The sequence below is a fragment of the Stylophora pistillata genome, chromosome 3, assembly GCF_964205215.1.
Source record: "Stylophora pistillata chromosome 3, jaStyPist1.2, whole genome shotgun sequence".
Taxonomy (NCBI): domain Eukaryota; kingdom Metazoa; phylum Cnidaria; class Anthozoa; order Scleractinia; family Pocilloporidae; genus Stylophora; species Stylophora pistillata.
Genome location: NC_142521.1, coordinates 31689840 through 31797631, shown reverse-complemented (window position 1 = coordinate 31797631; position 107792 = coordinate 31689840). Strand labels below are relative to the sequence as shown.

At 39.2% G+C, this 107792-nt stretch overlaps 10 protein-coding genes and 1 pseudogene across 12 annotated transcripts; 7 read left to right on the top strand and 4 right to left on the bottom strand.

Moving 5' to 3' along the window:
* The first annotated feature begins 916 nt into the window (after window positions 1–916).
* On the top strand, window positions 917–19238 carry LOC111329613 (cleavage and polyadenylation specificity factor subunit 3). Its single transcript, XM_088754278.1, has 27 exons — window positions 917–1023; window positions 1415–1478; window positions 2640–2737; window positions 3735–3780; window positions 4401–4453; window positions 5099–5128; window positions 6114–6198; window positions 6557–6649; window positions 7172–7261; window positions 8032–8092; window positions 8578–8667; window positions 9738–9818; window positions 10996–11042; window positions 11248–11295; window positions 11455–11517; window positions 11898–11993; window positions 12521–12590; window positions 13256–13332; window positions 13651–13725; window positions 13816–13893; window positions 14793–14901; window positions 15694–15728; window positions 16008–16169; window positions 16364–16451; window positions 17285–17327; window positions 18147–18264; window positions 18395–19238. Exons 1-27 carry the CDS (start codon window positions 947–949, stop codon window positions 18482–18484), a joined length of 2067 nt encoding a protein of 688 aa, XP_088610404.1. The 5' UTR covers window positions 917–946; the 3' UTR covers window positions 18485–19238.
* An 8940-nt stretch (window positions 19239–28178) lies between these two features.
* Window positions 28179–54546, bottom strand: LOC148735646 (pyruvate dehydrogenase phosphatase regulatory subunit, mitochondrial-like). 2 transcript variants are annotated; one of them, XM_088755670.1, is made up of 19 exons: window positions 54390–54546; window positions 54002–54166; window positions 52912–53045; window positions 52253–52334; window positions 51513–51597; window positions 51152–51233; window positions 50245–50366; window positions 49730–49750; window positions 47432–47678; window positions 43950–44074; window positions 34545–34893; window positions 33806–33930; window positions 33379–33530; window positions 32537–32747; window positions 32145–32240; window positions 31644–31826; window positions 30238–30630; window positions 28763–28883; window positions 28179–28283 (listed from the first exon to the last, which is right to left on the bottom strand). In XM_088755670.1, the coding sequence occupies exons 1-17, from the start codon at window positions 54479–54481 to the stop codon at window positions 30304–30306; spliced, it is 2598 nt and encodes an 865-aa protein (XP_088611796.1). In that variant the 5' UTR covers window positions 54482–54546; the 3' UTR covers window positions 28179–28283; window positions 28763–28883; window positions 30238–30303. The 2 variants fall into 2 exon arrangements, with proteins under 2 accessions (XP_088611796.1, XP_088611795.1); XM_088755669.1 differs by having other exon boundaries at window positions 28179–28883.
* LOC148735649 (uncharacterized) lies at window positions 35557–39778 on the top strand. Its single transcript, XM_088755668.1, has 2 exons — window positions 35557–37573; window positions 38111–39778. The coding sequence occupies exons 1-2, from the start codon at window positions 35688–35690 to the stop codon at window positions 38928–38930; spliced, it is 2706 nt and encodes a 901-aa protein (XP_088611794.1). The 5' UTR covers window positions 35557–35687; the 3' UTR covers window positions 38931–39778.
* On the bottom strand, window positions 39406–41060 carry LOC148735648 (uncharacterized). Its single transcript, XM_088755675.1, has 3 exons — window positions 40897–41060; window positions 40501–40599; window positions 39406–39988 (listed from the first exon to the last, which is right to left on the bottom strand). The coding sequence occupies exons 1-3, from the start codon at window positions 41026–41028 to the stop codon at window positions 39698–39700; spliced, it is 522 nt and encodes a 173-aa protein (XP_088611801.1). The 5' UTR covers window positions 41029–41060; the 3' UTR covers window positions 39406–39697.
* On the top strand, window positions 41123–42975 carry LOC148735647 (uncharacterized; annotated as a pseudogene).
* A 1288-nt stretch (window positions 54547–55834) lies between the features above and the next one.
* LOC148735645 (uncharacterized) lies at window positions 55835–58171 on the top strand. Its single transcript, XM_088755671.1, has one exon. It carries the CDS (start codon window positions 55850–55852, stop codon window positions 57683–57685), a length of 1836 nt encoding a protein of 611 aa, XP_088611797.1. The 5' UTR covers window positions 55835–55849; the 3' UTR covers window positions 57686–58171.
* Window positions 58172–62965: 4794 nt separating this feature from the next.
* LOC148735644 (uncharacterized) lies at window positions 62966–68424 on the top strand. 2 transcript variants are annotated; one of them, XM_088755674.1, is made up of 2 exons: window positions 62966–63869; window positions 67008–68424. In XM_088755674.1, exon 2 carries the CDS (start codon window positions 67012–67014, stop codon window positions 67588–67590), a length of 579 nt encoding a protein of 192 aa, XP_088611800.1. In that variant the 5' UTR covers window positions 62966–63869; window positions 67008–67011; the 3' UTR covers window positions 67591–68424. The 2 variants fall into 2 exon arrangements, with proteins under 2 accessions (XP_088611800.1, XP_088611799.1); XM_088755673.1 differs by having other exon boundaries at window positions 63786–63869; window positions 67048–68424.
* Window positions 68425–71343: 2919 nt separating this feature from the next.
* Window positions 71344–79147, bottom strand: LOC111329621 (ras-related protein Rab-20). Its single transcript, XM_088755672.1, has 5 exons — window positions 78935–79147; window positions 76727–76805; window positions 74600–74696; window positions 73983–74039; window positions 71344–72909 (listed from the first exon to the last, which is right to left on the bottom strand). The coding sequence occupies exons 2-5, from the start codon at window positions 76753–76755 to the stop codon at window positions 72436–72438; spliced, it is 657 nt and encodes a 218-aa protein (XP_088611798.1). The 5' UTR covers window positions 76756–76805; window positions 78935–79147; the 3' UTR covers window positions 71344–72435.
* A 1653-nt stretch (window positions 79148–80800) lies between these two features.
* Window positions 80801–85803, top strand: LOC111329593 (uncharacterized). The gene has a single exon (XM_088754850.1). It carries the CDS (start codon window positions 81093–81095, stop codon window positions 83946–83948), a length of 2856 nt encoding a protein of 951 aa, XP_088610976.1. The 5' UTR covers window positions 80801–81092; the 3' UTR covers window positions 83949–85803.
* A 680-nt stretch (window positions 85804–86483) lies between these two features.
* On the bottom strand, window positions 86484–90189 carry LOC111329609 (E3 ubiquitin-protein ligase SIAH1A-like). Its single transcript, XM_022934344.2, has one exon. It carries the CDS (start codon window positions 89892–89894, stop codon window positions 89061–89063), a length of 834 nt encoding a protein of 277 aa, XP_022790079.1. The 5' UTR covers window positions 89895–90189; the 3' UTR covers window positions 86484–89060.
* A 224-nt stretch (window positions 90190–90413) lies between these two features.
* Window positions 90414–92270, top strand: LOC111329610 (uncharacterized). The gene has a single exon (XM_022934345.2). It carries the CDS (start codon window positions 90759–90761, stop codon window positions 91356–91358), a length of 600 nt encoding a protein of 199 aa, XP_022790080.2. The 5' UTR covers window positions 90414–90758; the 3' UTR covers window positions 91359–92270.
* The last annotated feature ends 15522 nt before the right edge of the window (window positions 92271–107792 follow it).

The window sequence follows — 107792 nt, the reverse complement described above, 5'->3', positions numbered from 1 at the left end:
CCTTATTAAATCCTTATGTATTTATTTATACACGTGACACCTAGGAGTACAGAAGTTCTCGTTAAAACTCGTACGTGTATGTACAATTAGAGAGAAAACATAATTTCTGTAAGAATACAAATAATAAGTAGAACTATTAATAACTAAAAACAGGATCGAAGATCGTAGACAAGAGCTATCATCAAAAATTTACAATATCAACAATATTAACAATAACAATATTTACAATCACTACCGCTAAGCCATGTGGGCTTTTAAGTGAACGCTTGAATGAAACATACAGAAATGCTTGAATACAGAAAACATACAGAAATCAGTGTCACCTTCATGCTGCAACGCACAAGTTCGCGATTGACTCAGCGAAATGACCTGCCGGATTTTAATCATCAATATTCAAGCTACGTTTTTTTTTACAAGTTGAAGTCGATCTTCGGAAAAGCTAACTTGGTTAAAGCTAAACTCAAACAAAAAATATTTTCACTATGTAGATTCAACCAACCGCTGGATCTGCATTAGTAACAACCACATATCGGTCTGAAGTTTAAGTCTTACAACAAACGTTTCTCAAAATAAAAAGTTGAGATTTGTTTTTCATTGTATTTACAATTTTGCCACTTGTTTGTTCATCAAACTCGTACTTTTTTTGATGAGTTCCCCATTGAGTCATCAGTAAACGCGCTATGCGTGCCTATCATGTCTAACTGTCGGAAGGAATAAGGGGGTATTAATTGTGGTGCTGCGTCAGGTGGGAAGGGGAGGGGTTACAAGGTAATCTAGTTTTATCGACTGAGTTGGAAGTATAAATTACCCTCTTTTCGAGTATCAAGAAGGACTACCGCTCGAAACGTCAGCATCAAAAACTCTCAGTTAATCTTCTGATACATTACGTGTGTTTTACACCACCTTATCTTTGCACTGTTCGCGGACGCAAGTTGTCAGTTTTAAAATGGCGGCGACAGTGAAGAGAAAACCGGAATCGATTGTGCCGCCAGAAGAAAGTGATTTGCTCAGAATAACTCCACTGTAAGTTGCTCGTTACCATACATCTCAAGGTAGCCGTGTAAAGAAGTCCATAGTCTAGTGTTTGATTGGTTCCGATCTGTTGTTGGTTGTTGTTGAAGCCTGCATAAGAGCATGCGGATGCACGTGTGCTAACCACCACAACTATTTAGTAACCCATCGCGATCGATTTCAGGCGTCCTTCCCCTTATTTAACTTAGAAACTTCTTTTTAACCGATGCTGTCAGATATGCTAGCGGACCTGCCGCTGCAAATGAACAGTCGATTAACGCCGCAAAATATAATTTTTACACTCATCATCATTGTTATGATTTTCTGGGAAGCATCTGGCTACTTTCTCAAATTGTTTGGGAATGGATCTGACATTAAACTCTTTACCGGTATGTTTGCTTAGGGGAGCTGGACAAGAAGTAGGTCGGTCATGTCACATCCTGGAATTCAAAGGAAAGAAAGTGATGGTAAGTAATTACAACGTACTCAACCCTTTCACCAGGAGGATTTAAAGGCTACATGTAATTCTTCTGACTGTTTTGCGTTCATTTCTGTCTTGACTGTTTGAGACCCAGTAGCCTTATGAGTGAGCACTGGACTCCAGGTCAAGAAGTCTCGGTTGGAGACCTGGTCTGGTCATTGCATTGTGTTCTTGGGAAAAAACACTTTACTCTCCCAGTGCTTGTTTCTATCCCAAGCCCAGTCATTCGAAGGCCGATAAGCACAAACTCAGGGTTAAATTTGAATCCATATTTCTTTATTTCTCTATTCAAGAGTCTTCTTGTGATAATTTTCCCTATTCTTTTTAAAACATCCAATCATCAAATTGTAAACAAAAAGAATAAAACGTACTGAATTTTTTTTAAAGGTCTCAGATCTGAAATAAAATATCCCACTAACCCTGGGTTATCTCAACCAAGCTTTGAGCAATCTAGCCTAGGAATTTGACTGGGTAGCAGCAAATCGTCAGGGAACCCTAATAAAATGCAAGGAAGGGGGGGGCTAATGTTTCAAAGGACTAGTATCCCATCTGTGGGGAAGGGGGAAATATGCTCCAGCTAAATGGGCTGTTTGGCTTAAATTTTTCTGTCTCAACTGGTCCTGACAAGGTGTCATTGCATTAGTAAGTATTGCTTTGTTGAGAATTTTCCCACTCCTTGTTTCCTTTAGCTATGTAATAGCTCCTATTTCTGGTGTATGACAGTCTGTAATTTGAAATCATTCTGAGTCCTCAAGGTTATTGATCAATACTTTCTCTTGTGAACATTGAGGGTCATGCAGGCACAAATAGAACCAAATTTCAAAGAGAGGAATCCTTTGAAAACAATGCTTTCAATAAGATTTGAAATAGGTGGTTACCTCGGTACAACACCCGCCGGAGAGCGACTTGATTGCGACTTAGCGTGGCGACTGCGACTTGAGCGCGGTGAAATATACCCGGCGACTCGCAACAGAATAGCCGCCGGAGCTCCGGCGGGTGCCAGGTCTTATTGAAAGCACTGTGAAAAGATGAACAAATAATGTTCACTGAGACATGTATTTCTGCATAAGGAATACAATAACAGATTACACACAGCTGTACTAATCACTCCCTCTTTTAACTCTTTTTAACATTTCCCACTTTTTAGCTGGACTGTGGAATTCATCCCGGAATGTCAGGAATGGAGTCTCTACCTTTTCTTGACGAAATTGATACAGCAGAAATTGATCTTCTCCTTGTCAGTCAGTGAGTGGTGTATTGAAATAATATTATTTGTCTTAACGGAAGTCTACTCATCTTTATCAAATCACAGTTAACCACCAACAAACCATTGCACAGTCTAATGGTCACCTGACCTAAGGATCAAAGAGTACTTGAAACCCTTAAACAATTGATTGAACAGAACAGGGCCAAGTTCTACAAAGGGGGGATACATGTTATGCTATCCAACAGATAAAATGCTATCCAGTGGTGAAAAGTACTAGGCTATCAAATGGAAAGAGATTTATCTAGTGGATGGTGTTATCCAACCTTAGATCAAGATGAGGCCAGGGTCTGGAAAGGTTTTTTCCTCTGTTAGATGGGTGTGGGGAACTACATGTACACATGTACATTGCATATATAGAGATGTCTGTAAATAATTCAATACAAGCTGTTAATAGAGCCTACAAGCACATGATGAAGAAATAATTTGTATGTACTTTACAAGGTTATACCACTCCCTATCAATGGTATTTAATGGGACAGTCGCTCTAAACATCATTCTTTTATTCCTTTTTTGAGCAAATGAGAAGGGGTGTGAGCTTAAAGGAGGGGCTAGGAAGAGGAGAACTTGATGAGACAGTTAAACATCAATCAGGGCTGTGATTTAGCAGCATCCATTGGCCCATGGCACCTTACTTTTGCTCTTGGGCGACTCAGAAGTCTTAGTTTTTTTGTTTTTTTTTTAATAAAAAGCATATGCTGGGCATCCTGGATTTCAGAGTTTCAGGGCACTGGGCTCCCTTCAATTTTTCTTAGAGCACAGTCTTGTCAATCTTTTATTCTTTAATTGAGCAATAAGGGAGGGGCAGGGAGTAGAACTTGAAAGCCAGAAAAAAACTTATGGTTTAAAATAACATGAGTTGTACAAGTGTATGTATCAAGGGGTATGGGTTATGTGTAATTTAAATTATCTACTTAAAGTATTAAAATCACTTTCAAACCTATGTGCAAAAGAAATTTTTTTGATGTCTATTTGCAGCTTTCATCTAGATCATTGTGGATCACTACCATGGTTTTTGGAAAAGGTAAAAATAGCCACCATAATGTTCTGATACATGTACATTGAGATGGAATCTGCTGTTCATTTAATTGTATATTTAAAATTTACAATATCAATATCTGGAAAAAACCTATTCATGTTCATCAAGGCGGATAGTTTCGAAAGAAACTGTTTGGGGCTGCGTCGGTTGGAGTAATGAAATAATTTGGATATATCAACAAAGTTGAAATGGTAAGTTGACCACCGTAACGACTACAAAAGCTGACGTTTTGAGCGTTAGCCCTTCGTCGGAGTGAAGAGTTCAGTAGAGTTAGTTTAATTCTCTGTCTTGTTTCACCTCCACGGCAATGTTCAGTGCTCTTTTAGGAAATCGGTTTCCCCTTCATACCCTGATATCAGTATGCATATTCTCCATACTCTTCTCTATACATTTCTCATGGTGCCAACAAGAAGAATTTGTTTAACAGTCACGACTGTTTTTAGATGGTGATCATTTCGAATCTTATGACCCTGGTGTGTAATTCATGTCTAATGCGGTAAGGAGAAATTAGATGGTAGCTACTGTCAGAGATTGTTGGGTTAGGTCTTAAGATTAAATTCCATTTTATTTTTTCACTCAAGGATTTTTTCGTTATTTTTTTTTAGACAACATTCAAAGGAAGAGTCTTCATGACACATGCAACCAAAGCAATATACAGGTAAAATGCATTATTTAGATTATACAGATGAAGATTACTTATTAGGATATATCACACAGGTGGCTGGTGTGGAAGTGATGAGTATTTTGCACCTCTGTGCAGCCTAAGAGACAAATTCATACCTTAAGAGTTTAATTTCAGACCATTTTTCAGTATATTGACAGAAATAAAGCTTGAAAGCTTGAAACTAAAACGTTTTGGTATGTGTGGTTTATTACCAAGCCACTTCATGGCTCTGTAAATATCCACCACTACTCACCTCCATTTCAGTGAATAAGTGTTGAATATACATACATATAAAGCATGCAGAGCCCTGCCTTCAAACAGAGTAGGCACCAGTCCATCTCAGAATTCTTTATTTATAATTATAATTATGATTGTATTCCATTTGATGTCATAATTTATTTGTTTATTTTTATCACTTTATCATTTATTTAGTTTTATTTATTTAATTTTTCATTTATTTATTTCCTTGCAATAGTAACTTTATTTACAATGCAACATTACTTACAATACTAAAATACTTTCTCAGAGTTTGTTTTTTTTAGCAATTTCTTTCAGTTTCTTTCAAAACTTAAAATCAAAATCTTTCCAATTTTTTTCCCAGTAAGCAGTCTGAGTTGTTCTCTGTCCTTCCTTGTTTAGGTGGCTTCTTTCAGATTATGTCAAGGTGAGGTAAGTATAATTCTCCATTTCAAGCAAAGGAGGCCCTTTGGGGCTTGTTTACATAAAGGATCCATGACTTTGTCAATTGCTTCTCCCTGTGTTGGCGCAAAAACACATCACTAAAATGACACCAAAGCAGAGGTGGATCTTGGGGAGTGGTGCAAGGGGTGAGCACCCCCCCCCCCCAAGATGACCTGCAGCTTTAAGATTTAGCTTCAATTATAGCAAATCTGCTTTACTGTTTCCTTTGTATTCTCAGCAGTTCACACTCTCTTATTGCCCACTCATAAGCTTTCTTTGTTGTTTGGTGTAAAAATATGTTTGCGTCGCCTATCATTTGCATCATTCCTTAGTGGTGCACCCCCCCCCCTACTTTGAAAAATCCTGGATCTGCCCCTGGAAAGTGAGCAGCTATCATTTGAAGACAGCATTATGAATGCATCATCCTCAAGATGAGTCCCAGTTCAGGAAAATCTTCACAAATATCTTGGACTTTCATTTCAGCCAAATGAAATAGCAGAGCTATTTTTTTAGCTGTATTTGTAACTCGCTTCCCATGAATGTAATGCACCCAACATTCTGCAACCTCATCATCAATTTAATATAGAGTCATTAGCCACAAAGGCATGCGGCAAAAGCTTAAAAACAAAGCTTTAATGCAAACACACAAATTACAGTCTGACTCACCTTCTCACTCGCTTGCTCGCTCACCCTTCTCAAAGCTCCTAGATACACATATCCTTAAGGTGATACCACTGGCCTAATATAATACAACCTGTCCTTTAAGTATAACAACAGTTATTTGCTGGCATCCAACTAATGACTTCATAACGTACAGTCAAGAGTAGTGCCTATCTACTGTCTGAGTGAAGTGGTTCAAACCATGTTGAAGCCGAAAGATCTTCAGACTCTTTGCAGTGCAATGACTGTAATTGCAGTGAAACTGAGAAGATCAATTTGTCACTTGTTACTTTCATTACTGTTCATTTTTCAGTAACATTGCAACAGAAGACATGCTGTACACGGAGTCAGATCTGGAAAAGAGCATGGACAAAATTGAAACGATTCATTTTCATCAGGTTAGTTATACAAATTTATGAAATACAACAATGACAGGGTGGCAAGACACACTATTAACAGCAGACCAAGGCCCTTTAAATAGTGACACATACTTTCAACCTGACTGCCTGACAAAGACTAGCAGTATAGTAGTGGAAACATTGCAATTAATACAATTCAGGAATTGATTAGCCTGACCCTGCATGTGATAATCTTTAATGCTTTTGTCCAAACTACTTTTATTGAAGTTTTTCCATCATCTTTTAGAGAATTCAGTTTTCTCAACATGTCTGATTTTTAGCGTATCATATTCCAAGTGGTATTCATTAATTCTTTTTTTTTTTTTTTTTTTTTTTTTTTTCATTTCTCTTCTATTAGGAGAAAGAAGTAAATGGGATTAAGTTTTGGTGTTACCATGCCGGTCATGTTCTAGGGGCAGCCATGTTCATGATAGAAATTGCTGGTGTAAAGGTTTGGAAATTCTTTAAAAAGTTTATTGTCCTCAAAGCACCAGTCTTTATGTTTATGCATATCTACAATTTTATTGAGTTCCTAGGTAAATTTTAAGGTATGTAGATTGAAACAAAATAAAACAGAAACAAAAAAACAGTATTATAACAAACAGTATAAATCAATGTCTGTCAAGAGAAACATTTCTTTGTGTGCTCAAGCCTAATCTTCACAGTGTCTAAAATTCAAGTTGGAAACATGTGTTCATGATTGTAACTGTTGCCGCAAGGTGGCTTTCCTTTGTGTATTCCAAAAAATGCAAAAAATGTGTCTGTGGGTAGCTGGCCTTTGTGTAAGGGTGCCCGTTCACAAAGGCTCAAATACACTGTCATCAGTAACCTGTACTGAAATTTCCAGAATGAGCAATTTCAGTGCTTTATTTTATACAGTGTAGTTGAGAGTGTACGACTGTATACCCCATATCCAATGTACTGTGTGTATCGTTTCGTATGTTTTGATCATGTCTTTGTTGTTGTTTTCCAGATTCTTTATACAGGAGATTTTTCTCGACAAGAAGATCGTCATCTCATGGCAGCCGAGATCCCCAGCATTTCTCCTGACGTCCTCATAATTGTGAGTTACCAAGGCAACCATTTAAACGTATCAGTCACTGAATTTGCTCTCCCCAGGTCCCACTGCGCTTAGGAGAGTACAAATATCACGCCGTTTTGTACAGTTGGTTATCTCATAATTAAAGAATAAACTGTTTAACCTGTTGTGTGCTACGCTTCCCTATCTGCTTCGCTTTCCCGCTTTATAAGAAATGCATGTTAGATAAAGCCAGCAGTTTGATGATAAATAACTTATTAAACGTTTTGGTATGTAGTATTGCTGAGTGTTCTCACTCGTTGTTTATGTTTTGACTAGCCCTAGGAGCTTGTCAAAATACAGCATGTCTATGGGAAATTTTACAAATTATTTGTAAAATTTCCCATAGACATTACGCACCGAAACGTCTAATAAGATAACTGTATTTTGAAATGCTGCCTACTTGGTACTTTGACCCTTTTATAGGCATCTAACTTCTCCAAACAGTATAATCCCTGAAACAAACATTAAGGTCACGACAATGAAGAAAATTATCGTGAACTCAAGACGCTCTTGACTGTTAAAAAATTATCCGTGTGAGTTCTAGGGAAAATGTTTAGAGAACTGTACGGAGAACTTGCCCACTGATGTTGGTTTGTAAACGTTAAATCACAAGGTTTCTTTGATTAAATTGTGCAAAAATTCATACTCTTTGTATTACAGCTATGGATTAAAGTATTTTTTGAAACGTTAGGTCAATTGTATTTAAATGTTTACCTTGTTGACGAATTATTGTTTTGTAATATCAACTGTAGGAATCTACTTATGGTACTCACATTCATGAGAAGCGAGAAGACAGGGAGAACAGATTTACAAGTATGTTCTTAAAATTGAGACGAATAACAAATATACCTTAATACACTGTTATCCATTTTATTTACCCAAATTGTAGAAGAAGTTTCCCTCAAAGAGAGCACAGGGACTCTCAGAAAAGCGAAGACAAGGTGTTCTTGTAATTAATTTATTCCTCTGTATACTGAGATCTACGCAGACATGTATTTCCTACTGCACTTCTCACCCAGTTGGTAGTCTGTTTAAGGCTTATCATTAGTTGAGAGATAATCCAACGAGTTCTGCTTACATTAGTGCCTTAACATTCTTCATTATTACACTGTGCATGACTTTTCATCTCTAAAACATTCCTAGCCGAGATACTACAGACATGAAAGCAGTGGCAATGCACTTTCACGAACATTCTGAAATCGCATTCCAAAACACAAGTACTGTATTTAACTATTCATTTATGCCTATGTAATCTGCAGCGAGGAGGTACTGATTCCAATCATTTTGAATCTATTCAGGTACTGTCCATGATATCGTTAATCGCGGAGGAAGATGCTTGATTCCTGTGTTTGCTTTGGGACGAGCTCAAGAGTTGCTTCTGATTCTTGGTATGTTAGTTTCGGTTTTTCTTTCTTGAAGGGAGGGTCGGGAGAGATTTTGTGTGGATCTGCCTTTATTTCTTTTGTCTGATAGCTTCACTGTCTTTTGATAGGCGAATAAAACTTAGAAAGAGATGAGGAGCCTCCCGGTTAGCTCAATTGGTTAGAGCGCCGGATTGTGTTGTGCGGGAGGTCGAGGGTTCGAGCCCCGGCCGGACCGATACTCATGGTCTTAAAATAAGTGAGGAGAATTTGCTACCTTTCTATAATCAAGAAATGGATAGATATTCTAGTCTTCTCGGATAAGGACGAATAAACCGTAGGCCCGTCTCCTGCAGGGTTAGGGGTAGGAGACGTTAATTTCCCACGCACGAGAATACTGTGTTGTGGATGTCCTCCCTTGGGGTGGGATGGGTGGGAATTGGCCCTGAAAAGCCCCCATGGGGAGTGGTCAACCAACGTATGTACGTATGTATGTATGTAGGATCGTTTTTCAATGTTTTAAATCCGTTAGCTTTTTCTTTCTTGTGGCGTTCACGGTTTTTGTGCTTGGCGGATGAACTTTGGCATTGCAAAGCAGAGGCAAGCTGACCTTAACTGAAATTCTCTATTATTTTGAGTCATTAAAGCTTGTTAAGTTTTTCCGCATGACTGATATTATGAACTGAGTAAGGGGGGGTAAGTTTCTAAAGAAACTGCTGTGTTGCATTGGTTGGGGTATAACAAGATAATTAAGTGTTTCAAAATAGTTGATAACGTAAGGTGGCCACCATAGAGAGTGTTCAATACTGACGTTTCGAGTGTTAGCCCTTTGTTATTCGCTCTGACGATGGGCTAACGCTCGAAGCGTCTGCCATAGGAGCTCTTTACGGTGTCCAATTTACATTGTCATCTCTGTTGATGCACTAAATTGTCTCTTGAACTGAATCGTCTTGCAATCAGGGAATTTACACTCGTGCTTCCTAATCAGATGTCAACACCCCCGACCATGTCATTTCTAACGCCACTCGAACTGCACTGATTGTTTTTTATTTAGTAATAACTGGATAAATGTATTTTTTTTAATGATTTTTTTCTAGATGAGTATTGGCAGAATCATCCTGAACTTCACGATGTTCCAATCTACTATGCTTCACAACTGGCCAAGAAATGCATGTCAGGTGAGAGTACACTGTCAAGTTTGTAATTGTTTCTGTTGTATCAACACTATTTTTTAACGTAGAATGACAAGGAGAATCTGTTTGATAATTCCGGGACTTCTTAAATTAGTGATCATTTCCTTTCTTCTCGTGACCTTTACATTTGATCAAAGGCAGATACCGTAAGGAGAAATTAAAAGCAGTGACTCTCAGGGGTTAGTGAAATTAGGGTTGTTAGAAGAAGTTAGGAAGTATTAGATATGACACTTCTTTTCGAAGGGGAGAATTTAGGTACATGGAATAGGCGGATTCATGCTGACGTCATTGTTTACATTTTTGCTCATTTGCATACGGCTTTGCGTAAAGAAGGAAGCATGTTAGATACAAATTGACTTCAGGCAGCTAAAGAGCTAGAAAACCTTAGTACATGGTGAAAGTTTTAGCTCCTTGGGTGTAATATTCAAGGAGAAATAGTCCATCAAAAACTGCAAAATTTCTGGGTGGCAAAAGCGCAAATGAGCTCATACATTCTATGTAAAATTTTGAGTTTTTAAACCCGTGTTGCACAAAAAGTATTCAATGCATCAGGCTCGTATTCATTGGCCGAGTTAATCGAACTTTGACCTTTCGATATTCAGAACTGATTTATTTTTAGCTCCATCAGAAACTGAATTGCTTATGCTAATGAGGCAAATATTGTAAACAAGGATTCCCCTATACTTACAGTGATTTAGAAAATATACCGCTGCATAAGAAACCAAGGTGGCCCATCTTCAAATGATCAGTTTACAGCGAGTCTTTTATGTTGTTGTAGAGTGCTTACTTTTAATTTTTCAAACTTTTTATATCCTCTTTATGCGACGAGAGAAAGTTGTCAAAGATTGCCTGTCCGACCGAGTTATCGGGTATTGTGCGACACTGTTCAAAAGAGGTTAAAAGTGATAGTAAAAAAAAAGGAATTTCTGCTAGGGAAAGAAAAATTACCGTTGCGAGGAAGTGATCGTTGAAGAGAGGGGGCTAGGCAATCTTCATAAAAGATAAAAGCAAACCATATTGCCATTTTGATAGGGAAGTGTCTTTCGACACTTGCATAGTGATAGTGACCAAGACTAGTACCTCTCAAGCCAGAATCGAACAGGTTATACATTGGCTATTAAGGCTTACACACTTATGTAGCGTTATTTGTTTTTATTTTCAGTGTTCCAGACCTATGTCAATGCAATGAACGAGAAAATCAAGAAACAGGTACGATAATTGTTGCAGCTTCGCCTCAAGGCATTTGTTTTGGAAAGAGTGACTAAAAATGCAATTATGTACTCAGCACATTTTACAGTCCCATTGTACAATTAAAAAGTAGTAAATTTCTCTTCATTTTTTGCCTGCTGTTGCTCTTTTGATGTTACTTTTTTCGTAAGATAACTAAAAAAAAAATTATTTTTTGTCTTTTTAGATCGCCATTTCAAATCCATTTGTATTCAAACATATATCAAACCTCAAGGTGAGTTTGTAGCTGGCACTGAGGCACGTGTGCGTGTTAGTACAATGTATTTACAGCGGAACGATATAAAACTCAACGCCTAGTTTCATCATTCCTTTTTTGTTTGTTTGTTTGTTTATTTCTGGTTTTGTTTGTCAATGTTTTTGTTTTTTTTTTTAGGGTATCGATCAGTTTGATGATATTGGTCCTTCGGTTGTGATGGCAAGCCCAGGAATGATGCAGGTTCGTGTTTGTGAAGATTACAAACATCTAGATTTCAGAAATGTGTGACTGTTTTTACCGGTAAAAAATCTGCAAACTTTGTTTCATATATTTACTTTTTTATGGTTGTCGCTGATTTCTTTCCTTTTAGCTGTACACTGTATAACTTGAGCTGTACATTTTATAAATTGAGCTGTATTTTGCATAAATTGAGCTGTACATTGTATAAATTGAGCTGTATATGGTATAAATGGAGCTGTACAATTTATAAAGTACTAGAATATTATCCAGGAGTACTCATCTACAGTGCAAAACAATGGGCGACATGTCCTTAAAATAAAAACTTAAACCGATAAGTAACTTGATGATCTTGGTTCTAAACTGATTTTCTTTACACACAGAGCGGCTTGTCACGTGAACTCTTTGAGCAGTGGTGTACCGATCGTCGAAATGGTGTGATCATAGCTGGCTACTGTGTGGAGGGGACATTAGCGAAGGTATGGAGGAGAAAAGAAATGCAACGTACAGTACAGAAGCTGCCCTTTTGGTGTTCCTTACAACTGTAGCCAATTATCTAACACTCGATTATGGCAGGGGCACTAACTTTCAAAATGGTTACTTCGGTTTTTGTCAATGCTACGTAGGAAGTGATAAACGCGATAGAAGAACAAACAATTCTGGAGAGCGCAAAAGATGCTATTAAGTTTTGCGAAACACTTTTCAAAATAAAAAATGAAGCTTTTACTGATTGAATTGATATGAAAACTTGTTAACTTCTAGTGGAAACTGGCTGCTTATCTCGATACGAGCAATTGTAACAGAATGGTTTGAACAACAAAACGAATTTGCAAAAATATTCGGAAGCACCTGAGCAATTATACTTCGTCTTGGGGATTATTCAACAATATTCCCTTCTTCTTCGGCGAATGATTGTTAGATACACTCATAAAACTCATTAGGTCTTTACCGTCTTTTGAGAGCTCTCTCATTAGTTTGTTCCTAATGTATTTGTAACTTGTTACAGACTTTGATGTCAGAACCTGAAGAAATAGCAACCATGACGGGACAGAAGATTCCACGCAAATGTTCTGTTGGTGAGCGCTGTTTTTCCTAATTCTCAGATTGTTTTTAATGTGGAACATGTTTGCATGAAGCTATATATTTAAAGAAAAGTTCGAGTTGAAGGAGCCTTGAGTATCAGACTGTTTTTCAATGGATACGAAACTTTTTTCGATTTTTTCCATGATATTCTGGCTACCCTCCGTCGTGAGTAAAGGGAATCGTGATGATAAAGAAACTTTCAGTAGCTTTTCGAAAGAAATCCGAGATGTACATATAATTGGCGGTGCTCAGCGCGATCAACCAATCATATCTAAGACTTGCGTTTAGTGCTATGCATCAGCTTTAAAGTTCCGATTGGCACCTTGTGATGTGAACACTTGAATTAATTGTTTGCCTTTATTTCTATGAGATTGGCGCCACATCACTCAATTATAAGCGCTCTCAAGAACTGGTTTATGTTTAGCGTGCGTATCGAGTAATGGATGAAGCATAATAGGAGTTGTTTGAGGCGCGATATAGTTGCTCGAGATATTTGCTCTTATTGATTTAAAATTGTTTTCAAGGTACTTTCAGTATACTCCATTTTCAAAAATGTTTTATTATAAAGAATACAATCCCTTTGAGTGAGTTCTACATTATGACTGAATGTAAGAATAATAATAAAAAAAGTCGTTCTGTCATTTGTTTCTGTTTGCAGACTACATTTCATTCTCCGCTCACACGGATTTTGAGCAGACAAGTGAATTCATTCGAATCCTAAAGCCTCCTCACATAGTAAGTGAAATTTAGAGAGTCCCACGGAATTTAAACAGGTTGTAATACCTCAACCTCAGTTTTTAGTAGATCCTCTGCTATTTTAGTAAAGGTCCTTCTCGAATGTTAAAAGCTAAGAAACAACGCCCTCAAGGGATGGGCACCGAAGGTATTTAAGTGGTCCGGAAAGCACGTGCTTAAAATTTTAATTTTTAACGAATATTTTGACTCAGTTCCTGACGGGAAAAAAAATTTTAAAGGGAATTATTTTTCTCTAAATCTAGACCAGCGAAAAAGTCCTTGTTTTTTTCAAAAACGTTTATCTTTTTTTTTCCTCAGGTGCTGGTTCACGGTGAACAGAACGAAATGGGTCGACTAAAAGCTGCTTTGATTCGAGAATATGAGGATAATCCAGTAAGTTAAACACTGGCGACGTTTTTTAAGTACTGTCTTGATTTATTATTAAAGTGCTCAGACCATTCATGATTGTTATATCTTCTACAGGATGCTAGTGTGGTGGTTCACAACCCCCCTAACACTCAAAGTGTAGAGCTCTATTTCCGGGGGGAGAAAATGGCCAAGGTAAGCATGAATTATTATATCGTGTTAATGTATGAATAAGCCAACGTGAATATCTCCTAGGAATGCGACTGAGTGGTGGAAATTACAGAGATGCTCGTTAGAAAGTTTGGTTTAAGCTTCTTTCAGTACCAATTTTCTTCCTAGGCTATCAGATCAGTAGAACTACTTCATTGTTTTTGTGCAGCTTGTAAACTATCGAGAGAGCTGCAACATCAAGGTATCCAGACGAAACTTGTTGAGACATGTGATAGCTTTACTTCCCAAAAATAAACACTCCTCTTTCTCACCCTTTTCGATGTTGTCGAATCTTTTTTAGCCAAGTTTACCAACATGCATGATGAAATCTGAGGAGATATAATTCGTTAAACAACATTGAAAGAGGCAAATGGGACCCGAAAAATAGGATAAATAAGCCAGGGTTGAAAACAAGGTTTTATAAAGCTAAGTTTTCTCTATAGTTTTGTCTGCCATTGAAGTGGTCCTATTAATATGTCCGATGCATGATTAAACCTCTCGCTCGACATGTGGCTTTCCATCCACCTCTGAGGTGCGGCGTTTGATTTACTCGCTATGTCCCTTATTTCATGCGAGTTCAAAAGATGGATAAGAAAAGCAAGGTAATTCCCAGCCCACCGACTTCTTAGTGAGAATCGTAATTCCCCATCAGCAAAAGCCCACTTTCAATATATTAAAATTCCAAGGCGGCCCCGAGGCGTGGGGGAATGAAAAACAAAAGAAACTAGGTATCCATCCCTCAACCTCGATGTGATTTATTTTGTTTTATTCCCCCAAGCCTCAGAGCCAAGTTTGAATTTTGATGTATCAAAGATGGCGTATTATCCTGTGTCTTGATTGTACATATTGTTGATTACCTAGTAAGTTGCATGCGGTTTTTTCAGGTGATGGGAAGTCTGGCCGCCGAAAAGCCCGAACATGGAAAACCATTGTCGGGAATCCTTATCAAGCGAGGGTTTAATTATCACTTGATTGCACCAGATGATCTCCAAAGTAAGATCAGTATGATACTGTGTCCAATTATATCATTATGTACTCAACTAAAGACCTCTATCCAACTTCATGAAGACGAATGCATAAACGGGTTATGGAGTGCAAAATGGTTTTTTCATGTCGCACTCCATTAGCACCTAACTTTTTAATGGATAAAATTAAACAAAAAAGCATGATTTCTAAATATTTCATGGAACATTAAGCTTGCTTGGTGTGTCTGTCGCAGTTATTTTGTGAAAGGATCAATTCAAAGAAAACACGAGAATTTCCTAAACGTTTGAAACATTTTTCGAATGATGAGCACTTTGAACGAATTGAGATGAATCGCTTTGCTTTGCATTGCATTGTAAGTAATTTCTATCCGTTAAGTTCAGAAGAGCTGATCTACTGTCATCATGATGACTGCTTCTACAATGACGTAACCCTACAAGCTGTGTCAAGGACCTTCAAGCGCAAATTTGAGTGAAACGTAAACTGAAAAGAGCTACATACATTGTAGGAAAATGTTTGCACTCGTTTTTAGTCCCTAAGAACTTAAGCAGAATTTCATTAACATTAAAACTGTACCTGTATTGTTATCCTCTTACATGTGGCTACCCAATCCAGAAAAAAAAACTAACTTTTCCGTAGCATTTTACCCATAATGCACGCCTTGGACGACCAGATGAGGTTTTTTTTTTCGAGCCTTGATTAATCTAAGAGAACAGTATTAAATTTGATAATATTGGTTACTATGCACGTAACATGTCTCCCTTTGCTAATTATTGATTTCAATTGTACAATTTTCCACAGATTACACAGAGCTCTCAACGAGCGTTCTGACTCAGGTATGAAACTTATCATCACCCAGCATTGTCCTTACAGAACTGGATCATCGAAATATCAAAACAGTACTTCTTAATTTCCGAAAGAATTGTGCTTAGAATATTACTGACTGCTTATGAAAAACGACGAAATAGTTGGGTAGAAGAGCACTGCAATGGTAGAAATGATCCATTTGCGAAGCCAAGTGGACTTGTAAGACGCTGCGTACGTTCTTTTCAAAGAGATTTTAAGTTTGTCTCTTTTGCCCTGACCTTTTTTTTGTATTTTCTTTTCTTCTCCAGAAACAAACTGTCGCATTCCACGGTGCCTTTTCTCTGCTTCTGCAGTGCATGGAGAACTTGGCTGGTGAGGTGGAACAACTCACATTACAGGGAGGCAAACTCGCGCTCAAAGTGTTTAAAACTGTCACAGTCGTTCAGGAGAAACGAAGTGTTGTTGTAGAGGTACAGATTAGTTCTTTGCGACCCTTTGCGTTCACTTGAGCGGGAGTCCTTGTTTTTGTTTCTCGTGTTCCTTCAAGCGAAAGTTGAGCAACATTTTTCTTTGCAAAGCTCTCCGACATATTGTTTTCGTTTTCCTTGTGGTTACCATAGATGTAACAGGTTAGTTGATTCATGACAATCTTGTTTCATTTTAGTGGATGGCAAACCCTGTGAACGACATGTACGCCGATGCTGTCCTGGCTGTAATTTTACAGGTTGAGTCTAATCCCACAGCTTTTCAAGGTGACTGATTTGATTTCTAATGGTAAAAGGACCGAGTGCAGTCCAATTCGGTCCGTAATCATACGGGTCCGTAATCATACGGGTCCGTAATCATACGGGTCCGTAATCATACGGGTCCGTAATCATACGGGTCCGTAATCATACGGGTCCGTAATCATACGGGTCCGTAATCATACGGGTACGTAATCATACGGGTCCGTAATCATACGGGTCCGTAATCATACGGGTACGTAATCATACGGGTCCGTAATCATACGGGTACGTAATCATACGGGTCCGTAATCATACGGGTACGTAATCATACGGGTCCGTAATCATACGGGTCCGTAATCATACGGGTGATCAACAAAATCGGACGACCGCGAAGCGGGAGTCCAATTTGTTAATCACTTTGTGAGAAGTGCTTACTTTGACCTCTGTTGCTGAGGCCCTCTTTCATATTAGACAATTTGGTTTTGAACTCGGGATTTCACGTGATAATTGATGAGAGTGAAGCCTGGATCATCTATTTCGCCTCGAAATCGAGCGTGTAAAATCTAATTGTTTTGGTGTAAATCTACTTTTCGTTTGAAAACTTAACAACAGGTAGAAGCTCTTTTTTTTATTTCAATTTGTTTAAAAACACACAATGTTGGGGCTACATGTATTCACCTTACACATTATCTATCGCAATGGTGGTAGTGAGTAGCGTAACCAATGCGATAGCACCATTTGTATTAGAGCGCTAGTTTATTTATACTGATTTTATGTGGTTAACGTCATTAGCTGTGAATTGTGTAACGAATTTCCCATTGACCATCAACTAACTTCCCTTTTACTTTTTGTTTCGATAGCTGCTCGTGCTAAGAAGCCAGACATAAGCCAGTTTCCAGAAAGGTATACTGTATTTGTTTTTGTTTCTCTCTCGGTCCTATATTTTGAATGATACACCCGTATTCAGGGGACACCTCCATCCACGAGGCGATTTTTTCTTACTACTGAAAAAGAGCTCATTTAATCTCTGTCAAGGAATGGTGTATTTATTCTTAATATTGTCCCCTGAATGGAGGTTCTAGTGAATAACATTTGTTGACTGAAACGACTCTGTGTCAATTGCAAAAAGTGAGGATACCTGAACGTCGCTATGTCAGTGATTGAGTCACGGTTGATTTCCCCATCCCTTCAGCCTCTAGAAGTATTGCTTTCCTCGCCCTGACCACTACCGATAACAACTGTAACATAAGTTGGTAGGGCTGAGTCTCTTGCATAATCCACACAAAGGGACAACAAGACCTTGAAGTGACCTGTCGCTTTTGGTGACCTTACGTCATTGAACTTATCGTAAGAACGTTTCCCTCCGCCGAGCCAATTTTAAAGAGAGTTGGGCCCCAATGAGGACTCGAACCGAGGATCCTCAGTTTACTGTTCATTTCGTGGCTTGGTGGGCCGTACACTCAGTCCATGTGTGAGACGAACAAACAAGGAAGAAGAGAGAGCGAGAAGGGGGTGGGGTTCCTGGTCGAGACGTGAGAACCTGGGAAAGAGGTCTCAACTTACGTTTTGATGTCAAAGTTAATTCGTCGGAATCGATAAGTCACCCAAACGCCTTAATTTTCTCTCTTTGCTAACAAGCACCATACATACTGTTCAGATCACAGAGTGATCAAAGCAATTTTTTTTTAATTACTCGCCACCGGCTTTCCTTTCATCTGACAGACTGATGAAGCTTTTAAACGGCACTTACGGCGAAGATGCTGTGACAAGAACCACAAAAGGAGATCAAATCTCCGTCAAGCTGGACGGACAGACAGCTGTCATCGATCTCGAAACACTGGTGAGATGTCATTCGTCTGATGTCATGTTGCTGTGTATACTTTGAACTGTATTACAAAGTTTAACGAAGTCACACCAGCGACCGATCGAGTTAGTGACTGATTGCTATTATCTTATTTTCTCTTTCAAAGGAAGTGGAATGCCCGGATGAAAGTCTACAGAGTCACGTGGCCTGTGCGGTGAAACGACTTCACAATACCATGGTACCTTGCCATTCCTGAGATGAATGGAGATGCAAGACACCCTCAGGATGGAAAAAAAAGTTGTAAAATCAAGCTAAATAACGCATGCGTTTGCCTGTAACACTAAATCCCCTTTAGAAACTTTTGCCTGCAGTATCGCCTATAAAAGTAGACAGAACTGCCTATTGTATCTTACTCTATCACTTAACCTTATGTTATACAAGGAACAAGGGGCATGGACATCACGCTGTGTTTGTCTCATTCCCTCTCTATGAATATACCAGTTTATATCAAACCCTTGAGGAACATTTGACTTGAGAACGCAAGAAGACTCTTATTAAAACATTTCTTATAAAAAAAAAAAAAAGACAAAACGCGTCCATTTTCGTCTTTATTATTGCGGATACAGTGGCAACACATGTTATTGTAAACCTAAATGCACGAGAAACAACTTATTTCCCTGGTAAGGTATGAACTCGGATTTTTTTCGTTTTGCAATTGAAATCGAGGGAGTTTCGCTAGGTCCTCAGATTCAGGAGGCAAAAAAAAATAACTGGACCAATTACTAGGCAATTCAACTGCATTTTTATTTAATCCGCAAAGTATTGCTATGCTAGTCTTTCTCAAAAAAAATCTACAACTTCCTTAGAACTCACTGGAACAATAACATCCAATTCTATCTATTCCTGAAAAATCTCGGATGCATCGCTGAGCCTGCCGAGTATTCGTACGCTGTTTTACTCTTTAAAACTAAGGAAATAAACACAAGAATTTAAGGAAATAAACACAAGAATTTATTTTCTGGAACAATTACATGCACTTGTGTATTGACAAGGAATCTTCATCGCTGAGCCCAACAACAACTTTAGTATTTGCGCAAAATACATGTAATATATGATAAAATGCGAGATCTTCGGGTCCACGAGGTCTTCGGACAACTAATGTGCACCTCAAAGGCACCAGCTGGTCAACAGATACTTTTTCTTGGTTGAGTGTAGCGTGTGTCACAGACCACATATTTGATCGATTGTTTAATCTCAAATTGAATTTGACTGATGCTATTTTCTCAATGAAATGTATGAAACTTAGGTAGGTAAGAATGGTAACTTTCTTACAGCGAACGAGACCAGCATTTTGGAGAAAAAAGAACTGAAACTGGAGGCCAAAACTTCCTGGTCCAGACAGATTCCGGTGCCATCGCTAGCGACTGAAATCATGAGTGGACAGAACTTCTATTACTTCGTAAAAGAAGAAACAAAAACACAAACAAATGACATTAAATCAAGAAATTAAGGAGCTTAGTTGTTGTTTCTCAAAACTGTAGAGAACCCTGTAACTAAACGAGTGAAACTAAGTGTCATTACAAAGAACATTGAAAATATGCATATGACAATTGGTCGCCAACCTTATGTCAAATAGACTATAAATCAAAATGTTCGATTCTCGTCATATCCCTCGAATCTCCTTGATAAAATATTAAATGCAGAAATAGAAAAGAATCGCCATGTGAAGCGTTATCTAACCAAGGCCTGATTTGGAGTTGCTTTAAAATTTAAAATAGTAGCGTTATATCAACTTAGTTTCTAATACCGCTCTTCAGGTTTTGCGTTCACATCATAACAAAAGGGCTAGAACACCACTCACAGAAAGCCATTTGCGTTTGTGTTTGCTTGCTGTCCTTGTACTCTTCATCAGCTGAAGGTGATGGTTCTGAAGAATTAGTTCCCACAGCTGATCGCTTACGTAAGAAGTCGTCACTCAAGGTCCACAAGCTTTTGTGAGAGACAGTAACGGCAACGCCAAGGAAGACTTCGATTAAAAAATGTATTTCTACCCTTAGTTAGAATTTCAAAAATAGCTGCATGAGCTACCGGGAATGAGGAATGAGGAAGGAGAATGAGGGAATGAGGGAATGAGGGAATGAGGGAGTGAGGGAATGAGGGAATGAGGGAATGAGGGAGTGAGGGAATGAGGGAATGAGGGAATGAGGGAATGAGGGAATGAGGGAATGAGGGAATGAGGGAATGAGGGAATGAGGGAATGAGGGAATGGGGAATGGGGAATGAGGCATGGGGAATGGGGAATGGGGCATGGGGAATGGGGCATGGGGCATGGGGAATGGGGAATGAGGCATGGGGAATGTGGGATGTGGAATGTGGAATGTGGAATGTGGAATGTGGAATGTGAAATGGCGAATGTGGAATAGGAAATGGAGAATGGGGAATGGGGAATGGGGAATGGGGAATGGGGCATAAAGAATGGGGAATGGGGCATGGGGCATGGGGCATGGGGAATGGGGAATGGGGAATGGGGAATGGGGAATGGGGAATGAGGAATGGGGAATGGGGCATGGGGCATGGGGAATGGCGAATGGCGAATGGGGAATGAGGAATGGGGAATGGGGAATGATGAATGGGTAATGAGGAATGAGGAACGAGGAATGGGGAACGAGGAATGGGGAATGAGGAATGGGGAATGGGGAATGATGAATGGGGAATGAGCAATGGGCAATGGGCAATGGGCAATGGGAATGGGGAATGGGGAATGGGGAATGGAAAATGAGGAATGGGGATTGGGGAATGGGGAATTAGGAATGGGGAATGGACAATGGGCAATGGGCAATGGGCAACGGGCAATGGGCATTGGGCCCTGGGCCATGGGCATTGGGCATTGGGCAATGGACAATGGGCAATGGGCAATCTTTAAAATGGTTAATCTTTAAAAAGGGGAATCTTTAAAATGGGGAACCTTTGAAATGGGGAATCTTTAAAATGGGGAATCTTTAAAATGGGGAATCTTTAAAATGGGGAATCTTTAAAATGGAGAATCTTTAAAATGGGGAATTTTTAAAGGCGGGAATCTTTAAAAGCGAGAATATTTAAAATAAGGAATCTTTACAAGCGTGAAATGAAATCGACTAAATGAAGGAGTGGTCTGTGGAGAAGTTGCAGTCTTTTTTTTAATTTTAGGCCAGTGAAGCCATCAAAATTGTTGACTGTTGACACGGGTAAAACTACGCTATCATGAAAGGGCATTCAGCACATGTTTTAAATGTGCTGAGTGCTCAGTAAGCCGCACTCGCTTCAAGAGGCGTTAGATTACGCTAGAGCACAGGAATTGTCGGATAAACAAGCGAAGAGAATCGAAATGGAGCAACAAAGTCGAAGGAACAATACCGAGGAAGAATTGAAGAGAGTCTTTTTAGGAAGGCAAAAGAGCCCGACTGGTATCAACAAAGAGTGTTACTTTTGTGGAGGCGCATTTCCACACGCGGGAGCATTTCCACAACGTTATCACGCATGTGATAATTCCTTTAAACTGTGCAACTCCGTTAATGTTTTTAAAAAACGTTTAAGGACCAAATTACTCAAAGAGTTGTAATTTTACATATATATTTGTATACTTTTATTTTTCTTTTAGAACATTCAGATTTTAAAACATTTTTAATTGTAAATAGGATTTTTTAATTGTAATAGGAATATTTTTATAACATTGTCTTTGAAAAGCCTCCTTGGGGAAAGTCAATAAAGTATGTATGTATGTATGTATGTATGTATGTATGTATGTTTTCCTCACTTAACATGAGCACGAAAACTATTCATAGTTTCCTGCTCTAATCAAAACATTTTCATTGATCCACAGTTGTTCGTTCCCCGTTCCCCGTTTCTCGTTTTCCGTTTCCCGTTTCCCCGCGTTCCCCGTTCCCCGTTCCCCGTTCCCCATTCCCCGTTCCTTATTCTTCGTTCTCCGTTCTCCGTTCTCCGTTCTCCGTTCTCCGTTCTCCGTTCTCCGTTCTCCGTTCTCCGTTCTCCGTTCTCCGTTCTCCGTTCTCCGTTCTCCGTTCTCCGTTCTCCGTTCTCCGTTCTCCGTTCTCCGTTCTCCGTTCTCCGTTTACCTTTTCCCGTTCCCCGTTCACCGTTCCCCGTTCCTCGTTCACCGTTCGCCGTTCATCATTCTCCACTCCCTCATTCCCCCTTCCCTCTTTTAAAGATAGCCGTTGAGTTCCAAATGGAAATTAAAATGTTTGCCGTCCCGGTTTGGCTATCTTTATAACAAGGAATGGGGAATGAGAGAATGAGGAATGGGGAATGAGGAATGAGGAATGAGGGAATGGGGAATGGGGAATGGGAAATCTTTAAAATGAGGAATCTTTAAAAGCGGGAATCTTTAAAATGATTCATCTTTGAAGCGGGAATCTTTAAAACGTGGAATCTCTTAAAAGCGGGAATCTTTAAAATGGTTCATCTTTGAAGCGGGAATCTTTAAAACGGGAATCTCTTAAAAGCGGGAATCTTTAAAACGGGGAATCTTTAAAAGCGGGAATCTTTAAAACGAGGAATCTTTAAAACGGGGAATCTTTAAAAGCGGGAATCTTTAAAAGCGGGAATCTTTAAAAGCGGGAATCTTTAAAAGCGAGAATCTTTAAAATGAGGAATCTTTACAAGCGTGAAATGAAATGGACCAAATGAATGAGTGGTGTGTGGAAACACTGCTCTCTCAGAATAAGTTTGCTTTTGAGAAACATTAAACTTTGAATACGAGAAACTAGTTCTCTTAATGAATATATGTTGGCTTGTAAGAGAGTGGACCAACAAAACCAAAAATCAGCCCCCGGGCACTTAAAGCTGTAGATCATGGAATAATTCGCAATAACTCCTTAAATTCTTGTACATCTCCTTACAGCCATGAGTAACATAAACCAGTCAACCATTATTACAGTTATAGTGTGATTAACACGGAAATCAGGTAATTAAATGCCTTCTTGATACAACGGAATAAAGACTAAATGAATTCGGAAAGATCAAAGAGTCTCTCGACGCAAAGGCAAGTCAGGAAAAAAAAATGCAAATGAGTTTGTCTTGGAGTTAAAAGTTTTTAGGGAAATGAAAATCTACGTAGTTAGTTTAATAACGCAGTTAGCTTGAATAGCATGGCGAAGCTTCTTGCAATCCAAACCACTTTCGTGATTTTCATGAATGTACATGCGATATGGAAAAGGCATGAAAAATGGAGAATACCCATCATTAAGTTGTAACCGCAGGAAAATGGCTAACTTGATTTCTCATTTATTGACGAAATCGTTAAATGATCACTTAGACAAAATAATTTCACCAGGAAGTTTTGTCAGTTTTATTGGGTAAAGTATTTTATTAAATAAACACCAATGCAATACCAGGGGGTTAGGGTTAGGGGTTAGGGTTAGGGTTAGGGTTGGGGTTAGGGTTAGGGGGTTAGGGTTGGGGTTAGATTAGGTTTAGGGTTGGGGTTAGTGCTAGATTAGGGTTGTGGTGGGGAAAGGTTAGTCATAGGTAAGGGTTTGCTTAGGGTTTGTGGAATGGGGTGTCTGTTTTTGACTGTAGTAAGGGAAAGTGATTTATAGTATAGGATAGGAAGAAAAAAATAAAAAAAAAAAACATTATTGATAAAAAATAAAGTATTTTCCTTTTACAATTATTTTTATGGACAGGAGACTTTAGGAATTGGAAGGATATAGATAGAAGAAGAGCAGTGTTGATCGAGGAGTGGTGAAAGAAGATGTGAAGTGTCTATAAAAGTTTTTCAAAGATGGAGAGAAATGGAAATCAAACCGGTTGGGTGAGGAGAGAAGGATGCATCGGCACCAAGGCTCCTTATGGTTGTGAGTCGTCAGGGGGAAAGCACAACCGAGCGAGGATGTTTCTAACCTGGTACCAGGTCAATGCCCGACATCCTCGTGCCGAGTCCTTGTTGAAGAAAGCAAGAAAAACTACATAAATATAGTGAGAAATTAGAAAGTGATTGGAACCTACTCCAAAGGAAAAAATATATTTATATATATAGTTTTGATAATATAGAGGGAGGTAAATACGTATACTAAATAAAGAAAAATTTCAGATATGATAGAAGAGAAAACTTATGTAAACAAATTAAAAAAAAAAAAATTTCGAGATATTACGGAGGAGAATGCAATGCTCATGTAGGGAAACAAAGAATGCGGTGCTAATACAGAAGAGAATACCTATGTATATTAAAAGGAAAATAATTAAATGAATAAAAGCAAAAAACAAAAATAATAATTTCAAGTGTGTGTACACTGAACGGAAGTGTCACGAAACGGGAATTAGAATTAAGAGGGGAGGTGTGTTATTATTATTTATATGAAGAAAATAAAGATAGATACCTTGAGAAATATGAGAGGGAGCTGCCTTATCCTTAATATCCAAAGGAAAAAATATATCTATAACGAAAAAAGATTTTCGCTACTGGCTCCGTGTCGCGAAATAGCGGAGTTGAAAGATCTTAATCTAGGACGGTCACGTCAGAATTGCGTGATCGTATTGCGTGAGTCTTATGACGTACGGGTAACGCGCGATTGCTCTTGGGAAATTGATGAAGAGTGTTCAATCGATCTTCGTCGTAAAAGGGATTTTGATCCTCGAGATGTCTAGAAAACGAATTATTTCTAGAGATAAAGGAGATAATTGCGTGCGTTAGCAGAAGGAATTGAATGGAGACGTCGATGTAAGGTTATCGGACGTTGTTGGAAGAGGGCGAGGACCTATTGTTGAGATCGTTCGTTCTAATCTGGCTGTGGAAAGTGATTAACTGTTGGGATGCATCGATCCATCTTTGCTGTGAATGGTTCGCCGAAAAGTATGGTGTCGAACAGTGAGTTAAATAAATTAAAGATCGGAAAGAGAACAATTATTGTATTGATTTATTTAAGTAGAGAACAGCCAGAGCAGATGCATCCAATCTATTAATGTAGACAATAGCTAAAGTAGATGTGACACAATAAATAAAGCATAGAGCACACTAAGAGCTAAGTGGATCAAATTGTTCTGCACACCCTTAGAATAAAAAATAGATGCCAGTAACAAATAGACAGTCTCCGACGGAGACAGCGCGGAGAAAGCCCCGCAAAAGAGGAAAGGCTATAAGTACAGAAACACAGCACGACTACAACAAACTCGAGTCCTGACAAGAATTATGTATAAAAATAAGTGTAATGAGCAAGGTTAAAATACAACCATGAGTTAAAACGCAACAATGAGCCAAGATAGATCACAAAATTCTTTGAGATTATCAACGAAAAATGTCGAAAGATTAAAACGAGGGAAGAATAAGGTAGATTCTTTAATAAACTACCTAAGAATTACACACACGGTGGCCCCAATGGTCAACCACAGTCTCGAAATGGAATTAAAGCGCCAAGAAAAGAACACCAGTGATGTCTCCTCCATATTTATGAGAATTATTGCGATTTAGTTTAAAAATAGCTCAAGGCACACAAATGTATAAGACTGTAATGATCATGTTGGAATCCATAAACTGTAAAAATTGAAATACAGAAAAAACACACATATATATATCTTATTAACCAAGCGCGAGAGCCGTACTGGGAGAATATCGGCCCGAGGTCTTGACAGTACGGACCTCGCTGCGCTCGGTCCGTACAATAAAGACCGAGGGCCGATATTCTTCCAGTACGGTCCCGAGCAAGCTTGGTTAATAAGAGATTTATTATACGACTGAAGTTCAAAGGGACACAAGTGTGGTATCATTCGGGACCTTTCGGGACAGTGCCCAGTCCAATACTTAGAGAATATTGGACCGGCAATAGAGCATTTTGATTGGTTGATTTTAGTTATTGGCCCTCTGACTGCCCGAGTCGTGTAATAAATATACATACACATGTACACTTTCAATGGCATTAAAATTTCCCACTATTTGGTAATTTTGGAGTGTAATAGCTTACTGGTGAGCAACATGGTGTGCAGTTTGGTGGCGTCGCTGCACGCAATTAAATAATAATTCAACAATTGTAAAATGAGGAAAATTTGAAATTCTGCCTAGGATTACCATTGAATTGTACGATACGAAATGCTACCATTAATGATGAAAATAGACTACGATTGCAAAATACATTAGCGCGTGCAGTGCGGTGCAGTACGGACGTGTCCTCACAAGCTCTGGTGTTATCTACTTTTTTATGCGCTTAAAGATGGCCATTCGTTTTCTAAATTGGTCCTTGTGGTTGATAATCCTACTGAGATGTGTTGGCGGGGATTTTCAAGTCACCTCTGAGTTTGACAGCTTCGAAAACCAGTTCCAAAGAGTTGTTGAACCAACTTCACCGGGAATATGTTACGCTTGGATTACTTGTTGGCAGAGAAGCTCATTTGCATTTTCCTCCCATGGGATGGTTTTCTTTATGAGTCATGCTCGGATTACTCGCTGGCAGAGAAGCTTATTTGCATTCTCCTCCCATGGGATGTTTTTCTTTATGAGTCCGAACAAAGGTTTGTTATTAAGGACTCGGAAGAGAAAATGGTTTAAAAGCAGAATATCTTATTGCAGTAATACTACGGCCTCTTTTAACTCCATGGTAATATCTCTATTGGTTAGTGGTGACGTACATCCGCATCGTGGGCCTGAAGTCTCTTCACAAAATTCTGCGCAAATTCCATACAGTGAAAATGGTTTATCGCATTGTTTAAATTTTTCTCTACTGAACACACGCTCCGTGCGTAATAAGACAATGGAGGTTAAAGATTTTGTGGTGGATTTTGATGTAGATATACTAGCTTTTACTGAGACCTGGCTGAGACCACACAATATGAATGATGTTGAGATTGGAACACTGTGTCCAACAGGTTATAGATTCCTACATGTTTCCAGGAAACAAGGAAGAGGAGGCGGTGTTGGTATCTTATTTAAGGATGTGCTGAACATCAACACTTCATTAACAGTTGATTATGATACATTTGAAATCATGAATGTTCGTCTTCGGAGCCTATATAGTGTCAGGATCTTAGTCATCTATCGTCCACCTGATAATTCCTCTTTCAATCGATTTTTTGAGGAATTTTCACATCTACTTGAATCTGTAACTGTGGAGTCTTCTGATCGAGTCCTAATTACTGGTGACTTTAACTTTCATATGGATTGTCAAGATGATGTAAATGCCAAACGTTTTACTGACATCTTGGAATCTTTTGACCTTAAACAACGTGTCTGTGCTGGGACTCATCGCAATGGCCATACTCTTGACTTACTTATAAATAAGTCTGATGATAACATGCTCAATAATATCAAAGTCTATGATCCTAACATCTCTGATCATTTGGCGGTGATGTGTGATGTCTCCATAAGAAAGCCCCAGTTTAGGAAGGAAGTTATCTTCTATCGGAAGCTTCGGTCTCTTGACATGGAGTCGTTTCTTAGTGATGTTGCTGACTGCCCTCTCGTCATCGACCCATCCAGCGATCTCGATCATCTAGTTCAACAGTATGACACCTTATTAAGATCAATAATGGACAAGCATGCTCCTGTCAAGCGCCGAGTTGTTACTATTAGGCCTGCTGCTCCGTGGTACACTAATGAGGTATCTGTAGAGAAGCGTAAGCGACGACGCCTTGAAAGAAAATGGCGAAAAACCAGGCTGCAGGCTGATCGACAAGAATATAATCGTCAGTGCTGCGTTGTGAATAATTTGATCAAGTCGTTGAATCCTCTTACTACACTACCATCATTACTGAAAACTCAAGTGATCAACGGGTTTTGTTTAATACAGTATCAAAACTACTACTAAAGCAATCAACTGCACGGTATCCATCATCTTGTAGCGATGCACTAGCTAATTCTTTCGCTGATTATTTCATTGACAAGATTGATCGTATCCATGCCACACTACTAGAGAAGAATTCTGCGCAAGGTAATGATGCTAATGAAGTGACTCTTGGTAACTACGTGGAATGTAACTCTGTGTTTTCAGACTTTATTAATGTCAGTTACGAAGACATCAAGGGACTTGCATTGAGATCTATTAATAAATCCTGTGTACTTGATCCTCTGCCTGCAGTGGTAATGAAGGAATGTTTCAATTTACTAACTCCTGTGTTGACTAACATAGTGAATACATCTTTATCTACTGGAGTTATGCCTGATGTCTTGAAGATTGCAGCTATGACACCGACTTTAAAGAAACATAATGCTGATTTCACTAAATATGAAAGTTTTCGACCTATTTCTAATTTGAAGTTTGTGTCTAAGCTTGTGGAAAAAGCGGTATGTGTCCAGCTTACAGACTATATTACATCTAATGGTCTTTCGGAAACGTTTCAATCCGCATACAAGTCATTTCACTCCACTGAAACGGCTCTACTGAGGGTTCAAAATGACATTCTTTGTGCTTTAGATCGTAATGAGTCGGTCATACTGGTACTTTTGGATCTGTCGGCGGCGTTTGATTCGGTGGACCATACTCTTCTAGTGACAAGGCTGTCTACTTGTTTTGGTTTTCAAGGAACTGTGCTTAAGTGGCTGAAATCATACCTGTCTTCACGTAAGCTGTTTGTTAAAGTTGGGAATAGTCATTCTTCACAACGTGCATTGAAGTGTGGTGTCCCTCAGGGATCAGTTCTGGGCCCTTTGTTGTATTTGTTATACACATCACCTATTGCGGACATAATAAATGATCATGGACTATCATACCATCTATATGCTGACGACACCCAATTATATATTACCTTTAAATCTACCAGCTTGAATGACATCCAACAAGTGAAGTTGAGAGTGGAATGCTGTGTGAGGGACATTGATGAATGGATGATAAGAAACTATCTTAAACTAAACCAGGACAAAACGGACCTTGTAGTCATCAGTTCCAGATACCATCCCATGCCTGACATCGGTCACATTACTGTTGGTTCTGAGTGCATTGCACCTCGTGACTCTGTTCGTAATTTAGGGGTTCAGTTTGATAGCATATTTAGTTTTGAGGAGCACATTAAGAACATTTGTAAATCATCATTCTATCATTTGAGAAATATTGCTAAAATCCGCAAGTACTTAAGCCAAGATACATGTAAAATCTTAGTCCATGCATTTATTAGTTCGAAAATTGATCACTGTAATTCCTTATTACATGGCCTTCCTAAGTATCTGTTAGCTAGACTACAGGCAGTTCAGAATGCTGCAGCTCGTGTTGTCACATTGACACCGAGGCATGTTCATATATCTCCTATTTTAATTAATCTTCATTGGTTACCAGTTGAGTTTAGAATAACTTTTAAAGTCCTTTTATTGGTATACAAGGCCCTTCATGGCCTTGCACCTTCCTATATTTCTGACCTTTTGAATTTTAAAACATACTCTAGGTCATTGCGTTCTTCATGTAAAGAATATTTAGTGGTTCCAAGAAGTAGATTGAAAACATATGGAGACAGAGCTTTCTCTATTGCAGGACCTAAATTGTGGAACGATTTACCTCTAGAGATTAGGAAATGTGCTTCAGTGGCAACTTTTAAGCAATCCCTTAAAACTTTTTTATTTAAGTTAGCATATAGGTTATGAGATTCGTTTTGTTTTGAGATGTTTTTGATTTATATAGTAGATAACTTAGGCTATATTTGAATTATATTGTATATTGTAGATATTTTATATTATATATTTTTATATTTTATATTGTAATTAGGTAGCGCTTTGGACAATTAGTGGATTTTAGCGCTATATAAATAAAATTACTATTATTATTATTATTATTACATATCTTCATCATACGAAAATCGTGCTATTTCTAAATTACACTACGCGATCATGACAAAATTACTTGAATTATGTTAGTCATTTCTATATGTTGAATCCTAGTCCCTTAGAATGTTAATCATCTTTCGGATTAATGTTAGTATCAAAGCAACCACGCATCCACCCCTCCCCTGACCCAACAACAGCAGTTAAATGATAACAAGTTAGAGTTAATGCTGGGTCAGGGGGCAGGGGGTTAGGTGCACATTTGCCCAGATACTCACATGGATCTTATCTTTCCATTTAGACTTTTGTCTGGTGCAAATTGATCAACGAGAACCAGGAGGTCTCTACAAATCGTCTTCCAAATCTTTGTTGATATTGTGCACAGAAACAGGATATGAACTACCGGCGACGTCAATCTCAAAGCGTCCGTCGTCTACTGTAGCATCCAGTTCCTCTCCTTCTAGGTATCCTAAACACACTGGACGATCCAGTTTAAAGCTGTGACAGGTACTTGTCGTGGACCCGATCGTGGAGCCATTTCTAAGAATCGGCTCCCCTCCCCACGGGTAGTTGTCGTCGTCGTGTTCTTGAAGAGCAATTTGCACAAGATGCTTCTTTGCAGGTTGTTGATCATCAGCTAAAAGGGCTTGTTTTCCAAGGAAATTGCATTTCTAGGATAGATATATTGGGAAATACAAACGGTTGGCTTAGCCGAAAAGCACAGAAAAATTAATCAAACGCCAAGAACGTTCGTGGATGGTCTCAATGGAGTTAACCGTCAACAGTCAACCAAATGGCCGAAATATTAATTGCCAACCGTCAAATGGCCAAAACATTAACCACCAACCGTCAAAGACACAATATTTTTACCGTCAACCGTCAAATAAGCAAGCCAATGTTAGTCGTCAAATTTCTCAGGTATCTTTAATTAAGAACTAAACGATTGCCTTTATTGGGGTCGATTTCTGTTGTTTATGAATAAAAGTTTTGATATATAACAAAAATACATTAATGTAAGTACTTTAACTTTAGTCGCGAGTAAATTTTGTTAACGGCAGAACTGACCTCCGGTGTGGAAATACTTCCGGTGTCGTAAAACGTTACTCATTTATCGATAAAAGGTGTTATTAATTAACAGTTCTTTACAAACGCGTCATTATGAATAATTACAGCCAAATTAGCGCGTTAAGTTCGTTTTATAAACGACACTCCTAATACTTAACAGTCAACCGTCAAATGACCTAAATTTAAACGTCGACCGTCAAAAGACCTCATTTTTAACCGTCAATCGTCAACGTAAACCCCCCCCCCCCCAATTGAGACCCTTTTTAAAAGATGTTTGAGTTTAAAGGGATAACCATATTCTCCTCCGTTGACTTTCTCTCTTCATCATGCAGTGGAGCGTTCGCAGTGTTTTCGCACACCGACTCACGTTTCGATTGAAAAAGAATAAGACTCTCTCTAACCAATACTACCAGGGAATTTAAGGAGATGGCTTCTGAGCTAAGATTACAGTGGAACAAAGAGAACGAAGAGACAAAATACAGGAACAGAAATTTTCCAAGCAACTAATACACATTGCACAAACAGGAACTTCAATATTTCTTGGAAGAAGATAGTCTAAAAGTAGCTGGATCGGTTCGCTCGTGGAGAGGAGTTTGTAGGTTACGGTTTCCATGGTTACCTTATTCAGTTGCACTCTGTCCATCACCCCAGCCTCCCTTGGAGTTACGAATGACGTCATCTCTTTTCCCATCTGAGGAATCAATCTTTCAATTCGTAAGCCATCAAGGACTGACTGACCCGCGTTCCTTACACCCAGATCTCTTCCGGCTTCCATCATTTCACGGTACAAAGAAACAGCAAACTGCAGTATAGAAAGACGTAAAAAAACAATTTTCACAGTTTTTATTATAGTCACTAAAAAACAGATTTCTTATATATCTTCCTAGAACTTTAAAGTTAGTTCAATAAAATCCAAACTTTTTAAAGAATTCAATACCTTTTCGAAACCAGTAAATAGCGTGGGAAATTAAATATGAGTGCAACATGCCCCAGAAACCAAGGAGAGACGCAAAGTTCATAAAGTGAACTGTTAATCGCACTGTTGCAAATTCTTGAGAACCCTATACCAAAAATAGAGTTGCCTGTAACACAGGTGCCCGTAATAAGAGAACACACCCACCTCAACAGGAACCAACAGCTTCCAGTCGTTTTTCTGATCGCCAAAGTAGTTGGTTCTAAACGTCTTAACACCCGGGGCGAAACCTAGGCCAATTTCCTGCAAGAAAAGAATCACAAATTAAATATAATGCGGAAGTCGGGCACAAAAATACTTCCAGTTTTTTTTTTGTTTTGATCTTTCTTGTTTTTACAGACTTCGTGTTTTGTGATAAAGGCGCTCTAAGGAACACACTAAAACTTTTCTATTTCCCATCTCGTGGCTTTGTAGTTCAGTCGATAGATCTACCCAGCCAAAGTCTGGTAAGTATCTTTTTAAGGTGTACTATTTGTGTACTTCTTGCCTATGGATTATACCTTCATATGGGATTCTCCAATTTAAGTACATTCATTTACCTTTGCAAGATTTGCCGGGAATAGATTCTCCTTTAAGGGAGTCTGGGTCAGAGTTTGAAGCAGTTGGGTCGAGTTTGGGCCCAGTACTCCCAAAATAGCATACTGTGACTGAATGTCACGCAACCTGATCGCAGAGTTGGAGGGGATATTGCGTGAAATCATAGACTGAGCAACAGTTACTCGCTCTGCATCGTCCAGCATAATTATAAACCTGTCGAGTTAAATGGATAAAGAGTGAAAATTACGGCTGAAACACACAATACTTGAAGGGTAATGAGAAAAAAAAAAAAAAAACCTAGGCATACGAAGCTAAGGGGCGAGCGGAGATCTAATCAGGGTGGTGTCATTAGTTTCCCATTTTGAAGAGGTGTCGCTCCAAAATAATTAAGGCAGTACGTTTCCAAAAGAAACTGTAGTGCTGCGTCGATGGGGGTTATTACAAGATACTTTGGTTTTATCAGTTGCGTTCATAATATAAATTGGCGATCGTAGAGAGGTTTTGGAAACTTTCGTTTTGAGCGTTAGCCCTTCGTCAGAGTGAATAGAGTAATTGTGGGCTGTATGTGGTTTATACACAGAAACGCGAAAAGCAAGAACAAATAAGTTGAAAGAAAAGTCGAGTTTGTTGATATCGTGGGGATTAACAGTGCCGATTTGAAATTTAGTTTTCGTTGTACAGTTTGGCGGCTTTCCAAACTGCCTAGATGCAAGGAAGGGCTGCAGACTGCCATATGCTGCTTAGAAAGATTTGGGAGATTCCAAAGTAACCCGTATAAATTACTATTTGATCTCAGATTTGAGTCGAACCTTCAAAAATAATAGTTGGAAATAAAGAGGCCTACCTATTTTGCGCTTCTCGTATTACAGTGCAGTTCAGTTCTATTCCCCCACGTTTGTTCAGGATCAGAGTGCGTGCAGAGCAACCAACTGGTATGGCCACATCATTAGCACACAAATATTGAAGGAAATGCTCCACCTCGCCATCTGTGCTGGACTAAAGACACTATACATATAAGTGAGTGCTATAACATCAGTGGCGGATCCAGGACTTGAACTAGGGGGGAGGGGGGCGGAACCCCCGTGCTCCTCCCCTAGGATCTGCCACTGCACTTACCCTTTTACACCCTAACATAAATATTCATATTATCCACACGGTAGATTTCAGTAACAAACACAGCTTTCAATCATTACGGACCTTGCAGTTAAGTGCGACTCACTAACCGACCAACCACAGCGCGCTTTATAACTGAAGGTAAGTTGTAGAATTACCTCGATTTCAAACAGACCAAAAGCGGTCAGGTCCACCACTGCTACGCCATCAGTACAAGATTTGTACTCTACTTCTGTACAGCCGAGCCAGCCGGGTTTGCCAAACCCATTCTCAATGGGGTGGTCTAGGTGTGAATAAGCATAACTCAGCGATATGCATGCAAACTTTGATAACAACATTTCAAAAAGTGGGTCGGTTGTTCAAGGAAGCGTTCGAAAGCACATCCAAAGAATGACGTCTACTCACAACTAATGAACGCTTGCACTTCGCACTTTTGTGAAGCGTTAAGCGGCGAAGCAGCGAGAGATTGTTTTCCTCCCAATTTTTTTGGTCCCAAGCCTCTCGTAGCTTTGTGGCTGAGTTTCGCGGTTCGACCAATCAACGCTTCAAAGTGCTCACAAAACCACCAGCTACACAAGCTACTCGCCATCGATCGCTCACGGCATACTAGACTAAACCCTTATTTTACTTTGTTTTTTAGCTTGTTTGTTTGTTTTTTTTTTTATCTCAAGTCAATCGGGAAAACTCTAAAGGTACTAGAAGTACTATTGAAGTACTTTTTGAAGTTAATTTCAAAACAAATGCTATAGAAGAACACTCAACCCAAAGTAACTTCCAACCGGTTTTGTGGGCGCTTAGAGACGTCGAACTGCGAAGCTGCGTGAGGATTGGGGCTGTAATCGCTTCAAAGCGAACACAAAAGAACCACTTGCGCAGGCTAACTCTGAACTATACTACCTTCACCCGGAAGTGCAAACCACTTGGGAACCTCCCAACCCATCTTCTCGCTCCACGCTGCACCAGCGGCATTTAGTTCTGGGAACAACGGCGAACATCTGAGCCCGCGCGCAGCCTTTCTCTCTGAATACGGGTACCGTAGCAAGTAGTGCCAACTGAGGGTCTCTTTCACGCACTCTCTTAAGAAGCGCTTGTTATTGTGGTGAGGTGCAAAACGACGTATGTCTACACCTGAAAGATCCATCATAGGTTCTCCTTCTGTGATCCAGCCGGCCAAGGCCATCCCAGCTCCTCCCGCGCCAGCGATACCACTAGAATTAAAGCCAGCAGCCACATAGAAATTGGTTACCTTAAAAAAAAAAAAAAAAGTATTCTCAACAGACAGCAATTGAACCTATCACTTCCAGAAGTGACCAAAGGGGAAATTTTCCTCTTCAAATCGATATAGGTGCAAATGGAAGGAGACGAGAAGACCAGATATGTCAATGGGGGGGTGAGGGGAGGGGAGGGGATGATGCTTGATTTAAAATTAAATCCTATAGGGGAAACCTTGTTTACAATATTTGCCTCATTAGCATAAGCAATTCAGTTTCTGATGGAGCCAAAAATAAATCAGTTCTGAATATCGAAAGGTCAAAGTACGATTAACTCGGCCAATGAATACGAGCCTGATGCATTGAATACTTTTTGTGCAACACGGGTTTAAAAACTCAATATTTTACATAGAATGTATGAGCTCATTAGCGCTTTTGCCACCCAGAAATTTTGCAGTTTTTGATGGACTATTTCTCCTTGAATATTACACCCAAAGAGCTAAAACTTTCACCATGTACTGAGGTTTTCTAGCTCTTTAGCTGCCTGAAGTCAATTTGTATCTAACATGCTTCCTTCTTTACCCAAAGCCGTATGCAAATGAGCAAAAATGTAAACAATGACGTCAGCATGAATCCGCCGTCACCGCACTGAGGGCTCACGTGAGATAGCCTTGCGCCTGCGCGAACTCAGTGTGTCGTCGCCGCAAATTTCCCTTTCGTAAACGGTCGTTGCCATTTGAAACGGTCGATGCCATTTCTCGGAACGGTCGTTGCCATTGAAAACGGTCGATGCCATTTCTCATGACGGTCGATGCCATCGTAAAGGTCGATGCCAAGAAGGAACCGATATTTCCGACTCTCTCCGACGACATGCGTGACAATTAGAGCAATGCAGACTAGCTTTCCCACAAACCATCGCGATTTTTATCAAATCAAAATGGCGGACAAACCCGACAATTTTCTCAAAGATCTAATATCTTCAGCTATAAAAGAAGTCGAATCGAAAAGAAAATCTTTTGAATCGACCCAAATTACAAAGGAGAGTTTTCTGGCTTCGCTTCCAGATGATTCATTTTACTACCTGAAGGCAATTTCAGGAAATGGAGAAAAGTTCAAAGTGCACTTTTTGACCGAAGATATAACGAAAGAAAACCTGGAGCAATGGATATCCGAATATGAAGTGATAAACAGCATCTCAGAGAAGTTAAAGACAAAGAAGGCACCAACAAGCGGCTATGTGTTGCAAAACTACTATAGATGCCAACACAACACTCGCAACTGGAGTCCAAGTAAAGATCCACAGCAGAAATTGTACTTGAATCCATCTGCCAGAGTAAAGAACACCAATTGCCCCTTTCAGATGATAGTCAAAATAGACAGCGAGGGATGTTGTTCTGTGGACATAGAGTGGGACCACAACCATTCACTTGAAACTCTGGAGACCTCTAATTTCCGTGACCTTTCTCCTGAGTGCACAGAAAGGGTTTTGAAGCTGTTTGAAAGTGGGCATACACCAGCAACCGCAAGGCAACAGTACTTGAAAGAACTCAAAGAATCATGTCAGGATGAATTGGAATTTCACAGGAAAAAGGCCAATCGGGCAGTTATGCCAAGAAAAAGGGACTTTAGTTACCTCTACACGCAATTTGGTAAGGATAGGTATGGTGGACAGGGCGTTATGATGTTTGAAAGACTTGCCGAAAGGCTTGAACAATACAAGAAAGACAACCCTGAAGCTACTACTTGTTACCAGATATATGAAGGTGATAATACGCCTCTTATAATTGCTATTGTAACACCTCTCATGAACCGTGTACACAAGGAAGTGCAGCAGTCTGGTGAGATGGTTTTTGTTGATGCTACTTCTAATACAGAAGAGCACAATCTTAAAGTGTTTTTAATGTGCACAAACAATGTGTCTGGAGCACTTCCACTTGGCATCTTGATCACCAGTGATGAGCAGGAGCGTACACTTAAACAGGGCTTTGAAATGTTTCGGTCCTGTTTACCAGAGTATGCATTCAATGATCGTGGTCGGGAACAAGGCTTCCAAGCCATCCTTACAGACAACTGTAAAGAGGAAAGAAATGCTCTGAAGTCTGTTTGGCCAACATCTGTTTTACTTCTTTGCATCTTCCACATGCTCCAACAACTTTGGAGATGGCTTCACGAGAGCAAGAACAGTATCAGCCAAGCAGATAGACCCTATTTTCTCACCCTTTTCAAGAGGTCCTTGTATGCCGAGACAAAACAAGATTTTGAGAACTGCTTCAGTGAACTTTTGAATGATGGCCGTTGCAAGAAATACCCAGATCTAGTCAGCTATTTGCTAAATCTATACAATGACAAAGAATCTTTTGCTCTATGCTTTAGAACTGAACTGCTTGTTAGAGGTAACCACACCAACAATTTTGCTGAGGCTCAGTTTTTGGTTCTTAAGGATGTAATTCTGCAGCGCACTAAAGAGTACAATGTTGTTGGGCTTCTAGACAAGCTGACTATTGATTTAGAAGATCACTACAAGAATAAGCTCCTTAGTATTGCTGATGAGAGTTTTGATGGCGTGTACAGACATCGTTTCTTTGGCAAAGGGAAAAACGGAAGCACAGGGTTTAAAGTCCCCGATAAAAAAGATCTTGATGCCTACCTCTCAACTGTGGAGAACTTTGGCAATAATGTATTCAAAGTTGGAAGCTCTTCAGATAGCAGTCACAGGTCAGTAGTGTTTTTTCTTAGCCGTCACAATAGCATAATGCTCTGATGGTACAAGAGGGCATGTGTGGGTGGGCATTATTTTCCTATCTTTCCCCCACTGTCTGATTCAAATTATCTTGATAGGGGAAGCAGTGCAGGGGGGGGGAGGGGGCAGTGTTTCTAGGCTCCTCCCCTTTGGAGCAAAAATACATAAAACATAGGGACATAACATGCATAACATATGAGATACATGTAATTCCTGCAGTTCATCCATATGCTGCATTCCAAGGATGTTGATTTAGCATAAGGAAGACCAAAACATGAGTAATATATTGTCCAGGGGGTGGGGTACCTTTAGTAATTTCCCTTCTTGGCAGGGTGTTGAGTTTTTTATAGCAGAGTAAGAGCAAGTCCTTACTCTGCTGTTAGGAATATTTCTATTAATATCTTAGTGGATCAACCAGTTGAAGGTCTAGAATGTATCTATTACAGATTGAAAAAACAAAAATTCCAGTTGTATTGAGATATTTATGAATTGTCTCATTGGTTCTTTGTCAGTTATACAGTGGACATGACTCTTGGGATATGTACCTGCACGGTTGGTAAAAACGGGAGCCCATGCAAACACCAGTATGTCCTGTGGGTGGCAAATCTAGCAGACTGCATAAACTTTATTCCAGTCAGTAACCCACATGAGAGGCAGAAATTGGCCTGGCTAGCAATAGGAAAGACACTTCCTGTTGCTTGCTATAAGCCATTACGCTCTAGTGATGCTGGACAAACATCACAAACTGATGGTTCTAATGGTTTTGTAACAGAGGCATCCACTAGTATGGAAACAGCACAACAAGGGCCAAACTGCTCAACTGCTGAACTAATTCAGAGCAATGATGATGAGGATGAACATTCCACTGAACCAACTCAGAGCAATGATGATGATGAGGATGATTCCATTGCAAATGCTGAACAATTGTTGAGAAACTCTTGTGAAAAAATAATTCAAAAGCTCCAAAGCTCAAGAGACCTTAATTTGGCTAAAGGTGTAATCAGGTTTGCAAAAAGGGTAACATCCTTAACCGCTGCTAGATCTATGCATTCTAATTTGGCAAGCGCTCTTTTTTCTTTCGGGTCCAGTGAGGTGAAAAAAACCGGAAATGGAAAAAAGATCCGAGTCCAGCCCAACAGAAAACGAAAGTGTGGTAGTGGAAGCCATCAGGTTGTATCAAAAGGGCGACCAGTACAACTACAAGAACCAACCTCCAAGAGGAAGCGCACCCATGACTTGGCTAAAGCAGTACAAACAAACACTAAAAGTAGTAAGAAGTCTGGGTCCCATACTATGAAATCCAAGACAAAGCACATGCAAAGGAAAAAATAGGAAAACAGAGAAATCTTAGTGAATAAACAATGGAATGTTTGCATAATGTTTAACATAGAGGGAAATTCACTTAAGGCAAATTGCCTAGATTAAAAACCTCTCTCCTTGGATCTGCCCCTGAACAACAAGGTTATTAAAAAGATTGAGGTTTTGACATTGTAAATAAGTTTTAATTCATTCTTTCCTGTTAAAGTCTAACACAACATTTGTAATGATTTAAAATTTGGTTTGAACAGTAACATGATGTACATGTGCCAGAACTTATGGATTCTTCCATGGGTTCAGATAATTGGTACAATGCCATACAACCGTATAGTACCTTGTGGGTATGAAGGTTTGTTTGCTGATATCCTGATTGAGGAAAATTATAAGCAAAATTCAGCCATTGATTCACATGGGGCGCTAACTAATACTCAGGTAAATTAAGGCCTGGGCCTCCAGTTATTTCACCCAAAAAGTGGGGGGGGGGGGGGGGGTGGTCTATCTGAAGATTAAGCTGTACAAACGTAAAACTTTGAAAAGATTGAAGGTTTGAAATTGTAAATAAGTTTTCATTCATTCTTTCTTGTTAAAGTCTAACACAACATTGTAATGATTTAAAATTTGGTTTGAACAGTAACATGATGTACATGTGCTGCAATGACCACAATTAATTTCAAAAATCGATAATAATAATTTAAAAACAAAAACAATTATGTATTATAGATTGATCCAATATTCCTTTCAAATCATCTCCAGTTAAAATCACTAAATGCAGGATAGGTTAATTAAGCATGTGACTTTTGGTGTCTTATAAGATTTCGTTTCTCTGCAAAAGTCTTTTGACAATGATCACACTTGTTGCTGTCTTTATGTTTCTTGTCTTTATGCCTCTTTAGCTTTTGCTCATGGTCAAACGATTCATTGCATTCCTCGCAAATGCACTCATGACAACCTTTCTGGTGGTATTTGAAGTCCTTCTCCCTTGTGAACTGGGTGCTGCAGGTTGGACATTTTTTTATCTCTGCTATTCCCATATCAAGGTCTTCCCTCAAGCTCTGTGCTTTATCTTTCCAGTCCTATGAAGATCATAGCATGATATTTTAAAAGGGGGGAAATATATTAGGGAACAATCGTGTATTTTTGATCCCCCCTATTTTTTATATAAACTAGATTGCAAAGACAGTTTTGTTCACCCTCTATCATAATTTTTTGAGGATAATACCCCCTTGCCTCCCCCCCTTTCCTCAAAACCTGGATCCGCCACATGTAGGTTATTTCTAATTAAAATTTAGGTTAAATTAATTGGTACATTATAATGGGCCTTGCTATCCCCAAGGTATATTTAAGAGTTCTGTCTGGAAAAATAACAAGTCTGAACATTATATTACAAAATTGACATTGAGCTTGAGGTCCCAGCTTGATTCAAGATCAACATTCATAACCTAAAATACTTTTAATTGGAAAGTTTGACGAGAACATTTACACTCTCGGTCCTTACAAAGTTAGCCACGTAAACCACACAGCAGTCCACTGAAATGGGGCAGGGTTAATACACAAACATTCACAATGTTAGAAGTTTATAACTAACCTTTCGTCTGTCTGTCGGCGATTTCTTCCACATATTGCCAACCACTTTGGAAACCTGCCCGATTCCCGCCCCCTTTCCAAGTTGTTCCTTGACATCTGGCTGTGGAATGATACAAAGTACGAGGAAACTATATCAGCTTATATCGAATGTAATTTCAAGGCCTACAAGAATAATGAATACAAGTGCAACACTTACAGATAAGATATTTGTTAATGACATAAACGAAAATTTTAGATGCGATTTATTTTTCACTGATATTTCTGATCACTTAATCTTAATCACTTGTAATCGGATGTAAAGGATGTAAGGGAAACAACATGTTTTAGACTATTTGAACAAGCACTTTATCCAGGCTGAAAATGATTGAATATTTCGGGAAATACAAAACAAACTCACCGCAACTGACTGCATAAAAGAGTTCCACCCCGTTGGCTTCTTAACTGATTTTTTTTTTGTTTCTGCACAAGAAGAATGGGTTCGTTCTGTTTCAGCTGGCTCAACTCTCGCGCACGTGGATTGCTCCGCCATCTTATAAGCAACACTGCCCGGAAGTGACGTCCGAGCGTGCCAATAGCGTACGAGCTATTCACGAGGGCTGTCGTCTGCTCGGCTAGTTTGAGAAATGGCATCGACCGTTTTCAATGGCAACGACCGTTCCGAGAAATGGCATCGACCGTTTCAAATGGCAACGACCGTTTACGAAAGGGAAATTTGCGTCGCCGCCTTCGAAAGCGATCTGAAGTCAGCACAAGATTCGATTTTAGAGATTGTTGCTGTTGTCTGTAGAGCGATAATTTGCACATAATGCCTGAAAGCAACTAATGTTGAGCAAGAAAGACAACTTAAAAAGGAGAAATAGTGCTTCTCACAACGAGCATATCGAAGCGAATGTCGAAACTGTTGATGGCGCCAAAATTGAACTACAAGAGTCGACCGCTTCGTTGAAACAGGGATTTGCCCAGATGTCTCAGGATTTATCTAAGACTATTGCAGAGTCTTTCAAACTACTTCAGTCAGAATTTGAGTACGAAGGCATGGACGGCGTAGAACAGTAGGAAACTCCTGAGACTGAGAATAATCACGAGGTCAACGGGGAGCCCGCTGCGAAGAAGAAAGATACCAAAACTATAGGCTTCGAGGAAGCTGTGACAAAGCTGACTGATTCAGCTGGGGCTCAGCAAACGCCTTCTAACGAAGGAAAATATGAAGTGCTTAATAGCTTAAAACGAGAGCTAAAGAAAGAGGTAACGGGTCCAAGCATTGATGTAGAGCTGGCCAATGTGGTTAATGCCATGGTCAAAGAGGGCTTGCCTGAAGAGAAACTTCAGGAAAAATTGAATAAGTATCACAGACCAGAAAACTGTGAATCACTGACTTAAGTCCGAGTAAATCAATCAATATGGGATCATATAACTCCAGCAGTTCGATCCCAAGATGTTAGACTACAAAAGGTGCAGAGATCGCTCTTCAAAGGAATGTGTCCGTTGACTATTCTGATCAACACTCTGCTAGATCATATATCATTGCTTCCAAAGGGAAACGACCGTTTACAACAGTCAGCAGATGCGCTAGCCTTGTTTGCTAATGCAAATAGTCAACTAAACCAAAGACGAAGAGAACTGATTAAACCTGATCTACATGGTGTCATCAAAAACAGGTTGATCCAGTTTCTGCCACTGTTCCCCCGGCACTAGATTTTTTAGTGGAGCTATTTGAGATGGGAGTTGGTTACAGTGGCATTTACTCTGCGAGGTCCGCTCTATCCAGTGTCTTAAAACCTGTCCATGGGATAACATTTGGAGCACAAGAGTGCAACAAAGGTTCTTAAAAGGAGTTTATGAAGCACGACCCTCAAACCCAAGATATACTTTGACATGGGATGTGAACAAGGTCATGAACTATCTTAAGTCAATCTCTACTACAGAGTGCTCTCTTAAAGATCTGACATTAAAACTGGTCACCTTAATCTCACTGGTGTCAGCTCAACGGGGGCAAACAATTCACTACTTGTCTCTGGAGAACATGGTTTCTGAAACTTCTGTGACTTTTATCATTTCTAGACCTTCAAAGTAGTCTAAGCCAGGGTCTAAACCCATTGTTGTTGAGTTTGTAGTGTACATGGGTAACCCCAACATTTGTTACTACTTTGAAGGCTTATCTTGACCGCACCTCTGCCTTACGTGGAGGTGCACACCAATTGTTTATAAGTTATTCCAAGCCATTTAAACCTGTTTCTTGGGACGCCATCAGTACATGGGTCAAACAGTTCTGGAAAAATCTGGGATTAATGTAAACCTTTTTAAGGCACACAGCACTAGGGCTGCTGCAACCTGTAATGCATTTTTTAAATCTGTCCCATTAGAGCGTATCCTATCAGTTGCAGGCTGGAGCTCATCTGACACATTTGCCAAGTTTTATAAGAAGCCTGTTATCAACACAGATGGTTTTTCTACCGTTTTATTACAAGATTAAAGGTACCAAACTGCTTTGGCTAATATGAATCATGTTTTTTGGTGTTCATTATTTTATTCATGTGTGCAGTGTGCTTTGAAGTCTCACGTGAGCCCTCAGTGCGGTGATGGAATAGAATTTAAAAATGAAACGAGACTTGATTGTAATTCTATCCATCACCAAGCACTGAGGGATTACGTGCCCTCCCATATTAGGCCCTCCCACTTTTTTGACGGATGTTCTTCAGTGCACACATGGTAAGTGCTTTAAAAACTGAGTTCACGCAGGCGCAATGCTATCTCGCGTAATCCCTCAGTGCTTGGTGACAGATAGAATTACAATCAAACTTCAACTCACAGGTAAGTCTTGTTCAATTTTTAAATTCTCCGGGCTAAAATTATAGGAGACTTAGATCTTGGGAGTGAGGAGGGGTACTCTAGGCAAGGCAGGGTTAAGTTTGATCACTCTAAGCTTATCATAACCTCTTATTCACGCGAAACCTACAGAATAGGGATAAACCAGGGCCTCAAACATCAAAGAAATTTATGAAAATAACCCCATCGATCAGACTCAAACTCTAAAAGCCCTCCCAAAGCAAATCTTCCACGGAAGATCGAATTGAAATTATCTGACTGCTTGTTGGAGGAATGTAACAGAGACCAGATCTTTCCATGAGAGGCGATTTAATTCTAATTGAAAGCAGACTTCGCTCTTCAAAGACATGAACAAATTTGTTAAAGGGACAAGAAATGGGGTTAATTCAGCACTGCTGTAATTAAGAATACTTAAATCGGGGTCCCATTAGCGTTCGTGAGGCGAACACGAGTGGTGGAAACGACTGCTGCTCTTAGAATTCCTGTATAAATGCTGTTTTTTTTTTTTTTTTTATCCGATCACAGCAGCGTTTATCTTACTCTGGTCCTAAAAACCTTTAAGTTAAATAAACGATCACGCGCTCCAACTAAACATAATCGGCGATCATTTTATTCCAAACTCACCTCAGGTACCTCCCCCAACAAATATCGTCCATCCGGAGTAAAGCTCTCGGGACCATTGATCATTTGACGAATCTCGGCCTTCTCCATGAACGGGAAACGGTGAAGCATGTTACCCAGTAACTCGCCTGTAACAAGCACAGTAGCGTAAGAAATATAGTTGAGTCTTTTGCATGACCCCAAACAGTCCGAACTGACAAACTGTACATCCAGGTTTCTAGGGAGAGAAGCGTTGAGGAGTCGCATGTAAAGTGTTGCCTCCCCACCCGAGATGGGATGTTATTCATCGCAGTTATTCCCTGCATTACCCCCCCTCTCTGTCAGCCCCATTTGACAGACTTGCCTGATAATTTACCGGTATCCGACATAATTTGACGCTACCCTGGTTTACTCAGTTACATTCATTAAATCTTTAAACCAGCGTAGCACCTACAACGATTTTCAGTTGTTCGAGGCGCAACGGAAGTTTGGTTATTACTTTGTCACGTAACATTTGTGTTCGGGGAATTGACTCCGTTTCCGGTGGCCACGTTTGTTTTGACCTCTTTTGGCAGGCTTTTATGATTGACGGTTGGTGACGGGAGGGCTCTTGATGTTTGGTTACCATTAGAAACGTGAAAGGTTGCACAAGACAAGACCGGATTTTTTTGGTCAAAAGTCCGTGACCAAACATTTCCCACACCTCCCTCTACTGAGCAGAGAGGCATTTGGCTGCGCATGCGCGAGCGGAATTGGTTTGTCACGTTCGGCGCCATTTGTAGAGTTTTCGACGCGTTTCTGCGAGGTTTCACTGGACGATCGACGCCTTTTTGTAATATTTTGTGAATATGGATGAAGGTGTATGACAAGTTCGCCAACATTTCTAACTCTGTGGATACTCATGGTGTTTGCTGGCTCTTCGGTTGAGGATAGTTTAATGATCAAAGTGCGAACAAAACGCGAAAAAAGCCCGAAAACTTGAAGTTTGAGATTTGATTTACTGAAGATCAATATGTACACATGAGACAACAAACCTTGAAGGTTAGTCTTAAGATGTTGATGTTTTATTTTTGAGAATCACAAAGTCGTCTGTGGAGACGATCGTGAGATATTTGATCCGAGGAAAGATAGAAATTTAGAGTTTGATCTTATTTTACTTCAACTTCGAAGTAAAATTGCGTCAAGTTTGAGGTGGCCCCCAAGCATCAAATCACTTTAAATAACATCGTCATTTCCTTCTCTTTACAGTCATATAGGACACAAGGCTTTAAAAAATGTTCCAGGTTCAGGATTAAGTTGCTCTAACTACAACCCTCGGCGAATTATTTTTCGGGAGGTTTTGGTGGATTTTCCAAGTCATGACCAAAAACCGTCTTTGGCCTTTTTGCTCTCCAAGTCTGTTGAATATGGTGGGTAGGCATGTGTCTTAACAACGGTTATGGTCTAACCTCAATCAACTACGGTTTTGGCTTATTTTTTCACTGTGTTTTGGAGGTAATTTTTATTATTGCCTTTTCGAGCTTCATGTGCTAAGTAGAGGAAAAACTTCGGTAAAACTTATTTATCAATTGGCCCCCAGATCCCTTTCTATTGTCAGTTCATTGTTTATTTAATCAGCTTTCGGTCTGACTAGTCCATTTACATCAAAAAAATGCGTGGGCTTTGTCACATGAGTTCAAACTGGCACCGTTTTCTTCATGTTCATGTGTCATTCGAAACGAATGGCGTCAGCTTTTTCTTTCTTGTTTATTTCCGTAGAATGCTTCTGCATTGCGTAATTAGTTTTAAGTCAAACTTTTTAGACGAAACTTGCACAATAATTTAATCAAACTTGCTCTGATTCGCCAAATATGATACAGCAAATGGACAAGTACTTAATTATCATAATCCTGCTCTTTCTGCTCTTATTGTCTAATTAAACGTTTACAACATTTACTTTAGCCTTAAAATTGCCAAGTTCGAACCATGTAAACCATTCTTCCAGTCTCGCATAGCCATCCTTTCTAGATATTTCACAAAATTGCTGACATGCTCAGATGAACTGGTTGCAATTATGCCACCCTGGAGACCATGTGTATGGCTTTCAAAAAGACAAATACTTGTTTGATTAAAACATAGTACCATTGACTTGTCTGGTGGCACAATCAATACTGCTACAAATGATGGATGCACGTGATGGTGTTGTGTAAGGTGGTCTTCAAGGTCTCTGACAGTAGAGAAACCTAGGTCTGAAACAATTTCAAGTTTCTTCACATTTTTATCATTTTGTCCATGCTGAAGGACTTCTCTACTTCCAAATTTGGTTGTTGAACTGGTAGAGTGAAAGAGTCATATAACTGATTCCCTTTTATCATGAGATTAGTATACATAGGTATTGTGATACTGAGGTCTTGTAACTGCTTGGGAATTTGAAGGGTTCCTTCCAGAAAATGAAGAGCAGCAAGCACTGAAATAACGGTGCAGGCATTACTGCCACTAGGTCTTCCACCTATGGAAGACTGGCAAATGTACGAGGGCAGAAGCCACTCAGTAACATCAAGATGTTTTGCAACAGTGACATTTATGCAAAGAGTAGTCTGAGAATCTGGTCTTGGTAATGGAGCTGATTGGTTGTCGCAAGTACTCTGAATGCTCTCGTTCAGGTTTGCTGTGTGCCATGAACAAGGACAATTTGAGCAGCTGACATTATCACTGACTGTACATATACCATTTTCACAGAAATGACATTTAACCTGTTCATTGTTCTTCCTCTTGTGTCCACGAACGGGACGGTGACATCATCTACAGTAAGGAGGTGCCTTGTTGGGTGAAGGTGTGGGTTGGTGATAATTTATCGAAGCCTCGCAAAGTTGTCGAATACATAGACCATAAAATAAGCTTTGTCACATGCATGAATATGAAGTTGAAATTTTTAAATACGAGTCAATTATTTTAGTGGTAAGAGCATCAGTTGTGCTTGTCACCGGAGATCTGATAATAAAAGCCCTTGTAAACTTTGTGACAATTCTGTAACTAGGTAACAGCGCTAAAGTAACAATTAATAATGTGGGAATTTGAACGAATTCCGACTAAACCAAAAGGTAAACAACCTAGTTAAGTGCACGAGTTTGAGTTTTTTTTTGTTTGTTTGTTTTTTCCCCGATGGCTACAATAATAGGGTATTTTCTATCAATATCATTTTACAAAAACGAAATAGAATTGAGTTGACTTGAACCTGACCCGTGACTCGATCTGAGCTTGACTTAGGACGGACTTGACTTGTGATACGGTTCAAGTACTGATAAATGTTCATAAAACGTATAGCACTATGATCACTATCAGCTGGATAAACACTTATAAACTGGATTGCGTTATCCATCCTTGGGGTCTTGGTTCATATCATCTGACTGTCAAATCCATTCTCTCATTTCTTATCTTACTATCTAGGCTCATCAAAAAATGAACAGCTCCTAAGAGGTTTCATTTTCAAAATTTTGATCCCTTTGTCTCCACCCTGTCATACTCACTGAAATGATCCCAGTCCTCTGGGAGTAGCTGATATTCAAATCCTTTTGGGATTCCTTCATGGAAGACGGGATTAGCATTCAATTCAAAGCCTCCAGCCATTAGCCCTCCACTCCATTCACGAATATAAATCAGGCCATCGTGATCTCGAACCACTGGCAACATAGAGGGCACACCCTCTATAGGTTTTGTCACGATGTAATAATGTTCCGTAGAATGAAGAGGAAAATTCACCTTAGGTGCACATTTCTAATGATTGAGAGAGAAATGTTTGAGTTTTCAACCATATTTACATAATTTTATATCAAAAAATCTAAGAATCTGAGAAGAACCAATGAGAACCTAAAATAGCTTTGAGAGACACATAGCTTTGGGGAAACTCCTTTGCACAAATTCTTAACCTACCATGTGCTTGTCAATAGTAACACCCAGGCATATGGAACTTTTTTCTGCTCACATTTCAAGATATCTTAACTAGTAACAGACAAAAAGGTTTGTATGATGCACGATCCTCGCAGTAGATAGCGCTATTTAAGCAATAGCGAAAATCAGACCTGAAAAAAATCAGGCCTGTATGGGATTCAAACCACTGACCTCTGCGATACTAGTGCAGCACTCTACCAATTGAGCTAACAAGCCAACTGGGAGCGGGCCGTTAAGTTGATTCGTAATAAACCCGTGAAAGTGATAAATTAGATACAAGTGTACAATAAAATGATCTGAACTTGTCCCGAGTTCAGATCATTTTATTGTACAATGAAGCTTTATTGGTGCATTCAGCTTTGTTCAAGGAATTGGTTCTGATGTTTATCACGATTGCATTTGTTTAACCCTTTTCACCCTAACATCAGTATGCGTATTCTCCATACTGTTCTCTATACATTTCCTGAGGTGCTGACAAGTGTGGTTTTCCGCTGGCTGAGGGATGAAAGAAGCGGAAAATGTTTTTCTCACACGCAGCTGGGAGAATGGGTTTGAGTGTGTGGGGGGTCTCCAGGTCACATGGTGTTTCAAGGTTCAGTTGTTTTGTTGCCTTCTGCCATTGCCTGACCTTCCCCACCCACCCACCCTCCACATGTTTTTAAGGATATAGGATTTCAAGTAGGGCCTCGGTTCCAGTTATTTGTGCAAGTCAATCTTCTGTATCTAGGCTCAGTTTCGGCTGTTTTGTTAGTGTTGTAACCCTAAGGGTTCATCGTGTTGATATAATAAAGGTCGGGCTGCATGGTCGGCTTGGCATGGCTCCCAGTTGTGTGTGAGAAGGAGAGTTTGTTTAACAATCAAGAGCTTCTTTAATTGGTGATCATTTACTTTACTCTTGTGACCTTAATGTGTGATACAGGTGTGATGTTGTAAGGAGAAATTAGGTGCTGGTCACCAGGGACTAATTGGTTAACCCATTAATGGCCGCAGCTTTTGTGGAAAACTGTGTTTTGAAGCTAGTCCAGCAGATTTCGGGTCACTGTTGGGGTTTTAAAAGCTCGAACTTACCAAAAACCACTTGACAGCTCGTGCACTCGACGGCCTTTCGATCCAAATGCAAAATGGCGGCCTGAAAATCTCGGGCACGCGCAGAGAGCAAAATTTCGACATAGTTTTTGGGTTGAAAAGTCACGCCCCACTTACGACTTCTACTTTTCTCTCTTTCTCCTGCCCTTTTTTTCCCCTCTCCTTGCCTAAAGTTTCTCCTCACTTGCTGGAAACTGAGTAGGCTTCATTTTGGTGTAGAGATTTTTCAGAAACTACTCATTATTTTCAAAGCACATGCTCGGAAAGGTAGGTGGGTAGTGAAAGACGATCTTCGTGCAGATTTTCCAGTCAAAGTGACACTGTTTTTTGGCTATTTCTCCAATCTCCTCCACTCAATTGCGCTCATTCTGGTATCGTCTGCAAGATATTTTCAACCCCTTCAAGTACATGCTCGAATTCGTGCTCCAGAGTTAAAATTGATGACGTCACAAGGCGTAGAAAGGGTGTGGGTCCCCATGGGCGCATACGGGCGCACTGGACGTTAATGGGTTAATACTTAAAAAAAGAAGAAAAACAAATTACAGCTAGAGCTTGAAAAGGTGACCTATTAACCATTTTATATCTAGGGGAGACCACAAAGGAGTTTTCCTCACTTAGTTGACCAATTTTTAAGGAGATAGATAATGAAGTGGAAGAGAAATATCAGCACCAAATTCTCTGAGCTGTTAATTAAAGAGATGTAAGCCAGAAAATGTAGAGAATTGATATGTAGATCTTGACAGAGATAGGCCAAGGTAATATCCTGATTCAGAAATCTTGGGGTCTCTTACCTGTCCTAACTCCCATGCCCACTGAATTCCACATAGAGAGAAAAAGAAAACATTTGGCACATTAATTCAGACTGTACTGCACACTTGAAATACTTTTACAATACTTACAGCCATATGACCAATCATACCTGAAGCAAAAAGGCATCCTGAGAAAACCAGAAAATCCATTATTTATTTATTTCTAATTGGGTTATTCGTCTTGAAAGAATGACATTCCAGAAATATTCTTGGTGTTCACAATTCTCAGAGTTTGATGTTAGATTAATCTTCAGAGAGCAAGGTGCCAGCCTATATTACTGAAAATTTATTCAATTACCTTTCCATTAAATTGGAAAACTATAAATAAATTATGAGAAAAAACAAACTCTAGAACCAAAGCAAATGTTCTAAGTGATAACCTCACCATACTTCTGCAAACCAAACAGTCAACTTTCTATTGTGCAGAATTGTAGTAAAACATACAAATATGTTTGTCCTGGAAGGCTATTTGAACAATTACTACCCAATTGCTTTACCTGACCAGCACAGTTGACCAGTATCTCGCACTTAACAGTTCCATTACTTGTTTTCACACCAGTGATAGATTTCCCATCTGTAATAATGGACTCTATCGCAACTTTTTCAAAAATTTTGACCCCTGATGAAAAAAATACATTTCTGTACCACTGTGTTGGATACATGGTGGGCCTAACAGTGTGTACCTAGTAGCCAAGGTCAAGAGGTCTCGATTTGTGCCATGACAGGGTCATTTTGTTGTAATTTTTGACCAGATACTCGGCACTCACAGTGCCTTGCTCCCCTTACAAGTATTTTCAAATTCTTCTACACATCACAACTGGGCAAACTAGTCAATATTGGAATGAACTCTTAACTGTCATTCCCATAAGTGACCTTAAAATTGATAGCATCAGTCTCCTTTTAACCCTTTCACTGCCAAGATCTCATTAGTAATTCTCCTTACTGTCTGCCATACAATTTTTATCATGTAAGTTTGGAGAATTTGGTATTGGATCAACTAAAATCCCCTTAGTGATATTTTTCTGTATTCTCATCACTTGTTTGCTTAATTGATATTGTATTGATATTTTAAGGACATATTCTGTCTTGGTCACTTGTGGCAGTGAAAGGGTTAACGCTTAACACATTAACCTCAGCATACATATTCTCTGACAGTACTTCCAAGGATAATTTGTCTAACAATCAAGAACTTTTGATCATTTCCTTACTCTCATCAACTTAATTTTTAATCCAGAGTGATACTTTTGGGAGAATTTAGACTCTTATCATTCTTAGCGTGTAAAGGGTTAAAATCCTCCCGACAAAATTCACAAACTTGTATCTTAAAATTGTAGAATCTAGGAGTGTTTCATTTATTTCTTGGTGTAAGTTTCCATCATTAATGACTCTAACATGTTTCTGTACCTTTTAAGGTTGCTCCTTTAGCCAATGACTGACAAACATTACTGGAAGTTGCTACACCTTCACCAGGAATCCAAAGGCCTCCCTGAAAAGGAAGTAAGCACCATTGATTTTATTCAACAAAACTCTAAACTCCACCACCAAATCACAATTACCAATCATTATATTAATAGCAGGTTTGAGTGTATGTAAGAGTAACAATAGCTTGTGGTCTATTTTATTTTAGATCCAAGGTTTGTGTTTTTCAAATACACATTTCCAGACATTTACAAGTCAATCTGTGACAAATTGTCAACAGATGCAAATTTTTTTCAGCATGAAGGTTGTTAAACTGCAATAGTTAAATGTCTTAATTATAACTCACCAGCACGTCATCCAACTTCATTTCCAGAGGGAATAGGTTCTGTATTTCTTTTGTTGACAACATTTCACAGTCAACATTCAAAGTTCTTAAATAAAAAAGATGATAAGTCAAGATGGGCACTATCTGATACTTCTGGTTAAGTTAACTTTCTGCTGAATTTTTTGTTTGTTTTTTAATATGAAAGGCCAAAGTCAAAGGATATCTCTTCAGTAGCTGGTTTGCTTGTTGTTGTGTTAAAGTTAACTTTGCTGAACTTTTTCCTTATTTTTGAATGTGAAAGGCCAAGGTCAATCTCTTCATTGGCTGGTTCACTTGTTGATATGTTAAAGTTAACTTTGCTGAACTTTTTCTTTATTTTTTAATGTGAAAGGTCAAAGTCATTCTCTTCATTGGCTGGTTCAACTTTCTGTCAGTGGCACTTTTTCCTCATTTTTGAATGTGAAAGGCTGCAGTCAATCTCGCCAAAAGCATGTTCAACAACTAGTTAAAGTAAACTTTAGGTGAATATTTACTTCTTTTGAATATGAAAAACTGAAGTCAAACACAGTGAAAATTTTTCCTGAAGGTAATTGTTTGCCAATGTCTTAAGGGTGAACAATGTGAATATGAAGCATACGCTAATATATGAAACCTACATCCAACTAAATCATGTGTGCAGATCTTGAATAACAGCTACTGAATTTAATTAGACAAATTTACTACATGGCTATGTGTTTAAAACATCGAGAAGACAAGAGTACCTTGCAATGGATTCCCTCCTTTTTAAAAGAGTCAAGCGCTCTTTTGTTTGTGCCAAGGCCAACCCACCACATTGTTTAAAACCTGATACATTTTAAAAAAAGATACAGTAACATGTCTCTCATGGCTTCAATCTAAGGGAGGACCAATCAGAATCCAGTTACTCAAGACTCAGTAGTAAATGTTTTCATGGTTTAATTGATGCCCAGCAGAAATAAAAAGGAAACTGCACTGCATAAGCTGAATTTATACTTTACAGACTGCAAACTACCTATTTCTTATTGACTTTGAATGTCTACAAGATAATCTGGATCCAAGTCTTTACTGAAATTGAAAAAAACCATTCAAACTTGTGACACTAATGAGCCAAAAGAATGCTTGTTGTAAAAATGTATGTGTATCATTCCACAAAAATAATTAAGGAAGCTAAGAACTAATGATAAAAATGTCCATCTGTACTATTGGCTACAACAATTTGAAAGGTAGACTAAGAAGTACAAGAACATCTGTCATGGCCCAGGTCAAGTTTCTTTAGCTTAGCAATTAAATTCTTGGGATTGGGGGTACTCCCTAACATGCCAGGGAAGATTGTTCCAGAGTCTTTCACAAGAACAAGGATGGCAAAGCAATAAATTATCAGACAGGTATATCTCTATCTTACCCGTGCTCAGACCAGTCTCCTCTTCCAGGTTATTGTAGAGTTCAACTGAGTAACTGGAGAGTTTACTTTCAGTTGATGTAGAGCGAATTTGTCCCACTAAACCGGCAGCATGCCAAGTGGTTCCACAATTCAGTCTGGTGAAGAAAGTTTTTAGTTTAGTTTATTCAGCTTCGCCAACCGGCAGGGACACCGCAACAGCTTGCACCAATTACTGTGGGTCCAGTAAACCCACCCATCCCACCCCAGGGGAGGACATCCATCACACAGTAATCTCGTGCGTGGGAAATTAACGTCTCCTACCCCCAACCCTGCAGGAGACGGGACCTCCATTTATTCGTCCCTATCCAAGAAGACTAGAATATCTAACCATTTCTTGATGTTATAGAAAGGTAGTAAATTGTTTTCAATTATTTTAAGACCTTGAGTGTTGGTCCGGCCGGGGCTCGAACCCTTGACCTTCCGCACAACAGTCCATTGCACTATCCATCGGGCTAACTGGGCAGTGGTCAAGATAAAGATAATTCAGTTTGACAGATCACAACCTTTAGAAATCTCTATTCTTAAGATGTTCGATTTTGGATTACATCCCTCTAAGTTGTTTTTAATAATAAAAGTGCTTCATTCAACCTCCTCCCAAAATTGAAAGTTGAATTTCTGGATGATGCAGGGGAATCAATAGAAGCCTGTTACCAGCAATCTACCACTACATTTAAAACCTCTTACTGCTGGCTATTTAGCCTGTGAGAAGGCACTTGGATTTGGGTTTTGCCTCACAGTCATATTTCTGTGTACAGCAGCATCGGCAAGTGCATAAGGAAAAAGTTATTGAGACTCCTGCCTGTGCACATAATCCAAAATCAAAAACCAAAAATTGTACAAAAATACAACCATTGTTCAAACGATGACTTCAATTATTTTCCCACTCTGCACTCAAGCCAGGGGGCCCATCCAGCCAGAGTTTTTCCTTATTTCTGTGTCAAAAGGCAACTTGACGAATTGCTATTTCCCATCGTTGGAATGCCAGACCATCACAGGGTTACTCCCATAAAAAGGTCAAACTTCTTTACTCTCACCATGTAGTGCTACTTACGTTCCTTGCTCCAAAAGTAGGACATCTTTCCATCCCAGTTTGGCCAGGTGGTAGGCAACGGAACAACCAATCACCCCCCCTCCACAAATAACCACTTGAGCTTCTTTAGGAAATGTGGAGTCAGATGCTAGGTGTCTAACGCTTGGGTGGGTGTTAGAGTTATAACTGGAAGGATTAAATAATATCATGACCTCATAAATTGCACACCATGAAATAGTCAACTAAGCTATCTAACAAAATTTTCCACGCTGATAATCATCAAGATATGTAAATTCCTAACTAGCACACTAAGCACTAAGTTAATCCATGTTACACTCACTTTAATCTCAGATAAAGAAATACCCTGGTATATAGTAGTTTGTCTTTCAAATTATCTTATGTTTCTCACCATGTGTAGAGGAACGGTTTGGGTAGAACCTCCTTTGTCTTGGATGGTAAAAAAGGATGGCTGCATGACCTAAGCACTGCAAATCGCCACATTATGTTTCTGATTCTTATTTTTCAATGAATTTTTGTCTTCCAAGCTGTTTTTCTATAGTTCATTTCTAAATAAGAAAAAAAAAATTAAGAATAATCCACATAAGTCAATCAGCCTCTTAGAAATTAGCGGGGCCTTGTAATCACTAGCTTAGATTTTCAGGTGTCTGAACTTGAATTGGGCAGAAAACAGCAGTTACAAACACTTAATTAAATGCTACCCCTGAATAGCTGCTACATCTTAGAATATAGCACTTTTCAAATTGCTCTATACAAGAAAGTACCTTATGTACCCCCTTCTCCCCTCATCTCTAATCTTCCAATATTTACTGCTGTACTGTATTTGAAGCAACGTCAGTAAGTAAGGTAACATTATCAGTAGCATTGCTGCAAGTATTTTATTAGTATTGGAAAGGAAAATTTCGACAAAAGTTTATCTAATTTATGTTAGAACATAGCTAGCAGAGTCGCGCAATCAAATTCATTATACGTAAGCGTGCTCAAAATCCCGATAGTGCACGCTGATAGCGTCAGCAAATCCGTCTTCGCCGAATTTTTTTTTTCGCGCGAGCGACCATTGCTAGTGCGGGGAAAAATAATACATTTCGCGACAATAATGGATACAAACAGAAACTCGGCCTGCTAGTCCGAAAACGAAGACAATGTTTCGACCTTTTCCCATGGGCTAGAGTTCTTAAGGTGGTACGATACAAAAAAAAATGCAATTTTTGTTGAAAATGAGTCTATTTTTTTTCCATTCGATTTCACTTCTAAAGGCTTTTGTTTAACAGCCCCAAATGTCTTTTTGTGAATAATTTGTCAGGAAATAGTAATAAAATGCAATTTCTAAGGCACTGTTGTTCCGTTGCCATGGAAACACATTTTTTAAATGCGTCCTTTTAGGGCCTAAAAGTGCGATTTCCTCCCAGATCAAAGCAAGCTGATTGCGCCTTGAGTAAGCTATTGGGAGACTGGGGCCCAACAATGACTTTCAGCCTCGTTTTGATATATTTCGGTGAACAGCCGTTATTATCAATCATTCAGTTGTGAATTTTCGCAAGTGAGAGAGCTTCAGTAAGTAAGTAAGTAAGTAACTTTATTTAGCCACATATCGCATATGAGCGAATAGCTCGTTTAAATGCAAATGTGCCATAAAAATTTGACATAATTTACATATATAAGTAATAAGTAATAGGTAAGAAATAAAAATTAATTATCTAGAATGAATAATTGCTATTTGTGACTAGACTATTTGTTTACAAAACAAACAGCTGCAGTCATACGATGAGGACAACTGTATGTCTTGCAAATTTTTCCTAAATATAGAAAGGGATTCCGACATCCTTATTTTGTCTGTCAGATTGTTTCAAAATGCCGAAATTTTCGTCTCAGAGACGCAAGAAGCGCAAATTTTATGGAAATCGCTTTTCAAATAGTCCAAGAATTAACGAAGAAGAGTCGATTGTTGTCGAAAGCGCTTCGAGTGGGATACTTGAATCCACAGACGGCATTTCACATGATCAGAGCGAAGCGAAGGAATCTTCGGCTTCGTATCGAAAGCTTCAATCAACTTCCCAAGAAGACAAACCCAAGCCTAAGCTGATCAAGGTAGATAAAGAGGAAACCAGTCCATCCATTACAGGGTTCAGGTTCTGTGATATGGAGGTGCTATCGTCCGTTTTTTCTTTGCTACGTTGTGGCGAATGCGGCGATTTCAGTCTTTTGTTTATGGAAGATAATTTGAAACGGAAGGGATGTGCGTCAACTTTGCGTTTGCTGTGCGAGCAGTGTGGATGGAAACATTCATTTTGCACATCAAAAAAGCAAGGAAAGAGTTTTGAAGTAAATCGGCGAATCCTTTATGGTATGAGAACTCTTGGAAAGGGTTATGCTGGTGCAAGGAAATTCTGCACAATTATGAACATGCCTCCACCTCCAAATGAGAAAGCTTTCCTCAGCAACTCGCGCGTAATCGGCCGTCACATGAAAGCGATTGCAAAGGAAACAATGAAAAAGGCAGGAGAAGAAGTTTTATCTCTCAAGAAGGATGTAAATTCTTCTGAAGGTCTACCTGTGAACTGTGGTGTTTCTTGTGACGGAACATGGCAAAAGAGAGGCTACTCGTCACGCAATGGTTGTGTGACTGTCATATCTATGGACACAGGAAAGGTTCTTGATGTGGAGGCCCTAAGCCAAGGATGCAAACAGTGTGAGCGGCATGAACAAATGGACAAGAATTCTCTCGAATATCAGATGTGGAGAGCTGATCACACCACTTGCAAGTCAAATTTCCAGGGATCAGCACCTGCTATGGAACCAGAGGGTGCAGAGCGCATATTTCAAAGGTCTGTTGAGCTGCACAATCTCAGGTACACTGAATTTTATGGGGATGGGGACAGCAAGAGTTTTTCCAGGATAAAGAATATTTATCAAGATGCTGGAATTTTAGTGGAAAAGAAAGAATGCATTGGTCATGTGCAGAAGAGGGTTGGAACTGCACTTCGCAAATTAAAACGTGACAATCCAGGCCTTGGAGGCAGAGGGAAACTCACAGATAGTCTAATTGATAAACTGCAGAACTATTATGGCATTGCCATAAGGTGCAATGTTGGAAATTTGGCTGGAATGAAGAAAGCTATCCATGCTAGCCTCATGCATTGTGCCTCAAGTGAGGCACGCCCACTTCATGACCACTGCCCAACAGGTAGTGCAAGTTGGTGCAAGTATCAAAAGGACAAAGCCAACCATACGAATCTCTTTAAGCATGGACCTGGCCTTCCTTTACCTGTTATTGCCAAGCTAAAGCCTGAATATATTCGACTTAGTGAGAACAACTTATTGCAGAAGTGCTTACATGGCAAGACACAAAATCAAAATGAGTCTTTGAATGGCATGGTATGGCAAAGGATTCCAAAAGAAATTTATGTTGGAAGGGAGACATTAGAATTAGGACTTTATGATGCTGTTTCTTATTTTAATATTGGTTCAATGAGTATTATTAAGCTTTTCCAAGCCCTTGGTATTCCTTCTGGCAAATATACCGAGGAGGGTTGCAGACTCCAAGACCAGCTTAGAGTTAATATTGCGCAACATAAAAGCAAAGCTACTACCAAGAAGCGACGCAAAGTGATTAGGGGCCTTAAAAAACGAAAAGATGACCATAATAAGCAAACTGAAGGAGTCAGCTATGGCCCTGGTCAGTTTTGAACAATTCAATTCATGGAAACTGTGTTCAAGTCTTGAAAAAATCAGTTTAAAAACTTTAAACCAGTTTTCTCTCAATTTCGAATTTTATGAAACTACCGACACGCTAGCAAAGATAACTTTCCAGCGTTTTATTCAATTCTTCTCATTTTTGGAGTGAGAGATCTCAGTATATTTTTGCATGCAATGAACTAGAAACATACACTTAGGTGCATCTTTTGTTGTTAAATGACCAAAATGAGATTGCTCATCTTATCAATTCCTGAAAGTTGTTGTGTTTTCTTTAATATTTTCCATTCTATATGACTGAGAGGTGTTTCTGTAGTTCATTGCATGCAGGTGCATGTAAAGATCATTGTCTAAAAATTTTGTGAATTTTTAATCTAATGTTAAAGAGTTATGACTGTTCTTGTTTGGTTGCCCACCGGGGGGCATCATTTGCTAATTCTCAGCAGCAATAATAAAATATCAAGTCAAAAACTGCAAAAATACAGTTGTCTCCATGTGTCAATTTAGGTGATATAGATAACTTTTTGTAAAAAAACATGAAAAAATGTTGATTTTTTGAGGGTTGTACCACCTTAAATGAGGCAGAAAAAGAGAAAAACAAAGGAAAAGGAGACTCGGCATCAGCGCCGTCACGATTCGCTTCAACTGATATTGTTGTCTGTTTTTCGCGTCGCATTTGATGCACAATTCCACCGGCTATGTTCTAAAACAATTGGTTCATGCTTGCAGCTGTGCACTATCGAGTTATGGAGCACGTGGGAAGTTTGGAGAACACTCAAGAAGCTAGAGTTGCCCTCGGCTATCGCCTCGGAAACCCTTACGCTTCTTTCGTGCTCTCGAAACTTCCCGCGTGCTCCATAACTCGATAGTGCACGCTAAAGCATGAACCAATTGTTAATTAATGAAGGTAGACACTAAAAAAAAAAATTTTTAAGAGCCAATTTCAAGCCAAGCACGTCTAAATATGCAAAGTAATAATGTACTGGGAAAACAGGAAAAAAATGAATTTGCCAAGTTTTATCACTGACTTTAGTCGTGTTTTATCAGCCACCATCGATTTTAGATGAGTTTCAAAGAATATTTTTTAGAACAAAGCCTCTTATAAGCAATTTAGTCTATCCACCATTTTCTTTCAACAAAGAACTCAACAGGGTCTGTCTGTGCATAACGACGCACGGGTTTCTGTGAAACTTTTGCTACTTCAAAACTTATGCTTCAACTTTTCAGTTTCTTCAAGTCTTCGGACCTTTAGATACAATGAAAGAGAGAAGAGCTCATGATTGTCGGGTCAAAGCTCGTGAAATTAGGGAAAACATTTCACGCAGTTTCACGCGTCATTGACACACACTTCTGCCTGAAAATTGCCTCATACGTACACCCACCATCAATTTTTACCGAGTATCTTCTTAAACCAACTCATCTAGTATCCACTCGCTATTCGCTAAGAAGTGAGAAATTTACTAGAAGGGTATTTTGTTTCACGATTAGTCCAACGGGATGAAAAGTGCCGAAGGTCGTTATTTCAGACAAATCATTCGTGCCTGAAAGACCCTTATTTATATTTATATTCCGATCATCTTGAAAATGGTAAAACAAGGGCAATTGGAGAGATCATTAGTTTTCATCATTTTCCCGTTAATTTGAGGTCAATGAACTTCTCGAGTAAACCCCAAGTTTGGAATGCCCTCTACCTGTCAATCTTAAATGAATATTGGCTCGATCTTAAAGAAATATTAGCTCACATTATCTCCAACGAAAGCCGAGTCAAGTAAATGTCCCTTTTAGTCCGGGAGCTAATCGTTTTAAAATTATAGACCTGATAAAACATTAACCACGCGTTTTCAACCTTAAGATCAGTCGTAGAAAAATTAGACTTAAAGATAAAACAGGAAATCAAACTTACGTAAGGCTGTCGTAATATTAGAACAGTCTAGACCACGACCAAACCGCAAGCAATGAACTTTTTTGTGCCAGATCAAAACATAGCGAGGATATCAAGGCATTGTGGGATAGCCTTCCATGCTACGGTAATCTCCATGTATCTTTCAAATTCATAAGCACCTCAAAAAAGTATGGAACACAGTGTGTGGAGAACATGAATACAGTAGTAATGTTAAGGTGGGAACTTAATAATTAGAGTGCTTGAGGTTTAGGGGTGCTAAATACAAGGGGTGCTAAAAACTGAAACTATTGGGTGTTACCTTTGAGCAAGTGCCAGTTAATTGGGACACTCATATTGATTACCTACTTAGTAAGGCTAGCAGTAGGTTGTATATTTTGAGAATATGTAAATATTATGGCTACCCTATTGAGAATTTGGACTTACTTTTTCAAAGTTTGATTCTTTCAGTTTTTACATATGCTATTGAGGTCTGGGGGTGTGCTTTTTATAGTAAATATTTAAGTAGAATTGATAAGCTCTTTGCCAGGTGTTATAAGCTGGGTTACTGCTTAAAGCAACACAGTATCTTGGATATCCGTTGTAATAGAGATAAGAAATTATGGCAAAGGATCTCTTCCACCAACACTGCGTTGAGCGATCTCTTACCTCCCCAGAGAACACGGCAGTTGAGAACTAGGTCGCATAATTATATTCTGCCTAAGGTCCAGACAAGCCGTTTTAAATCAGTTTTTATTAATAGATGTCTTTTCAATAGTAATTAATACCTTTTCTTTTTCCTTATTCATGTTATTCATGTTAATTGTAGCACGTCTGTTTGCACAATAATTCTTAATAAAGACCTTTATTAATACAGTTGCCGCTTCTAAACCCTTGGCTTAGGGACGCGTCGCAGTAGTGCTATCAAAAGATACAAATCTGTTAAAAATGTTCTAGGGGGTCGCACTAATTTTATATGCCATCTGTAAACTTTTGCCTTAGAATTTCGTAATGAAGTCAAAAGTTTGAGAGGTTTATTGGTGCGAAACTTTACTATTCATTGTCTGTGTTAAAATTAGAAAATGTTAGAATATTTAACAATTATTCCACGAGCGCGCGTTGGATATGAGATGATAGATAGCCAACGAGGCGCGTAGCGCCGAGTTGGCTATAATCATCTCATATCCAACAAGCGCGAGTGGAATAATCGTTTTATTAAAAACGCCCTCAAGAAATTATTATTTTGTAAGAATAAACTGGATTTTTTAGCTCCCTTTTGATTTTAAGCTGACGCGTACGCTTACCATATTTGTAGATTATGGTATATTGGCTGATATACCATAATGGCTAAGCCAATAAAAAGTCTTGAATTGCATTATCCAATGATCCAGTTTTTAATAATACACAATTAGACAATGGAATGGGTTCCACAACAAAGGGTGCAATTTTGTTCTTCAATTAATCAAAAGTGGGAACTTGAGTGTATTATCGCCGAAATTTCGCCAATCTTTAAAGAAGCCGAAGTCCTACCTCGGAAGCTCACGGAATTTGGCAATTCGAGCATATTTTAAACCATTCGAGATTGAATGACAGCGGAAACTGATTACCTCCTTTGAAGTGAAGCTTACGTCGTCTACAAGCAGATGCTACCCGTAGAAAAGCCTGCTGCTGGTGCTGAAAAGCAGATAAAATTCTTCAAACACCCGAAAGCGGCGAAAATATGATTCATTCTTGTTTAACAGTTGACAGTTAATCGCGCGAGTTGTTTTGACAAATAGATTGTTTTGACGTATCTACCCATCTGTAACGTTTTTGTTAAAACATATTAGTTTGGTGGACAGTATGGTGTGACCACCAGCAAAATTTGGAAATTGTGGGACTATTTTAAAATCTTTCCTTGTGAAGAATTGGAAAATACTTGAATTCGTTGTAGTGCGACCCGGCCTTTACAGATCTTTTCGTGAGGTTAAGAAGTCTGGATATTGGCCAGGGTCTTTTGTTGCTGCTTGGTCAATAAAAGATTGATTATATAGCAAAAATATTTCGCGTTAATAAAAATCAAGAATGACTTGTTTATTTCGAGAGCCGGAAAAGAAAAAGGCGGACTGTTTGTAGCACAGTGTACCAAAGAGGCTCGTTTAATTTTGTTTTCTTTGTTTAGACTGTCTTCTGCCGTTTTTTGTGACTTCGACTTCGAACGAACTTTAGAATTGCCAATCAAAAGAGGTTTTGCATTTACTAGTTAACACGAAAAGCCAGATGGGGGCTTATAATGGGATTTTTTTTTGGTCACCGGTAGAATGGCTTATGACCGGGTGGGGGTCATTAGCCGTAGTACACAACCAACGTAGCGTAGGTACATCCATATTACCACAGGCGGCCCAAGCTCTCTTTGAGAACCACACAAGAAACACAATTGGCATATCGATTTATAAGGATTTGTATGGGATTTTCTACAAGGTAGCCATAGAGATAGTTAAAAGTGAAAATATTAAATAAAAATGGCTTACCTTATTCCATACGTGTGTTGCTTACTCCTAGTGTCGTTATTTTACCGATTTCACTTGATTTAAGCGGTTTTTTTAATCCTGGTTTTCTCTTCTTAAAAAGAAGACTCTTGTGTTCCTTGTGTGGTTCTCAAAGAGAGCTTGGGCTGCCTGTGATATTACGCGGAACTCGAATATTGAGGCGCACGAAAAGTACTCCCAAGTTCCGCGCGACGCGTGGACATCGTTTTTTTTTTTTTTTTAACAATGATTTTTTCTCTTCATTCGCGTAACGGAAAGGCCTGTCCAACATCGAGAAATTTTTGTTTACCGTATTTCCTTGAATAAACGCTCGGACGCTAATTTAAAATTTCGGTTGAAACGTTGTATCCCTTAAAATTTGAGGAAATGACCGGGTGGGGTGGGGGTGCTTATTTGACATTTTGGACTGAAAGGTGGGTGTTGATTCGGGGGAGGGCGTTTATTAGTGGGTGGGGCTTAATCGAGGACCTGACTTTTTTTTGCGCAAAATAGAGGGTAAGAGAACATATCAAGTTCGAAAAACTCAACAATTTCATAGCAAGCTTCAATCGATGCAAATTTCTTGAAATTTTATCAACCTTTTGAACACATATCCGTACATAACCTGTCACTTGACAACGTTTTGTTCGGTAAGACGCCAAATGAAGCATGTTTTGTTCTGTTAGGTTCATGAATATCGAAAAGTTCGCCATATTTACGAGGAACTCTTAGCTAAGTCTCCCTGCTATTTTTCTTGACTGATGTTAATCGATGTTAGTAATTATTGTGAAGAACGAAAAACAAAACTTTTAATGAACGCTTATCTAAAATTATGACAAGACTTTAATAAGTATCGTTTTGGATTTTGGCATTTTTAGCAACTTTTTGGCTATCCAGTGAGCAACTTTCTAGCATTTTACGAACACAATCGGGAAAGGCCTATCGACAGACTTCGCCAAAACGCAGGGACTGCTCGAAATCTACAGTTATACCACGGTATAGGTCATGTGCTGGACAAAAACGATTCTCTCCTATCATTGTGTCGTCGCGCACAGCGTAATTCGAAAACGAGTTTGGTCAACCATCACTAAAATAACTGAGGTTTGATAAGGAAATAGCCGGTCGTTCCCTCCCTTCCGTTTCTCATTGGGGGGTACGCCTACATGTTGGCTACAGCGAAGACAGAATGCACATACAAGAAAAGCGTCTTGAAAGTGCTCCAGTTTTAACTGAAATTTTGCAGCTTTAAGTCAGGTATCGTATCCCAAGCCTCTTGATATTTGAACGGGAATTGATTTTTCAAAAGTCAGTGAGGCCTCCCTCTATAAGATCTCCCATTCGTCACCCTTTGCTTTGGAAACACGAAGTGAGTAGATGAAATTGAAAATATATCACTTTTAACTGCTTACCTTTTTGTTAAAAAACGATTCTTGGTATATAAGATCAGCTCTTTGTTTCGTCCCAAGTTAAACCTGAACAGGAAATGTCAACAGTGTAGAACGCAAATATTACTTACTGAATCTGTCGCTCTTGATTAAGATATTCTGTAGAAATTTTTTCTCTTGTCTCCTCCCCTCACTTAACAGATCCTACAAACTGGGAAAAAAAAGTGTAACCACCGGCTAGCATTTGACAGTGCGATCAGTTCTAGGGATTCGGCGAGTTAGCGCTATGTTGGTGTTCAACTGACTTTTTTTAGCAGTTGAACACCAACATAGCGCTAACTCGCCGAAAACGCTTCAAAATGGCCAGAGACGCTCGGAATCAACAAAGAAAACAACAAAGCAATAAGGTAAGCCCATTTTATTTCAAAACAAGACATTTTTTTCTCTCTTTTAAGGCAAACCGATGACATCCCATACAAACCTTTATAAATATAAAACGTTGCGCAACACGGTAAGAGTCTCGTCCGCTTTTCTAGTAGTGAGCTTGCGCTGCCTGTGTTTCACTCATCTTTTCTAAACTTGAAACAACCTCGTTCCCAGGGTCTCTCATCTGCCCGCCTTATGTGGCGCCCGAGGCCCATGTAGCGAGCGAGGAGAGACGGCTTCTCTCAGTTTGATAAGAAATAGCACACAAACTGCAGTTACAAACATGACAGTAAAACGCATGTTGGAAAATAAGATTAGTAAACTGTACTTGACGTTTCGTATGTTTCGACATACATCTTCAGAAGTGGCAGTTAATAATACACGTGGCGACTAAGTTTAAGTTTAAGAGAAGTAACTAATTAACATAGCAATGAAGAAAAGAAAAAAATTTGCATTTTTAAAGATGCAAACTAATACAGGTAAAGCTTACCACGTGTATTATTAACTGTCACATAAATTATCAATTTTACAAAACCAATGCAATCCAGGCCCAAACGTTAACAAAAGTCTCCCTGCGTTATAAGAATTTCACTAAACTCAGTGAAAAGCATATGCTGATGATAAGCTGAGTGGGGCGGACGGGTTGACTTGACGTGAGCCGGTCTGAAAAGCCGTTTGGTCTTAAACTCGTACGTCGACTTAAGGCTTTGTCGCAGAAAAGCAAACTTTTATCAATCGCTCTATTTTTGATGGTTTTGACATTTTTTCGACAGCTTAAAGACAACTTTCTGTTAGATTTTTAGACCGGTTGTCCAATCAGATTCAGTCATGATGTGATATGAAGTATTTAGTTTAGTATGATTTTAGTCATTTAGATTTAGCGTGTAGCTGCTACTGACATTAATTCGAAGTTATTTAGGGTTAATGAAGTTGTCGCTATGAGTTTCCAGAATATGACAGTCTTGGAGTGGACGTGCTTAGTTTGTCTACTGACCTTGCTTTGAACCCAAACGAAAGTTCTTGTTTAGCGATAAAAATCAGAAGTCTTTGAGAAGTATTCAGGGACAAGTATTCAGCGAGAAGTATTCAATAAGAATACGAGAATGTAACCTGAGAGTATAAACAATAATCTCTTAGCGATAAGTCTTCAGTGAGAATCAAAGTGTGAGAGTCTCAGACATTAACCAGAGTTACTGAGAGAAAAAAATTGATGTAAGAAGAGAGAACCGAGATATTAAAGAGAAATAGTAACAGACAGTTCTAGAGTCCTTGGTGCCTTTCGCTGAGCGTGGGGGTGCTTCACAGTGGGTTTCCCCCGTTCATTACGACACAACACGGCGCGGGAGTTTTTAACAAACACCTTCCTCTAATGCCAAAATAAACGCCGTCAGTTTCAATGCCATTGGTCGAAAAAGAAAACGTTTCTCTTCCTTTACATTTCTAGTTAAGGAAGAAAAAGGATTTTGAGTTTTATTTCCATTTCGACGACTGTTGCTTCCTAAACAGAACAAAAAAGATGTACCATTTACCATAAATATGTGTTATCGACCAATATGCGTCATTGACCAAACTTGATGGGTCAAGATGGCTGGATATTGGCCAAGGTTTTTTGGGGTTTTTATGGACCGAGACGAAGCTGAGGTCTATAAAAACACAAAAGAGAGCTACTGTATTGCACAATAAACCCAAGAGAATCGTTAAATTTCTTTGTTTTTGACCATCTTCTAACGCTTTTTGCGACTCTATCGATGACAATGTCCAAAAGTTACGAACTTTGTTAGTCCGCTCCACGTACCTTTTATTCTTGCGCCGGATCAAAGAGTGCAGTCCCAAGCGGGCATGATGCCGGGGCCAATCTTAGGCCCGGTTTGAACGTCGAATTTCACATGTGCCGAACTTAATGCGAGAGTTGAATGCATGCAAAGTGCGACGTTTGAATCAATTAAATTCGACTGTTCTAACTGTTCCCATCTTGGAACAGATAATATCCACGGACAAATATCCATGCCTATTTTCGCGCCAAATACAAGCTATTGTTTGTATATCATATAAAGGCTGATTGCTTGAATGAGTCATTAGTTTTTCATTCATTTGCTATGCAGTATGAATTAATGAAAATATTGTTCTACAACCATCAAGATTTTACTCATTTCGGAGTGTGAACAAACGAGAACAAGCATGGCAGTCACCACTCATTACTTTTTGAGGTGATAGAGCTTGAAATTCAGTAGTTCTAGGCATACCATGTCGGCACGCTTGCAGCCTCAGGAAGATGTGAGTGGACTCCCCGCACGTCTCATTAGGGGGTTTAGGAACCTTAAGCTACCACGACGGCAACGTCAATGAGGACTTGGAAAAACAAGAGGTCTAATTGGCAGAACAATAGCTCAACACGTGCGTTTTGAAACTTTTTACATTTCTTAGCCGTCCTATGCAAAACAACAACGTGAAATCGCCAAAATTTGCGTCGCCTGCGAGCCTAAACCGTGACGGCAAATTAATGTAATTTCCATTTGGAACTCAACGCTACTTCTATAAGTCATGCTGAAGTTGAGCTGTGGCGCCGTATGAGACAATAAGCTGATGCAGCCATTTTTGAAATTCTGACTAAGAGTAGAAATTAATTTTTCTTAATCGAAGTCTTCCTTGGCGTTGCCGTCCTGACTCAGTGCTTAAGGTCCCTTTTAGGAAAGGACGACGGCGACGCCGTGGACAACGTCGCTTAAAAAATAAACTTACATTTTACCTACGAGTCCAGCGATACTCTAAAGTCATTTAGTTTGTTTCTCACGGTCAAAACTATCTCGAAACTGAAATTGGAACACAGCCTTAAATAAGAAAAAGAAATTTAAAAATCAGCTGTTGCCGTTCACGTTCTCCAGACAACGCAACGTTTGGTAATTTCATACTGCTGTTTTGTAGAGAGCGCAAACTGAAGAAAACTACAGATTTATAGCGCACGTGCACAGCCATTGTTCTGCTGATTTAACCCTCTTGTTTGGTGACGTTCCCGTTGCCGTCGTAGTTATCTTAAACTCCCTATTATATTCAGCCGGGTTTGAAAGTGAAAGGCCCCACGGCTTTTGCTGAGTTTTTTACATTTTGTATTTGAATTCCAGAAAAATGAGCAAGGAAATGCAAGACTTTTTATATTCACAGTACGACCGTGAAAGCAAACCTTGGAACGTATGGAAGACAGTCCGGAAAAGCCAGTTAGACCAGTTTGACGTGTCCGACGATGATTCGTCTTCCGAAGAGGAAAACGAGAAGCTCGCGAAGTTTCTAAAAAACTCGAAGTCGGATCGTCGGAAAACATTCGAGATGTGGTTAACCGATAAAGAGGCACAGCAGATTAGAAGACAGACAGCATTGGCCGGAATGGCAAAACAAGAGGCCATTAGGAAAAGGAAAGAAGTCCACTGGCGCCAGATAAATGGCAAAACACATCAGGAGTGGCTCGAAGAGTTGAGAAGTGACAACATGAAAAGCCGAGAACCAACCGAGGGCGAACAAAGCGATGAACGAAAGGTCGAAGCGATACGAAAATATCAGGAATGGTTACGAGCCAAGGATGAAGAGGCCTTAAAACGCGAGGATCAATTAAGGAAAGAGGCAGCTGCTAAGTTTACAGAATCACAACAGAAACGAGACGAAAAATTGCAACGCGCGTGGTTTAAGAAAAAACTGTTTAGTACATCCTGAGCATTTCACTCCAATGAGGATGTTTAGCTGTAGGCGTGGGGTCATTGTGCGATACCGTAGTCGTTATGTTAGTAATGAGCTGTAATATTAGATATTAGGCGATTAAGTTAAACTAACAGTTCATCGTTGGAACAAGAAAGCAGTCTTGAGGATTTCAAAATGACCCCTATAAGCAAATTGAGATCATCTAGAGAAAGGTCGGGCCAATGATTTCAAGTTTTACTTTTTGATAATCACCCTAATCTTCTCAACTTTACGAACCTAGAACCCAAAACTTTTAGATCCTCTGTACTTTCAAAATTGACATCGTATCGTCAACTGTAAAAAAAAAAAAAAAAACATTTAGAGCCAATTTCAAACCATTTTGCCATAAGACAATACAAATTGTTTGTCTTAAAAAATTTGCAGAAGCATGTTCAACGTGCACAAGTATATATTAAAACAGTGGATAACATTGATAACGCGCTCTGATTGGTTACTCAAACTCCGTATAACCTTTGTTCTTCACCTTCAAGCAAAGCACGCGGAATTTACACCCGAAAATATGGTAATCGTTGCAAGAATAAATGAGCCAAAATCACCTCAGTGGATTGTGCAAGCAGTGGATATTTACATCGCCATTTTGGTGTCTTCGTAAAATTCACCATTAGCCACCTCCACCGAAGTGGATAGTTCTTCAGATATACTTCGCAAGAAAAGAAACATTTACGCAAATAACAAGAAACATTTCATTAAAAATCCTTTTATTACCAATTTATTAGACCTTCAAATATGCAAATATAAATTAAATATGCTCTTTTGAATGAATTACCTATATCATATTTTTTCCTGTCACCTTCTTCTAAATGAATTTTTTTTCATGCAGTTTTTTTTTTTCCATTTCCATCAATTTCAATTTCATTCAGGTCAGTGGTTTGTATAGTATTAAATATATTAACCAGTAGTTTCACTAGTAACCTTTTTGGCTTCCCTTGGTGTTGATGTATGGAATCCCGTGAAAATGGGTTCCCACTCCACTGATGAGCAAACTCGTGATCAGTGGGTAAAAAAAAGGAACAAAGCGTATGCAAGGGTGGGAATGAGTGTGTAAAATGAACATAAAAGTTAGGTAATAAAATTGAGGGAGCGACCTCTGTAACAACAGCACGCTCCTAAACTCAATTTAAAATTGTAAAAAATATATGTTATATATTATTAAAATAAAATAAATAAGTAAATAAAATCAAAATAAAATAAAATAGAATGAAGTTAAAATATTATATGAGTAACTATCAGAAAGAGGAGGCGAAGCATTTAGGGTTTAGGGTTAAATTGCTAATTTTATATTAGAGTTTTGACTATAGTTAGGGTTAGAGTTTTATTAGGGTTAGGGTTAGGGTTTTAGGGTTAGATTAGGGTTGGGTTAGGGTTGGGGTTAGGGGTGAGCTTCCGCGCGAAAATGTGATATCTTCTCGCGTGAAAAATAACATGTTACTTTCACACGTGAAAATAAAACCGTTACAATGGTTACATAATAAAATACACCTTTCGCAGCAAAAGTGACACAGTTTTTTTTTTTCATTGGTGTTCATATCGCTTCGCTCACTCGTGAAATATTTTTTTCAACATTGTAAGAGAAATTTCGTATTCCCGCGCGGTCATACGATATCCTCTGTATCCGTATTTCAGTATCATGACAGGAAGAAAATTATTTTTTGAACATTGCAGAGTTGTTGACTCAGTGCGTGAGAAATGCATCGTACTTTAATCTCGTCTAGCCACTGCAGTCCTTCCTTTTCGTTTTTCACTTCACGTTTAAGACTGATAGCCGGCCTTTTTTCATTTTCTCCTTCGCTTGATGTCTCACTGGTCTCACTGGTCTCACTTTCCTCTGCAAAATGTACAACATTATGCAAATGAAATTTTGAAAAAGAAAAATCACAAAAACAGTTGTTTTTTTTTAACAGCGAATAGAAAATTCTTGATCTTTCGTGGTTTTAGATGAATTCTGAAATATTCTATCTGGCAAATACAGCTTTTTTTTTTCTACGAGGGTAGAAGAAACTGAAAAAGTTTTTCCTATCCGTTTCTAAGATTCAAAATTCTCTTGGTAAATTTTCAACAATTTTAGCTCCGTGGTACAGACAAAGGCAGTAAGTTTCGGTATTGGGCAGTAATTGTATCTTATTAAACGTTTTGTTGTGCAGTATCGCTGAGAATGTTTGCGAGTTGTGCCGTATTTTGACGAGCTTGTAAGGCGAGTCAAAATTCAGCCGACATTCATCAGCCCTGAGAATACGTTGCTCCTAATATGAGTAAAAAATAATTGCGTTTATTGATGAGTTACTTTCTACTATCAAAAGAAACGTCCATTATGGAAAAAGTTCTGCATTTATATCAGTCAAGATTGTAAATTTGAACTTTTCGCAGTAGTGAAAATGTCCCTGATCTCTTAATCATATGCATAACCGCCATTTCGGTGTCCCACCTTCGCTTTGAGGTTCCTCTTCATCTTTTAATTCCCGTTTCAGCCGCTAATCGTTGGTCAGCAACTTGTTCGTGTTTTCCACGCTCGCTGTGTTACTTTTGCCACTCCGTTTGCTTCCTGTTTTTAAATCACAGATATCGTAATAAGTGAATTAGACATTCATTTCGGACGGAAATTCAGTGTGGCGTTCAAAAGTAAAAGAAACCGCTGCAAACGGTGTAACATACCATCAAAAAAAAGTTAACTGCTTACCCTGGCAAAAAAAGTGCCTTGCTCAGTGACTCAAGAAATTTCGCTTCACCTTCAGCGTTGGTTTCGAGGTTGTCAGGTAATCGAGGAGGCTTGCAAATTACAACTGTTTCGCAAGTAGTTAGATAATAGTAATGGAGATCGTTGTTGTTTTTCTGTTAAACAGGTTTATCAAGATTGGTATCAACCGAAGTAACAAACAACATTTCAGGCCTCAAATCGAGGTAATCTGACGTTGATACAAACAAGTTTTGTCGACTGTTGGTTTTGGTTAGGTAACATCTTGTTCTGTAATTTTCTAAAGCAATTACCGAGTCGATTTTCTACTTTTCTAGTTTGTGGAATATCATCCCACCACAAAATGTGCAGCAATTACTCAAACTCCACACTCGACATTCAATACCCAAATGAATAGGAAACTTCCTTTTTCATAACCCTGTTTTGTTAAAAAAAAAAAAAGATTCAGCAAGTTTTAACTTCCCAAAATAAAACCCAGTCTACGTAATGACTGCATCCTAAATACGCGTACAAGCACGTCCGAGTAAGCTTTTTCCCGTGCTGCAATGGTGAGTGACGGACCCAATTGGTTCGCTTTTCTGCTTCCTCGCATGCCCTTGTTCCATTGCTTGTATCTTTTTCGTCATTATTGGAACTGATATAGCATAGTAAATAAACATTCTAGTTACTTAGGGCTCATGTTTTTTCCTTTCTTTTTTTTTCTTTAAGCATACAGGTGTGCTGAGTACAATTCTATGCTTTATTGATAAAAACAATGAGCATTCATGGCAGCAATAATAATAATGATAATGATAACAATATCATCATCATAAAATAATAGCTACTTTGCCTGTTGGTAATTTGATATATTTTCGTCGGTCGACTTGAGCGTCGCTTCCCAAGTTGCTTTAGGGAAAATGCGAGTGTCTATATAAACATTGATAAACTAAACATTTTTCGTCATTGTGAAGAGGGGGGGAGGCAGAGGTTACAAAGCAAGAGCTCTAAATTAAGCAAAGCAAAATTAAACAAGCATAACAAAAGAGGGAAAATTCTTTATTACCAAGGATGCTCTATCTTTCAGCGTGGATAATCATGAACTTCAAGTTGAGAGATGTAGAGATAATTTCATACCGAGCGTTGAGAAGTGACGATTCGAACGATAGCTCTTGTCAGAACGAAGGCTTTAACAACCACAGGGCCGTGGGAGTAGAGGGCAGGGGGTCTGTGCCCCCTCACTTTCTTGGAAAAAAAGAAACTTAACCAAGGCAAGCCTTACCAGTAAGGAATTATGAAGGACAATTTTTCAAATTTGCCAGGGGAGGATACCCCCCTGGACCTCCTACTGGGATTAGCCTTTTGGTCCATCGTCAAACACCCACAGCTGTGCAAAATTCGTTCGTATAGTCTTGTACCAAGAGCTAACTCTCGATACGCCAGCTTATAAAAATTGTGACACCGGTTCACCTATCTTTATCGACTTCTAGATGATAGTCTTACCACACCACCGGAACTGCTGATTCCCTACACATTTGATTCAGACGCCACTAGTGGTACCATCAATTTAGCTCTGCTACTACAAAGACAATGTGATAGGTACGGCCTTTGAAACTGGCCTTTGTGACTGTTAAGGTGAGAAATTCGTTTACGGGGATTCGACTGTAAAAGTATTTAACTGTTCGTGCTCCCTTGCAAGTTCCTCTAGCTAACGTCACGATCAACTACCTCTCCCCTCCTCCATTAAAAAGAAAGCAATATGGCGTACACCCTGAAGAGCCGTCGATTTAAGACACGAAACACAGGCCTCTTTTTATCATATTTCCAGCAAGGGCTCACGTCAACTACCATCTTAAACTACGCTGAACTGGTCTCTAACTAAAATTCGGTGTAAAGGGGGATCATGATTTTGTAGATCTTGTCTGCGACAACCGATGGCCCAGTGAACATGGACTCTTTCCAATCAAACAACAAGAAAAGAAAAATTGTCAATCCAAAAATTGCCATCCAAAAGTTACCAGTCGGTTGATGGTGGCATTATTAGCATACTTCATGGCGATAATTATTTTAGACTCCTCTGAATAAAATTTCCATATCATTCGAAACCATAGATGGGATTTTGGCTGCAGATATTCTCAGCAACATTTTTTTGCGCTTTCGTTTTGCGTCTGTGATTCATTTTCAAGATCGATGCCTGTCGTTTGTCGCAATGACCTCTTTGCAGTGTCTTCATTGTCCAAAGGTAAGCACGTGTTCAATATAAAATCAAAAACTTTCTGAACGTTTTCGCCAGATTTTGCACTCGTTTCAAAGAATGGTTTCTCGTTGAAGCTACCGCTGGCCCTTCCTTTCTTTTCATTTTGTTCCAAGGCTAATGACTCGCCAGCAGAGGATGCAATTTCCCGAGAACTGCCCGTTACAAGATCTTTTTTGGTGCCTACTACCACCACAAGACAGTTTGGTTCGGATGCGTCAAGCAATTGTATATAGCGCTCTCTTAGCGCGCGAAGAGATTTGCCTTGGGAGATGTCATAAGCCAGAATAGCTGCTGAAGCGCCCCGACAGTAAAATGAGGAAAGGCCTGAGTATCTCTCTTCACCTGCAGTGTCCTAAAACGAAAAGAAAAGACTTAAAGGCGGCTGACAACACCTTCGATAAAATATCTTTCCTCTGGCACCTTTTCCTCTTCATTATCTTCAGTGTTAAGCATTTGCTCTCCCCACCCCTCCCCCCTTGTACCATTTCACAGTAGTTTTGTTGTCGTTGTCTTTTACTGTAAACAAAATTCATATTTTTTTTTGGTTGTTTTCCTTTCTCTGAATACACACCAATACTCCAAAACGAGAGATCCCATTTAGGTCGTGGTCAACTACGCACTTGTCATTTGACCTTTTTTGGAAAACTTTGAAAATTTCCTAACAGTAATCGCTACAAATCTCTAAAATAATGATTCGACAAGAAGCGCTGATAACATCGAAAGGCGAGGACCACAATTTAGTCAGGTCACTGTGTGGCGGCTTGAGAAATTTTCAATCGGGTATCGAAGGTAATCTGGGATTACCTTGATTTGCAGTTCTTGAACACTCTGTGATTGGTCCACGAAACTAGTGCTGTTCCCTCAACCAATTAAGGCGGCGAAATACGAGATGCAAAAAACCCCCAACTTGGCGCGCAACATTGTTTCGTTGCAAGATTTGGTCGATGTTTCTCGTTTTTCACCTTGCGTGATCAACTTGTCTCGCAACAAAAACATTTGTTGCAGGTTGAAGAAATTTGTTGCGAAAAGTAGAGCGCGGGTCAACTTTGAGCAACAAATTCTTTCAACCTGCAACAAATGTTTTCGTTGCGAGACAAGTTGATCACGCAAGGTGAAAAACGCGAAACATCGGCCAAAACTTGCAACGAAACAATGTTGCGCGCCAAGTTGAGGATTTTTGTATCTCGTATTTCGCCGCCTTTAGACATAAACCTTAAGCCAATCGTGACCTGCCCACGTTTTCCCGCCCTTTTGGGTAGTTTGCCTGTTTTATTTGAGTTCTCCGAGGCCAATGATGAATGTAGCTTGATTGGCTGTTAGTTTTGCATTTTCGATGACCACATCAAGTCTGCTCTTACGACAAAAATTAACAATCTTTTGACAGTAATTTCTTGTAATCTACAGAATACACATTGATTCCATTACCCAGATAGCAACATTGTAGGGTCCCCACTGCTTTAGAAAGAAAGATGCTCCGATAGTCTGTGGGAAAAAACGGCAGTCAAATATTTCGGCCGAGGAAAATGGTCAGTCTTTAGCATTAATGTCTTATTTAAACCTGGTCCAATCATACAGTCTGTCTGGCCATAAATTCGCTGAAGGGGTTGATAAAAGTGAAGAACTCTTTATTGGTAGTCTGTCTGCCAGTGGTCAGTCACGTATGGACTGACTGTCAGCCCTTTATGGGCTCACTGCTGGCCATTTTCTAACCAATAGGTCTGAGCTAAATTTGGTAAGGCAGCAGTACAGCAATGCAATACAATCAAACATGAAAAATTAAATGAAAAGCAATAAAATTAAGAAAAAAAAATAGGAATAAAGGCTGTGGGCAAAAAGAGGGAGATTATTTTAGTTACCAATAAGGATTCCCACTGTCTAACTTTTGATTTTCTGGTGGGTTGAACTGTAAGCTTCAGGGTACTTGTTGGTGAGTGGAAACCATGTACTGTACTATGGTCAGCCACATTATATTCTTGTACTAGTCTAGTCATTTTCAGAAAATTCAATGAACATTAGTTCTAAAGCTCTTCTAGAACACTTACACTGATGGTGTTTCCTTGAAAGACTCCATGAAGATATCTTTGGATCAATGAGGTTTTTCCAACGCTAGTATCACCAAGAATGATTACTTTCAAATCTCTGTCACAAAAAAAGTAAATGAAAAAAAATCATTTTTTGGAAATTTTCACAGTTCATTTGAGGATAACAAAATTGCAATAAAATACTTCCAAAACCATAAAGATGCAGTTTAAAAAGGCTAAAAAAAGGCTTGCTGACAACATTTCAACATTAACATAATGCCACTATCAAGTCAAAAAGAATGATAAGTGTAGGAGGCTTTAAATACTAAAATAACAAAAGGTATTGACAAAAAAAAAGTTGAAAACAATATTAAATAACTAAGAAAAAACTAAATAGTTATTTATTCATCATATTATATTTCTTAGCCTTTTTAAAATGTACCTTAATGGTTTTTGAAGTACTTTGATGCAATTTTTATCTTCAAGTACTTTTCACAGTTTAAGGAAATAATTCTCTTTCTTGGGTTATTTTTCTTGTAATGTTTTCTTCAACTATCTTTTCATTCATTTTCTTCACTTCTTTATTAGCCCTATCATTAATTCATACTTTCAGTACTAATAATATACATGAAAAAATTTCTCAGTTCTGATTGGTTAAGATGAATGCAGTTTTCAGTTAATTCAGTGCAGAAGAGAGTTAATTCAGTGCAGAAGAGGGTTATTTCAGTGCAAAGAAAGAAACAAACCGAACATTCTGATTGGTCAGAATGATTGGTCAATGTCAATGTCAAGGTCAATGTCAAGGTCAATGTCAAGGTCAATGTCAAGGTCAATGTCACTTGCATGGTTTGAATAAATTATTTTTGCACGTGATGCACACGCTTTTCTTCTGCATAGTTATGAGAAGCTACCTCATATTTTTTCATGTATACATGTATTTTTTTATGTATTTTTTTATGTATACATAATCACATGATTTTTTTGTGCAATTTGGAATAAATAAGCACTTATAAATTTTTTCAAAGACCACAAATTGCACTCGCTCTACGTGCTCATGCAATTTTGTTAGTCTTTGAAAAAATTTATTTGTGCTTATTTATTCCAAATTGCACTCGAAATCATGTGATTACCAATACAAACTGAGTCAGTCATTCATTCTCTTAGCCTGGCATCATGGTGCATTTTTAGACTAAAATTTATTTTAGCCCACTCCCCTGCTTAGTCAGACTATTTTCTTGTCATTTTTTTTATAATTCTTTTTCTTTGTTTGTTTCCCTATGCTGAGTCACTTGAACTTTCCCATGGCAGTTCAGGCCAAAGGGACTCTGAGTCTCGTCCCAAAACATATATATGCCCAAGAAGAGAAACTGAATTGTATTATTTGACTGTCAAATTCAAAACAAACACATAATCTTATATAAAAATCCATTGGGCAATGACCAATTATATGGTCCTTTAAGGTGATCACAGTACACAAACAATAGTGAAAATCACAAAAAATTATCACCCTTACCACTAAAAATTTAATCATGGCACATCTGATCCACTTATTTTTAGCAACTTGGTAACATTCCAGGCATATTTTTGGTGTTTGGAGTCTTGCACCCCTTAAACTCCCAAGAACTGATTTTTAATTCTCCCCTCTAGCTGCTACACATTTCCTTGTAAATTAGCGAGGAGAATTTGGTGTCTCATCAGGATATCAACTTGTATGTGATAAGTCTGAGTATTCTCATTACCTGTTTACTGAATAATGTATGGATATTATAGAGAAAAGTTACATGTAAATCACTTCTGGGAATTAAAGGGTTGACCATCAACTTCCACGAGTGACCAAGACAAAATTTCTCCATACAATTTCACAACAATATCAAGCATACAAGGGATGAGAAAACACAAAAATCCACCAGGGGACTATAATTTGTTCCATTAACAAAATTTATTCTCCAAACTAACATCATAAAAGTTTTAAGACACAAAGTAAAGAGAATTAACAATAAGATCTTAGGATTAGCTCCAATTAATTAATTAGCTCTAATTAGCTCCTAGCTTAGAGCTAAATACTTACTGACACTTAAATAAAGTATATATATGTTGGAGTGAAAGGCCCAAAATGACCTGATAGACAAGTAAACATGTTTCACTTACGCTTTCTTTTTTGTCGTCGACTCCTGCATCTCAAAAAAAAAGTGGCTCTACTGTGTCTATTTCACCCTCTTTCTTACATCTAACAAGTAAGAGAAATAATAACTTAGACATTCAGCTTTTACAGGTTTTTTATTTTTTTTTATTTAAAAATTGATAAAATGATAGTTATTCAAAATGATGGGGATATGCTGCTGGATGGGGTCGCATTTTCATGACTGGGTTAACTATACTTAGATTACTGGTTTGCTGAATAATGTATGGGTATTGTAGGGACAAGTTTTAAGTTAATCACTTCAGGGAGTTTCAGCATTAAACTTTAACGTAAATTACAACATCTTCAACCAGAAGCCTGTAAACATGAAAAACATCTACTATTCTTGTAATGTGCTTTGCCCATATCCTATTGAGCAGCTCTGAGTACTTTTCAGTGTCACTACAATCAGCTAGATAACATAAAAAAAATTATAAAAACACATTTTAACAAATAGATTTCATGTGATCATGCACCTATTCAGTAGATGACAGACCACATCAAAATGTGTTATTAGAACAAAAAGGGGCACATGGGGCACAGTCAAGTGTCTCGAATGATCTTACCACATTTTGACACCTTTAGCTGTGACCTGTTGCTGTACAGACCTGCCGCAACATGGAGTCCATTTGCTTCATATGATAAGGAAGCAAAATTATGTTAAAGGTGACGTACGTCATCTATGAGCCTGTTCTCCAGTAGATCATTAAAGTAACAACCAATGTAAACAAGGGCATAATTCCACTCATCATGTAAGTAGAAAATATATAATGACTTCAGCGAAACTCAAACAAGATATTTGTGGCTTTCCTGTGACTAGAATGGTCACTTTGGGGTAAGTAACCCCAGTTACAGACTAGACTTATTGTTCAAGCCAGCTGCATGTAGCATCCTGTATACAGATTGGTCAGTTTGGTGTAGGAAACCCCAAATCAATCAATCAATCAATCAACAACTTTATTTGAGTGTCTAATCTTCTAGCTTGCCCTCAGGCCTACTAATCAGGGACACTATTTAAATTACTTATTAATGATAAATATATATTAATAATTGACCACTTTCAAAAATGGCTGCTGGATTGATATTCTTTTGTTTAAATTTAAATTAGCCTTTCTGGCCTCGTTCTCCAGTTCAAAATTCAAAAGAAACATTATCTCAAGCGAGGCTAGTGAGGCTAATTTGAATTTAAACAAAAGAATATCAATCTGGCAGCCATTTATGAAAGTGGTGTATACTATAAGGTAATAAGATTTAACTATTCAAAACTTCTTCAAATATATACAAAAGTCAATATACTTAAAAATACACATATGCAATAAAAACTATGTATACAATTTTATAATATAATTTTATCAACTCTACTAGTTATAATATTTTCTGTTTATGAATTATGAGTTACACATGTGGCACCTTTTGTATGCGTTTTCACTAACCAATTCGCTCAGATCTTTTTTCCTTATATTTTCTTTAAACCCTCTTAAGGAGGTCTCGTTTCTGTCCTTCATGCTCAATTTTGGCCATAAAAATGGCCCAAAAAATGAGGGAATGCTTTCCGTATTTGACAGTTTTTACCCTTTGAACATGAAAGTCCGAGTTCCTCAGGTTGTAGTTGGAAGGCGATGGCGAGAAGAGTTCTAGTATACTGTAAGGTAATAATATATTCCTGATTCCCGAAAAACAATAGCTTAATGATATAAAATCTATCCACCATTTTGCAGACAATATACACAGCCAGGGTAAGTCACAAATTGTCTAAAGAAGAACTTTGGAATCATGATCACAATCCAAGTGGAACACAGGTGACAGTGCCGAGTCTGTTGAGTTCTCCCAAATTAAAGGCAATCAAAAATAACTCAGCATTTTCTGAAAGAACTCTTCAGAGAATTATCTACTATTCCAACTGCGGCAACGACGTGAGATGGCGTTTCCAAATGTTTAGTGAAGCCATAGGGCTCTTCGAAGTTAACTAGCATTCATTGAAACGGAAAATGAAACGATGAGTCCTCGCTGATTTCGGGTTCAATGATACCTAAGTCGTGATAAAGTGAAGTAAATTCCGAGGACGATCAAGCCAAAGTTTATTCACAAGAACATCACGAGACTTCAATTCTCCACATTGCAGACGAAGTTACACGTAGGTTCCTAAAATAAAATACGCGTAAACAACTTAGACCTACCGGGAAATTTAGTGTTTGTTCCTTGATCCCGCACATATGACGAAACAGTGAGCCCGCGTAGAAAAACTTGGTCCGAAATTGAAGTATGGTTGAAAATGGACAGCTTAAATCTAACAGGAATTAAATGAAAAGAAAAGAAAAGGAAACACAGTTCAACTCCCGACGGATTGAGTTGAATATATTCATCCCCAGACCTTTTGGTCGTTTCAGCGCGCAAATATTAATGTGATCAGTTGCGTGACTTCGAGAGGCTATGACATCATCCCCAATCTGGTGTCACGTGACACAGTGTTGCCTTCGACCCAATATTTCGGACATTTCGAGACATGTTAAGGGGCTTGATCAAGGAAATTCGAATCCAATTTAAAAGTGGCGTGTATTGAGTACATTACACTGCCTACCAAAGGGATTAAAGAGGCGATGGAACTTAGCAAATACCTACTTGCTATTTGGGGACCATGCTCTTCGGCCTTACTGGAGAAACTTGAGCGTATTCACGCACGAGCTGCGCGGATAATCTATAATCTACCGAGGGAAACAACCATAAATGACTTGAGAAACCTAAAGTGTTGGTCTCCCCTTTCCCACTTCTACACATAAAGGATCCTATCAATAACTTACAAATCATTCCATGGGCTCAATAATGATCTACTTAATAAACTAGTTACAAAAGGTGCCCAAGTGTATGGCCTTAGAAAATCCTTGAACATAAATGTAACAAGACCAAAAACTGAAACAGGACGATTGACCTTTAAACATAGGGCTGCCATTGCTTGGAATACCCTCCCGGACAGCATAAAGGAGGCGTCCAGCCTTGAAGCTTTCAAAGAAAAACTGAAGAAAAACAAACTGATCTTGAGCAGTATATCTTATTCAAAGGAATCTTCATCAATTACAAATAAGGACGATATTTATACATATTTTTGAACTAATTATTGTAATACTAGTAGCTTCTATATATATGTACATATTTCTATTTCTTAATTAAGTGTAAAGTTTTAAATTAGTTAGCAGGTCCACATCAGGACTTTAGTCTTGCCTACCTAGTAACCTGCTTTATCAATAACTTACAAATCATTCCATGGGCATACATGTATGTATGTATGTATGTATGTACATACATACATGTATGTATGTATGTATGTATGTACTTTAAAGTAGAAAGTATTCTTTGTGTTTCATTCGGTATACTTCTTGTTCAAGATGCCGGTGCTAACTAGAAGCCAGACATCTCGAGGCAACACTCCATCTTAAACACAGCGGCCATCCCGATCAAGAAGGCCATCCCGATCAAGAAGGCCATCCCGATCAAGAAGGCCATCCCGATCAAGAAGGCCATCCCGATCAAGAAGGCCATCCCTATCAAGGCCATCCCGATCAAGAAGGCCATCCCGATCAAGGCCATCCCGATCAAGTAATCCGACATCCGCGAGTTCTCCTTGGGACTCTATGGACGCAGTTTTGAATCAAATGCCATTGATCAAAACGGTTTGGCAAGTGATAAAAGTCATGCAGTAAATGGTTTGAACCCGGGGGTAACATGTGAAGGTGTAGTCTGATCGTCCGGGTGAGTGTAGTCCTGAGAAGGAATGTTGTCGGTGGTAGTGACTGACGTTTCGACAACCTGTGCGGAAGTCATCATCAGAGTCAAGTGAATGATTGTTGTCAGTAGAATGTTCTTATTCCAGTTCGAACTGTACATATATATAGAAGTTACTAGTATTACATTCTACTGACAACAATCATTCACTTGACTCTGATGATGACTTCCGCACAGGTTGTCGAAACGTCAGTCACTACCACCGACAACAGTCCTTCTCAGGACTACACTCACCCGGACGATTAGACTACACCTTCACAGATAAAAGTCATCTTGGAATTCAAAAACTCTCACCCGAAAACAGTTCTCGGTATATTGTCTATCCTTATTGTACTCATATTGATTTATGCCGTTGTAAAAATTCCCCAGCTGTATACAGCCTACGATAACACAACTGGTGTTTGGAAGAGACTTTTTCCACCTGATTTACCAAGCGTTTATTTCAACGAGGTTTCGTGGCCTCCAAGGCATCGATGGGTTTGGCGTGAAGAAGAACTTTTCAACGTAACGAGGCGGATAACGGTGCTGTCCAAAGAACATGATGGGAAGCAAGTTCACATGTATTTGATCGGCGGTCCAGGTTCAGGGAAATCGGAACTCGCTAGACAAGTGGGGCTTCGTTTAAATGAATCACTGAAGCAAGACCATAGACCGGTTGACATCATAACAATCCAGGCTGCCGCTGTCACTTCGCTCATATCAAGCCTTGTTGACTCAATTTCTTCTCTCAGTAAAAGTTCAGCGGAAAAGACGGACGGTATGAAACAAATCAAAGATGAGTTGAGTCTTAAATTCGGCGATTTGTTCTCAAAGGAAGGAGATGATTTAAAAACTGAAATGAAACTAAAGATTATTTATGCACAACTTTGCAAGCTTTTTAAACAACGAAACAGCCGCCCAGTGTTGATTTTCGACAACGTGCGAGAGTTGAAGTGGTTGTTCCACAACCTTAACCTTGAACCAGGAAGTCAGCATTTCACGACTTTTGTAGTCATCGTTACACTAGAAAAGCGCGTGTCTCTGAAAAGACTAAGTGATTACGTAGAGGTACAGGATTTATACGAGGGCATGACCTCAAATGATTCCATTAAACTTCTGCAACTGATTACAGGATTAGACAAAAGCAGCCAGCGCAATGCTAAGGAACTCGCGGATATTCTCGGAAGGCAACCACTCGCTGTTGCCACCGCTGCGATCTATATAGAAAGCGTGCGCCAAGGTCCCCCCAAGCGTTCGACATATTCTTATGCAGACTACATTTCTGAGTTCAAACGAGACATTCACTCTCTTGGAATGGAGGAGGAAATCGAGTGGCAAGAAAGCGACGCTTCGAAATACGCCGTTGCCATGTACACCGCTGTCCTGAAAGCGGTTAACCAGTCGGCTCAGATTGATCCAGTAATTCGGGAAATCACCTGTATTGGATTTACAGATTCATCGCCGCTTAGTCTATCCTACGTCCTCGACTTCTTAAAAAACTCGAGCCATCAATTCACAGAAGCGCAAGTCAGAAACTCCCTAAGGAACGTGCTTTTTAAAGTGGCGGGTCAAGAGAGCCACCAAACTCTGTACACCCATCAAGTAATCAGAGAAGCTTTCCGCCGCGTTTGCAAGGTAAGTCTTCATAACCCGAGCTGCATTAATTCAGCATTTTGCAATCTCACGATCAGTACTGAGGCTAACCTCAGTAACAGCCAGCTGCTGCTGTCAGATGTCTTTCAAAGACTCGTTTCATCCTTTGAGCGACAGCTGAATTTCACAACCTCATCTTTGCTTAACTTGGAAAACGCCATGGTAACAGAATCTAACGTCGTTTTTGGTTCTGAATATTTAGATATCCTGACCTCGTTATGTGTATTTTCCTCGAGGGAAGGCTTGAAAATGGAAGATGTGATGAACGTCAGTTTTTCAGACACCTTCTTGCGGTTCTTTGCGCACAGCTCTGGGTATTGGCCAGGTTTGATCAAGGCCACGACAAATGAGTTTCGACTAAATGAAGTGGTGACTCTGACGAACTTCCAGGCAAACAACGGCTCACGGTTTGACTTGCAGATAATTCTCCTTGTGCTTAGCTTGCACAGCGGAGCCTCAAAGCTGCAAAAAGAGTCTTTCATGACTGCAATCAATAAGACCTCTACAGGAATTGTGAAACTTATTCAAAAAGAAAATAACGATACAGTTGTCATAAACAAAACAAAGCCAGTTCTTTTGAATATCTTAGGAGCGATGTATCGCGGCTTAGGGTATCCTTACCGATCGAAGGACCTTCATGAGCTCGCATTTAATTTTTATCGCACAAATTTCACAAGCAACAGCAAACGAGAACACAATACAAGCAGCGATGACGACAAAGAGGTTTCCTTAGGCAAGGCAAGCACGCTACATAAACTCGGAATCGTTTACCGTTACTTAGGTAACCTAGCTATTGCTCAGTCTGCGCATGAATGGTCGCTAAGGTTACTAGAGAGGTTACTCGGAGACCACCGTGTATACATTTCAGGCTCACTTCTTAACTTAGCAGTAGTTTATAGCCACCTTGGGAAGTACCAAGATGCACTGCAGTTGCATAATCGCTCACTGATCATGCTGCAAGAGATATATGGCCCAAGTCACGCAAGGGTTGGGAGGCTTTACACCACTATTGGAACTGTCCATTATAGGCTTGGAGACTTCAGTAACGCCATACACCACACAGAACGTGGATTGCAAATACTTGAGGACTTTCACGGAGAGTTGCACCCTCACGTGGCCGAGGCACTGAATTTTCTCGGATTTATGTATAGAGACCAAGGAAATTTAAGCAAGGCTAAGATGGTTCTGGAACGCTCCTTGTCTATCAAAGAAAAAGTGTTTGATTCGGAGCACTTTATACTTGGCGAGGCTTTAAATGATCTAGGGGTAGTGTACACTCGCTTGGATGAAGGAAAAAAAGCCAAGATGGTCTTACAAAGAGCTTTGCATATCTTCAATCGCACCTGGGGCGAACGGCATGCTGCAGTTGCGACGGCAATGAACAGTTTAGGAGCCGCTCACAGCGCCTTGGGGGAGCTCAAACAGGCGATTTTTTTACACAAGAGAGCCCTAAACATCCTCCTTCGAAAGGACACGAGTGCCAACTTGGAGCACTTGATCGCAGAGACAAGACAGCTCCTTGGCAACGCTTACTTAGCAACAGGAAGTCTCGAAGATGCAAAAGACATGTATCGGCTTTCGTACACAGGATTTACTAAAATTTACGATTCATATCACTGGAGAGTTCAAAGTGTTTTGAAGAGCCTCAACTCTTTAGGGCATGTTTTAAACAAATCCTGTGCGACAAAAGCTTTCTATTTTATAATTAGTTTAAGCGCTTTTTCTGCAATCATCCTAGGTAAAAAGGTTCATCACACTAGAACAACTTATTTAAGCGTATAAAGTTAAGAAAGTTTCTAAAGAAGCTGTGGTGCTGCGTCGGTGGGGAAGTGTACCAAGGTCTAGTCATTTTGTTTTTATCAACTGAGCGAATTCGCTCTGACGAAGTGCTAAGGCTCGAAACGTCCGCATTGAAACTCTTTACGGTGGCCAATTTGCATTATCAACTCAGTTGATAAAACCAAAATTACCTCGTCATTTAACCGTAGTTTTACCTTGGACTGTTAAAATTTTTACGTTTTAGGAAACGTGTATGAGAATGTGTGTCAACCCTTCCCACCACCCTCTTTTTGAGAGCCACACCATATAGGACTTTACTGAATTGCCAGAGCGACATTGGACGAAAATAGATAAAATTAACTTCGTTTTAGTTTATAAATAGACTGAGTCAGGAGCAAAATTTAATAATATGATGTGGACTTCTAAGGATGGTCCTGTAAATGATGTTTGGAGGTGGCAGTGACGTGACAACATGACTATAAGTTGCTGTTGCTCTACTGTTTTTCTGTGTATCTACACTGACGTCAGTGGAAGTCATAATATACTTCGCCGCTTTCACAGGAAACCCAAGCTCGCAAAATGAACGTCTACAGATATGTTCCCACCAATAATGTAGCTCCATTTTCTGCCTTTAAAAACACACACAACTCAGAATTCCTCTATTCGCTCCGACGAAGGGCTAACGCTCGAAACGTCAGCTTTTGTAATCGTTACGGTGGCCAACTTAACATTTCAACTTTGTTGATATATTCAAATTATTTCGTTACCCCCCGCCGACGCAGCCCCTAACAGTTTCTTTAGAAACTATCAGCCTTTATTCATAGGTAAATATGACTGTTTTTTTTTTCTTTTTAATGGGAATGGACACAAGTATTCTTTGAGCAAAAGTCGGAACTACGTATTTTCAAATTTAAAGCAAAATTACGTCCCTATTTTGCTTGTACTTCCTACATTTTTGTAGACCGATGTTTGGCAGTTTCGTTGCCCTCTGGACAGGATTAAACACCTGCATGCGTCCAAACCAATGTGGACATCAGTTAGGGAGGGACCAGTGGCAAGACTGAAATGCATAGAAATACTCGAAATAAAACATATAAGAATTTAAAAGGCGTAATTGGTACTTTTAATTACATCGGTGAGGGCATAGTCCCCTCTATTGACTGTGGTGAGGGTAAGGTGCTACAGTAGTGCAGATTCGTTGGGGGTAGGGGACGGAGTGGGCTCATGGATCGTTTTTTCTTTAGCTTTCGCCAAATAGCACGAAGTGGACTTGGTGTATGAATTTCGGAATGTAAATGTCAGACATTTTCTTTGGTGGCTAGAAAGGAAGGACAGGACCCTGGACTGGACTCTAAACTTGACCAAGGAATGTTGTTTTCAGTTGCCAATATTGGTTGTTATAATAAGTACCACACGGCTGAATAATGCTTTCCACATGAACTGATTAGCCAGTTTGGAAGTGAATAGCAAGTACCATTAACCCAAGGGCAGCCAAAGAGACCAAATCAGGTGTCAACAATTCAATTTACGAGCATTAATAGAAATAACATTTTTGGGAGTTTGTGTGTTATATATGCTGAATAGTTATCCAATTAGTGAAAGGAGTGGTTACCAAGCGTTGCAGCTTGGTAAATATCTACCACTATTCACTTCCACTTTGGTGAATAATTATTAAATATGACCAAATAAATCAATTAATAATTGCAAACTTATGCTAAATGAATAGACAGGCCTGATGTCACTAATATAACTTTTGCAAGCTTAACTTGTAAGTCTTAAGTATAGCCACCGTCTTGTGAGGTATACAAAGTATAAGGGAAAAGGAATCTAAAAATAAAGTTGTGAGCCTTCTTCTGCACTTAAAGGTCAAATGAATACTTGAACAGAACCCACCTCCCTCCCCTCCCCTCCCCTTCCCGCAGGGCACCCACAGAACCTGATGCTGTATTACAATGCCGCCTGGTTAGCTCAATTGGGAGAGCGCCGGACTGCTGTGCGGGAGGTCGAGAGTTCAATACCGGCCGGACCAACACTCAGGGTCTTAAAATTAACTGAGAAGAATATGCTTCCTTTCTTTAACATCAAGAAATGGTTAGATATTCTAGTCTTCTCGGATAGGGACGAATAAATGGAGGTCCCGTCTCCTGCAGGGTTAGGGGCAGGAGACGTTAATTTCCCACGCACGAGATTACTGTGTGATGGATGTCCTCCCCTGGGGTGGGTTGGGTGGGTATACAGCGCTTTGGACAATTAGTGGATTTTAGCGCTATATAAATAAAATTATTATTATTATTTATCAACCAACATGGAAAAAGGAGGAACTTTACTGTCGTGATCAGGAGTGCAGTCCAAAGGGTACCAGGGTGGCTGTGGTATTACTTCCCTCCCATGGGTTACAAAAGAGCAATTATATAGTTTGGGACCAAATGGATAACACTTTATAAGTGTAAACAAAGCATACTGCACTATCCACCAAATAGAGATTTGTCCAGCGGGGAGCATCATCTACACTGCAAACAATTGGGGCCAGAACAAAAGTTTGGTCATAAACAATTTTAAAATGCTTTTTTCTTTGAGATAAGGATAATCTACATAACAATAATAGTAAAAGACACACTGATAAAAAGCAGCCCAAACTTCATCAGCTCATTTCTTCTCTTTTTTACTCGCCATCTCAATGAAAACTCCCTTGCCACAAAATTTTGTCTGGTAGTTGGCACTGTTTTTTCATAACAGTTATTTACAGTTTAATAATTCAGTGTATAAGACACAAATTGTTACAGTTAATTTACTTCCCACTATTTAAAAGTGGCCTCAGTATGAAAGAAACCTACTTGTTACAGGGAATATATTTTTAAAGACAGTTATATAAATTATAATTGAATTAAATCGCAGCACTGCAAATTGAGAGCAAACCTTTCCTTACCAACAAATAATGTAATCGAGTTCTCAAAATATGCATGCACAAAGGTATTTTTACAACTTTGCCTATGCACCAGTTAAATTCTATTCCCCAAATAAATTTACATACTCGCAAGCCCACAAAATATATATCACAACAAATGAGATTGCACCCTGTCTGAACAACCTAATTCCTCTTCAGTGATAGGAAAATTCTGAAATTCTGCTTTCCATTAGAAAAATGACTGAAATGTGGTTTGGGTAGTACTTCATTTCATGGTTAATTGTGGAAGAAACCTATTTGTCAAGTAAGACTGCACATTTCTTTCTTCTCTTTTACTTTGTGAGCCCTGCTTATCACTTTCATATTCTAATGATTGAAAATTTGCAATTGGTGACTAGTATAATCTAGTCACTGTTTTAACTGTTTATACCTGAAGTAAACAGAGCTCAATAACGTCAAAGGTATACTGTCAACAATGCAGGCTCAAGTGTACGAGGTTTAAAATTTAGTGAAATTTGAGAAAATTTCAACTACTTACAAAGTTTTAGGAAGTTGTTTGGCCAAAGAAAAGCAGCAAGGAAAACAACACCTCAAGGCAACAGAATAGAAAATCAACCATGCGAATGACCCAAAATCTGTGTTTCCGCACCAAAACCTAGCATGTGTGCATACGTTATTCAGCTTCGTCCCTTAAGTATCCATAATCTCCATGCCTTCTCTATACATTTGTTTTGGTGCTGGTAAGGAGAATTTGATTAACAATCAAAGCCGCTGGGTTGGCCACCATCTCCCTTATTCTCCTGATCTTAATAAATGATTTAGCAGTATTACTGTATGGAGAAATTAGATGCTAGTCACTGTTAAGTTTTGAAGGATTACATAAAGAATTTCCATGAAAAACTTGATAAAAAAAAACACCAAGAGTGTGACGATCAGAATTATCTGACTTTCAAAATAGAGTTTGAGGGTTATTGATTTAGTCAAAAATATCATTTCATTGGCATGTCAAAGAAAGCAACAAAACTTTGTAAGATGTGTAAATCTAAAGGACACCAATGTTTACACCTGCAGTACTTCACAGCTATCTCTAATGTTTGATCACCTTAAAAAAATCAAAGTAAAAATCTTGGGAAAAAAATAATTCATTTGACATCAACCAATACTGAATACATGTGCTCCTATTCATGACATGTCTACCTTGAGTCCAGAAAATTTGGTCAGTACTGGATAAACAATTTGCAAAATCCACCTGTAAAATCTCAGAATTTTTTTTTGATTGGTTTTAGTGTTGTCCTCTTGAAAATAAAATCTTCCAAGGCACAAAAGCATTGTTATGATCCTCAGGGTAAAATAATTTTCATTTCAAGGAAAAAATACTTGCAAGGTTTTGTTACATTGTATTAGGAATTTCTTTTAAGGAAGTGTTTTAGATTAGATCAGCACTGATGGTTGTAATCTAATTCGTTAAGGCCACAGGAAGTCTTAAAAATCTTAAGCCACCAATTCTGCTCATGTATATCTCCATTTAAATTTGACACAAGTTTACAATGTTTTGTCCCTCACATAAATAAAGCTGAGCTGAATTGGTCTTACTAATTATGCACCAAGGAAATTTATCTTTTCAAACTAAAATAATACAGCCCACTTTTCAAGGATGTAAAAATACATAACTACAAATACGTAGCTAACAAACCAATACCAATACCAACATGGAAACCTTTCCTAGTAGCAAATTACACTTTTTAACTTGACTGCTTTTCTAATCCCCTTACAAGGTACGTGTCCTTTTTTGTAAAGCAAGGACTCGCATGGTACCTATGTTGTAGTTTTCACTGTCGAGAACAAGAGTACAGTAACATAATCTTTTTTTAGGTTCAACAGCTTATCAACTTGGATGCATACATTATGAATTTTTTCACTCAGAAAGTAGCTGGAAGGGGGACTTAAACTGTGCAAACTAAATGGTGGGGGGGGGGGACTTAATTCATTTTAAACTTAATTGAATACTTCCCTTCTATACTTTTCATGTCCTCTGATCAGTTATACTGAAATGAGTACTCCCAACAATTCCTAAAACTATTGTTATTGATGTATATTTGGATGATTTAGATGTTAAGATTGGGAAACAGATTCCCTAAATAAGGAACTAGGGAAAATACAGTAATGCAAACACAGTAGTGGCTTGGATTGCATTGATTCATAAATACATTTTAACTAACCATAGATATGGTAACATTTATCCCCAGATTCCCATTGTCGGCAAATAAATGAGCAATATTTGTATCAAAAACGAGGCAATCGCTGTTTAAGATAGCAGAGGCGATTCCTTCGTGTATACTACGCGGTGTAGCTTCCCAGGCAAGCCTTCGTCGATTTCCATTTAATTCAAGACGATAAACGAAATTCTCTGCTTGTTTACGTGTTCCAATTAACTGTACAATAGCGTAAAACTGTTGTAGTCCCTCGATTTTCTCTTGTTTTTCGAGCACTAACATGAAATGATGTCCAAAGCAAGATTGCATCATTACCCAGTCCACGGCGCCAGGAAGGTTTATGTCAGTAGCAAGGAAAACGATGTCTTCTCCTTGAAGAGTCGTGATGGATTTATGAGCGTGCATCAGATGAGGCATAACCGAGTCCAGCGAACCTTGCCATTTACAAGAAGCCCCAGGACAAGGACAAGAGTACGGACGAAATTCGCAAGATTCTTCGTGTTCCGGTTTTTCATTATGCGGTAAGTTTACTTCACAGCCAGCCGATGCATACTTACAGGGGAACGATACCGTGTTAGCAACCTTTTCCATCGCCAGATTTCGGATACTGCCCAAAGGCCCGCGACATGTTGGACAACAAGTTAATTTGGGTCGGCAATTCGAGCACACTAAATGGCCGCTGCTACATTGAAGAATTGGAGGCAGAACATAATCAAAACACACAGGACATTCAAAAATACTCGCCAAGTCGGCATTCGTTGGTCCTCCCGGCTGAGATACGTTCATTCTCGATGGTTTTTGTGAAGGCTGCGAGCTTGGTTGTCGATTCATTCTTTCGAGGAACTTCTAAAACAGTAGGCTAATTTCAAGCACTCTTCCACGCCAAGGTCCATTTAAATCACGATAAATTTCAAACATAATAAGTAAATTTTCAATCCTCCGGGTAGTGCCCTCCTGGACTTGTTAAAAAGGCACTAAAGTGAGTTAAAAGAAATTGATCAATGGGAGGAAATAACATTCCCTGGTCCTTCCTATATTTTGTTTTCGCGTGAATTCGTAAAACTTGGTAGCCTCGCCTCTTCTCCGAACCAATGCCCAATGTTTCCGAACCGCACCGATAATGCACGAAAGATAAACAGTAGAAAATGTAGGTCCGCAATTCAGCACCCTCCACGATTAATTTTAACATCAAAACGCCTTTTATCGAGAGGAAACGCAGTGTTCTTCGCTAGTTATCCTTCCTTTCAATAAAAACTGGATCTAGAAGATACAAAACTCCGTAAAAGTTACGCCCTGAAGGAAAAATAAAATACTTTTTTTGGTCGAATATACTCACCCTTTTGTTTATCATGCACAAACGCTACACACGTGATCGTCACGCGAACTTGTCACGAGAATTCTTTTTCGCAGAAGTTTATCACGCTTTTTCCACTTACTTATTGTAAAAGCCAATTAAAAACTTAAAATCAGGGAAGAGAGAAAATCACCTTTATCAAAAGGCCAAGTCTTACACGACCGTTGCAATTTATGGTAATTTAATTGCTGTATCAAACAGCTTACGTCATGCGGCCTTGAACCCTTATATCATTAGGTTTGCCTGTTTGTGAAGTAGGTTATTCGTTTTTAAAACCTTTGACTGATCTAAGAGACTTTTTGTGTGCTAAGGACACACACTACCGACCAGCGTCAGTATATATGGGTTTAGAAGTGTCAAAGGAGGAGAAACAGAGACGGAGAAGCTTAGAAAATAATCTCAACAAAATGCAACGAAGCCTTCGCGTGACTGCTCATACCCACTACATATCTTCGGAATACTACAGAAAGTGGAATATCAGGCTTCAATACATATCGCTTGTAGTAGGTGCAGTAGGAGCCACTGGAGGCTTTGCATCAACATTTGGTTGGAAAGAGCTTGTCAGACGTAGTCCTCGCCTCGCGCCACTCGTCGCCGCGATCTCAGCCACTTCCGCTCTCCTCTCCGTTTCAGTTCATTTATTACCCAAGATCCAGAGTATGCCAGCTAATCTATATCAGAAGCACTTTCGATCTGGAATAGAATGCCAGTATCTCGAAAAGAAGGTGAAGTTTATAGCGGACACCGAGGTTTGGGATTCCAAAATACCGTGGGCATCTTTAGCGTCAAAGTATGAAACTCTGCTCAGGGACAAGAAAGACGTGGATAGCCTGATACAAACCGAATACTGGGCTTATCGAAAAGCTTTAAAGGTTATTGAGGAAAGAGAGAGAGAGAAACGAGAGCAAAGTTTAAGAGTTACAGAAGAAACTTTGCAATGAGCGCCGAAAACTTGGAAGAATCGTAAGCTGTAATAAATGTTATAGGTCTGTTTTTAACTATAAATATAAAACTCCTGCACATAAATACTATTAATAGAAAAAATTTGACAATAAATTCCAATTTTACGAAAAACACGTTTCGATCGGTCAACTATCACCATTTCTGGCAAGAGATTATAGTCTTTTGTTTGTAGCTAGTTTGAAGCTTTATATCTAAGTTATAACGACCATGAACTGAAATTGGCCTCGAAAAATAATATTCAAATGAAATGCACCAGACAAAATACGCTTTCAATTCAGAGACCGGAAGTACAAAACTAAACACTCATTCGCAAGGAAAAGTATATCGAGGCGAGAACAAAATTCTTTGGTCGGCATGGTTGACGGTGAATTCTTCTTACGGATATGGAAAGCATTTTTAAATGAATAGCTATATATTACTTCCAGAATCCGAAAGAGAATATCATTATTTGGATCCAAAACTGAATCTTTTATGAACGTCTGTGAAGCTCAATACGACCTCTGAGCGTGGTACAGAGTGCAGATTCAGTGAATGCAAAATTGTGATATAATAAAAGACTATTTCTTTTTGATCGAAACGCTGGAAATAGTGCAAATGATTCAAAATTGAGCAAGAAAAAACTACAGAAAGATAAGTGCACTACGGACTGTGGGTCAAACCTTCACTCGAGCTCTTACAGTTCGTAAGAGAGTATCATGGTTTTCTTGCGTGACGCAAGCAATTGATGTCACCAGAGGAGTGGAGGGGGAAAAAGGAGGGGGAAGGCGTGGGGGAAAACAAAACAAAAAAATTATGTGAGCAGTCCCTGCCGTGTGTACACTACAGCGAGTGCTGTTTTTACTATTTTTACGCTTTTGACGTTTTAATATTAAAGGTTCTCAATATTTAAATGTGTCGCTGACATCATAAATCTTGTTGATCTCTGTTGCCCGCATACCCGCGCCTGGCTGCGTAATTAATTTTTTTTGTTTTTTTTTTGAGTCAGAGGGAAGAGGAGGGAGAGGAACGGGCGCTTATTGAAAGAAAATATTAATTAACGGGTTCTGGGAAAATTAAAGGAGTTGCAGCAACCAATGTAGTGCCTCGTCAATTCTCTCTTGTGCATATGGTGGGGATACCAATGCATCAGTTAGCTGGCAGGTAAATTAAAATTTGCAGACTGCTTAATAGAGTCATAGCTATGATAGAGTGTTCTTATTTTGGTGCTGGTATAACTCTGTCTCGGCCTTTGATGAATGGCTTCCATTTTCAATCTGTAATGAAGGAAAATGCGCCGCAAATCACATACTTTTAGAGTCCGCCATCTGAGATGCTTGAGAGTAACACAACTTTTTGAAAAAATGGCCTTTAAATGTTGTTGACTTGACCAGATACACCGTTTTTTTTAATCTTCTCAGCAACCCGTCTGATTTCCCTTGTGATTTTTTTTGAACAATCAGTTACAACAGTAACAAACAAGACAAGGCGTGACTACGTGACCTATCTGATGGCTACCACTATGACTATCTGCGAACCAGGAATTCTAACATAAAAGGTCTGAAAGAAAATCGTAAATATATAGTTAAAACTTGCTCATAACTAAAAATTTCTCAAAAAGTTTCAATAGAATTTTTATGATGGGAGATAATTTTATTAAAATCCAAATCCTATCTAATGAATATTCTGAAAAATTGCATTCCTTTTAAACTTGCATGGCTAAGGCAAAATAAGGGTTCACTGGTAAAATTGCAACAATTTGGAATTCAATCTTTCAAGTACTGGTGAACGATAAATAGTCTAATAGTCAATATTTAACAAGAAAATAGTTAAAAAAGGGACATATAAAGGACTGTAAGTCTAAATTCAATGAACATGGCGCTTTCGGTTGTTTGGATGTCAATGTCAGTTGTTCTCTCAGACGCAATAGAGCGATGTCTTCGCTCTAATCCATCAGATGGCCCTCGCATAACTCTCTCCTTTCTTAGTTAAAATCATTCCAGCTAGTCGGCTATTGTACCTGCTGCATTCTTTTCCGATACCTCCGGTTGTGATGAAGACCAGTGGTGTAAACGTACCATGTTCAGCTTTAATAACTATGATCCCCATATATATAAAATGTTCCAATAACATGCTATTATTATTATTATTATTATTATTATTATTATCATTGCTATCATCATAACTATTAAATTAAAAATCATTATTATCATTACTATTGTAGTTATTATTATTATAGCTATCATGATAATAGCGGCAAAAAAGAGCTCTTTCATTTAGCACTGAATTCTTACTTTATTTAACACTGAAACCTTACGTGACCAGAAAAAACAAGCGCGCGGCCGAAACTAGTCTTTGCATTTGCTCGCGTCAGTAGCGTACACCCATGGGCAAATGGTGGACACTGAATTGACCGATCGGAACGCGCGCTTTACTTTTGTTTTAATGATCTTATTCAAATCTTAGTTTGATGATTAGTTGTGGAAGTCTGTGGTGGAACGTTTTGAGTGAATTAACAACTGTATCTCGGTGGAAGCTAGATTCAGCAAAGACAGAATCAGGGGAGATATCTTTAAATTTTTGAGATTCAAGTTATCGAGGTTTCTGAGAAAAATCAACAGATGGAGAATAGCCAAACAATACAATGATTAGATATATCGTACAGATAATCCGGAAATTGCAAGTAAAGATAAGAAAAATTTCACACAAGCGCAGTAAGAGGCTAAGAGTGTCAAATAGTCCCTTTTGAGCTAGTGCAGTCTGATCGTCCAGATGGGTGTAGTCCTGAGAAGGACTATTGTCGGTGAGCGGAATAGAAGTCGTCATCCGACTCTTGATGATGATTTCACCGTCTCCGCACACCGATACTTCTAGTCGAGTTGTTGTTTCGTCGAATCGCTAGTTCGACTCGCCGTTTTAAGAATTCGACTTATCGCTTCGTGAGTTCTTCTTGTCACCATGTCAGTTCGATTCGTTCGCGGGCCTCTTCGACTCGTCGTTTTACAAGCTAAGTTAACGTTCGACTCATCACTGACCAAATCTGAAATCGGTTCGTCGTCGTTTATCGTTTTGCCGTTTCGTCGTTTCATCATAGCGTTTCATCGTTTCGTCATGACTTTTGATCGTTTCGACTCATCCACTCAGAGGGGCTATTATTCTACTAAATCCCATAAAAGGTTACATTGGAATCCCTATACGCCTTGGGACTGGAAACTACGTCTCTCAGAGTAACTCGACCTCTTTGATTATTTTTTTTAGTTTCCGGCCACCTCTACATTGATTTAACGCCTAAGCACAAAAGATTTCTTCGATTCATTTTTGGACCATCACTGCCGAGTGCCATGGGTAATTTTTTTTCAAATGAGGAAAAAGAACGCGAAGAAAGAGAACGGAAAGAACAGGAAAGAGTAAAGAAGGATATCCGTGGATTGCAAAATGAAATGGAAGTGCATTCACGTGCCCACAATATGTGTGCAGAATACTACGGGAGTTGGAAAGCTATCCTATTTGTCCTACTTCTTGTCGTAGGTGGGTTATCGGCAGGCTATAAAGCCTTCGGCTGGAAAATGCCGCAGGCAGACGATCCTAATTCAAGGATTACTGTCATTGCGATCGTCGCCCTCGGCGTTGCTGCATTTGTTATCCAGCAATGCTACAGTAGCGTGGCTGATGCACACAAGAAACACTACAAAGCAGAAATAAATTGCCAGAGTATTGCAGACAGAGCGAGGTCTGCTTCCGATTCCAACGATTTGTCGAGTTCCCTAAGGAATAGATATGATGGACTGCTCAAGGACAAGGGAAACTCCAGTGAGATAAGATACGAACAATGGGCTTATGACAAAGCATCGAATAAGTGAAACGGAGACTGCGGGTAAATACACCGCAAATACTCTTTAACTTTTACATAAAGCTCCAGATACAAAGGATAAATACGAAGTGTAATGTGTACTCTATATCATGTGTTACCATAATAATCATCAATACATAGTTTTATTGTGAGCGGATGTTTCTGCGGCAGTTTTTGCGAAACATCGACAAGTAGAAAATAATCGAAAAAAAAAAACAACCGTGACACTTTGATATCATATCGATACAACTTTCAAGAAGAGAAGTGAAAATTATCACGCAACTAGTGAGACTGAGAGCATCAAATAGTTCCCTTTGGATATTTAATTCATTGCGATAGTTTTGTGCTGGTGACTAATGGATAATTAAAGTTGATTAGCTCCAACTCGGAAGCGTGAATGTATTGTGATTGGATGTGGGGTTATGATTTCGGGTTTAGTTCGCGTTCCCGTATGAAAAAACGCCTCCAATATCATGAATGTTAGACCTGAGGTCAAAGGCGAGACTGTGTTGTCACACTCGCGACTATGTTGTCACACTCATCCCCATGAATTTTTCCACCATTGAGGGTAAATCTAATTTGAAATATATTCGGGGAGAATAAGTCACGGCAATTCATGCAGACGGGACGGGATGGGGGGAGGGGGGGGGGGGTTAAGGAGGTACTGCATTCTGTCATACTTACCTAATTTAAAGCCTCTCGTTGAGTGTATTCAACTATAAAAACAAAACCAGTCAGATCGATCAAAAATTGAGGAAAGTTACTAAGCAATGCCAGTTCAACTTTACAGAGTGACAGAACCAGTTTGATGGGCTCATAACTAAAACAGAAATGTCACGCACAGCTAACCGGACGTTGAAATCACACGTACATCAGTCTGGCTTGACCCCTCTAAGTTAATAAAGGATGCTTTTTCCAATATGTCCTCTCAAGGGGTTTGCTATTACTCTCTCGCCCGTTGTAGAAAAGGTTGACTCGAGTGCAAAATTGCCTGCTTTCGGCTTACAGTAATCGAAAAATTCACTGCTCTTAAAATAAGAAGCGTGGTGACTCGATGACTGAGCTGTTGGTAATCGGATCCCTATGTTTGCGTAAAGATTTCTGGGATCGCCACGGGGCAAACATTGGATGTCGCTAAAAAGAAATGTATGATGAAAGGTTATATCGTCGTCCAAACACAACCATTCTGGAGAGAGAAATTATCGCTTTTTTTCCACTGTGTTATCAGAATGGATTTAGGAGATGTTGATACAAAGGGATCGTAAGTTTTTTTTTTTTTTTTTTTTGTGAACAACCATGAAAATGTAGTAAAGTACACCGACAAACCTTAGCTGGGTGCCGCAGCTAGACGATACTGAGTAAACGAGAACTGGCATTGCCATCATCTTCCTCTTATTTGCATAGTTTTTTTTTTTTATCCAACAATGCTAAGAGCGGCGACTGATTCACAAAAGAAGCACTGCAAAGCGGAGAAAAAAAAATATCACTGAGAGTATTGCAGAAAGAGCGAGGTCTACTTACAATTACGGTCTGCAAATCGACGATTTCCTTCACAGGAATAAGTATAAATAGCTTCTAAAGGAAGAGAGAGAGAGTCCAGCCAGATGATACATGAACAATTAATGGGCTCATGAAAAAGCATGAATGAAATAAATTAAATTTTTCAAAAAGCTCCAGGGGCTAAGGTTAAATGCGAACTATAGTGTGCACTCAATCTATATCTTGTGTGTGCAATGATCTTTTTCCTGTCTCAGTTTGATTATCATTAGCAGAAGTCTGGTTGAACGTTGTGAGTGAATTAACAACTGCAGCTTTATTTCGATGGAAACTAGATTTAGCGAAGTCAAAATAAGATACTTTGAAATTTTTAAGATTTTTGAGATTCAAGATAGTGAGGTTTCTGAGAAACATCAGATAAAAAATAGCCAAATAATACAACAATTTCATATCATATAGATAGCAGTTTCAAGTACAATACAATACAATATTCTTTATTTAACAAAGGTGACGTAATTAACCCAATGAGTTATCTAACTAACGGCCTTCACAACCCATCCATACCACCCCAGGGGACTCATCCATCACACAGTAATCTCGTGCGTGGGAAATTAACGTCTCCTACCCTTAACCCTGCAGGAGACGGGACCTCCACTTATTCTTCCCCATCCGAGAAGACTAGAATATCTAACTATTTCTTCATGTTATAGAAAGGCAGCATATTCTTCTTATTTTAAGACCTTGAGTGTTGGTCCGGCCGGGGCTCGAACCCTCGACCTCCCGCACAATATTCCAGTGCTCTATCCATTGAGCTAACCGGGAGGCGGTTAGTAAGAAAAGAAAAACTTCACCCAGCCACGGTAAGACTTAACAGTGTCAAACAGGTCCTATTGGATAATTAATGAATATCAATACTTTCATTCAGGTGATTAAATAGAATAGATAAAATTGTTTAGCTCCAAATTGGAAGCGTTAATGTAGTGCTGGTGCGTATGGAAGTAAATCGTGGACAAAATGTTCGACTCGTCGTTTCGTTATGGCGTAGGATTTCAACAGCTGCCTTTTTGTCTTCTCTCCATGGTTTCCAATTCAATGAGTCTAAATGTAAAGAACTGAGAATATCATTCTCCAGATCAGGTAGTCTGTTTGATCATATTACTATCAATGACAAGCAAATCGAAGTTGTTTCATCTGCAAGGTTGTTAGGAGTGATAGTCTCGGACAACCTCAGGTGGAACGCACATGTAGAATCTATATGCAAAAAGGCTGCGAAGCGTCTGTACTTCCTAAAACAGCTAAAGCGCGCTAAAGTTCCATCTGAGGATATGCTACTTTTCTATACGACATGTATACGCCCTGTATTAGAATACGCGTGCCCAGTTTTTCATCATTCTTTGCCGCAATATCTGTCCAATGAAATGGAAAGGTTGCAAAAACGCGCGTTGCGGATGATTCAACCTGACTTATCCTACGCTGAGGCTCTAGTAGCTCTTGACGTTGCGTCACTGTACGAGAGGAGGGAGATCTTGTGTGATGCTCAATTTGATCAGATTGTAAGGGACGAAAACCACAAGCTCCATGATCTACTGCCTCCACGCAACGAGTCCACCTATCGCACCCGCAGCCAGAGATACTTCAAGCTACCGATTTGTAAGACAAATAGATTCAAAAACACATTTATCATGGCGAACAGTTTTAATTATTAGTAGCTATCTTAATTATTTGTATTTTAGTTTTTGATACTCCTCTTATTGTATTTTATTGTAGATTACACTTTGTAGCTTTTATTGTAGTTATCTTAGAGTAAGAGATAATTTATTTCCATTGTAAAGTAAGTCGTATTTCAGCCGGCCCGGGGGCTGCAATGATTTTACTCCCTAATAAAGCTATCTTTCTTTCTATCTATCCATCATGTACTTTCCTCAATCCTCGTGGACCGATCTCGTGGACCTTTGTTTGCAACAGCCGATATGACTTTCTCTGAATTCACGTTAGTTTACCATCCTTTTATCCTTAAGGGACTCCTAAAGGACGCCAAGTCGCTTTCTGCCTAATTTCACCGTGTTTGCGCGCACTCTAAATTTTGCATCACAAAAACTAGAAGATAAATAAACTTCAAGATTGAACTTTTCGTATGATGTAAGTTTCATAAGATTTGGTTGCGTATCGTGTTCTGAAGAGAGAAAGCTTGCGTCGACATTGAGTTTGTGCTTGAAACGAAGAGTTTACCAAGCAAACATAGGACGCCAAAGTCCGTTTGTGTAAACTGACTTCGCTGTATTTGTACGTGCTTTTCGTGTCACAATATAATTCGACTTCTTAGCCTTTATATGATGTTAATTTCATAAGATTTCATTCATATCGGCGAATGTGGGGACTGAAACCCACGTCTCTCACTTCTCTCTCACCCACGCCTCTCTCACCCGACTTCTTACTACTTTCAGTTCGTTTTTAGCCTACGGCTTACTTTAATATTTATATTCGCGCCTAAGCAAACAAGATTTATTCCATTCATTTTTGGATTACAATTGCTGAGTCTCAACCTGATGGGTAATCTTTTGTCAAATGAGGAAGACAAACGGAAAGAACGCGAAAGAGAAAGAGAACGAGAAAGAGAAAGAGAACGAAAAGAACAGGAAAGGGTAAAGAATGACATCCGTGGACTGCAAAATAAGATGGTAGTACATTCCCATGTTCACAATTTGAGTGCAGAATACTACGGGAGCTGGAATTCTATCCTATTTGTCCTATTTCTTGTCGTAGGTGGATTATCGGCAGGCTATAAAGCTCTCCGCTGGAAAAAGCCGCGGGCAGACGATTCGAAGTCAAGGATTACTGTCATCGTGATCTTCGCCCTCGGCTTTGCTGCATTTGTGATCAAACAGTGCTACCGTTGGGTGGCTGATTCACACGAGAAGCATTACAAAGCAGAAAGAAATTTCCAGAGTATTGCAGATAGAGCGAGGTCTGCTTCCGATTCCAACGAATCGTCGAGTTCCCTGAGGAATAGATATGATGAACTGCTCAAGGACTAGGGAAACTCGAGTGAGATAAGATACGAACAAGGGGCCTATGACAAAACATCGAAGAAATAGATAAAACGGAGACTGCAAGAAAGCACAGCGCAATAACATTTACACTTTTCCAAAAAGGTCCAGAGACTAAGGAGCAAAACCAACACTGTATCTGCACTTTATATCTTGTGTGCAGTATCTACTCTACATGCATCTTGTTTGTACAGAGTACTGTTTTTCAAACCACAGTTTGAATATCATATTGCTAGCGGAGGTTTCCGCGAAACACTAGCAAATAGAAAATAGTCAAACAATACAACGCTTTGATAACATATCGATTTCGCTTTTAAGTTAAGTGAAAAATATAACCCAACTAGTTAGACTAACAGTGTCAAACAGTTCCTTTTGGTTAACTAATTCATCGCAATAGTTTTGTGCTGGTGATTTAAAAGATAATTAAAGTTGATCAGCTCCAACTCGGAAGCGTGAATGTATTGTTACTGGATGCAAGGTTTCGATTTCGGTTTAAGTTCACGTTCCCGTATGGAAAACGTCACCACTATCATAAATGTCTGATCTCCTACTAGGGCACTTCCGGGTTTTCGCGGTTTAGTGATCTGGTGTCGAAATTACGGCGCGAAAACGAGGCTAAGTGCGAGGTCGTTCGCACCAGTTTAAAGAATAAAGGACCGTGGTAATGAAAATGAGCAAAACCTTCTCGAAATTCGAAAAAGGATAATGAAAAATTATTTGTGGGTGAGAGGCATTCAGTTAAGTGATTTCGTCAAAGGAAAGAAAGAAGTAGTAACGAAGTAACGAAGTAACGAAGCAGATTAAACTCGCCTCTTCTGCCAAAAACCGAAGAAAGCTGTTGGAGGAGAAATTGCAAACAAGTGAGGACAAGTTTTCAATACCTGAAATTTTGAATGCGTGAACGCACAACTCCTGTAACTTTCTAGAGTTCTTGTCAGGCGTTTGCTTGCAGCCGTTGCCCAAATTATTTTGATGGTCATGACTTATAACGAAACAGAGAGAGTCAGAGCTAACCGGATGTTGAAATCAAACCTATATCAATCTGGTTTAACCCTTAAAATGGTCAATAAGGGATGCTTTTTCCAATATCACCTCTTGAGGGTTTCCTATTACTCTCTCGCTCGTCTCAAGAATAGGGTTGACTCGGGTGAAACATTGCCTGTGGCAGAATTCTCCACTGTGTTAAGGAAAATCTTTGCAGAACGCTGGTGACAATCAATAGGACTGTATGTTTCCGATTTCTTGCGTTTATTTATGATCCGGTTGATACAATATCCGAAACTTATTATATCGCTCGCAGCCCATGGGCAAGATGAAGCGAATCCTGTGTTCTTTGATTGGCTACCCGAGCGGGCAAGATGGGCCCATCTTGGCCGCTCGGGATTGCCCGCATTGATCTCGCGCATGAAAAAAATAGAATTAGAACTATATTCGTAGTTCTTGGACAATTTCGGCGATGGATACACAAAAAGCGGCTGAAGATAATCAAAACAAAGTAAACAGAAACTATTCTCGTGAGTTTGTTGTGCTACAAACACAGTTGGCTTTCTTTCCCGGCTCTCAAGGTAAACAAGTCATTCTTAATTCTTATTATTATATGGCTGTGTCTCACGAGGACTGGGAACTACCGAATTCACCAATTCGATCGGCTGAAATCAGTATTGAAAGCGGTCTAGATTTTCCCATCTAGACCGGCATCTAGACCGGCCTAGAGAAAAAAGGTACAAAGACTATAAAAAATTGGCATATAAGACAGCCATAAAATAAACATCTTATTAACCGAGCTTGGTCGGTCTGTATGGGAGAATCTTGACCTCGATCGCTGGTACAGACCTCACTGCGTTCGGTCTCTACTGGCGACCTCGGTCAAGATTCTCCCATACAGACCTCCCGCTCGGTTAATAAGAACAAAATATAGCGAAATCTTTTTGCGATATAATAAATCCTTTGTTAACCAAGCTTGTCGGTCAAGATGGCATGATATCAGCCTTGTTCTTTTTTTCGCATTTTTATGGACCTCGACTTCCTCTCGGTAAAAAAAATGCGAAAAAATAACTCGGCTAATATCCAGCCATCTTGACTTCACGCTTGGTTAATAACGCATATTTCTTACCTTCAATCAATCTCGATCTTCTGTCACAATTCACAAGGTAGTGATTCTATGCACGCACACACGCATCGTTTACGGCACGAATGACACATCACGCAAAGTCACCGGATGTTCAAACCCTTAGCTTAATTACTTAATTAACAAATAAAATATGAAGCGATACACTTACAAGATTATCGCAACATTGCCTGCCTGAAACTCAAATAGTTAAAAGCTGAAACTTGCTTGCTTCATTTAATGTGAATGCCACGACTTTGCCGAAAGAGACTGGGTTGAGCCAAGTGTTGCAAGGAAACTGGGATAAATCATCAGTTTCAACAGTACTGTTTTGTGCCAGTTATTTAATCGATAATTAAAGATGTTTAATTTCGACGCGGAAGCGTGAAATGTATTGTGTAAGGTTCAATATTAGCGGTCGTCGAGTAGTTCGAGGCGACCATGACATCATTAGGACGAGGATAATAACACTATTTAGTCGTCCGATAGACGACTAAATTTTGAACTTTTATCTCAAAATGATTACTTGACATTCAAGCCTCACCTGTGGTTTAGCTTTTCACCAACCAAAAGGTGCTTTTTACTAGCAAACAAAGTAGACTGTGGTTTACAAACTTTTATCGCCGAACGCTATTCTTTGCGTTACAATACATGTCCCCATACATAACATATCAACCTCAAAATTAAGCGCTTTGGTCAATTAGTGGAGTTAGCGCTATATAAATTATTTTGAATTAAATTAAATTAAATTAATCTAGGTCGACTACAGGCTCAGTTTATATATTCCTGAGTGTGACGAGATGCAGAGTTTCGATTTCGGTTCTGGTTTGCGTTCCCGAATGAAAAACGCCACTATACTGTCATGAATGTCAGACTTCCTTACAAATCTCCAGTATCGAGAAATGATCGATTAGATCCTTGTTGAGAATGTGTTGTTACACTCGTCCCCATGAATCTTCTTGCTGTAGAGGCTAGATCGATCTGATTTCGAATCTATCTGGGAATAATAAGTCACGGCAATATAGGCTAGGGGGAAGGGGGCTGGAGGCTCTGACAAGCTAATCATAGTCCGCGGGTCTAATTCCCGAGAATTGTATCGGCTCTGTTTTGTCCCTTTTTTCCCCATTTCCTGCCACTGGGGCTTAATTAAGTCCTGTTTGCCCTTCGCATTGTAGCTCATGGCGATGTTGTTAGTGCGAGAAGAGAGGCGGGGCGGTAACATCCTTGTTACCAACAAAATCTACACCGGCAAAACAATTTATGCTGTAATTCTTGTATGTAGGCAGTTACTCAGTATACTAGGCTCCTCTACCAAAACTTAGTGCTCTACAACCGTCCATCTCAACAATGTCATTTGGAGAGACTTTCTCCAGTGGAATGCTGCAAAAGAGTATTGACAGTTAATTTTTTTTTTTATTATTTTTCATTATCATCATTATCATTATAATGGAAACCACTTCAACGGCCAAAAAATACCGAAGCTGAAAAATATTCTGTTCTCATAAGCCCACCCCTATCCATAAACCTGCCATGCTTCAGCAAGTGCCCAGTGTACTGTGGTGCCGCCCATAAATTCCTTCGGTGTCATCAATTTCAAGGAGCGCATCTCTCTCATCAAACCCTAAAAAGCTTTATTTAGTCCGGACCAAGACATGAGAGTGTGCCCGCGGAGACTGGAACCAACCTCTCTCAGAGTTCCTCGACTCTTGTGCATTGATCCATCCATATCGTTCTAGCAATCGCACCTGAGCAAAATGACTTCGTGGAAAGAGTATTTAAGCGAAACATGAAACAATTGTTTTAAAGATAATAAAAAGAAAGGAAAGAAAGGGAAGATGAAGAACAGAAAAAACGGGAAGAAAGATGACAAAAAGAACGCGAAGAAAGAGAACGAAAAGCACAAGAAAGAGTAACGAATGACATCCAAAGATTGCAGAATGAAATGGAAGTGGACGTACGTGCCCACTATTTGTGCGCTGAATATTACTATAAATGGAAGTCTTTCCTATTTGTCTTTCTTCGTATCGTAGGAGGAGCATTGGCAGGTTATAAGGCACTGGTTCTCGGCTGGAAAGTGCCGTTGTTAGTCCATCTTTGGTCAAAGAAGGTTGCCATTGCCGTCTTCGCCCTCAGCGCTGCCACATTTGTCACCAAAAAGTACTATAATGCGGAGGCTGATTCACACGTGAAGCACTACCAAGCGGAGAGGAATTGTCAGGGTATCGTAGAAAGAGCGAAATCTCTTTTGCAAAGAGCTTTTTCCAGCGAATCTGCGAGTTCTCTCAGGGACAATTATGATGGACCCCTGCATGAAAAGAAACTTTCCAGCGAGATACGACCTGAAAAATGGGCTAATCGTAAGGCATTGAAGAAATGAAATGGAGACAGCGAGTAAATAACCAGCAATAACTAAAAACAAGTCCAGATTAGGGATATATGCGAACTGCAGTTCCTGCTACTTTTGTTATAGACTTAATATTCAACTTTGTACTTTGCAGAAAATAGAACTGAAGATGTCGTATATTTTCGTTATTATTTCGTAAATTCGTGACATATCTGCCACCATCCAATTCGTACTGTCTAGTGAACTAAGAGGTTTTGTTTTTGAATTAACGAATTAGTAACTTTATTTCGATAGAAACTTGATTCAGTGGATGCAAATAAGATTCAAGTTGGCGAGGTTTCTGAGAAACACACAAAGAGCCAAACAATACAACGCTTTGTTATCATATCAGTGCAGTATGATTTTCAATTAGAGAAGTGAAAAATATCACACAACTAGCAAGAATAAAGAGTGTCGAATAGTTCCCTTGGGATAAGTCAAGAGTTGTAATAGCTTATTCAAGATTATTTAGCATATAAATAAAGATTTTTAGCTCCAACAAGGAAGAGCCACTGATGCGTGACAAGTTTCGTTGCTATTATTCAGAGTGCAGATTCAGTGAACGCAAGATTGTGATAAAATAGAAGACTATTTCTTTCTGACTGAAACGCTGGAAATAGTACAAGTACGGACTGTGGGTCAGACCCTCACTAGAGTTTTTAAGAGAGTATCATGGTTTTCTTGCGTGACGCAAGCAATCGATGTCGCCAGACTATATAAGTAATAAGTGGAGGGGAAAAAAGGAGGGGGGAGAGGTGTGAGGGAAAACAAAACAAAAAAATTATGTAAGCAGTCCCTGCCATGTGTACACTACGGCGAGTGCTGTTTTCACTATTTTTACATTTTTGACGTTTTAATATTAAAAGGTTCTCAGTATCTAAGGTGTCTCTCACATCATAAGTCTTGTTGATCTTTGTTGCCCGCATACCCGCCCCGGGCGCTTAATTAATTTTTTGAGCTAGAGGGAAAGGGAGGGAGAAGGGCGGGCGCTTATTGAAAGAAAATTGACGGTTTCTAGGGACATTAAAGGAGTTACAACGGAGCGGCTCTCGGATTGATGCAGCGGAGTTTGGAAACTTTTGCCGCTGGAACGGGTAGGTAGTAGCTAAGCGCTATCGCGGGTGGATATTTGAGGGAGATCTGTTGACTTTTGTGGAATTTATCGGCCTTCGAGTGGCGGCGGTTGGTTTTCGGGACCGGTTGAAGTTTCCAGGCTTGAGTTTTTTTATACACATTTGACCGGTAGCACCACACGCGTTACGAAGAAAGTCGCCAAAACACCGTTAAATGGACCGTAAATGACAATGCAGCTACAGAAAAAAGGAAAGGAGACTTCATACAATATATTCCTTGCTTTCATTTTCCTTTTTAATTTTTTCTTAATTTTTTTTTATAATTTTTCCTATTTTTACAGTTGGCCGGTGACACCGCATGCGTTACAAAGCAAGTCGCCAAAACAGCGTTAAAACGACCATTGGGTTAAAGCGCGCGGCTACGGAAAAAAGGTAAGGAGACTTCGCATGTTTTATTCCTCGCTTCTATTATCCTTCAAAGTTTTTCTTTTTTTTTTTTTTTTTTTTTTATTTGTCCCATTTTTAACGTACGCTTGAAATTCGATGTTAGTTATTGCCGTTAATGAACTTTACAACCCAAAGTCACACAAAGTACGCTTGGGCCGCCAGTGGTTTTTCATATCTGTCATATATCTGTAGCCTACGTGTAGCCGTACCCAACCCCAAGAAAAACGGGGAGGGAACGTCTACGAAAGGCTGGCACAAATCGTGTTCTGTGACGTTACAGAAAGTTATGCAAGAGGAAAAAGTCCTTTTATAAGAACAAAGTACAATACCTAAAGAAAGATGACTGCCGCAAGTGGTGGAACTTTATCAACCAAATGTCTGGCAGATCTGAAAAGCCATCCCTTATTTCACTGGAGCGTGAGGGGAAAATCATGAGCCAACAAGAACTCGTCACCAGTTTAAATCGATTTTACGTTTCTGTTAATGCGGACATACCGCCACTTGACAGTAATCTACTACCAGCTTTCCTCCCTGCTGAGGCAGAAGCCCCATTTGTGCAACCCCACGAAGTCTGCAAGAAGTTACTCGCCATAAAAGCCTCCAAGGTCCATGGTCCAGACAACGTACCCTGTCGCATTGTCAAAGAGTTTGCTTACGAACTAGCTGAACCTATCACCACCATCTTTAACACATCACTCTGATCTGGCATTGTACCAGCAGCCTGGAAAGAATCTAATATAATACCCATCCCAAAAGTACATCCACCTATGGATGAGGGCGACACCAGACCTATTTCGTTGACTCCCTGTCTGTCCAAAGTCCTTGAGGACTTCGTAGTTACATGGTTAATTGACGATGTCAAGGATAAAATCGACCCAAATCAGTTTGGGTGCCTGAAGGGAACCTCAACAACGTATTGTTTACTGGACATGATTCACACCTGGCTTACGTACCTCGACTCACCCGGGCGACACCTCCGCCTTTGCTTTCTAGACTTCTCTGAGGCTTTCGATCGTATCGGGTACAACGTACTGATAGAGAAGCTTCTGGGCTTAGGAGTTCGCATATTTTTAATACCGTGGATAATAAGCTTCCTGACTAACCGTCGACAATGCGTTAAGTTACCTGGCTCCATCTCTGACTGGCTTCCAACAACAGCCGGCGTCCCCCAGGGAACAAAACTCGGTCCAATATTGTTCCTGGTGATGATAAATAACTTGAACATCTCTGATACTGAATCCTGCACTTGGAAGTTTGTAGATAATGTATCGTTGTCTGAGGGGCTCGTAAGGAACGTTAACAGCACCTCAACCATCCAAACAAGTCTCGATACTGTCGCCTCTTGGAGCTCCAGTAACTGGATGAAACTCAACGCTAAAAAGTGTAAAGAAATACGGATATGCTTTCTCAAGGAACCCACAGAACTCCCTCATTTGAAGATCGGCGACCACCAATTAGAGCTTGTAACTTCACACAAAGTACTTGGCCTGGTGATTCAGAATAACTTAAAATGGAACAATCACATTGAAGCTACTGTCACCAAGGCTTCTAAACGCCTACACATACTCAGAGTACTCCGTCGAGGGGGTGTGGAGATGAATGATTTAACCACTATCTATATCTCACTGATACGATCTGTTCTTGAATATTGCTCTGTAGTATGGCACCACGCCCTCCCCTCCTACCTTTCACAAGAGCTAGAACGAATACAGAAGCCGCGTGCTCTTAAAATCATAGTACCTACTTTATCTTACCCAGAAGCTCTGCAATTCCTTAATTTAAGAACATTAGTTGAAAGACGTAGTGAACTTTGTGTTAAAACTCTTGAAAATATCTCAAGAGGAGGGCCACTTTTTAAACATCTCCCGAAAGAAAGAAAGCAAGTGCATCAGTATCAATTGAGGAACGCTAGCAATTTTTAAGTGACTAAATGCAGGACCGAAAGACTGCGCCGCAGCGTTTTCCCAAGGACTATTTTAGCCTTCAACAAATAATAGTTTCTTTTTATATATATTTGCATACCCACATAGTT

Bases quoted from the DNA above. Each gene is read 5' to 3' on its own strand.
- LOC148735644 (XM_088755673.1), top strand. From the start codon at position 63,822: ATGGCCAGAGACGCTCGGAATCAACAAAGAAAACAACAAAGCAATAAG. The intron at 63,870-67,047 runs GTAAGCCCATTT...TTATATTCACAG, and splicing joins GAAAACAACAAAGCAATAAG to TACGACCGTGAAAGCAAACC.
- LOC111329593 (XM_088754850.1), top strand. From the start codon at position 81,093: ATGTATTTGATCGGCGGTCCAGGTTCAGGGAAATCGGAACTCGCTAGA.
- LOC111329613 (XM_088754278.1), top strand. From the start codon at position 947: ATGGCGGCGACAGTGAAGAGAAAACCGGAATCGATTGTGCCGCCAGAA. The intron at 4,454-5,098 runs GTAAAATGCATT...TTCCTTGTTTAG, and splicing joins GCAACCAAAGCAATATACAG to GTGGCTTCTTTCAGATTATG. The intron at 6,650-7,171 runs GTTTGGAAATTC...GTTGTTTTCCAG, and splicing joins TAGAAATTGCTGGTGTAAAG to ATTCTTTATACAGGAGATTT.
- LOC148735646 (XM_088755669.1), bottom strand. From the start codon at position 54,481: ATGTGGCGATTTGCAGTGCTTAGGTCATGCAGCCATCCTTTTTTACCA. The intron at 34,894-43,949 runs GTGAGTTTGGAA...TTTTTTTTTAAG, and splicing joins TGTTGGGGGAGGTACCTGAG to GTAACCAATTTCTATGTGGC. The intron at 31,827-32,144 runs GTGGGTGTGTTC...TCTATACTGCAG, and splicing joins AGCTGTTGGTTCCTGTTGAG to TTTGCTGTTTCTTTGTACCG.
- LOC111329609 (XM_022934344.2), bottom strand. From the start codon at position 89,894: ATGAATCGACAACCAAGCTCGCAGCCTTCACAAAAACCATCGAGAATG.
- LOC148735649 (XM_088755668.1), top strand. From the start codon at position 35,688: ATGCCAAGAAGGAACCGATATTTCCGACTCTCTCCGACGACATGCGTG. The intron at 37,574-38,110 runs GTCAGTAGTGTT...GTTCTTTGTCAG, and splicing joins TCTTCAGATAGCAGTCACAG to TTATACAGTGGACATGACTC.
- LOC148735648 (XM_088755675.1), bottom strand. From the start codon at position 41,028: ATGGCGGAGCAATCCACGTGCGCGAGAGTTGAGCCAGCTGAAACAGAA. The intron at 40,600-40,896 runs GTGAGTTTGTTT...ATCATTCCACAG, and splicing joins CTTTTATGCAGTCAGTTGCG to CCAGATGTCAAGGAACAACT. The intron at 39,989-40,500 runs GTTAGTTATAAA...TGATCTTCATAG, and splicing joins CGCCGACAGACAGACGAAAG to GACTGGAAAGATAAAGCACA.
- LOC111329610 (XM_022934345.2), top strand. From the start codon at position 90,759: ATGGGTTTAGAAGTGTCAAAGGAGGAGAAACAGAGACGGAGAAGCTTA.
- LOC111329621 (XM_088755672.1), bottom strand. From the start codon at position 76,755: ATGCAGGAGTCGACGACAAAAAAGAAAGC. The intron at 74,697-76,726 runs GTAAGTGAAACA...TTTTTGTGACAG, and splicing joins TCGACGACAAAAAAGAAAGC to AGATTTGAAAGTAATCATTC. The intron at 74,040-74,599 runs GTAAGTGTTCTA...TTTTTCCCACAG, and splicing joins TTCAAGGAAACACCATCAGT to ACTATCGGAGCATCTTTCTT.
- LOC148735645 (XM_088755671.1), top strand. From the start codon at position 55,850: ATGCCGAAATTTTCGTCTCAGAGACGCAAGAAGCGCAAATTTTATGGA.